Raw genomic sequence first — 144,179 nt, 5'->3', positions numbered from 1 at the left:
AGACTGGGCTCCAGAGCGAACTTAAGGCTGTAAAAGTTCTTTAATAAATAAACAGAATAACCTTAGCTTTTTGAATGTTAGTAAATTCAGATCGAGTGATTGGATTATGTGGTCTCCACAAGACTGTCGCTTTTTTATGTTTACTAGAACCACCAGTAAAAACAGTCACAGCTCCTTCCAAAGGAACATCACAAGTAATTTTTGGAAGAACCCATGTAGTTAATTTTAAGAACTGGAAAATTTTATTTTTAGGATAATGATTATCAATACATCCAACAAATTCTGTTAAATTAACTTGCCATGTAACTGAGTTAATAAATGCCTGTTTTACCTGATTTTTATTTATTGGAATTATAATCTTATTGGGCTCAGAGCCACAAAGTTTAACAATTCGTATACGAGCCTGTCCAATTAGAATTGCCATCTGATCTAAATATACTGTGAGTGTTTTTATGGTATTATGTGGCAAAAATGACCATTTAACTAAATCATTATTTTGAACAATAACCCCCATTGGGGAGTGTGAAGTAGGGAGCACAATGAATTGTAAAGGCAAGTCTGAGTCAATCCTACTGACCTGGGCTTGTTGAATTTTTTTCTTCAATTATTTTTAACTCTTTTATGGCCTCGGGTGTTAGTTCTCTGTTACTGTGTAAGTTGGAATCTTCCCTCAATATTGAGAAGGGATTAGACATAGCATAAGTAGGAATTCCTAAGGTGGGCCGAATCCAATTAATATCTCCTAATAATTTTTGAAAATCATTTAAGGTTTTTAAATAATCTTTTTAAATTTGAACCTTTTGAGACTTAATGGCTGTATCCTGTACTTACATCCCCAAATACTGAAAAGGAGTGGTTGTTTGAATTTTGTCAGGTGCTATATGCAATTCAGCGTTTGTAATTGCCTTTTGTAAAGATGAATAACATTGAATAAGTTGGTCTCTATTTTTTGCTGCACACATCTGGAAATTGATCTCTAACAGGCTGGATAGTTCTGCCTACAAAAGTTTGACAGATTGTGGGACTGTTTAACATACCCCGGAGTAAAACCTTCTAATAATATCTGGCTGCAGGTTCTTTGTTATTAATGGCAGGGACGGTAAAGGCAAATTTTTCGAAATCTGCCTCTGCTAAAGGAATTGTAAAAAAGCAGTCTTTTAAATCTATAATAATGAGCAGCCAGTCTTTAGGGAGCATAGTGGGGGATGGGAGCCCAGGTTGTAAGGCTCCCATCGGTTGAATTACAGCGTTGACCACTCTCAAGTCGGTCAGCATGTGCCATCTACCGGACTTTTTCTTAATTACAAATACTGGGGAATTCTAAGGAGAGAAAGTGGGTGAAATATATCCTTTTTCTAGTAGTTCTTTAACTATTTCATAAAGCGCCCCCAATTTTTCCTTAGGCCACTGTTCGACCCAGACAGGGCGCTGGGTCATCCATTTTAAGGGAAATTGCTCTTTCACCGTAATGAACTGCAGGGCGAACCTGAATTGCCCCCTCTCCATAATGAACTGCGGGTCAGGCAATAATGAACGCAGCCAGCAGAGTCTCGGTGAGCCGAGTCTCTGGCTCCCTCCGCCTGCACTCACTCTGCTGAGGAGGATGTGGCCATTCCGGACATTCCTCTAGAGGAACCGCGGGCTGAATGAGTTTCTGAATAGGTTTAGGAAGACTAGGGGGATTGGCATAAATTACTTCCGGACTGTCCTTTTGACTAGTACTTGGTAGAGGCGTTTCAGAGTCCGGATTATCAAACTCCTCTCTCTTCTCCTCTGACTCAGCCTCATCATTTGCCTGAAAAGGCTCCAGTGTTGCATGCACCAGTGACCAAACTGACCAAACAGGCAAAGGAATTTCCTTTCCTTCTCTATATACTTTTTAAAAGTCCTTTCCAACTCTTTCTCAGTCTTTTAATTTCAAAGTTCCCTCTTCAGGGAACCAAGGGCAAAATTGTTCCACAGCATGAAATAAATTCATAAGATTTTTTATACCAACTTTTATGCCATCACGCTTCAAGAGCCGCCCTAGCAAGCTCAAATACGTGGTGTACTTACTTTCAGTTTTCCCCATTGTGTCCCCGGGTTTCTCTAAGTGACCTGCTTACCAGCAGAGCTTAAAAACTTTTTCGTCCTCGGGAGTCCTTCGTCCATTAGCCCTCCGTTTCACAAGCTCGAGCATTCCTTCATCAGATTCTTTCGAGCCCCACGTTGGGCACCAGAATGTTGGGGACCAGCCTCAATACCACCCTTAGGGTACCTAAAGTCCGGTGGCGACAAAGGAATGAGAAGACACAGGTTAAGAGTGTATAAAGAGTGGGGGCCAGGGGGCCAATTGCAAAATGGAGGCTGCAAAAGGCGCCCAGCTCTGGTCTCCACACTATTTATTGAGTACAATCACTTAGATCCAAAAAGCAGACATTTAGGGCGAAATGGTGAAAGGAAGGCAGTGTGTTACAGGCGTAATCTATAGCAATAGCGGTTTAAATGAATCTCCTTTGTGCCCAAACAGCATATCTTTAACTTATCGGAGAGTAGCTAGTGGGAGCGGGCTTAACTAGGAGCCTGCACGTCTATCTACATTCTAATGTTCCAAAGGAGTGTCTTTCTTCTTGAACACAGTGTTTATAGATAAGAGAGCAGGTTGCACTCAGAGCATGGGAACATAATGGCGATAAGAAGGCTTTCCTCTTCAGAGGTCTCTTGTGGCTTTCCACAACTTATTGTCCCATATTTTTATTGCCAGTTTATGCAGGTACCCCATAAGCCTTTTTCCCAATAGATCTTCAAGAGAATGTCCAGCAACCCAAACAGCTGACACCCTGTTGGGTCAGCAGAGCTCAATCTCTCAGGGTTTGGAAAGCTGCAGGAGGGGCAGTAAAGCACAGAGAAGAGAAAGTACCACCGAGAAGTACTGTAGTAAAAAAAAAAAAAATTTTGGTTTTACCATTCACCTTCCATCAAATTTCTACTAGTCAACAAAGCAAATAAAGACAACTACTATTTCACATGGTAGATGCAGAAACAGAGTTAATGAAGTGTGCTAAAGATAAGAAACATGATCTTGTGCCTATCTTTTTTTGTTTGTTTGAGATGGAGTCTCGCTCTGTTGCCCAGGCTGGAGTGCAGTGGTGCAATCTCGGCTCACTGCAACCTCGGTTTCCCGGGTTCACACCATTCTCCTGCCTCAGCCTCCTGAGAAGCTGGGACTATAGGCGCGCGCCACCGCGCTTGGCTAATTTTGTTTGTATTTTAGTAGAGACAGGGTTTCACCACGTTGGCCAGGATGGTCTTGATCTCCTGACCTTGTGATCTGCCCGCCGTGGCCTCCCAAAGTGCTGGGATTACAGGCGTGAGCCACCGCGCCAGCCAATCTTGTGCCTATCTTTAAATTAAAAACAAAATTTACAAATTACATAACAAAATAAGTAAATAGTTGACCTGGCTCATCGAAAGATATGGCTCTCCTTTCTCAAAAACAAAACAAAAAAAAGGGAAAAAATGTCCTTCAAGTCTGAGATACATACCTGTATATAGACAGAGAGAGAGAGAGAGTAAATGAGTCAATAACTTCAGATGAATCAAAGGAGTAGAAAAGTAGAAAAGAAATAGGAGAATTGTAGGGTCCACAAGACAGCAGGCACGGGGTGACTCAGGGGCTCTGCTGGCCCCTCCCTGGGTTTACCACTGCCCACGGGTGGATCAGGCCCCGGCCTGAGAGGAACCCTCGCAAGGGCAGGTATTTACCACCTCCTCCCTATCACTGGAAATAAGTGCTCATTGTAGCCCAAAGAAACTCACGCTTAGACAGAAAATTTCTCGGCAAGGCACCTTTACTTCTGCAGAAGGGTGCTGCTTGCACCTGTTACAATCACAAGAGCACAACGAACAAAAGAGGGAAGGAGTTTTTAATACTAATGCAGTTCCTGTTTCTGTGTTCTTCCCCTGTTGGCTGGGGTTGGACTGCACAATCTAAGCTGATCCTGACTGGCTAACACTTAAACTTTTCCAAATAGGGTAAACCCACCATTTGCGAAAAGAAGAGGTGGGGGGGTGGGGGGTAGGACTGATTTACAACTTTTACAACTTATGACCAGAAAGTTGAGTCTTTGAAGAGGAACTTAGTTGTCCCAACTATTTCCCCTCTTCTGTTTTATAGTTCTTCCTCTTCAAATTTCTTCAACAGGATTTGGTTTTTTTTGTTCTTCTTGATTATCTAGGAGCAAGAGCTTATCTGAGTACAGAGGGGGAGAGGTGAGGGAGGTTTTTGTAAGAGCTGCTTCTATGAGCCTTTGGGTTAACCCACGAATACAAGGTATGATACAGCAGCTCACAAGGATGAGTACATCTGTAACAACTGCAAGGAAGGTAAAGATTGAGGTCATGAGTCCTTTCCATTTTCCAAACCACCTTTCCATCAGGCCCATAAAGGGGCCGTCTATTCCAGAGTTTTCCACTAATTCACTTGCTAGGGTGGTAAGGCCTTGTAAGGCTTTTGTGATTGTCCCATCAGGGGCTGTATTATTAGGCATAAAAGTACAACACTGGACCCCGATCATGACACAAAGTCTGCCCTTTTCAGCTAACATCATGTCAAGGGCTATTCTAGTTTCCCAGGCCATCTGGCTGGTTGGGCCTAACTGTTCAGCTATTCCTTTTATGGCATCTCTGGTATAATTGACAAATTGCTGCTGATGGTAGTATATATAATTTATCCAGTCTACATTTTTGTTAATAGTGGACCACCATAATAAGATAGGCTCGAACCCAGTGGCTATTTGGTTTCAAGCTTTGAATTCATTTGGTACCCCCTGCGGGACCCTGATACTGTCTATGTAACGTGCAGGTCAAAGGACCCCTGAAAGGCTTCTCTTTTTCTTCGGGTTACTTGCTTCCTGTCTGGTTGATGAAATGCCAAGGTGAAAGGGATGGCTAATTGGATCAGAGTGCAAGTGCTGCTCCAGTTGCTTGGCAGTGTACCCAATGTTGGTCCCCCACAATACCGCTCAGGGATAGACGACGTCCCACACATCTGCTTGGGGATAGACTAGGGCTGACTGAGTGGTTAGTTCTTAAAAAAGTTTAGGCCAACTACATCCCGTCAGGTTTCCAAGGAATGTCAAATGTTTCCCTTGCTGTGAGAGACACAAGGTAAAATTGGCATCGAGAGCTGGAGATTGAATGGCCCTTGGGGGCAGTTCCATAGGGCTCTTTACCTTTGGGAAAAGTAGTGAAAGAGTGGTGCATGACTTGTTTCCCCAGGCTGTGGGGTGCTGGAAGAGGCCTACTGTAAAATCCATGCCTAGTTGTTTGGCCCATCCGAGTAAAGGAACAATTTGGGTTTGTTGGCCTGCCCATCGCACAAGTGTAACAATTGCTTTTATTTAGAGTGCGAATGGAATATTTAATCCATTCCAGCCAGGCATTGATATCTTGATACCTGGTTTTTATGTCTAGGGTTTTCTTCAAGTCCTTGACATCTACTGTAGCTACTTTGGTTTTGTCATTTGGCATGAAGCGAGAAATGGTTTGATTGTGTGGGAGGGGGTAATGGTAGAAGATGGAGAAGGAGGAACAAAGCACATTTCAAAGAAGCCTATAGGGTCCTTTCCAGTGATATCTGCTCCTAGGCCGTAAAAGCGCTCTAAAGTGGGTGTAGGTTTGGTGGAGGTAGGGATATTAATAGAGATAAGTACTGGGTTGCAATGGTGAGATTGGCAATTAGAAGGGGTGGTTCCTTTGGTGAAGTGGAGGTAGGGTTTTAGGGCGGTGCAACCCTCTGAGGAGGTCCAGCCCTGATACTTGGTAGTCCATATAACATCTCCCCAAGTATAGCAAAACCACTAATGCCAGATTCATGCCTGTTAAGTGCAAGAGTCAGTTTTGTAGACAGTACAGTCTATCTTAGAGGGACAAAGTTACTTTTCTGAAGAGGCTAGCTGTCTTTCACTTTGGAGATCCCTGCAGGGCATGACAAGACAGGCATCAAATGTAATTGTTTTGGGGGAGGGTGATTGGGTTATATTGATGATAAGATGTCCTTGGGTAGCTAAAGGAAGAAGAAAAAGACAGATTAAACCCTTTTGAGTGTTAGTTTGGGGGCTGTCGACCGACAGTCCATGACTTTGCAAGGGGTGGGGCATTTTTTACTTAAGTGTGGTGGGTCCATCCTTTTTCGGCCGTTCAGATTGCTGTTTCGGTGGTTAGGAGTAGTAGATAAGGTCCTTCCCATGTTGGTTCGCGCTTTCCCTCTTTCCAACTTTTGATAAGGCTGGTGTTGGTTAACTGGGAATTCGAGGGCAATGTAAGGCAATGAGAAGGCATTTTGTCCATGGTAACCGGGTTTCAAAGATTAATTTGGTTAGGAGATTTTTTTAGAGTTTGATTCATTCTTTCTACCCTCCCTGATGAGGGCGGGTGGCAGGGAGTATGATATTCCCATTTTATTCCTAGTACTTGGGTTAGCCCCTTAATGATGTGTGCGATGAAGTGGGTCCCATTTTCCGGATGAACATTCTCTATTAGTCCAAACCTGCATATGATATGTTCCAAAACGGCTTTGACTGCATTACTGGCTGTTGTGCTTGGGAAGGGGATGGCCTCTCTCCAGTGGGTGAGATGGTCTACTATTACTAGTAAATACTTAAGACAGCCTATTGGGGGCGGCGTTTCAGTGTAGTCAACTTGGATGCTTTGGAACGGCCTCAACCCTGAGTTTCTTCCCCTCCACAGGTTGCCTCTTTAGGGTTTGCTTATTAGTTTTTCTGCACCATCCGCCACTTACCTAGTGAGGGTATATATCCCTACACACCCATAGACTCTAAGGACTGCATCGCACATAGCTTGAGGACCCCAGTGAGTTCCTTGGTGAAGCTGTGACAATACTTCCCTCATGAGGGGTTCAGACAGCATTTCCCATCCATCTGTCCACACCCACTTCCCCTCTGGGCTTTCCTTAGCTCCTGTTTTCTTTAGTTTCTCTTGGTTTGTGTGGGAGAAGATGGAGATCACAGCTGGAGGGGGAAGACAAGGGGTTAGATGGAAAATGGGTGCCTCTTGGGAATAGGCAGCTCGCTAGCTTGCTTAGCTACTTAATCTGCGAAGTTATTTCCCCGGCTTTCAAAAGATGGGTTATTTTGGTGTCCTGGGACATGGACAACTGCAATCTCTTCCGGCAGCTGAAGATTTTCTAGCACTTGCATAATTAATTCCTTGTGGACCAAATCTTGGCCCTTACTATGGACGAGGCCTCGTTCAGTTCAGATCTTTTCCGAAGGCATACTTGGAGTAAGTGTAAATAGTTCCTTCCTGATTCTGCAGGGATTTTAAGGCTTGGTTTAATGCAAAGAGTTCACATGTTTGGGCAGACCACTTATTTGGCAGTCTTTCTGACTCTACCACTGTGAGGGTTTCCCTATCAACTATGGAGTACCCATTGTGCCTTTTTCCTTCAATGACCTGGGAGGAGCCGTCTATAAAGAGGTGATGCCCTGTTTGGAACGGGGTTTCATGCCTGGATGCGGTCTGACTCTAGTTTAAAAACTGATTAGATCTAAGCAGTTATGCTCACGTTCCTCCTGGTTTGGATTTCCTGTTAGGAAAGCAGCGGGGTTGAGTGAATTGTCAGTGGTTAGTGTTAGATTATCTCCCTCTAATAAGATAGCTTCATATTTTAAAATCCTTGAGTCAGTGAGCCATCTCCCTGCCTTCTGATTAAGAATGGTTCTGACTTGATGAGGGGCACTTACCATGAGGTTTCCCCCAAAGGTTATTTTCATGCTTTCTTCTGTTAGCAAGGCAGTTGCTGCTATGGATTGGACACATTCGGGCCATCCACGGGTTACTGGGTCAAGGATTTTTGACAGAAAGACTACAGGCTGCCGGTGGCCTCCATGTTTTTGGGTGAGTACCCCTAAGGCCACTCCTTTGCTTACATTAACGAAAAGATGGAATGGCTGTTCTAAGGAGGGCAAGGTTAGAACAGGGGCAGTTACAAGTAGGTGTTTTAATTCTTTTACCGTTTGATCTCTGATGGGGTCCAAAGGAGGGGGTCTGGTCCTTCTTGAGTGAGTTTTTGATATAGGGGCTTTGTTTTTAAGGCATAAGAGTCAGTCCACAGATGACAATATCCAACCAATCCTAATAATTTCCTAAGTTCCTGCTTTGTTTCAGGTAAAGGCAAAGATAGGATACCTTCAATTCGTTCAGATCCTATCTTTCGTTCACCTTTACTGATTAGGTGTCCTAGATATTTTACCTCAGATTCTATGAATTGGAGTTTGTTCTTTGAGACCCGTAATCCTTGTCCCCTTAGGAAATTTAGGAAATTAACTGAAATTGCTGTTACTTGATCCTTGTTATCTCCTGAAATGAGCAGGACATCTATGTATTTGAGTAGGCATATGGATGAAGGCAGGGAGAAGTTTTCTAGGACTTGCTCTAAAATTTGACGAAATAGATTTGGGGACTCTGTAAACCTTGGGGCAAGACTGTCCATCTACCAGAGTGAGGGTCCTCTCACTCAAAGGCAAATTTGTCCCAGCTGTCCTCTGCTAAAGGGCAAGCCCAAAAGGCATCATTTAAATCTATCACTGTGAACCATTGGTGGTTATGTGGGATTCTACTGAAAATGGTGTAAGGATTGGGAACAACAGGGTGGATGGTCTGAACTATTTGGTAAATAGCCTGGAGGTCTTGCACTAGCTGGTATGACCTGTCTGACTTCCTTACAGGCAATATTGGAGTGTTATAAGGGGACATACAGGGTTCAAGTCTTTCAATTATAGGTTTTAGAACTATCCTGGTTTTAAACCTATCCTGGCTTCCAAGGGAATAGGGTATTGTTTTTGTTTCACTGCTTCCCCAGGAGTTTTTAATTTGACATGGATTGGAGGAACCCGTCCTCGATTACGTTCCTTCAACCATACATTGAAGATGGATGCAGCTTTCTTCTGAAGTGGTGAGTAGGTTTAAGGAAGTAAGGAGTTTTCCTTGATTAACATATAGGCCTATGCCTAATCTTAACATTAAGTCCTTTCCTAATAAATTAGTTCCTGCTTCAGGAATTAAGAAGAACTTAGTAGCAACCGATTTATTCTTATATTTGACTTCAGTTTCCTCTAGAATTTTTGCTCTGAATCCTTCCCCTTTAACTCCTGAGACAGTAAGGTCTTTGGCTGAACAGGATAAACCTGATGGGAGAAAACATAGGCAGGAGCCAGCTGCTCCCGAATTGACTAGGAAAGTGACTATTTCCAATTTGGGTTCCACCGTTAAATTTATCAAGGGCTCTTCGTGGGACTCAAGATGGAAGATGTAGAGCCCCTGAGCCCACTGTTCTTCAAATGTCATGAGTGAAAGGACTTTCTTTTCCCTCTCCAGTTCGGGACATTCCCTCTTAAAATGTCCTGGCTTTCCACACCTGAAACATCTGTTTTTCCTTCTCCCCCTCCTGGTTCCCTGATTCTCAGGTTTCATCCCTTTGCTTCCTGTATAGGGTCTGGCAGCCTGGTACTCAGAAGGTTTACAAGTTCTATTTCCCTGGGATCTCTGTTGAAAAGTTCCCTGTTGTAGGGTGGACAGCATAATTTTTGCCTTTGCTTCTGCCTTTCCTCATCCCTCCGCACATATACCTTTTGGACCTCTCTTAAAAGTTCCTCTATGGGACAGTCTTTCCAATTTTCTGTCTTTTGTAATTTCTTTGTAGTGTCCAGCCAACTATTGGTGACAAAGTGGAGCTTTAACATCCTTTGTCCTAGTGGGTCCTCTATGTCCAAACCTGCGTATTTTCTTATCTGTTCCTTAAGTCTGTAAGAATTCCATGGGCCCTTCATCTTTCTCTTGCTGTACATTAAATGCTTGGGAAATGTTTTGAGTTGGAGGAACTGATTCCTGAATCCCTTTAATTATCATATCCCTATCTCTCATGTTTTCCCGGTGAGCCGCACTGTTGTTATCCCATTGAGGGTTCTGGGCCGGGAATTTATGCTCTGCTGCAAGGACATTCTGACCAGGGGGGTGCTTGCACTCCCAGACTATCATAGCAGCCTTGCGGATCATGGTTCTTTCCTCTCCTAAGAAGAGAATACCTAGAATAGACATCAATTCAGCCCAGGTATACAGTTGTGGCCCCATAAATTGGTCAATTTGATCTGAGACTCCAAAAGCGTCATCTAACAGTGGTTTGAGTCTCCTTTTTAGATTTCTAACCTCTTCACTAGTTAAGGGGGGCATTTACGAAGCCAATATCCCCTCCTCCTAGTGGTACTTCCCTCAAGGGAAGAGAGGTTGGGGCAGACTTCTTTGAAAAGAGGAAAGGAAAGTTGTTTTTTTTTTTTTTTTTTTTTAATTTATGAAGTATTTATTGATGATTCTTGGGTGTTTCTCGGAGAGGGGGATATGGGAGGGTCATAGGATAATAGTGGAGAGAAGGTCAGGAGATAAACACATGAACAAAGGTCTCTGGTTTTCCTAGGCAGAGGACCCTGCGGCCTTCTGCAGTGTTTGTGCCCCTGGGTACTGGAGATTAGGGAGTGGTGATGACTCTTAAAGAGCATGCTGCCTTCAAGCATCTGTTTAACAAAGTACATCTTGCACCGCCCTTAATCCATTTAACCCTGAGTTGACACAGCATATGTTTCAGAGAGCATGGGGCTGGGGGAAAGGCCATAGATCAACAGCATCCCAAGGCAGAAGAATTTCTCCTAGTCAGAACAAAATGGAATCTCCTATGCCCACCCCTTTCTACACAGACACAGCAACAATCTGATCTCTCCTTCCTTTCCCCACACTTCCCCCCCTCTTTCTTTCAACAAAACCGCCATCGTCCTCATGGCCCGCTCCCGATGGTCGCTGTCTCTTCGGAGCTGTTGGGTACACCTCCCAGACAGGGCGGCCGGGCAGAGGCGCTCCTCGCTTCCCAGACGGGGCCGCCCGGGCAGAGGCGCTCCTCACTTCCCAGACGGGGCCGCCCGGGCAGAGGCGCTCCTCTCCTCCCAGACGGGGCGGCCGGGCAGAGGCGCTCCTCGCTTCCCAGACGGGGCCGCCCAGGCAGAGGCGCTCCTCGCTTCCCAGACCGGGCCGCCCGGGCAGAGGCGCTCCTCACTTCCTCCCAGACCGGGTGGCAGCCGGGCAGAGGCGCTCCTCACTTCCCAGACCGGGCGGCCAGGCAGAGGCGCTCCTCACTTCCCAGATGGGGCGGCCGGGCAGAGACGCTCCTCACTTCCTCCCAGACGGGGTGGCGGCCGGGCAGAGGCGCTCCTCACCTCCCAGACAGGGCGGCCGGGCAGAGGCGCTCCTCACTTCCCAGACTGGGCGGCCGGGCAGAGGCGCTCCTCACTTCCCAGACTGGGCGGCCGGGCAGAGGCGCTCCTCACTTCCCAGACTGGGCGGCCGGGCAGAGGCGCTCCTCACCTCCTAGACGGGGTGGCCAGGCAGAGGCGCTCCTCACTTCCCAGACGGTGTGGCGGCTGGGCAGAGGCGCTCCTCCCTTCCCAGATGGGGCAGCCAGGCAGAGGCGCTCCTCACTTCCCCCCAGACGGGGTGGCGGCCAGGCAGAGGCGCTCCTCACTTCCCAGAGGGGGTGGCCGGGCAGAGGTGCTCCTCACTTCCTCCCAGACGGGGTGGCGGCTGGGCAGAGGCGCTCCTCACCTCCCAGACGGGGCGGCCGGGCAGAGATGCTCCTCATCTCCCAGACGGGGCGGCCGGGCAGAGGTGCTCCTCACTTCCCCCCAGACGGGGTGACGGCCGGGCAGAGGCACTCCTCACCTCCCAGACGGGGCGGCCGGACAGAGGCGCTCCTCACTTCCCATACGGGGTGGCAGCCGGGCAGAGGCGCTCCTCACTTCCCAGATGGGGCAGCCGGGCAGAGGCGCTCCTCACTTCCTCCCAGATGGGGTGGCGGCCGGGCAGAGGCGCTCCTCACTTCCCAGACGGGGCGGCCGGGCAGAGGTGCTCCTCACTTCCTCCCAGACGGGGTGGCGGCCGGGCAGAGGCGCTCCTCACCTCCCAGACGGGGTGGCCGGGCAGAGGCGCTCCTCCCTTCCCAGACGGAGTGGCCAGGCAGAGGCGCTCCTCACCTCCCAGAGTGGGCGGCCAGGCAGAGGCGCTCCTCACTTCCCAGAGTGGGCGGCCGGGCAGAGGCGCTCCTCACTTCCCATAGGGAGTGGCAGCCAGGCAGAGGCGCTCCTCACTTCCCAGATGGGGCAGCTGGGCAGAGGTGCTCCTCACTTCCTCCCAGACGGGGTGGCGGCCAGGCAGAGGCGCTCCTCACCTCCCAGACGGGGCGGCCGGGCAGAGGCGCTCCTCACCTCCCAGACGGGGCGGCTGGGCAGAGGCGCTCCTCACCTCCCAGAAGGGGCGGCTGGGCAGAGGCGCTCCTCACTTCCCATATGGGGTGGCAGCCGGGCAGAGGCGCTCCTCACTTCCCAGACAGGGTGGCGGCCAGGCAGAGGCGCTCCTCACCTCCCCGATGGGGCATCCGGGCAGAGGCGCTGGAAAGGAAAGTTTTGAATATCCCTTTGGCATTGTTCTGTTTGCCACTGGAGCTTTCCTAAGGGAGGGGCATGTTCGAGTGGCTGTCCAACGGGGGTGTGTGATGTCAAGGCCCATGGGGCAGGGTTATATGGGGGAGGGACCGAGTTTTAGCTTGGGGCAGAGGGGTAGGCGAGGGAAGGGCTGATGTTCAGTCGCGACGGAGAGGTAGGCGTGGGAAGGTGGTCTAGAGGATCTCGTGCATCTTTGGATATAGAATATGACTTAGCTAGGTCGTCTTTGGGGGAGTTTTGAGTTTGGCTTTGCTTTTTCGTCCTTTAGGGGATAGAGAAGGACAGGTCTTTGTCTCCAACATAGAGCATAATCTATCTCCTCTTGAGAAACTGGGCTTTTATCATTGACATACTGGGTCAGGAGTTGGCATATCCAGTCCTCGTCCCACCCAAACTTTGGCCAAAAGACCGAAGGTCAGACGATGAGTTCCTTAGCCCAAATAAAACAGCAATACTTTATCATTTGCTGTCTTTTCTTGTGTTTGGTCCTTTCATTATCCTTCCAGTATTTTAACATAAGGCCTAGGGGACTGTGAGGGAAATTTGATTGTCTGCTTGGCCTTTTAGAGTCTCTGTCTTACTTGGGGTATTTCCCATCCTGGAGGTTGGTGAGGCTTAATCTATAATATTAGAGATCTCTTGCACTCCCGTGTCTTAGAGGCTCAACCTCCCCTTTTTCCACTGGAGGTTTCTTGCACTCTTGTGAGCACTCACTTCGTCGTTATTGGCTGCTTCCCTTGCGGGAATTTTAGGCACCTCTTAGCATTGGCGGGTAGGTGGAATCCCCAGATTGGAAAACCGCCCTAAGCCGTATGAGGTGACCACGGAACCAAGTCCGGACTCCGCACTCGCTTTGTGCCCAGTTTTACGTCTCACTCACACACTTTCAACCTCCAGAGACCCCAACCACCAAGGAATGCTTTGCCGCCCCAATAGCGACGTTTCTTACCTTGGTCTGTGCACAGAGTTACCTGTGGTCGCCATGGAATTCTTTTTTTTTTTTTTTTTGAGACGGAGTCTCGCTCTGTTGCCTAGGCTGGAGTGGTGGCATGATCTCGGCTCACTGCAACTTCTGCCTCCGGGTTCAAGTGATTTTCCTGCCTCAGCCTCCCAAGTAGCTGGGACTGAGGGCGCGCACCACCACGCCCGGCTAATTTTTGTATTTTTAGTAGAAACGAGTTTCACCATATTGGCCAGGCTGGTCTCACAGAATTCTTAAGGATCCTCCCTACCGTCCGCGTTGCTGAGAGTCCGGATTTATTAGTCATTTCGGGCGGGACTCGATCCTCCGCTCCTGGGGCCACCACGAGGCAATGGGACGTGTCTCCCCATGAAGGATAATCGCTAGCCCCTCCCGAAGGAGAATGGGATCCTGGACGAGTACCTAAGATTTGCTGGAAACAAGTGCTCGGTGTAGCCAAAAGAAACCCGCACTTAGACAGAAAATTCCTCAACAAGACATCTTTACTTCTGCAGAAGGGTGCTCCTTGCCTGTTACAATTGCAAGAGCACACCAAACAAAGGAGGGAAGGAGTTTTTAATCCTAACGCAGTTCCTGTTTCTGTGTCCTTCCCCTATTGGCTGGGGTTGGACCGCACAATCTAAGCTGATCCCGATTGGCTAAGACTTAAACTTTGGCAAATAGGGTAAACCCTGGATTTGCGAAAACAAGGAGTGTATGTGTGTGGTGGGGGGCGGGTAGGATTGATGTACAACTTTTGCAACTTATGACCAGAAAGTTGAGTCTTTGAAGAGGGACTTAGTTGTCCCAACACTCTGAGTTGCCTGACCCGGTCCTGGGCTCAGTTCCTCCCAGATACCGGCGTTTATCATTGGTGTAGATAATGGTGACTTCCCTTGTCTTAGATGTGGGTGTCTTGGTCTTCCCGGGACGGAAGAAGTCAGAGACTTTCGAAAGGAGCCGTCCCGCTGGTCCTTTCATTTACGCCGATGTCAGCCCGGCACTCGAGCATCACCAAGGGCCCGGTGCCCAAGACTGCAGGGCCAAGTCTGATTTTATCGTTTGTGGAGCTGCAAGCTTAGGACGCACAGCTGTGAATTTCAGGTCCTAGTGACTGCGGAACCACCGCGAGGCCAGGAGGCGAGAGAGTGAACTTTCCCAGGTTCCTAGGCCGAAGAGCCCACCTGGCTGGAATGGTCTCAAGGAGCAAAGAGGAATCCGCACCCTCCGAGTCCTCCGAACCCTCCGAACCTGCGGCGGCTCTGCGGTTGGTTCCGTGAGGAACTGGCCGCGATCGCAAGCCTGGAGCTGCTTTTTGGTTTGTTCTGAGTCCTTCACCTGGTGAGGGGAAGGAAGCCCTGCTTGGGGTCGTTGAATCTGAGTTTTCTCCAGTCAGAATCAGTGGTTTGAGACTGTTTTCCCTGAAAAAGCATGGTTTACCTGTGCCTACAGTGAGGAATTCGCCTTTTCTTAAAAAAAAAAAATTTATTAATAAAAGGGAAAGTAACGCTTCTATTACAAAGGAAAAAAAAAAGCAAAACCCAGCGGGCATGGATCAGCTATGATTTAAATAAACATAAGAAAAGACCCACCCACCATGGCGGCCGGTTAGCTCAGTTGGTTAGAGCGTGGTGCTAATAACGCCAAGGTCGCGGGTTCGATCCCCGTACGGGCCACTTCTTCGGGTTTCTGTTTTTGTTTGTTTGTTTTTTTTTTTCGTTTTCGTTTTTATTTTAAACCGACCACACCCCGCTTGTAAACTTCGGTTTTACATCGAACTCCGGAGCCTCGCCTATCCATTTATAAATGTAGTTGCACTAGCTAGACAGGAATTTTTTTCTTTACTTTTTTTTTTTTTTTTAAATCGACCACACCTGGATTGTATACTACGGTTTTACATCCAACTCCGGAGCCCTGCGTATCCATTTGTAAATGTGGTTGCAATAGCTAGACAAGCATTAGATTTGCACGTTTTTTATTCTTTTGAAGAAATAATATACGAGTTAGAATGAAGAGGTTTTTTAATTTGTTTGTTTTGTTTGTTTTTGAGACAGTCTTGCTCTGACGCCCAGGCTGGAGTGCAGCGGCGCGGTCTTGGCTTACTGCAACCTCCGCCTCCCAGGTTTAAGCAATTCTCCTGCCTCAGCCTCCCAAGTAGCTGGGATTACAGGCGTGTGCCACCACGCCCGGCTAATTTTTGTATTTTTAGTAGAGACGGAGTTTCACCATGTTGACCAGGCTAGTCTTGAACTCCTAACCTCAGGTGATCCGCCTGCCTTGGCCTCCCAAAGTGCTGAGATTACAGGTATGAGCCATCGCGCCCGGCCAGGATGAAGATTTTTTAAAGGAAATTCAATGAGGTGGGTGGGTGATTTTAGAAAGGGGAAAATAAGAATTCGATAATGTCTTGTATTATTTTGGGAAAAAAACTTTCTGAGATAATACTATTTTGACATATTTTAAGCTTTTGAAAGAGATCATATTGATTCTTCCCCTAGTTGATCACTCAGTTGGTTAAATTGTTATGTTTGTAGCTTTGAGGGCGAGGGTTCAGTCTACCTGGGAAAAAGCCAGACTTGTGACGTTGCTTTCTGCCAAGCTCCAGACTTGCAGCCACAACTGCTCAGCGTCAAAATGGATCCATGGTTAGCCTTAGGCTTACATTTGACAGCCGTTCTCGATGTGGCCCATACCAAGCCATTTACAATGCGGCCCTTACCAAGCCATTAACAATTCATTAAACAATTTTTGAACATATATCGTAAAAGCGATAGGTTTGAAATGTGACAAAAATTGAGTGCGTGATGGGAGATAGGAGGGCCAGAGCCTCTGGGTCCACTCTAAGTCTTAGCACCTCGCTCTTTCTGTCCTGTGCTTTCTTGGAGTCTGGTCACTGGGTCCCCGTGTGCCTGCCACGTGTCTCATTTACATTTCTTCCTTCACTCCTCATCCTCCCAACATGTTTTTACCCTTCTCTTATTTTAAAACATGGGTTGCTATGAAAATGACATTAACAATATTGATAAATAATGCGGTAAATAACGGCTCAAAAACAGCGCCAAGGACATCGTGGGCGAATCACAAAGGGAAGGGGCTCCCTCTGTTTTGCTCAGTGCTGTGATTTTTCACGTCAAGAACAGTAAGTAGCTCAAAGTCAGCGACTGAAAAAGATTTCTTTAGAATGAATTAATAAAGAGTACCTACTACTTAGTCCATTGTATATTAGATGATATATACAGATTTAAGTATAAGAAGGATTCCACAGGCAGTTGCTGACTTTGAAAACGAAGGGAGCCACCAGCCGAGAACTCAGGCATCTGCTAGCAACTGTGAACAACCTGTAAACCGTTATCTCAGTCCTACAGCTGCAGGGAACTGAATGCTACTGACAACCTGAGTGAGGTTGAAAACGAATTCTCCCCTAGAGCCTCCATAAAGGACATGGCCGGGCCTGCTGACATTTTGGTATTAGTTTTATGACACCCTGCCAGACTTATAATGCACAGAACTGTGTGATAATGAATGGATGTTGTTTTAAGCTATTAAATTTGTGGTACTTTGTTAAGGAAGTAATAGAAAAACTAACAAAACAAGAAATTGTTAACCCACCCACACTTCCTACTATCTATCCTGGGTTATCTTCCTCTCTTCAGTGCAGTGTAAGATGAAATATGGTTTTAAAATGAGGGACAATAATTTTCAACATCAACACAGTAAGAATGAAAAGAAAAAAAGAGGGATCTTCTTTTGATCCATTAAAAATTAAGGACATAGATATGCATATATATGAAAAGTTAATACATTCACATAAACAGTAACTAAAAGTGAACATTTTCTTCTTCCTCATAACTCACATCTGCTCAGTTCTCAGCACTACCTCCTATATATGACAATTCTTCTTAGTTTCCTATGTATTCTCCCTAATGTTCTTCGTGCAATAGGTGCAAATATACATAATACATTTTACTTTTCCTTTCTACTTATGTAAAATATAACATTATACACACTATTTTACATTCTGCTTTTTTCACTTGATTTGCCTTGGAGATGTCTAATTTAGCAACACTTGTAATGCTTTCAAACAGCATTATATACTGTACAGAAATAAACTTCTTTCTTTTTCTTTTTTTTTTGAGACAGAGTTTCCATCTTGTCACCCAGTCTGGAGTACAGTGGTGTGATCTTGGCTCACTGCATCCTCCATCTCCCGGGCTCAAGTGATTATCCTGCCTCAGCCTCCCGAGTAGCTGGGATTACAGGCACCCGCCACCATGCCCGGCTAATTTTTGTATTTTTAGTAGAGACAGGGTTTCACCATGTTGGTCAGGCTGGTCTTGAACTCCTGACCTCGTGATCCACCTGCCTCAGCCTCCCAAAGTGCTGGGATTACAGGCGTGAGCCACCACACCTGACCTGAAGCTTCCTTTCAATGTGTAGGTTGAGTTTGGAGTAACTGACAGGTGTCAGGTATGTGAGAGTTGGTATGTGATTTGTGTGTTCCACTTAATATTTCAGACAGAAGTTGTTTAGGGCCACTTAACTGAAATGTACCTGAGAACATATTTGTTCCTCTCTGAGCTTTTAGTAAGCATAGAGCAAGAATAACACTATAACATGTAATATATAAATCTTAAGATATTTTCAGCCTTCTTTGAATTTAGTTTGCAAGAAGGAGAGAATACTGTAGTATTCAAGTTTGTATTTTTAGATACTTAAACTTTGAAGACATAGCTTAATAAATTGTTCACAAATTTTTCAATAGCAGCATTCCAATTTTCAGGATCCTTTAAATATCAGTTTTCTGAGAAGTGAAGCTGAGGCTTGTGACAATCTTTTTTGCTCACATTCCTTTGAAAGTAGGTGGAGAGAACTGCTATGAATAAAATGAGAAAGCAGAATTCAGATTTACTCTGAAGTATAAATGATTTCAGGCACAGTGCAGGACTACTTTTACAGCAGTGAAAAGACAATGACTCTGGTGGAAATCCGATAATAACCTTTGAAATCTCTTTAGATAAAACTGAGAAGCCTAATGAGTAGGCCAGTGCTGTAGAGGGTACAGTTTAGTTTATGAACTGCAACGCCACTTAAGATTCAGGAAATTCTTCATTCATTTGCGATTTATTTCCTCAAGATATCATTGAGTCCCTAGATCCTAGATCCACAAATAAGACAATTCTTAGGGTCATACAAAACCGAAATGGTGAGAATATAAATTGCACCATTGCTCTCTTGTTTTCAAAAATCAAAGTGAATCAGACTCCAAACAAAATGCCATGGCTTGACACTGATAATCAAAATCTATCATATAGCTGAAAATGATGGCTATCAAGGTTAAGAGGCTGGAGACTGAATGTCTACAACAGAATTTGAAATATTACTCTCTACTATGTATTACAAGATTTTTTTGGTACAACTTGTGTATCCCCAGTCTTACCTGTCATCAGCAAACCCATTGCTTTTTACCAACAGAAACTTTATTCATTTTTCCCTTCATCCTAACCCTTTCATATTGTGATGCAGTTACCTGGCAAGGGACTCTCCATAATTGTGCTAATTGCTCAATACAGATTTCACAACCTATAAATTCCTTAATGCATTTTCAACATATGTATTTGCAACATACTATTGAAAATGTAAAATTGAACAACTAAGGCCCCGCTAGGATTCGAACCCAGGATCTCCTGTTTACTAGACAGGCGCTTTGACCAGCTAAGCCACAGGGCCCCTCTTGGGCGTGTGTTCAGATATATCGTATTTATAACATTTTTGTAAAATGTATCAATTTGCCAAAAGTGTACTTAATTTTGTGACAAAGAAAGCACATCTGTGTTTCTGAACCAGCAACAAAGCAGCAATTCCAACACTAAAAAAAATACTTTTCTTCAATGCAAGGTTTCAGAATTTATTTCAAATTGAAATGAGTGAAATTTCTATTTCATGGTGACTATCTCCCCCTACAGGAAATATTGGATATCGCAACATATTTTAAATTTATTTCTCTGTTCGTGCATTCATTTTGTCCACAAATGTTGAGTCATTACTGCATTTCAGGTACTTTTCTAGGTATTGGAGATAGAACATTGAATAAAACAGCAAAATTTTCTTCCACTATTGAATTTATGTTCTACAGGGAGATAAAAAAGCAAATTTTAAAAATTTGCGGAAAACCACAACAAAAAACACCCCAAAACAAACTAACCAAATAAAAAAATCCAACAAACAAAAACGCAAGTGATATGAAAACCAATCTCTTTACTGCTGGGTTATAGAACCCACGACACTACCTTCTGAGCTAATTCACTGCAATTGAGTAAAACCATTATGCTTCCTTCTATTTTATCTAATCTGGCACAAGAAAGTGAGCCTAGACGAGGACACAGTGATGCCATGGAGATCTGTGGTCACCCTGCTTCCCACTTACCCAAACTAGGCACCTTGAGACCCTCTGTTTCAAAGACAGCTTTGGTCTCAACAGGAGATCTGCTGTTAGAAACGATGAGTTAGGTGTACACAGGGAGTTCTCCTGGATGGATATCTTTGCTTCTGTCATAGTCTTGTTCTGCTCATTTGCCTGCTGGGTTAAAATAGTCTCAATTTCTAGACTCACATAGATTGTAAAACTGCGTGGATGATACAGATTAGACAACAAAGTAGAGTACAATGTGATAGCCCTCACAGGATGCTGTGGGAACCTCTCTCTTGGGCCTCACAGAGTTGCATAACCTTTTATCTCAGGTTCTATGTCGGTTTGATGAATGCAGGAGTCATGGAATGTTTAGCTGAATGCAGCTTAGCATGGGGAAAAGCAGATGAAACCAATATCCTGAAATATTTAAATAACTGCCTGGTGCTTTGCATATGCATTCATTAAGCATCCACAAAATGCAAGACCCTGGAAAGATGAGAAATTACTTAGGTTGAGGTTGAGTTTTTATTTTTTAACCAAGCCTGGTGTTGCTTCTGATTTATTTCCTGTGGGTCATGAGCTTCTACTCACTACCTAGCTAATCACAAAGCCAGGATATACGAATTTTTCAGCTTTCTTGGCTGAGGTTTTTTGTGATGTTTAGTTATTTATTCCCTGACTTCTGTTTCTCACTGACAGGTGTTTCATAAATCTTGCTATGGTGTAAAACCCTGGAAGAAAAGCCCTTTGTTTCTCCTTTAGGAAATCTTTCCAAGATACGAGCAGACATTTCAACATAAAGTAGGTGCTGGAGTGGTGTGGCTACAGATAGATTGCTGCACCCTTGAGAGAAATTAACACTACCAAACCCCTGCTTAACGTGCTTCATCTGGATTTCTGCTGACATTAGAAGGAAAGTTCTTTTCCTGATTCCCTGACTTTGGGGGCTATTCTTTCTAGAACCTACCTTTTCCCACAACATCTGTGTCTTCCCTAAACTTATGGCCTATCATAGCAAACATTTTGGCCAACATCTGCCTTATAAAAAGCTTGGTCAAATCTTCAAATAAGCCTCAATCCTGAGGACAGACAAAACCCTTCTTGTTATTGTTAGAACTACCTTATCAGCATCAAAGAAGCAGAGGATTGTAGTCAAGTTAAATAGATGCTGAGTCTGGTACCAGTCTTGCAATATTACTACTAGATGAAGGCCTTCCGCCACTTAAGTAGCAATGATATTTATTTATTTAACTCCAAAAATGGCTTATTTTATCATTTTGTTTGTTTGTTTGTACCTTACTGAGCTAGTGCCATCATGCATTTAACACCCTTAAATCTTTAGAACAATCTTAGAAGGTGGTAACTTTCATTAATTTTCATGGAGAGATGAGAATGATAAAATATAGAAATGTTAAAAAGTCATTTCAAGACCATGAATGCCATAGGTAGAGTAAGACAGTTTTCTTTCTGAAAATGTGGTTGGCAGATTGTGTAAGATACTTCCATACCAATATTAGTGCATTCAGAAAATGCAAGCTTTTAATCTCACAATTCCCCTGTTTACTTTAAACCAGATTTCTACCAATGCTCACTCAAAGCTGCAAAACATTATTGTGAACCAGAGAACTTCACACCTCTAAGATAAACATGTGCTTTGCACCGAATATCATATGGTACATGCCAAGCAAGCTCTCTACTTTTTGAGCAAATCATACAGCATGGGTTTTATTGATCCCTATTACTCACTTGTCACTACAATTTTATTCTGTAATAGATCTAGGACCCTAGCTCTCTCACTAAGAGGTAGCCTCTGAGTCAGAGTCCATAGATTTCTGCTACTCAGGCCAGTAAGATCTGAGAAAATGTATTCTGGAGAATTGCAAGATCAAAATGTTTATTGCTTTAGCAGTTTTATCATTCACTTGTGGCAAAATAATTGACAAGAACTGATCCTTTAGGGTCAATACATACTTTATCCCTGTCTTCACTCTTGTAAGACTGAGTCAAGATAAAATAGACTAAAAAAATTGAAGTGGAGCGTGATACAAGTGAACATGAATAACCACTGCAAATGCTATTAAATTACTGAGAAGAGGCCTAGAACCTGTCCTGTTGGAGAGATGATATCCTACGGTATAAGGCAGCTCAGCTCAATTACAATATCTCTGAGTTTCAGAATCCATGTCAGTTGGATGGACAGCTGGAGAAGAAATGGGGACTATTTTAGCCCCAAGAAGGAAAGAACAAATCTCTTTTGCTGAAATTTTTGATAAGTTGCTAAAAGTATGAGTATTCTTTTTTTTTTTTTTTTTTTTTTGAGACAGAGTCTTACTCTGTCACTCAGGCTGGAGTGCAGTGGTGTGATCTTGGCTTACTGCAACTTCCACTGCCTGGGTTCAGGCAATTCTCGTGCCTCAGCCTTCCGAATAGCTGGGACTACAGGCCTATGCCACTACACCCAGCTAATTTTTGTATTTTTAGTAGAGACGGGGTTTCACCATGTTGGCCAGGCTGGTCTCAAACTCCCGACCTCAGGTGATCTGCCCGCCTCGGCCTCCCAAAGTGCTGGGATTATAGGCATGAGCCACCACACCTGTTTGAATACTAACCATCCACCAGGGCCAGGAGGGACGAAGTGCCATTAATGTGTTCTCAGAGTGCTGTGCTACTAACGAGAACTGGGCTCATGGAAGCGCCTCTGGGGATCTGCCTGTCTCCAGCCACCTCCTACTGGTCCCAGGTAGCACCAACTACTTCTTTCCAGCCACCTCCCTATCTCAGATCACCTCTCCTCCACTCCCGCCTCACCCAGTCTACTTGGCCCTTTAGAACTCATTCTAGAAACTGAATGGGCTAGAAATGGGGGCTGTTCTTCCGGGCCATTATTCCCCCCGCCCCCCAAATTCCTTCAATTACTCAAATTTCTTTAATTTTCTCCAGACCATCAAAGGTTACAGTTTCTCAGCATTGGTCCAGCTAGGATACTTAGAAACGCGTGATTAATAATTTGTCGTTTGTGTTTTAAGAAAGATCTCCACAACAAACCTGGATCCCCTTTTGAACACTCCTTTCCTCATGCCTACCAGTGTTTGAAAGTAAAAGTTTTCCATTAAAAAAAAAATTACCTCAGTTTCTTCACATACAGTCAATGCCAACAAGACTGTAGGGCTTGGGTAGGGTTGGGAAGAGAATCTTTGGAGAGGGAAAAAAAGACAAGGCAACAAGCGTAGACATTCTCTGCTTGGCTGACTGGTTGGGGCACCATGATGAATACTAGTGTTTTTTTGTGTACAGATTAGATCATGAGTCAACTCAATTTTGCAAGGGTTTTTCCGAGACTGTCTCCACTCCAGTACGTTGAAAAATTGAGGCGATGTTAAGGTACTGCCGTGACTCGGATTCGAACCGAGGTTGCTGCGGCCACAACGCAGAGTACTAACCACTATACGATCACGGCACGCCACCAGAGGCCGCTGCCTGTGGGGTTCTTCCTTTCCTCATTTCTCAGAAACGTCTGTTTTTGTCATCTAAAGAATGGTGCACTGTCTTCCGTCCTTATTTACACACCTACCCAGTTTACTTCCTTATCCACCCCCCGTCCCCAATATTTTGCTTATGGCAAACAAGCCAAAGGTAACACATTAAGTTTCATTATATGGAATTTTCCCAGAGTGGTGGTTGTTTTTTGGGGTTGGTAATACTGTGCTTGTAAACTCATTACTCTCACTTCCATCTCCAACCCACGCATGTTTCTTGCTCAGTTTAGCAGTGTGGTCCTCAGATCTTTGGCAACAAAAGGAAGAGGGCGCTGCTTTGAAGTGGACCTGCCGGATCCCATTTTTTGCCAAACTAGTCAGAATCTTCGGGGGCTTGGCATGGAATCTGGCATCTCGACAGGTGCCAGAAGTGAGTTTCTCATCACGAGGAACTATGTGGCTTCGTCCTGACCCAGGTACCTATGAGAAGCCAGTGAGGCGCTCGCGCACTCAGCCTGCCCACCTGAGCCGTCAGGCAATGTCCGGCGGCGCTCGCACCTCAGAGTGAAACTTCTTTCTCCCTTTCATACCTAGTTTGCCAGAATGGGGAGATAAGAGTGCCTCTCCTGTGGCTCCAAAGCTCCGTGGGACTTCCCTCCTGCCCCGCTTGCTGTTTTAGGAAGGTAGCCTCTAGAGTCAAGGTCCTGGTCGTGTTTTCCCCTTGATACGAAATGATTTTCTTTCTGTAAAATCATTCTGGTCTTAAACTGCTGAGCTCAACTGATCCGCCCCTCTCGGCTTCCCAAAGCGCTAGGATTACAGGAGTGAGCCACCGCGCCCGGCCTCTTCTCTTTACCTGGTTAAACTTGTTTAATGCTTTAGCTTCAACTCAAGGAAGTTTTCAAATCAAGGAAGCTTTTCTTGACCTCCAGTCTCCACGCAACACATGGTTCCTTGATATTTTTTTTCCCCTTCCCTCCCTTCTTTCCTTCCTTCCTCCCTCCCTCCCTCTCTCTTTCTTTTCCTTCCTTCCTTCCTTCTTTCTTTCTCTCTCATTCTCTTTCTTTCTTCCTTCCTTTCTTTTCTTTCTTTCTTTCTTTCTCTTTCTTCTTCTTCTTTTTTTTTTCTTAGAGTCTCGCTCTGTCGCCCAGGCTGGAGGGCAATGGCACAATCTCGACCCATTGCAACCTCCACCTCCTGGGTTCAAGCGATTCTTCTGCCTCAGCCTCCCGAGTAGCTGGGATTACAGGCGTAAGCCACTACGCAGGGCTGATTTTTGTATTTTTAGTAGACAGGGGGTTTCACCATGTTGGCCAGGCTGGTCTACAACTCCTGACTTCAAGTGATCCACCCGCCTCGGGCTCCCAAAGTGCTAGGATTACAGGCGTCAGCCACCATGCCCGGCCACTTGATTCTTTTTCACTTTTCCTTTAGTGCTCTTATATCAGTTTGTAATGTATAATACCAGAGTTATTTGATTAATGTCAGCCTCCCTCCTCCCTCTGCATATGCCCCAAGATGAGGAATATCTATTTTGTTCAATAATGTATCACTAGGGCTCCCCATTTGGTAGGTTCTTTATCAATATAATTTGGCTGCAGAATGAATGAATGGATGGGCAGAGATTACAATCCAAAGCTCTATGAAAGCAACTTCTCCCAGCAGTATCTGGCCTAGTTCAGCAGGCTCGCCTTTTGACCTTTGATGGGAAAAGATTGGTAATAATTTAAAGAAAGGTTGGGAGGTCAAGACAGGAGTATTGCTTGAGGCCATGAATTTGAATCAAGTTTGGGCAACATAGTGAGACCCTGTCTCTCCAAAAAAAAAAAAAAAAAAAATCTAACCAGGCACAGAGGTGCATGCCTGTAGTCCCCATTACAAGGGAGGCTGAGGCAGGAGGATCACTTGAATCCAGGAGTTTGAGGTTGCTGTGAGCTATGATTGTGCCTCTGCACTGCAGCCTGGGCTACAGAGCAAGATCCTGCCTCTAAAATACTAATAATAAATTTAAAAATGAAGGGAGTTCAAAATCACCCCTGCAGCTATCCATAATAAAGCTTCTCAGCAGAGCCAAAATAATGTGCTTAATTTCCTAAAATTTTCTTTATCTCCTTTCCTCTGTCTGGATTACACAAAAGTATTCTAATTACTAATAGGTTTACTGAATGAAGAATTACCTGTTTCCTAGCATTATTATTATTATTATTATTTTATTTTATTTTTTGAGACGGAGTCTCGCTCTGTCGCCCAGGCTGGAGGGCAGTGGTGCCATCTTGGCTCACTGCAACCTCCGCCTCCCGGTTCAAGTGATTCTCCTGCCTCAGCCTCTTGAGCAGCTGGGACTACGGCAGGTGCCACCACGACCGGCTAATTTTTTGTATTTTTAGTAGAGACGGGTTTTCACTGTTTCAGACAGGATGATCTGGATCTCCTGACCTCGTGATCCGCCCACCTCCGCCTCCCAAAGTGCTGGGATTACAGGCGTGAGCCACCGCACCCAGCCCTAACATTAATTTGTTTGATCAGGGAAGTGACCTAAGGGCTTTCTCGGTCTCAAAGACATGAGCTCCATCAAAGAAAATGCAGCCAGTAAGAAGGAAATGCAAGCTGCCTCTGTCTCAAGTCTCTTTGAGTTGGATCTTTCCTTTTTCTTTGCTTAGGGCCTTCTCCAACCCCATTTAGAAAGCTGCTGTGAATGAAAGTGCTTTTCAGCATTTTCTGCTGGGATGTTTTTGGAAATTGGGTTGATCTTCATGTGTTTCTCCACAAAAAGAGAGAAAAGCTGTATCTTTGATGTCATAGGCCTAGAAAAAGGCCTCTTTCCTTGTGCTTATTTTGGAAGGCCATTTTGAAGATTTCATCTGACACATTCACTACAGTGATTCTAGGAAGAATAAGAGACAGGATGGCACAGTTGAACCTACTAGTTCTACCGTTACCAATGCCATGTACTCTTCTACTTCTGAATTTCTAAATTTTCTGTAAGAAATAATTAAAAACCCTCTTTCTTTCAAGGCATAATTCCAGCAATATTTTCCTCTTTCTCCTGTATTATTATGTTCTCTTGCTTTCACTTTTCCTTTCAGCTATTGATAATACTGTCTTTCAGTTTATAGCCATACTTCCTTGAAGTGTCATCAAACCCGTATCTTATTTCTTTCATCTCATTTCTTTATTACGCTCCTTCATTTTGCTTTCTTCTCCAACACTCCACTTAAACTGATCTTTTACATTTCACTAGTTGAAATGGCTATGTTAGTCCTCAACTTATATGATTTCTCAATACTATTTGATACATTGAATTTCTACCTCCTCTTAGAAACTGCTGTGGTCTGAATGTGTTCCCCAAAATTCTTATGTTGATAGTTAATTGCCAATGTGATAGTATTAATAAGTATTAAAACGGTGGCCAATATGTAGAGCCATCTCTCCATATTCAGAATGCACATGTCTGGGAGTCAAGAAGTAGAGGTGTGAGTGGCACTTCTCATTATTACTCAGTGATCCATTTGGACAATTTTGTATCCTATTCCTGTGACCTTGATTGAGCTCTGAGGGAATGGATGTCTTTGTGTCCAGTGGATAAATATTTCCACTAGAGAGCATTGTCACCTTTCAAATCAATTGAAACCTGAAAACTGCTTCTGGCCATTTTAGTCTTTTCATGCCACTGAACCAATATGAAGGGAAAAGTGTCCCTCTACTTGGAGTGATTGCTCCCAGTTTCTAGGAGGTAGTTTGGTGTCTGCTGTACAGTGGAGGTTAAAGAAAACAGAAAACAAACAAACAACAAAAAAAAATTACTAATCCAGAGAAGTCTCTAAATGTTTTTTGCCCACAAGCCATGGTCAATTAAAAATTGTGACAATGAGATCAAGAAAAGATCACAAGGACACAGATCCCACAGCAATAAAGGCATATTTTATACTACCATGTAAAGAATTCAGCAAACATGCTGACAGAAGTCAGGATAACAATAAATGAATTTTATTTCTATTTATTCATTTATTTTTGAGATAGGGTCTCATTTCATTGCCCAGGCTGGTGCCCAGGCTGGGGTGTAGTGGCATGATCATGGCTCACTGCAGTCTCAACCTCCAGGGCTCAGGTGATTCTCCTACCTCAGCCTCCCCGATAGTTGGGAGTACAGGCATGCACCACTATGCCTGGCTAATTTTTGTATTTTCTGTAGAGTCAGAATCTCGCCATCTTGCCCAGTCTCATGTTGAACTCCTGGGCTCAAGTGATCTGCTCCCCTCGGCCTCCCAAAGTGCTGGGATTACAGGCATGAGCCACCACACCTGGCCTAAGAAATGAATTTTAAAAGGAAGCTGTGATTACTAACCTAAGCCTTATGATCAGCTACAGAAGCAAGGTTCATAACAGCTTTGTATAATGTTAACTAAGTACTTCTCACTTTTTACCCCAGTACATTCTAGGAAGGTGACGACTAACATTTTAATTTTAAAGTAGGATTATGAACAAACTGGCATCACCCCCATGAGCTAGCTGTGATTTCACAAATTCCATATTGGAATGCAATGCAGACTTTTCACTTGAGAAAAGGATAGTACATGCCAAAGGACAAAAGGGATGGACTGTGCTAGATATTTACTTTTGCCAGCCTAGATTCACTGTCCTCTTTTTTTTTTGAGATGGAGTCTCGCTCTGTCACCCAGGCTGGAGTGCAGTGGTGCAATCTTGGCTCACTACAACCTCCGCCTCCCAGGTTTAAGCGATTCTTCTGCCTCAGCCTCCCAAGTAGCTGGGATTACGGGTGCCCACCACCATGCCCAGCTAATTTTTGTATTTTTAGTAGAGACGGGGTTACACCATGTTGTCCAGGATGGTCTCGATCTCTTGACCTTGTGATCCGCCCACCTTGGCCTCCCAAAGTGCTGGGATTACAGGCGTGAGCCACCTTGCCCGGCCCACTGTCCCCTTCTTTCATCCTGTGTCCCTAGGAGGCTGTTCTATACATGAATTTGATCCTTGTCCTTTGGCTTCTGGTCAAATTTGGCTGATGAAAAGTGAAAATAAGTCAGAGAGAGGAAGGAGTTCTTTCTGTTTCCAGATTTCCTTTCCTCCCATTGCCCCTTTGGGCCTAGGTGTGGTAATTACTTATATATGATATTAGCTTCAAAATACTGCACTCTCTTGTGGCTTCCTAACACCTTGCTCACTTCTTTGTCAATCTTCAAAGCACCCAATTGGTTGTTGTTGTTGTTTGTTTGTTTTATGAGACCGAGTCTTGCTCTGTCTCCGAGGCTGGAGTGCAGTGGTGCAATCTCAGCTCACTGCAACCTCGGCCTCCCAGGTTCAAGGTCCTGCCTCAGTCTCCCGAGTAGCTGGGATTACAGGTGCCCACCACCACGCCTGGCTAATTTTTTTGTATTTTTAGTAGAGACGGGGTTTCACCATGTTGGCCAGGCTGGCCTCAAACTCTGGACCTCAAGTGATCTGCCCGCCTCGGCCTCCCAAAGTGTTGGGGGTTACAGGCATGAGTCACCGCGTCAGGCCCAAAGTACCCAATTTGAAGGACTCATCTCTTTCCTGATGGGACACTAACTGACATATTGACCTCTTTTAGCTTATATGCTGCTGTGTTTACAGATATTAAATGAACAGACAAATAAGATATTTACTTTCAAAATATAATCACTGACATGGAGTTTAAACCCATAAAAACAGATCATCTTAGCCAAAAGGCTGAAAACACTTAGCCTTAGCCAAAAGGCTGAGAAGCGGTGATGATATGGAGTTTAAGAACCTGATCTGGGCTGGGCACGGAAGATCACGCCTCTAATCTCAGCACTTTGGAAGGCTGAGGCCAGCAGATCACGAGGTCAGGAGATTGAGACTGTCCTGGCTAACACAGTGAAACCCCATCTGTACAAAAAATACAAAAAACTTAGCAGGGCGTGGTGGCACGCACCTGTAATCCCAGCTACTTAGGAGGCTGAGGTAGGAGAATCACTTGAACCCAGGAGGCGGAGGTTGCAGTGAGCCAAGATCGCACCACTGCACTCCAGCCTGGACTACCGAGCAAGACTCCATCTCAAAAAAAAAAAAAAAAAAAAAAAAAAAAAAGAACCTGATCTGGTAAACCCAGAAGGCATAACGAGAACTAGGAATAAGAGAATACCTCACTGAGGAGGTGCCATATTATGAAAATTGAAGAATGAATAGGAGTTACCCAAGGAGAGACTGGTAGGACAAACACTCTGGGCCTGGGAAATCGCAAGTGCAAAGCTACAGGAGTACCAGATAGAATCAGACAGGCCAATTCTTGAATACACTTTCTAATTCCAGTCCGTTAATTTTATTAAATCTTATAGCTTCAAGTAAATTACAAAATGCACTGGTTTCTTCAAAAATAGCAATTTTGCTGTGAATAGAAAAAAGTTTAGCAATTCTGCTGTGAATAAAGTTAGCTTTTAATAAGTCAAGCAATATCAATGTACACCAGCAATTTTACCTCCTTTTTTTTTTTGGTGTTTTCCTTTGTGTGATTCCAAGGCATATTTGGGATCTCAAGTTGATTTACTGATGGCCAGTTCTGAGTCCAGATACCAGTCAGCCTTGTAAACAATCACTTTTCCTCCCAGGTGTTTACTATTACACACAGACTCTAGCTTCCCAGGTAAGTGAAGCCATGTCAATAGTTAGCCTGATATAAAATTATATTATTTTGTCCTTAGTTAAGCACCCTTCATTATCCATAATCACATGTATTTCCCATATTTTGTCATTGTTAATTAAATCATGCAGCTCCTCTGGGGTATAAACCTTCACATATTTTTAGATGTGACTTTACTATTTTGATTTTATCAGAATTATTCCTTACAAGGAATGCAAGACAACGACTCCATCTGTAATAGGTATGAAGATGAGGGGGAAGGGCAGAACTGAGGAAAAGCATGTATGTATGCATTTTAAAAATTGTATGTGTTTTAAAAATATATTTTTTAAAAGTATATATTTTAAGTGTGATTCCCATTTTCAGGAATCCTTAGCTATTCACTTTAAACTATTGTAAACCCTGTTTGAATAATTAAGCCTAGTTTTATTCTTTCTCATTTGGTATCTATTAATTCAAGTATGATCATGATACTCTTCTGGTAGAACCTTTCAACATCTCCCTTTAACAATTCTTACCCAAGTTTCTATATACTTTAGACTAAAGCACATGAGACCAGATAGTTAAGAGAAGGCAATTATGTGTGTGTTCCATGTTAAGTAGATAATATTCTGATAGGTTTTTCTCCTACTAATTGAGAATCTGATTGGATAAGTAACACCACACTGTCTTTTCCAAATTAGAGTCCAAACAATACCCACCTCAAAAGGTTGTGAGAAATAAATAAGCACATTCATATTGCATATGTAGCCCATAAGTGGTTGGCACCAAATATATCTTCTAGGTGTTTTTTTTTTGTTTTTTTTTTTTGAGATGGAGTCTCACTCTGTCACCCAGGCTGGAGTACAGTGGCACAATCTCGGCTCACTGCAACCTCCGCCTCCCAGGCTCAAGCAATTCTCCTGCCTCAGCCTCCCAAGTAGCTGGGACTACAGGCAACTGCCACCATGCCCAGCTAAGTTTTTGTGTTGGTATTACAGGCATGAACCACCGCACCCAGCCTAAAATATGTTTCCACCTGGTTTCAAACCAGGGACCTTTCACATGTGAGACTAATGTGATAACCACTATACTACAGAAACTCATTCCACATTTTTTTTTAAATGTTTCCTCTCCTCTCCTTTGAGCCTCAAATATTCATTCTGAAGTTTCTTCAGTATGGGGCAAAACTGGATTATTTCTCAGTACGGGAAAAGTGAAGAGATTTGCTGAATCTGGGGTAGGAAAAGTCAGTGGAAGAATCTCCCATTTCCTTTATAATTGTTTTCTATCACCTTCCATGTGCAATGATTGAGGCATTTAAAGCTCTTACAGGAGGATATCAAACTAATAAAGATTTTTGGAAAGTCTGTACATTTTCTTATTTCTCTAAAAAGAAAAGATCCCCCTCCCCGCACCCCCCCCCCACCTTTAAATTCCCTGATGAAAGTAATTACAGGCTCATGCCTGTAATCCCGGCACTTTGGGAGGCCAAGGCAGGCAGATCACCTGAGGTCAGGAGTTCGAGACCAGCCTGACCAACATGGTGAAACCCCATCTCTACTAAAATTACAAAATTAGCCGGGAGTGGTGGCACACGCCTGTAATCCCAGCTACTCGAGAGGCTGAAGCAGGAGAATCACTTGAATCTGGGAGGTGGAGGTTGCAGTGAGCCGAGAGCAGACCATTGCACTCCAGACTGGGCAAGAAAAACAAAACTTCATCTCAAAAAAAAGAGAAAAGAAAAAGTCAAAGAGCAATACCAGCTATGCACTTACGCATGCTAAAGTCAGTCTCACAGATACTATCATAGACCTTAACATTGATATTTATATTCATGTTAATATATGTCATAGACATGGAAATACACTGCCCAGATCCTCCTTCAAGGAAGGGCTTGCAGCCCAATTGCAGAGAGCACAGTTAGCAGATAGACACCAGCTGTTAGCTTCTTCAGTGTTTGCCTCAGCTGCAGAGCTCCTCCCCACTCAAGGCTGCATCCTTCCCCAGGGCAGTCCTCATTCAGTGACCCACAAAGGAGTTAAAAAGGGTGCTCTAGAGCCCCTTTGGCCCAATGTGGGGGCAAGTTGACAGGCATACTGGCTCCAGAGTTCTCCACTGAGTTGGTTGAGCATTTGTCTGGCCTGTATCATAGTTTGACATTTTCCTTTACCCAATCCTATTTCCTTCACCCCTTCACAGATATTGAGCCCTAATAAACATTTTGCATCCCAAAGTCCATCTCAGCATCTGTTTATGGAGAACTCATATGTCACTACATTGTAATTTCTCGTTCTGCATCTCTTGCATTCCTTTTTCAATTGGGCTTCTGCATGCAAAGACTGGGAGTAGCAAACAAATCTATGTGTATTGAATTACAAACTATGTCCTCTTAAATCTTTGTGAAATACATAAAGTTAATAACTATTTTTTGGTCTTTTTTAAGTGGCTTGAATTCCGTAGAGAAAAAATAAAGATGTATACATGTAATATTTCAATTAATATATATCCTATCCCCATAGGCATAGACAGCGTAATGGGGCCCTCCGTTTTAGACAGGAGATAAACAAAGATGACCTCTTTATAGGTGTTACTTGATCACAGACCTACATAGATTGAAAAAAAGTGAGAAAGGTAGTTATCAGGGGAAGAGGGAATTTAAAGTGCAAGGGCCTTAAGACAGAAAATATGTTTGGCATTTTGTGGGAATAGCCAGAAAGCCTTGAGGCTATGAAGTAAAAGCAGGCAAGTAATATCAAGAGGGGGTGGCGGGGGAGGAAAGAAACTCATAAGGCTTCCTAGGATAGGTAAATTAATGTGGACAAGCAATCAAAAGCAATAGCAATCCTGATCTAATAAATTTGATAATACAAATTAGCTAGACAGAAAAAGCTATGTTGTATCCCAAGCTACTACAAGAGTGCATTAATACACCTGCTCCAAAGAAATGGGACTAAGGATTTACAAATATGGGATTCAGGAAATTCTGCATCCCATATTCTCCTCCCATCGGAATCAAATTCTGATGCAAATGAGTCACTAGACTTTCATCACCTGGGTAAAGTTACTCTTAAGAGTTAAACCACTTAAGAATCAGGCTGCCCTTTCTTGCTTTTCAAGAATACTTAGAATTGCAAAATTTGCCTTCAAAGAGTAGCAAGTATATCCTATTTTTGTGGTTGTTTGACACTACTATTAATGTAATAGAATTATTACACTGGAGGCCGGGTGCTGTGGCTCACGCCTATAATTCCAGCACTTTGGGAGGCCGAGGCGGGCGGATCACCTGAGGTCAGGAGTTCGAGAGCAGCCTGGCCACCATGATGGAGCCCCGTCTCTACTAAAAATACAAAAAAACTAGCCGGTCGTGGTGGTGTGTGCCTGTAATCCCAGCTATTCGGGAGGCCGAGACAGGAGAATCGCTTGAACCCGGGAGGTGGAGGTTGCAGTGAGCCGAGATCGCGCCACTACACTCCAGCCTGGGTAACAGGGAAAGACTCCATCTCAAAAAAAAAAAAACAAAAACAAAAACAAAACTGTAATTAGTAAGTAGATTTCAGGGATTTGTACGTTTGATTTCACTTGTTACCCCTGCTGAATAAGCTTCTCCGGAGTATCCTACAACTTGCGGGTCTTCATTGCCTTCCAGCGGGTCAAGTTACATTTAGAAACATTGTAAAGAGTTGCTCCAACCAACCGCTAACGAAGCGCGTTACGATGTTATCTAATGAAGCAAACATGAAGTGAAACAAACATGACTGTGTCCAGCTTTCTCTAGGACAGTGTAGAATGGCTCTGAAAAGAGCCTTTGTTTTTCAGCTTTCACAACCTCGCCACTTATTTAGCCTTATGGTGGCTCTCAGTCTTCTTAGGCAGCAGCACGGCCTGGATATTGGGCAAGACACCACCCTGCGCGATGGTGACTTTGCCCAGCAGCTTGTTGAGCTCCTCATCGTTGCGGATGGCCAATTGGAGGTGACGCGGGATGATGCGGGTCTTCTTGTTGTCGCGGGCCGCATTGCCAGCCAGCTCTAAGATCTCAGCGGTCAAGTACTCCAGCACCGCAGCGAGGTACACTGGTGCGCCGGCCCCAACCCGCTCGGCATAATTACCCTTGCGGAGCAGGCGGTGCACTCGGCCCACGGGGAACTGAAGCCCAGCCCGAGAAGAGCGGGTCTTGGCCTTGGCACGAGCTTTGCCGCCTTGCTTACCACGTCCAGACATACTGGTCACAACTTAATGAGAGTAGCCAACGAAACGAAAGTGGAAAGGCAGCACCTTTTATAAACACTATTGGGCGCGAAAAAGAAGATATGTCATTGGTTAGGGTTGTAGCTTAATTTTAACCAATGGAAGTACGTCTTTTGGATTTGCAGATTGGGTTGATTGGGTATCACTAACCTCTGACGTCACCCTAATAACCACCAATCAGATACAGGACTTTAACTCTTCACCTTATTTGCATGAGAGGTCCTATATAAAAACGACTCCTGGTGCCTTGCTCCCATTACTTCCCGTTTTTTCGATCTGCTGCTCGCCTCCGACTCGTCATTCGCCTTCGACATGCCGGAGCCAGCAAAATCCGCTCCCGCGCCCAAGAAGGGCTCGAAGAAAGCCGTGACTAAGGCGCAGAAGAAGGATGGCAAGAAGCGCAAGCGTAGCCGCAAGGAGAGCTACTCCGTATACGTGTACAAGGTGCTGAAGCAGGTCCATCCCGACACCGGCATCTCCTCTAAGGCCATGGGGATCATGAACTCCTTCGTCAACGACATCTTCGAGCGCATCGCGGGTGAGGCTTCCCGCCTGGCGCATTACAACAAGCGTTCGACCATCACCTCAAGGGAGATCCAGACTGCCGTGCGCCTGCTGCTGCCCGGGGAGTTGGCCAAACACGCCGTGTCCGAGGGCACCAAGGCCGTCACCAAGTACACCAGCGCTAAGTAAACTTGCCAAGTAAGCGTCTTAAAGCCCAACCCCAAAGGCTCTTTTAAGAGCCACTTAAATTGTCGATATTAGAGCTGCAAACACGTGTTCCTAATCCAGGCTTAAATTCGGGCGAACTCTAAAGGGATTATTATGATCTCATTACACTGAGTAATGCGTGCAGTGCTTGTAATCGAGTCTGGCTAACGAGAAGCCACATGCACTTTGTTAGTACTGAGTGAGGAATATGGCGCCTAAAAAATTAGGGATGTGCAGGAAACTTGTGTTAACAGAAAGTGCTTCCTGGCTCTTGGCGCGAAAATGGATACTTCCGTTGTGTCGAGTGCTGTGACTTCCTGTTAGAACTTGTTGAAAGCCTATTGTGTCACGTGTACTTTCCACCATGTAAAGGAATTCTAACGTGAGTTTATATATTAGTAAATTTGGTTCCTGATGTCCTTCCAGTACGTACGGCTTTCGCTTGAGCAGTTACCTTATTTAACCCCTTCTAGGCTGTACCCAGCTCTGCCTTGCTTTGCTTCCCCTTCACCCCCGATTCCATCTCTCCAGCCCACAGGACATCGGGAAGATGCCAGACCACCAGGCAGGATAGTCTGCAAGGGTAAGGGGAGGAGCACAGCTTTTCTCCTGAGTGAAGAAACGGAACATGAGATTTTAAGGCATGTTCAGCGTCAATTGGTTCAATCAGTAATTTTTCCTTTTGTCAGGAAAGCTTATAGAAAAGGAAAATGAAAAGCAAGTGGATTCAGAGGGGAGACAATAGACTGAGACTAGAGACAGTCCGCCCCGAAGCAAGAAGTTGGAGTAGAGGAGAAGGGGACTTCCCCCAGCAGCACAGGGTCTGAGCTAGGTGTTAGGTGGTGGGTTAGAGTTAGGTGGTGGGTTTTATTGTGTGATAAGAGGCTAGAATGACTATGCCGCTGATGAGTGTGAAACTTTTTTGGAAGAACCAAGTGAAAGAAAGGGTCTACGAATTTTAAGCTAGGTTGTAACCTGGCTAAATTTGTGATTTAGAAATGTAAGCCAGTTTCACAGGGAAATTTTTTATGTGTGTGTGTATATATATTTAACATATTTGGCCATGCATTGTTCTAGTCTTTGGGGATATTGCCCGCCCTTGGGCATATGGAGATTAGCAGGGTCATATTGGAAAACTTCATACATGCAAAGCATATGTTCACTGTTCATCTAAGTCTTTATCCTACCAGTAATTTTGGGGTTACATTAATATTTGAAGAAATGTATCAACAAATAATTATATTTATTGTTTACCTGTATAGAAGGCACTGGTCTATATCTAGACCTATATAGGAGGGCAGATCGCTTGAAGTCAGGAATTCAAAACCAGCATGGCTAACATAGTGAAACCCTGTCTCTATTAACAGTACAAAAATTAGCTGGGCGTGGTGGCATGTGCCTGTAGTCCCAGCTACTCCCAGCTACTCGGGAGGCTGAGGCATGAGAATTGCTGGAAGCCAGGAGGCAAAGGTTGCAGTGAGCCTAGATCACCTCACTGCACTCCAGCCTGGGCACCAGAGCAAAACTCCGTCGCAAATAAAATCAAAAAATAAACTAAAATACACTATGCCAATGAATTCTACCTTCAGGTATACCTGACTACTCTTTATAGACTAAAATTTTTACTCTGGAGCTATCTGCTGTTATTACCTTTAGACTTACAAACCATTTTTGCAAATAGACATATCATCTTGATTTTATACAATTTACTTTCAGTCCTTTTTGCTCTTTTTACAAAATTCTGGAAGTGCATTTGTGTTTTAATAGAAATACTGGGTGGAAGTGGCCATAACTTTCTCCTGCTTTCACCCTCACCCCTTTTCTCCCTTCAAAATGATCTCATGTTATTTCTCTTGATAGCACAGATTTTTTTTTTTTTCTTTTTTGCCCTGAGACAGAGTCTCACTCTGTTGCCCAGGCTGGAGTGCAATGGTGAGATCTTGGCTCACTGCAACCTCCGCCTCCCAGGTTCAAGCGATTATCTTGCCTCAGTTTCCCGAATGACTGGTATTACAGGTGCCCGCCACCACGCCCAGCTAATTTTTGTATTTTTAGTAGAGATGGGGTTTCAACATGTTGGCCAGGCTGGTCTCGAACTCCCAACCTCAGGCGATCCACCTGCCTCGGCCTCCTTCAAGTGCTAGGATTACAGGTGTGAGCCACCACGCCTGGCTGATAGCACGGAATTTAACAGCTTGAAGGAATCAAAAAGTTCAGATCAATGTTATTTTACAAATAGCTAAATGGATGCAAAGCTTAATTTGCTCAAATCGTTAGACTCAGAACAAGATTTCCATTATGCTCTTGTTTGTTTCCATTATACCATATATCTCTTTGTCATTTATTTTCTCATTAGCCACATGTATTAATTTGACTTAATTTGGAACAATAGGGCTCTTAACTTATTTGTATATTTCATAATCTTTTAAATTGTTAAAAAGTTGAATGTGCTAAATTGTCTCCTGTCTCATAAAATATTTTATTTTTTTTAAAGAGTAGTTCAGTGCTTTGCAATAATTACTGTGTGATTCTGGACCACAGCAATTCAATCTAGCAATTGTTACAGCCTGCTGAAGAACGCTTGCACAGAATAATTTCCTGTTTCAGATTCTCCCATCCTTTGGGAAACTGAGAGTAGCTCTGGGATTGAAAAGTGGAGGTTTATTTAACTGTGGTTAGGGACTTGGCAATCATATGTTTGGTCTCTGTTGTTATCTAGTATCTTTAAGTCTAGAAGTTGGAAGTAAAGAGGTCAATGGACCTAAGAAAATGGCATGGCTTTCTACCTTAGATGAGCTGGAAAAACTTAGTAATCCTTCAAGTGCTTAATACAAGGGAGCAAGTCTCACAACTCTATGAAGTGTAATATATCATGTCACTGCTTTCTTGATATTACCTGAGGTATAAGTACAGTTGGGAGAAGACCTTATCTCTATCTTCAGGAATATAAGTGAAGGAAAGCAAATTAATTTTTTTCTTTTTGAGACAGAGTCTTACTCTGTCGCCAAGGCTGGAGTGCAGTGGTATTGTGTTGGCTCACTGCAACCTCTGTCTCCTGGGTTCAAGCAATTCTCCTGCCTCAGCCTCCTGAGTAGCTGGGATTACAGGTTCCCGCCACCATGCCTGGCTAGTTTTTATATTTTTAGTAGAGATGGGATTTCACCATGTTGGCCAGGCTGGTCTTGAATTCCTGACCTCAGATAATCCACCCGCCTTGGCCTCCCAAAGTGCTGGCGTGAACCAGGCGGGTGAGCCACCGCACCGGGCCTGGGAAATTTGTTCTTCATTTGCTTTCTCCTACTTTCTCATTCTTTCTTGAACTAGGATTTTTTTGTCTTTATTATATGTGTCTGAAAGCCAGTTTGTTACTCTTTTATATAAGACACTACTCAAATAGAACTATAATGTGGCCAGGTGCAATGGCTCATGCCTGTAATCCCAGCACTTTGGGAGGCCGAGGCGGGTGGATCACAAGGTCAGGAGTTTGAGACCAGCCTGGCCAGTATGGTGAAACTCCATCTCTGCTAAAAATACAAAAATTAGTTGGGCATGGTTTCGCATGCCTGTAGTCCCAGCTGCTCAGGAGGCTGATGCAGGAGAATGGCTTCAACCCGGAAGGCTGAGGTTGCAGTGAGCCAAGATTGTGCCATTGCACTCGAACCTGGGCAACAGAGCGAGACTCCGTCTCAAAAAAAAAAAAAAAAAAAAAGCGGGAATATAATACAAGTCATACATGTACTTCTTATCTTTCCAGTAACCATTTTTAAAAGTTTAAAAAAAAAATTGTCTGGACGCAGTGGCTCACGCCTGTAATCCTGGCACTTTGGGAGGCCGAGGTGGGCCGATCACCTGAGGTCAGAAGTTCAAGACCAGCCTGGCCAACATGGTGAAACCCTGTCTCTACTTAAAATACAAAAAATTAGTCTGGCGTGGTGGTACGCACCTGTAATCCCAGATACTTGAGAGGCTGAGGCAGGAGAATCGCTTGAACCCGGGAGGCGGAGGTTGCAGTGAGCCGAGATCGCACCATTGCACTCCAGCCTGGGGGAGGAGAGCGAGGCTTCGTCTCCAAAAAAAAAAAAAGTTAAAAAAATTAATTTTAATAGTGTATCCTATGTGACAGAATATATCAAAAATACAGTTTCAGCATATAGTCAATACAGAATGTATTAAATATCTTGCATTCTTTTTTTCATTTCAAATCTTCAAAATCTGGTGTGTATTTTACACTTTTACAGTACATCAAAATAAATTTTCATGGGGAATTCTTGATCTGTAATTAGAATAAGAAGATTCTGATTCATGTCCCTAAGGTGTTCCAAGTATACCTGAATGTTATCTAATTGAATCCAGCACCAGTTTTTAAATGTAAACTAATTAAAATATAATTAAACACTTATTCCCTCAGTCACATGCCACATTGTAAGCGCTCAAACTCCATGCATGGCTAGTGCTATACCGTAAGACACTCAATGAGCAGAACTTGACCTAAAACCCCCTAGGGCACTATGCAAAGGATTACAATTCCTTCTGGCATCACCACCTACTACAGTTTTTCCTAAGGGAGTGTTTAATCCATTGGGCTTGGAACATGAAAAATGACAGGGAAGGACATGTTACGTTGCTGCAGATTTAACAATAACATAACTATATAGACACAAAAATGACTTTCTTAGGTAGGCCCACAAACTGACACATGAAAATAATTCATTCCAATTGGGATAAGTGACAGGCAGGTTTTGTACCTGTCCTGACACATTTCCCCAAATTCTCCATTATAGGACTAGCACCACTACTACTCTCTGTGATGGCTTCTCTATCTACTAAGAGAGTGTGATTAAGAATATTACAGGTTTGAGTGAGTGTATGTTCGGGGCAATTTGAATCTATGCTCCTGGAATAATAAAAATTAAAGAAAAACAAGTTTGGGTCATAAAATCTAACATTTGTGAATTGGTTATTTGATTTGGCCTCTTTTGCCATTTTAAAATAAGAGTAATAAAATCTATCTCACAAGAATATGAGATATGAGATAATCCATGTAAAGCACTTAACACAATTTTCAACAAACTTTCAGTGTATCTTAGGCATTAATTTCCTCTTTCACCCTTTCTTTTGTCCTTTTTGTAAAAATTTTAGGTATTGTTAATCATTGCTTATTTAGAGAGTAAGATCAATCTTTTATCAGGTCTTCCCTTAGCTCGCTCTTAATGCTACTCTTACAGCTATTTCAGAAAAGTCCTACTATCCAATTCAAGCCAAATCAGGAGATAAGCAGCCTAAATTTTTTTCCAGATCGATGCCTGCAGCTCCTGGGGAAAGTGGAAGTCAGATAACTCCTTTATGAAAAGGCAGCATTCAAAAACTATAAAAAAAATATAAATCCAACATTATTAAAATTTTGCACGTCCAAAGATATCACGAACAGTTAAAAACCCACAAGGTGACAGAATATATTTGTCATACTGACAGAAAGTTAAAACTCAAATATATAAAGAATATTTACAAATCAAAACTCATAAAATAAAAACTGTAGAGAATCTGAATAGGCCATTCCCAGAAAAGTGGGAAAATCTCCAAATAGCCAAAAATCTCATTAAAAAAACTCCGATGTGACATTAGGAAATGCTGATAAGCAATAACTCTCAAGCAGTGCTGGTGGAATATGGGAGTGTAAATTTAAAATACTACCCTGGAAAGCAAATTGTTCATTTTTATTCATGTTGAATATGCACATACTTTTACCAAATAATTCCACTTCCATGTAACCAGAAAACGCACAGCTGTATACAGTGCTGTTTTGTAATGAGGAAAAAAAAAATCAACAGAGAAATGAATAAAGTATTTACTGACACATTGGAAAACTAGATTAATGGTAAAAATAACCTAGAACTGCACATTTCAACATGGATATATTTCAAGAGCAAATGTAAAAATTCATGAAGACGATTAAAATAGATTAGGGGTATGTGCATCTGAAGTTAAAAATAAAATGCGTGGGAACAGTAAACACCAAATTCAGAATATCAGTTTATCTTAGAATATTAGTTAATTCTAGATAGAAAAAAGGGAGGGCTGTGTTACTGAGAAAGGGACATGAGGAAGGATTTTAGCTGCACTTGAATAAGTGGTGTGGTCACCAGCGCATTTTGTATACTTGACATATTCCAGTATTTAAAAGGCAATGGAGCCCATTAAACTCATCTCTCCCGAGACGTATTTGAAGGTCCAGAGGGAATTTAATTGTCTAGCCCGCCCCTATTTAGACCCCAGACCCCTTGGCTTTCTAAACTAATCCAAGCGGTAAACCGGCTGCAGGCAATTTACAGGCAGCCGCCAGAAGTTACTGGCCAGCAGAGGCTCTTCTGGCCTTGGAAAATCTCGCCCAGGGCCACCTGTAGTCATCAGCCCATTTTCGGCATCCCGAGTTAATCTTGTAAAACAGGATGGCAGAACTCACTGACAAAGGCCCTGTTAAGAGACTCAGTTTGCAGTCATTTCAACTCTTTTGTTGAAAGCTTAGGGGCCCTAAAAAGGGCCTTTTTAGAGAATGACTGGGCTTTAAAATGCCATTTAGCCGCCGAAGCCATAGAGGGTGCGGCCCTGACGTTTGAGTGCGTAGACCACGTCCATGGCGGTGACCGTCTTGCGCTTGGCGTGCTCCGTGTAGGTCACGGCGTCCCGGATCACGTTCTCCAAGAACACCTTCAGCACCCCGCGGGTCTCCTCATAGATGAGGCCAGAGATGCGCTTCACGCCGCCGCGGCGAGCAAGGCGCCGAATGGCTGGCTTGGTGATGCCCTGGATGTTGTCGCGCAGCACCTTGCGGTGGCGCTTGGCACCCCCTTTCCCCAGGCCCTTACCTCCTTTGCCGCGTCCTGACATTATCAAGTGGTCAGAGAACAAAGATCTGCTGCCTGTGATGGCAGCTTTCTTTTATGGGTAACCTCTGCGGACCAGACTGAAAACCGGAAGAGCTTTGGCGGGAAGTCCCTCTGCGTTGGGGGAGGGGACCTAAAAGGGAAACAGGCCTGCTGTACTCTACTCCCTTTTGTTCTCCTTCAGTCCTTTTTAATCCTCAAGACCTAGGCTGTTTTTCCTTTTTTCACTTAACATGATGCCTGCCTCATAACAAAAATGTTAACATTATAGAAGATACATAAAGCAAAAAGAATATTATCTCTGCATACATGCATGTTTTCTTTAACATTATTTGTGTGGAACTATGCTATTTTGTGGCATTTTTCTCCTTAATATACCATGGAAATATACTCCATATGCTAAATTCCTAGCAACAGAACAAGATAGACTCATAGAATTTAAAGATCGTTCAGGTATATTGCTAAGTTCTCTTCTACTTATTTTCATTTCCAGTGTTTGGGGTGGAGAATTATCCCCCCAAATATCGAGCTTGGTAATGGTGGGTGCTTTTGAAAATTGAGGGTTCTCAGAAACAAGTCTAAGAATCAAGGTCCCTCTAACTTTGTCTTGTTTCTCTTCCCCAAATACAGGGAGGGACTTTCTCTGGAATTTCCTGATATGACCAAGAAAGCTTCTTATCAAAAGAAGCACAATTGCCTTCGGTTACCTCATTATCTACTGCAAAAAAGAAGACAAGAATGCAACCATACCTAGATGGACTTTTCCACAAGATAAAGCTGGCCTCCTGATCTCATTCAGATTCCAAAGAGAATCATTCACAAGTTAATTTCTGTCTCCTTGGTCCATTCCTTCTCCCTAATAATCATTTACTGTTCCTCAAAGAATTGTCTACATTACCCATCTCCTCTTTTGCCTCTGAGAAAGGGTATATAAGCTTCTGTACCCCACTGGGGGGTTGGGGTAACTATTCTGTGGTCCTCAGCCCTGAACCTTAATAAATTTGTATACCTTTTCTCTTAATCTTCTCTTGTCAGTTGATTTTCAGTGAACTTTCAGAGGCCAAAAGGGAGGTTTTCTCTTGGCCCCTGCACCAATAGCAGTTCCTGATATGCCTACGACCTTAACTAATGCTGGGTAGAACCATTTTAAGTAATCTAACTGTACTAATAAGGACTTGATTTCTTGTATATAGAAATAACTTTTCAAAAAGTTAATCAGTTGGTTAGTCAGCACAATACATTAACTATTTCCCCCACTGATTTGAGTAACTTCTTATCATATACTGAATATATGAGCCACCGCACCCGGCCCATTTGGTGATTTTCTTGCTACTCTTTATTTCAATGAGTTCCTTACAGCAGTGCTTGAAGTATTTTCAAAGTATTCCACTTAAATGTCATAAAGTAAATGAAGATAAACTTTTCATTAAAATACTTTAGACATTTTTGCATTTATGTTGCAATAAAAGAAAACTTGCCATACACCTTTGGAAAACAAAAAATTGATATGACTGGTTGTAACTTGCTGTAGCTGAATTCAGTATATGTTGTAAAGAGAGTAAGGTAGCATAGGTTAATTGAATATGCTAATCTAAGGGTAAATACAAATTAAAAATGAGAGGCTTAATTATCTGTTGAAAACAAAAGACTTCCCTTTCCTTTCCCATCACTTTCAAAATGTCTTTCTCTGTCCTTTTAAAATGTATGTAAATCCTTTTAATGGCTAAATAGGCCTTATAACTCAGAATATTTTCTCAATGCCTGGAGAGCCATCCCTTTGAAATGTTAATCATTAAAAAAGATAGTGGTCTGTCTCCCAGTTTCCAGCGAGAAAATGGGCCCAACTTTAGCTGTCACCTGACTTCGAACTGCAAAACTTATCCAATGTAGCTATACATAATAAGAAAACGATTTCTTTCTGCTTTTGCAACCTCTTCATAAGATTTCCTGTGATAAGCAACTCTCCTTGGTTTAATGCTTATTCAATGATAAAATTATTTCCTTTCTCTTCTTTGGGAGATTTTAAAATTGTATTTCCCCAACATTAGTTAACAAGTATATTTCTCTACTTGAGCTTCTCACCAATCAGAAACCTTTTTCTGTATCTGATTTCATGAGTTTTCGCATAGCAATTAGTGACAAGGATAGCAATGAATGGTAAAATGTGGCAGAGCATGCCATCCCAAAATATGCCATTTTGGAATAAATTATTCTGAGATACAGGCAATTTTAAAAACAGTAGGTACAAGAAAGGCATTTTGACCGTTCCCTTTTACTCCTTAAAAGCAGGAATTAAAATTCCCATGTGGAAGATGTCCTCCCCATACCAAAAGGAAAAGAACATTTTAATCAAGGACAGGATGTTGAAACCAAGAGAATTCTATACAAGCAGATCTTAAAATTCTTGTTTTCCTTTAGCCTTCCTACATAGTTACGTTTCCACAATTTACTCCGTTCAACCTACTATAAAAGCATTTAGGTTTTGCTACTTTTTTGGGGTCTATTATTAGAGCTCCCATGTCCCATGCCACATAAAATTTATATTAAATAAATTTATATGCTATTCTCTTAATCTGTCTTATGTCAGTTTAATTATCAGGCCCAGCCATAAAAACTCTTAAGAGGATAGAGGTAAAATTTTGCCTCCCCTACAAGGATATTTGAGTTTGTCAGACTCTTTAGTTTCTGAAATTGACGGTAAATTTAGTTCTGAAATCGATAGTAAACATACAGTATAACATTTTTTAAAAAATGTTATGCTAATCAGTCTTTTCTAACAGGATAACTGACTATCAAGATAAACTTAGTTCAAATAGAGTAACTCTGAGTTCTCACATTCTTTCACATTACAAAACAAATCTGGCAGCAAACTTTATTATGTCAGAGGCGTTTAAACCAGAGAAACTCCATCTTGAATAGGGGCTGGGTAAAATAAGGCTGAGGCCTACTGGGCTGCATTCCCAGAGGCTTAAGGCATTTGTGGTCACAGAATGAGTCACAGAAGAGGTCGGCACAAGGTACAAGTCACAAAGACCATGCTAATAAAAGCATGCGGTGAAGAAGCCAGCCAAAACCTACCAAAATCAAGATGGTGAGGAAATTGATCTCTGGTTATCCTCACTGCTCATTATACACTACTTATGATGCATTAGCATGCTAAAAGGCACTCCTACCAGTGCACTGACCATTTACAGATGCCATGGCAATGTCGGAAAGTTACCCTATAGGGTCTAAAAGGGGGAGGAACTCTCAGTTGGGGAATTGCCCACCCCTTTCCCAGAAAACGCATGAAGAATTCACCCCTTGTTTAGCATGTAATCAAGAAATAACTATAAATATCCTTAGAATAGAACAAAAGAATTTTACTTCTCTAATAAACTTGCTTTCACTGTACTCTATGGATTTGCCTTGAATTCTTTCTTGAGAGAGACCCAAGAACCCTCTCTTGGTGTCTGGATTGGGACCCCTTTCCAGTAACAGTTACACTTGCAAAGTACATCCTGTGTCCAACCACGGTACATTTAATTGTGAAATTTTATTAAATATTAGTTTAAATAAGTTGAAAGACCTTTAAAGACAGAGCAATTCAAAAATGAGTAAAATTATTATTTGGGTTACACAGTATAAAAATCCATCAAAAAGCCAAATATTTTACTATTTTGGGGGCCTCTCAAGTACCTATTTTTGCTAGATATTGTCAGCACTTGTTTCTGTTCCAAAACATCATATTTATACTAGGATTGGAAGTAGTTATATTTTAAGAACAAGAAACAGAAACAGTAAAAGGTTATGAGCTGTCAATAGACTAAGTGCTAAATAAATTCCAGATAGGAAGAGGAGGTATCCAGAGTAAAGGAGCTGAAAAGAAATGGGGTAGGTTGACCAAATTTTAGAGCAAGAGTTTTTAACCTGAGGTCCATACTTACATGTCACAATGCCCCTAAGGAAAAAATTCAGCAATTGGAGGGTGTTGAAGGGGAAGTCCGTGAGTTTGGGTAGTAAAATATCTATTTTTAAAAAGTTAACCTTGACTGAACTTGAACATTTCACTTTATTATGAATTTAGGCCACAAATCTCAGTACCTGTTACTTTGTAACCCAAAAGACATTAGATATTTCATTTCTCATTACAATTCCTGAATTATCTTGAAACATTTTTACTCCTCTAATTAGTAACAGCAATTAGGCTCACTAAATCATGTAATGTGTTAACTATATTAACAATACATATAGGCTCATTTATCACTATGAAGTTTTAAAAATACTTTGATAACTGTAATTTAACTTTGTTTGGCATTTTATATACTTAAAACATCATTCTGAGATTTTCCATGTTACCAGACAGCCAAAAGTGTCTACAATACACAAGAAAAATGAGTTAACGTCTTTTTCTTAAGATTACATCAGAGTGGGCCGGGCGCGGTGGCTTACGCCGGTAATCCCAGCACTTTGGGAGGCCGAGGCGGGCGGATCACGAGGTCAGGAGATTGAGACCATCCTGGCTAACACGGTGAAACCCCGTCTCTACTAAAAATACAAAAAATTAGCTGGGCATGGTGGCGGACGCCTGTAGCCCCAGCTACTCAGGAGGCTGAGGCCGTTGAATGGCGTGAACCCGGGAGGCGGAGCTTGCAGTGAGCCGAGATAGCGCCACTGTACTCCAGCCTGGGCGACAGAGCGAGACTCTGTCTCAAAAAAAAAAAAAAAAAAAAAAAATTACATCAGAGTTCAGTGAACAGAGGTAGGAGGCATGATTGTGCAATCTTGGCATGAATATTCCTTATTTAGCTACAACACCAAAAGTTATTTGCACTAAATAAGTTATCGTACTAAATAACCCTCCTCCACAGAAAACTGTCTTGCTAGAAGGCCTCAGTTTGTGTCAGGAACGCCCAATACCCTGTACTTTTCTAATACTCATAAACATTTCTAATACTCATTTCTAATGTACATTTCTAATACTCATCAACATTTGTTGAACCATATTATAATCCTCTATATATTTTCCCCCATATCTGCGAGGCAGACGTTTTAACAGTCTGTGTGCTAACACTTTACCTCAGATTTCTTGATGGGTTTTAAGGTTTATTAGAAATAATTATCCTGTCAAGTTCTTCTAGATAAGCAACTTGGGATATTAGGCCTTTCCAAATAAGCCATCTTTCTTGGGCTCCAGATAACGTCATCCCAGTATTTTACTCACTTCATTTTAAAGGAATACTTTGCAACATGCAGTGGGCTTGGTAAGAGAATGCTTCACAGCTATCCATCATGAAAGATGTGAGTCTCTGACAGAGCCTTTGCAGGGAGGTGGACTATCGTGTCAAAGTTCTGCAGCCTCCCTCTCGTGCAGCTGCGTCACCGCCGAGCTCTCGCAGGAGCGGCAGCTTGCTGATCGGCAGCTCGGAGTTCTGGTAGCGCCGGACGTCGCGCAGGGCCACCGTGCCGGGCACGTAGCGGCGGGACTTCTTCATGCCGCCCTAGCCCGCGTGGAACAGCTGTCTGCTAAATTCTAGCCAGGGGGATAACTCTTTTGGACCAAAGTGCTTCAAGAACTCACGAAGCCACTGGTGCTCTGTGGACACACTGATTAAGTTTAAAATTAAATAATGGCCTAATACATTTGTTCACATGTTAACTTTTAAGCGTGGTAGAATCTGGACATTCCCTCTAGTTTTTCTTTTAAATCTGCGGTGTTCGCTACTCTGTTTTCAAAAAGGATAAAGATGGGTAACTTGTGACTAGTCTTGTCCATGTCTCACTTTTTCTTTCACATGGAATAAATGTTAAGTTCTTTTAGAGAAGACGTGGGTGGCCCTGAAAAGAGCCGTTGGTTTGGACTCGGTTTTACTTGAGTTGCCACAAACTAGTCCAGGTAGTTACTTGCCCTTCGCCTTGTGGTGGCTCTCAGTCTTTTTAGGGAGCAGCACTGCCTGAATGTTGGGCAGGACACCGCCCTGTGCGATGGTGACTTTGCCCAGCAGCTTGTTGAGCTCCTCGTCATTGCGGATAGCCAGTTGGAGATGACGCGGGATGATGCGGGTCTTCTTGTTGTCGCGGGCCGCGTTGCCCGCCAGTTCCAGGATCTCGGCGGTCAGGTACTCCAGCACCGCTGCCAGATACACCGGCGCGCCGGCCCCGACCCGCTCGGCATAGTTGCCTTTGCGCAGCAGGCGGTGCACTCGGCCCACGGGGAACTGGAGACCGGCCCTAGAAGAGCGGGTCTTAGCTTTAGCGCGAGCTTTGCCTCCCTGTTTGCCACGTCCAGACATATCGGCCGTAATCCACTTCGAGCAACTACAGTAAACGCGGCGCTTTTTATAAACACTATTGGGCGCGAAAAAGAAGACGTGTTGTTGGTTAGGGCTGCAGTTTAATTTCAACCAATGGTAGTGCGTCTTCTGGATTTGCGAATTTTGATTGGGCAGAACTGACCTCTGACGTTACCCCGAATAACTACCAATCAGACACAAGACTTCAACTCTTCACCTTATTTGCATAAGCGATTCTATATAAAAGCGCCTTGTCATACCCTGCTCACGCTGTTTTTCCTTTTTCTTGGAGCTTTGTAGCTAGACAGTGCTATGCCAGAGCCAGCGAAGTCCGCTCCTGTCCCGAAAAAGGGCTCCAAGAAGGCGGTGACTAAAGCACAGAAGAAGGACGGCAAGAAGCGCAAGCGCAGCCGCAAGGAGAGCTATTCCATCTATGTGTACAAGGTGCTGAAGCAGGTCCACCCTGACACCGGTATTTCGTCCAAGGCCATGGGCATCATGAATTCGTTTGTGAACGACATTTTCGAGCGCATTGCAGGTGAGGCTTCTCGCCTGGCGCATTATAACAAGCGCTCGACCATCACCTCTAGGGAGATCCAGACGGCTGTGCGCCTGCTGCTGCCCGGGGAGTTGGCCAAGCACGCCGTGTCCGAGGGGACCAAGGCCGTCACCAAGTACACCAGCGCTAAGTAAACGGTGAGTTGGCTGCAAACTCAACCCTAACGGCTCTTTTAAGAGCCACCCATCTTCTCAAAGAAAGAGCTGGTGCTTGTATTCCTCTTGTGCTGGCCACTGGCAAGCCCTTGTAACTCGCTACTATGTTTTTTAGTCTGAAGTAGAGCAGTTGCTTAACTAATCCTAAATGAATTTTTTTTTTTTTTTTTTTTTTTTTAGATCTGCCATTCTAATCCCCTTAGAGTTAAGTAAGGAGATGGGAGATTTTCTATTGTAAGTTCGAAACCAATTAAAATACTCGTCGGTCCCCCATCGGATAGTGATTTGGAACAGTGCCAAGTTGCAGCGGTTGTCAGTTTGAATTTGCCCGGGCAACGCCCGCCCTTCCTCTTTGCATCCTGATTGGTTGTTGTGTCCAGGAAGTCCACGGTCGGCTTGGGTGAGCCAAAGGAATCCAAACCCCGCCTTTATTTGACCTTCCTTACAAACTCAGTAAACTCAGTTTCTCATTCTTTAGTATTTTATCGCTTTCGGGAAGGAGATTTATTTCTTCTTAGTTTTCGTTGGATAGAGCGTTTTGTTTTTTTTTTTTAAAGGGACCCTTTATGGCAACATAATCAGTCTTTTTTTTTGAGAAGGAGATTTGCTCTGTCGCCCAGACTGGCGTGCAGTGGCGCGATCTCAGCTCACTGCAGCCTCCGCCTCCCGGGTTCCAGCGATTCTCTTGCTTCAGCCTTCCGGGTAGCTGGGATTACAGGCATGCGCCACCACGCCCGGATAATTTTTGTATTTTTAGTAGAGACAGGGTTTCACCATGTTGGCTAGGCTGGTCTTGAACTGACTTCAGGTGATCCACCAGCCTCAGCCTCTCAAAGTGCTAGGATTACAGGCATGAGCCATCAAGCCCGGCTACAACAGAATTTGAATGCCGTCGTTTTCAGCATGAGAAAGATCAATGCTTTATTTCTAATTAGAATACTATTTTCCCTTTATGGTATATCTATTTAAGCAAAGGCATTAGAAGCCTAAACAAGACAATTCGGGGCGTAATGAAGGCAGAAAGCTTGAGGACATTTATCCCAGACTCTTTTCTGAAACTAGTCAATTTCAATTTTAAAACTCCTTTCATTAGTATTTTAACTACTGTTTTTGACTTTGCCTAGAAGAAGTGAGGAAAAACAAGCTCCCCCTTATTCAGGTTGTCACAAATGAGAACCAGTCACCCAACAAACGATGTTGCTCTAGGTTGTAACTTCAGTCATGTGTCTCTTAGGTAAAAATCTAAGGTCTATAAAGCATTTGGAAGCTCCCACTATGACTGGGTTTTGGTTTCAAAGGTAGTAATTGTATATAAACTTGAGTTACTATCTAGTTTATGTAAAATGGATCTAAATTTAACACAGTAATAACATCTAAAACAATTAGTATTTTTGTTAAATCCACTGTCAAATACACTTCCGTTGTTGACCCAAGTCCTACCTATTTTTTTCAAAGCCCAGTTAAATATTGCCTGCTTTATGAAATTTCTTCTATTTTTTGAGCTTTTTCTTCGACACTTGTCCAGCCTTTGAAAACTGTCTCTACAGAGTTTCTAAAATATGTATCTCTTTGAATTGCTATCTGGTTTGTTGTATATATTTCTATGTAGAAAATATACACTCAAGTTCTTTTCTTTCACCATAATCATCCCATACTAAGGATAACTGAACTGTTACCAATTCTGTGAATAAACAGAACTTAAATTACTTTTATGACATTATTGTTAAGTTACATGGGCCTCTGACCCTCTCTATTAGTCCAAATAGTCATGATAATTTCCAAGCTAAATAACTTGCTTCTTTGTCTTACAGGATATAGAAATCAGAATAAAAAGCAGGGTTTGTAAGAAAAGGAGGATTGCGACTGACTCATGGGTATATTGTACAGCCACAGGTGAAAATTTGTAAAGGCTAGGTTTTCGAAAACTATACAAAGTTAAGTTGAAAAGAACCCAGCTAATTCTCCTGTTACTCAGAAGACTAAACTGCCTAAGGGGTAATGAAACAAATGATCACCTTATGCGTTATTTTCATCTTGCTAGTGTCCCCTTAAGAATAAGGACAAAGAGTTAATACTTTGCTTGAAAAACTGAATGGGACTGGGCGGGGTGGCTCATGCCTGTAATCCCAGCACTTTGGGAGGCCGGGGCTGGTGGATCACTTGAGGTCAGGAGATCGAGAGCAGCCTGGCCAACATGGTGAAACCCCATCCCTACTAAAAATACAAAAATTAGCCCGATGTGCTGGTGGGACCCTGTAATCCCAGCTACTCAGGAGGCTGACGCAGGAGAATCACTTGACCCCAGGAGGCATAGGTTGCAGTGAGCCGAGATCATGGCAGTGCACTCCAGCCTGGGCAACAGAAGGGACTCCATCTCAAAAAAAAAAAAAAAAGAAAAACTGAATGCTGCAAGTTCAACCCATTACTAACCAGTTCCTGAAGAATTGGCTTTTTTCCCTCTGGCTTTTTCCTTCATTTTAAAAAGGGATGTAATAGTGCCTCTTGAGCAAATAGTTTTGGTATACTTAGAACAATGTCCTGTACATAGTAAGCATTCAATATATGTTGGCTAATACTACTGATGCCTGTTGTAACAGTAGTATTAGAAGCCGGAACTCAAGTATGTCCATAAATGGCAATAGAGAAAAGAATTGCTGCCACTCAGCACAATTTGGAGTATTGAATGTCATTGTTTACTTTTTCTAGAAGGAGAGTGACCTAAGACACTGATCTAAACTGAATGTACATGGCTAATGGTTTGGATAGACAGAGATTTTTTAAGTGGGCAAAAGTGGAGGTTGTGTTGACAAGAAGCTTTGGGGAACAGTGATATGGATGAATTTCTCAGAATGGTCCCAGAGTATGAGAATAATGTCCCACGTGAATGCTAACTTAAATTCCCACTCTTCAGAGGAGGCTATCGACAATCAGGTACACATCAACCATATGGCTGTCATGTAGTCTCTTTTCCTATCACCCCACTTATTGCCCAAGTGATTTACTTGTAAACAATGTGACCAGGGTGGTAGGCAATGGTAGAGGTGATACTTGAGCTCTGTAGTATAGACTTAGCTCACCAAGGCTGACCTCTGGATACTGATGCTGCTAAGTGTCCCATATGTCAGGGGAAGTATTCTTGCATTCTTGCAAGTATTTTGTCATGGATGAGGCAGGGATTTGTCTTCACTGAGATAAACACTCTAGATTTCGATATGCTTCACTTTCTTACATGCTATTGCTAGCAGGACCATCTGTGAACTTACTGAACGCTTTATACCTCATATCTCAACATTTTTTGGACCCATTTCTATACATTATACAGAAAGGGTAAGGTAATGCATGGATGACCATGGGACTTGGTAGTCCTAATGTGTACCACATTCCTTATAAGCAGAAGTCTGAATTTTTGGAAGACTCAGTTAAAGTGGCATGTAGTCATTTAGCACCCTCTTGGAGTACTGTTCAATTTTGGACGTTGTAGATGAGCTGAATAGTGACTAAGAAAAAGCATAATTTCTTCTGTAGCCAAAATGCATTGGTTAAAGAAAGGAGAGGTAGGAATGGAGTGGTACCTCTCATATTACACTTAATAATAGCCAACTCAAAAAAGTTATGCTTTTCATGTTTCCAACTCAGCGCTCTCTGCTGTTTTTTTGTTTTAGAAAAGGAGGAGTACATACTCCCACCAGTAGTCATGGAGATGCCTCTGTTTATTGATTTACCAAAAATGATTTATTTTTATATGAAGTTTAAAGCAGTTTAAATTACATTCATTTGCTGGCTTAGAGAACTGTGGGAAGTCTTGACTTAATGGGTGTTGGGCTTTTGGACTCCTCCTCTGTCAGTTTTCTTTTTGTTTCTGTTTCCCCCCCTTCCCCCACCCCTCCCCTCTCTTTTTAGGGCCATAGGCAAGGAGCCGTCACAGACAATTTGAGTGTTTTTAAAAATACTCTCATAAAAAATATACCTTCGACTGGGTGCGGTGGCTCACGCATGTAATCCCAGCACTTTGGGAGGCTGAGGCAGGCACATCACTTAAGGTCAGGAGTTAGAGATCAGCCTGGCCAACATGGTGAAACCTGGTCTTTACTAAAAACACAAAAATAAGCCAGTCATGATGGTGCGTGCCTGTAGTTCCAGCTACTTGGGAGCCTGAGGCAGGAGAATCACTTGAACCTGCAAGGCAGAGGTTGCAATGAGCTGAAATCGTGCTACTGCACTCCAGCCTGGGCAACACAGCGAGACTCTGTTTCAAAAAAAAAAAAAAAAGCAAAACATTTTTTCCCCAACACTTTCCAAAGAATGGTTTAAAAGCAATGACAATCCATGATCAGTGAGAATTCCCACCCAGACTATGGTCTCTCAATTCCTTTTTCAAAGGGGCAGTCAGGCTACTTGGAGACTTGGGTAAATTTATGGATTTTAATACATTCAGGAGGAACAGCAATCAAATGCCATATTTGGATCTGGTGGGATCTCATTCAGATAAAATCAATATAAAAAATATTTGAGACAATTCCGGATTTTCTTTCTTTAAGGGCTAGGTATTGGATAATGTTACACATCATTTTTTAAATTTTCTTAGGTGTAAAATCTTAGCGTATTTTCTTTATATCCATATCTGTTAGGATACTTGTGAAAATATTCATGATTAAAATCACATATTTGGGATTTCATGTTTCGGATATTTTTTAGACTCCCTCATCTGTCAGTGTGGGTGCGGATAATGAAACAAAATGGGCAAGATGTTGGTAATTGTTGAAACCTGTGCGACGAGACTTGGGAAGTGCAGGATTCTCTATATTTTTGTGTCTACTTCAGGATGTCCATGACCACTCCCTTTCCCCTCCAAAAAAAAGTTAAAAAAAAAAAAAAAACTGGCCAATCAGTGAACATATTTCTTTTTTGGTCAACAAAGGGCTACCCTGAGAGGAATCTACATGCAGAGAAGTTCAGGCGACTGAACTAACAGGAAGCGCTACGGGCTGGAGAGCTGCTGTTGGCACAGGGAGGAGTTCTCCGGGCCGCACCCTCCCTCCGTCCCGCAGGCGAGTTGAGAAGCGCTATTGCCATCTTGTGGCGATAATGGATAGGATAATGTAGCTAAAACTTTGTTTAGTTTTATGAGTTGAGAAGCGCTGTCGCCATCTTGTGGCAATAACGGATAGGATAATGTAGCTAAAACTTTGTTTCGTTTTATGATTTCGATTAGGCATTTCATTGCTACGGTTTAATAATTGAATATACAAAAAATACTATAAACCATCCCATCCCCAACAGCCCCCCGCCGCCCAGTTCCCCCATCTACTTGGCAAAGATTCTCTTTTTGACCAAACTCTAGGCGGCTTCTTCTAAGCCCTCTTCTGGACTAGGTGGCCACCTTGGCCTATAAAGACCTGAACAAACCTGAACATAGTTACTAATAGCGCCGGTCTCCTCAAGTGCCTGCCTGAGAAAACTCGATGCCGCCAAAGGAATTTACCGTTTGTTTCAGTCAACGTCTGAAGATAGGGCCCTCGTCTGCCACTCTCTGTGGTAGGAGTGGAGCCTGATTTTGATATGTGCCAGTTATGAAACCCAGATGGTTCCCCACTGTCAGTGGTTACTAAATAAAATCTGTTTTCGTCATTTAAAGTAAGGCCTGGTGTTTTATCTTTGATAAACTACAATGAACCACTTTTATTCGTTTCCTGTGTACCTGTCTGGAATATCTTTATACAAACACAAATAAACAAATGTGTCCCCTTTCATTCGAATTTGCCCCCTTTCATTCAAATGGCTGGTGGTCACATGTTCTTCACAGGTTCTGTCTCTTGCTTTTCTCATTAACTATCTTTCTTATTTCAGGTGGAGTGGCTGAAACTTCTCAGCAGGTGCACCTACACTGGTGACCTGAGGAGAGAAACCCTAACCCCACAATGGCTGCATCTTCTCTGAAGACGAGACTGATGCTCATCTTTGAAATGAAGGGCAGTGTGTGCATTTCTCCATGAAGGTATCCAGAAACAGCCGTGCCAGAGCTGCTGTGGGGTGGCTGAACTGCTATTCCTTTTCTAGGGTGGGAATCCCTACTCTTTGTAAGGAAGGATATTGGGGTCCTAACACTGGGAACTCATCTTGTCAGTGAGGCCTTCTTTAACTGCCGTCTTGTAATTGAGCCACCCCATCTGTGTTTCCTGTTCCAATTTAGGACTTTTTTTTTTTTTGGTCATAATATAAAGATCTGAAATGCTATGTTTTCCTTATTCATTGGCTTATTATCTTTATTATGCCATCCTCCACACTAAAAGTTTTTTGGAGCTGGATTTGGGAGTTGTGGGGTAGGTTATATTTTGATCACTTGTATTTCCCAGCTTCTAGAACAGTGCCCAGCAAAGTACTTCTCTGAATAAATGAATAAAATAATATTCCTCTGCTCTGCTGTTGCCAACTGGAATATCCTGAGGGAACTTTCTTTACTTTCCTCAGGGGATGATCCAGAAGATGAAAAACAAATTGTCATTCTATATAGTCCTCTTCTGAGTGTTTTTCAGTTTTGTTAAAACTCAGATTTTTTCTTTTTACCTGAATGTTTTTTTGTTAATGATTATTAGCATATACAGTATTTTCTTTTATGTACCAAAAAAAGGCAATTGATACAGTGCATGACTTGAAAATATACCTGCCTTCTCTGAGGCTCAAACTCAGGACTGTATTATTTGGAAAGCCTTGCTGGGTTGTGGCTCCCAAGAAATCATACCTAATTTCCCTTCTTTGAGAGCACTGATTTCTGAGTTTCCATTTCTCCTAGAAGAGAAACATTGGCTTGTAAGAATTTGTGTCATCAAGGTTTCCTTTTCCATCCTGCACTTAGAAGGACCCAAGACTTGAGGGCTGCGCTGTCAACACTATTCCTTGCTCACCCTCTCTTGTTCTAATTATTTATGTCTTCCCGCCTTCAGAAATATCAGTTGCTCTTTCACCAGCCATTGTTTCCTCTCTGGCCCTAGTGCAGAGTAGGTGACGTAGTACAGCTGAAAGGATGAATGCTGGCAAACTTGTCTCTAGCCTAGATTTCCCCTTATTTTAAATCTGCACTTGGAACCACATGGCCTGAGACACTTCTCTTGAAAATATCACCAGAAGGACCTTATCAAAAAAAATCACCACCATCTATTCAGGGCTATGTATTAGGGGAAAATAAAGTGTGAGTCATGGCCAGGCGCGGTGGCTAATGCCTCTAATCCCAGCACTTTGGGAGGCCGAGGTGAGTGGATCACGAGGTCAGGAGATTGAGACCATCCTGGCTAACACAGTGAAACCCCATCTCTACTAAAAATACAAAAAATTAGCCAGGCGTGGTGGTGGGAGCCTGTAGTCCTAGCTACTGGGGAGGCTGAGGCAGGAGAATGGCGTGAACCCGGGAGGCGGAGCTTGCAGTGAGCCAAGATCGCGCCACTGCACTCCAGCCTGGGCGACAGAGCAAGACTCTCAGAAAAAAAAAATTGAGTCATTTACATTGTTTCATTTTATCCAACTTAATATTTTTCAGAAACAGGTATCATTATCCTCATTTTAGAGATGAAGCTGAGACTCAGTAGAAAACTTCCTTAAGTCACAAGATTGATAAGTGGCAAAGCCAGTATTAGAAAGCAGAATAGTTTTGATTCTGAAATGTGCTTCTCACGTATCAGCTCATGTTCCCTCCACATTCCTTGTCTGCATGTACCCAACGGTTCACTTGACACATATTTACAGATTTGTGCATTCCCACCCATTAGACATACATCTCCACCTCCAGTGACTTGCCGACTCTTGTAGATTATTCCCGCACATTTGCTTTCTTTTCATTCATTCCTTCATGCATTCGTGGCACATAGCACTATGGAGGAAATGCTGTGTCACATGTATTCACTGCTGACTTCAGAGGCTGAAGGAACATGACCTAGCATCTGGGGCCCTTCCTTGTTTGAAAAGTTTCTGGTTTCTCCACTTCTAGGCTCACCATCTTCCAACCTTCCTGACAGATAAGAAATACACTTCAAAGCTTAGTCTGAGAAAGTAACTTATCTACTCAAAGTTTTTCAAAAGAGCTTCTATCCTTTTAGTCTGGGTTTTAAACCATTACTTGTTTCTATATACATTTTTCCAGATAAGTTTTTAAAAATTATTTCTACTGGGCCAGTCGCGGTGGCTCATGCTTGTAATCCCAGCACTTTGGGAGGCCAAGGCGGGTGGATCACGAGGTCAGGAGTTAGCGACCAGCCTGGCCAACACAGTGAAACCCTGTCTCTACTAAAAATACAGAAATTAGCTGTTTGTGGTGGCGGGCGCCTGTAATTCCAGCTACTCAGAGGCTAAGGCAGGAGAATCGCTTGAACCTGGGAGGCGGAGGTTGCAGTGAACCAAGATTGTGCCATTGCACTCCAGCCTGGGTGACAGAGCTAGATGCTGTCTCAAGAAAAAAAAGAAAAAAAAATTTCTACCTAGAATGTATGTTTCATGCGCAACTAAACAGGTTCTTCTCTTTTCCTCATAGAGAATGTCCTATTTCCATGCCTGGAACCCCCTACTCCCTATTCTGTCTTCAGTTTCATCTTCTAATGCCCATTCTTGATCCCTTTGATCTATTGCTTTTTTCTAAACTCTCACAGTTCTTTAAGCCTGTTTTACATTTTTGCTCTTCCACCATGAACTTTATGTGGCTTCTTTTCTGAACATTTCCATCTCCTCAAGAATAGTATCACATTGTAACCTCACACGCTGTTGACACGAGTAAACTTCCGTCTGTTGATTTGTTCTGAAAACATTGGAAATAACTGCTTTTCTTTTCTTTTCTTTTCCTTTTCTTTCTCCTCTGTCACCCAGGCTGGAGCGCAGTGGTGCAATCTTGACTCACCACAACCTCTGCCTCCCTAATTCAAGCAATTCTGCCTCAGCCTCCTAAGAGCTGGGACAATAGGCGAGCACCACCACACCCCACTAATTTTTGTATTTTTAGTAGAGGCAGGGTTTCACCATGTTGGCCAGGCTTGGTCTCAAACTCCTGACCTCAAGTGATCCACCTGCCTCGGTGTCCCAAAGTGCTGGAATTACAGGTGTGAGCCTGGCCAGAGCTGGTTCTTTTTCTTTAGAGCAACTTTTTATAGACGTTAAGGTAGAAAACAGAGAATTTCTTTGTAACTTGCAATTTCTACAGTTGGCAGCCACCTCTGCTCAGGCCTTGTCAATGTCTGGTTTTCCCACCCTCCTAGAAATGGGGTCTCGATCTGTCACCCAGGCTGGAGTGCAGTGGTGTGATCATGGTTCACTGCAGCCTCAAACTCCTGGGCTCAAGTCATCCTCCTACCTCAGCCTCCCAAGTAGCTAGAACTACAGGTGTGTGCTACTACAATGACTAATTTATTTTCTTAGAGACGAGGTCTCACTATGTTTCCTAGGCTAATCTCAAATTCCTGGCCTGAAGTGGTCCTCCTGCTTGGGCCTCCTGAGTCGCTGGGATTACAATAATGTCTTGTATGAAGGAAGTTTGTCTTGATATGTTTCCTGCTCAAAACAAAATGTGACTTGTCATTTTCAAACTCTAAAATTCTTCTGGTGTGTTTTAAAATGTCTATACTATAATAACAGATAAATTAACTTTTATGACAGGGAATTGTTGCTTTGTCATTCAACTTACTTGTCTGGTAAGCAAAATGCCTTGGGTTCAAGTCCTCACCGAATTTTGTTTTTTCATTGTGTAGCCTTCCCTGATACTCATTTCTTTCCACAAAACTGTCACCCCTAGATAAAGCCTCATTTGCTTCATCTTGTAGGTTTCACACCTGACCCATAAGCATTTGGATAGTTGGGAGAAACCATAATGGTATATCATTTGTTTTATAATAGTATGTAAGATTGATAATAGGACAAGTCAATAGCTTCCACATTGTGTTTAGGCTTTCCAGCAAAATTGGATTTAAATATCATATTTAAATATTTATAAACTTAAAAAAAGTCAATTTTATGTAAAAAAGTTATATTGGAGTTTATCAAACTAATATACATATATATTTCTTTTTGAGACAGGGTCTGGCTCTGTTGCTCAGGCTGGAGTGCAATGACGCATTCTTGGCTCACTGAAATCTCTGCCTCCCAGGCTCAAGCGATCCTCCCACCTCAGCCTGCCAAGTACCTGGGACTATACCTGGCCAATTTTTTTTTTCTTTTTTTTTTTTGGTAAAGACAGGGTTTTTCCATGTTGTTGAGGCTGGTTTCGAACTCGAACTCAGGTGATCTGCCCATCTCAGCCTCCCAAATGCTGGGAATACACACGTGAGCCACCATGCCAGGCACAAACTCACATATTTTAATTTACTTTTAAATTAATCATGTTACAAAGTCAATACTTTAAAGTTTATAGATTTGAATTCTAAAATTTGTTTTATTGAGATGTATACATACATGTTAAAATAGTTGGTTAACTCACCATGTTCTGTAAATGGTGATGTCATTAGGACTAAAGTGTTCATCTGTACTTTAAGAATTAAAAGAAGACATTGTTTTAGAAGACAATTTCAGGAAATGTTAACAATTTAAAATGTAATGGCCTTGGTTACTTTTCAGTTGCTTTTAGCTTATCTTTTTCCCTATTATGAATATAAGTTTTATGAATATTTTTGTGTATGTTTTTTGGTGTACATATGCGCTCATTTCTTTTTATGAGACGGAGTCTCACTTTGTCACCTAGGCTGGAGTGCAGTGGCACAATCTCAGCTCACTGCAACCTCCGCCTCACAGGTTCAAGAGATTCTCCTGCCTCAGCCTCCCGAGTAGCTGGGACTACAGGTGGGTGCCACCACGCCCGGTTAATTTTTTGTATTTTTAGTAGAGACGGGGTTTCCCTGTGTTAGCCAGCATTGTCTTGATCTCCTGACCTTGTGATCCACCCGCCTCGGCCTCCCAAAGTGCTGGGATTACAGGCATGAGCCACTGCGCCCAGCCTACGCTCATTTCTTTTGAGCATATAATAGGAATGGAATTAACAGTTTTTAAAGTAACCATATATTTAGGTTTAATAAACACTGACAAATATTTTTCTAAAATGTATAAACCAAACTCCTATAATATAAGATGATTTTAATTGCTTCTAATTTTTTCCTTTATCTTGTTAGGCTTTTTAAGTTTTGCCTTTCTGAATAGGATGTGTTAGTGATATCTCACTGTTGCTTTCATTTTCAGTTTCCTGATGAGTCATAATATTGTGTACCTATTCATATGCTTCATATACATTGAATGTCATTTAGTGGAAGAGAATGTTCATGTCTTTGCCCATTTTTAAATTATTTGTACTTTACTTACTGATTTGTAACAATCTTTTCCATATGGACTTTTCCATATGGACATATCATTGACCTAACACAATTGGTTGAAAAGACAACCCTTGCACTGCAGTGTTACCTTTCTCATGAATCAGGTGACTACACACATGTTTCTGGCTCAATAGCAATCATTCTTATTACCATAGTTTAAGATAGGGGTTGGCAACTTACAGTGTAAATTCTCCAACTGTGTTCTTCTTTATAATTGGTTTTTCATTTTCATAGAAGTGTTAGAATCAGGAAGAAATACTTCCTAACTCAGAGGTCAACAAACTATGGCCCACAAACCAAATATGACCCACCACCTGATTTTCAAAAAAAGTGTTATTGGAACACAATCACATTCACTTATTTGTGTATTATCTATGCTTTCCCACCAGAACAGCAAAGTTGAATTGTTGTGACAGAGACCTTATTGTCTGCACAGCCTAAAATATTTACTATCTGGCTTCTTAAAATATTGGTTAACTTTTATCTTAATTCATTCCATAGGGCAACATCATCTTGATACTAGAATTGGACAAATATATTATAAACAAAGAAACTTACCAATATCCTTCATGAACAGAGATACAAAAGTTCTGAACAAAATTTTAGAAAATCAAATTCAGTAATATGTAAAAAGAATAATACATCATGATCAAGTATTCCTGGCTTTTCCAAAAAATGTGGAGTTGGTTAAACATTAGAAAAGCAATCAACATAATATACCATATTAACAAACTAGGAAATCTTAACAGAGGAATGTTACAAGAAAAACTTGGGACTGTAACATTTCTCCCAAACTCGGAAGGAACCGAGAGACCAAAGTATTACTTGGACAAGTTCAGCTTGATAAGTAGATGAGTTTATTAGGACTTATATAGAGGGCATTCCTGGACGGCAGCAAGACAGCTCTAGAGAGCTGTGCTGCCACCATCTCTAAGCTGCTTTTAAGCTAATGTTCTGGTCTTTGCCTACTGTGTTTAGGCAAGGAGACTGTTTTCCTTGGTAGATTCTCAGATACTCTCTGGGATGTTTGGGTTCTCAGGGATACCTGCTCCTCGGCTGGGTATCGTGGCTTATCACCCAGCCTTCAGGGTTCAAGTAGCAGATATCACCCTTAAGCAAGCTGGTGGAGGACTGTCACACTATAAGGCAGAAAAAGCATTTGACATAATTCAACATTCATTACTGATGAAAACTCTAAGTAAACTAGAAATAGAGGAGAACTTCCTCATGTGATAAAGGGTATTTACAAAAAATCTACAACATTATACTTAAAGACTGAATGTTGTCCCCCTAAGGTCGTAAACAAGATAGTCATGTTTGCTTTCACCACTTCTATTCAATGTTGTATTGGAAATTCTAGCTAGTGAAATTAGGGGAAAAAAGAAAGAGGAAAGAAAAGAAGGAACAATGGAAGGAAAGAAGTAAGAATCATCTAAATTGTAAAGATAGCACTTACCGTTATTCTCAAATGACATGGCCATCTCATGTAGAAAATCAGACAATGTACAAAAAGCTACTAGAGTTAATGCCTTGAGTTCAGAAAGGCTGTAGGATGCAAGATCAATATAAAAAACTGCGTTTGTATATACTAGCAACAATCAGAAATAAAATGTTTAAAAATGTTATAATTAAAATATGAAATACTTAGGGATGCGTTTGAGAAAAGATGTGAAATATCTATACACTGAAAACTACAAAATATTTCTGAGAGAAATTGAAGAAGATTTTAATACTTGGAGAGATAAAACTTGCTTATAGGCCAGAAAACTCAGTATTGTTAAGATAACAATTATTCCCAAACTAATATACAAATTCAACACTAACCCAGTCAAAACCCAGGAGGTTTCTTTGCAGAAATGACAATCTGATTCCAAAATTAATATGGAAATGAAAAGGATCTACAGTTGCCAAAACAACTCTGAAAAAGAAGAACAAAGCTGGATGGCTATCAGCTACCTCATTTCACAGAATTATAAAGCTTCAGAAACCCAGACAGCATGGTATGGTTGTAAGATAGGCAAGTAGGTCAATGGAACACAATAGAGAATCCAGAAGCAAACCAACATGTATATAAACAACTGATGTTTGAAAGAGGCCCAAAGGCATCCTGGTGGAAAAAGGATAGTCTCTTCAACAAATAGTGTTAGAAAAATTGAATATCCACATGTAAAAAATATATATATAATATATATTAAAATATATATAAAATATATGTATATAAACTTGTGTCTATACCTTGCAAAAATTAAAACTGTTCATACATTTAAACATAAAACTTAAAACTACAAGACCTCTACAAGAAAATATAAGAGAAATTTTTGTGACACTGGATTAGGCAAAGATTTCTTAGATATGACACCAGAATCCATAAAAGAACAAACTGATGCATTGGATTTCTTCAAAATTAAAAATAGCTCTTTGAAAGTCAGTGTTAAGAAAATGAAAAATCAGGCCACAAACTCGGGCAAATACTTATAAATGCACTTACCTGATAAAGGACTGGTATCCAGAATGAACAATACTTAATATAGTATTCTCAACACTCAACCCTAAGGATAAACAACCTAATTAAATAAGTGGGCAAAAGATATGAACAGACACGTCAAAGAAAATGTGTTGTTAGCAAATAAGCACAGGAAAATACTTTGAATATCATTAGTCATTTGGGAAATGCAAACTAAAATCACAATCAAATACCACTACACATCTATTAGAATGCCTAAAATTTAAAAGACTGAAGGTGAAGTATTGGAAAGGACATAGAGGAACTGGAACTCTCATAAATTTGTCCTATGCATGTAAAAACTACTATGGAAAACATTTTAATCGGTTCTTAAAAAGTTAATCATACAACTGACTACCATATGATTCAGCCATGACACTTCTAGGTATCTACTCAAGAGAAAAGGAAATATGTGTCCATATAAAGATTTGTACAAAAATACTTATAGCAGCTTTATTTGTATTAGTTAAATCTGGAAATAATCCAAATGTTCATCAATAGATGAATGGCTAAAATATTGTGGTATATCCCTGCAAAGAAGTACTACTAAGCAACAAAAGAAACAAACTGTTGATTCAAAATACGTTACTCTTCTTTTTTTTGTTTGAGATGGAGTCGCCCTTTGTCACCAGGCTGGGGCACAGTGGTGCAATCATAGCTCACTAGCCTCAAACTCCTGGGTTCAAACCATCTTCCTGCCTCAGCCTCCTGAGTAGCTGGGACTATAAGTGTGTGGCACCACACCCAGCTAATTTTTAAAATTTTTTTTGTGGAGACAAGGGGTTGCGGGGGGGTGCGGTTTCTCACTATATTGCCCAGGCTGGTCTTGAACTCCTGGTCTCAAGTGATCCTTCCACTTCTAGCTGTTTTAAAAAGGTTCTTATTAGGTGCTATTAACCTTGGAATGTTAAACTTCATGGAGTTATTAGCTGAGCACACTTGACCAGCATACCTACACTTGTGAACTGGTAGAAGACCTCCACTACCTATTTAAAAGAACCAACATGCAGCCAGAGGTGGAAATATGATGCTGTGGGTCAGCATAAAAGCATAAATTTTCTTCTTCTTAATGGTAATTTTTCTGCTCTACCATTCCAGACAGTTTTTCCTAGTAAAAGACCTCTTTTGTCCCTGCTAATGGAATTCAGTAAAGGGATCTCTACCATCATTCATGTGGTTCTTACCTTTTCCATAAGCTCAGCTGCTGAAATGGCTTGCTTTATTCCTAAGACTAGTTTTACCTAGTAGCTGCTGAAATGACTTTTGGTGACTCTAAGACATTTTACTTACTACTGTCACTTGCAGGTCAGAGCTTGCCAGCTCCCAAGAGCTTCTCTAGTGCCAATTAGCTTTCTTTCAAAACAATACATAACGTTTCTCTTTCTAGTAAAATCTCCAACTTTCTCTGTTCTTCAGACATACTGAGGACCACCCCAGTCTGTGCATATGTCTCGAATTGCAATTTTGTGATTCCCAAATAAAATGTTTAGAGATTTATCTCTATATTTTATTTTGACTTTGACAGTACTTAGGCCAAAATTAGGAGTTAAATATAACAAATTGCTTCTCGGCCTTTTGGCTAACATCAAGTGTAATGTTTGTTCTTATCAATTTAATATCTGATATGTCCTGTATCCAAGGAACAATATATTAAATGGACTTTTGGAAGTAGGAGGTAGAATAGCAACTTCCTCTGTCCACTCCACACGTTATCTTGTTATTGCAGTACTTCCATAAATGGTGCATCCTCCTCTGGGGGAAATTTTTTAAAAATGCTAGCAAGAGATTGCAAGTGAAATATGATTCATACCTATAAATAACTGCTTTAGAAAGGGGCCAGTCTTGTTTTTATTTAATTAACCACATCTACTTATAATTATACTATTCTTTAGTGTCATTTTTGCCTAACACCTGAGTGCCTTATAAGATTTTTAAGCTCCGTAAACTATGGTCCATGTTTCTATGACTTTCCATTTTAGTCTAGGTCCAACAAATAATATTGACAAAACATTAAATAGTTCCATGATGTGATACAAGCATTTATATTTTTAAGGACAACTGCCCAGAATCCTTAGTAATGTTTTATCCAAAAAATTTTCAAGGTTTAGGGGACAGGAATTTCATTTGAAAAAGTGATGTGAGACAATTCCTATACTTCCTAGACTGTCTACTTAGTCTTTAAAAGGAAAAAAAAATCCCCATAATAAACACATATCCTTCATTACAGTGACTTCTAATAAAACATAGAAATAATGCAAGAATTAAAACTCACCTTCTTTTACACTGAGGAGCTCTCCTCAGGCGTCCAACTTTGAAGCCTCCCAACTGCGCCTGAAGGGCTCTGGTCTGATGTTCTCCTTTTGTTGGGACTGGTGAGATCACACCTTTCACTCACATTCTGCCACACCCACCTCAACTGCTTTCTCCTTTGATTGGATTTCCATTAAAAAGTCAATAAATAGCCTATATAGGACTATAGGATTTGTGGGTGGTACTTTTGCAGGTTATATATGTTCTGTCACCCCAAATTTTTCTTAGCACCTATTTTGTATAGGAAGTGTGCAAACAGTAGCAAAGCATTTAATGTTGAAAAGGAAAGACTTGATGCATGCAATGGTAATATAATTTATTCAGGTTGAAAAATACAGAAAACTGCTTCTTTTGATTTGTGTTTTGCATTTCATTCTGAACATAATACACAAAAAGGAAAGTTTAGTATGTATGCATTTAAAATGTTTTAACAGATAATCAGCTAATAAGGATAGAAAACAAATGACAAACTAGAAAATATTTCTACTATGTAAAGTTGAAAAAGTAACTCCCAATAAGATGGAGGCTTCTCCAGAGTAGGGACTTGATCCTATCAGACAGATGTTGGTCAAAAAGTATTGAATATTTATGCTTCCACATCTTCTCATTCTTTCAGTTTATGGCTTTGATGCCACCTACCCTGGGATATTTCTCCTGACCTCCCAGGTTAAGGACCTCCCTTGTTTATGTACTTATGGCCTCATTTGGTTCTCCACAACACAAAGGAAAATTATATCAAATAATCTAATTACTTATCTAGTATTTGTATCCCAGGAGAATATGTAATTTCCCTAACTCTGTTCCCAACTCAGCAATAGGCCCCAGTATTGGTCAAGCAGATGCCTGGGCATATCATCCATTCTGGATTTGCCACCACACTTAAGAACCACATCAGGGGAGTTGTAGAAATGAGTTCCCAAAACATTTCCTCTTACCATTTCCACCTAGTCTGCTGGTTGTAGGGATATGCTTATTTTGTGGGTATACATTTTCCTGGACCTGTATTAAGGCAATTGAGTTCCAAAAGATACTAGTCCTGGCAATAACTTCAATTCCTGTTCTGTGCTTGATGCCTTCTTGTGTGTCTGTTTCTGAATGTGAGAGGCACATATCATATAATAGCAATTAGTGGCACTTCTCTTGCTTTTGAGAACCTACAAATAATTTTGTATGAATTATTTTGCTTATTGCTTCAAGAATCTGAACAGTTTATAATAGTTTGCATATGAGAAAAATTAGGAACTAGAAGCCTGGAATGAAAAGAGAAACAAGACACAGTGGGCGGTGAGTCCACCATAAGGATCCACATCTTCAGACTGCTTTCACACATTGTCTTTCTATGTCTTTCTATAAGGCAAAGGGAGTTAAGGAGGAGGTTTATGTAAGAACAGCTGGGGAATCACAAAGTCTGAGAAAGTTCTAAGGAAAAATCCTACATAAAAAGGAGCTAGTTCTCACTTGGTGAGAGAGCAAAGGTAGAAAGCATTGATCCATTTGTTTATCTAGAAATATCTATGAACATTCTCCCTGCAAATCTGTAAAAATGCCAGTTCCTGCACCCAATTCAAGCAGTTACATGGATTTCCTGAACAATAGCCATAGAAATACTTATTGTATTTCTACATTGAAGGTATACATTTAAAAACAACTATATGAGGCTGGGTGTGGTGGCTCACGCCTGTAATCTCAGCACTTTGGGAGGCCAAGGCGAGTGGATCACGAGGTCAGGAGTTTGCGACCAGCCTGGCCGACATGGTGAAACCCCGTCTCTACTAAAGATACCAAAAAAAAAAAAAAAAAAAAAAAATTAGCGTGCCTGGTGGCACATGCCTGTAATCCCAGCTACTTGGGAGGCTGAGGCAGGAGAATCGCTTGAACCTGGGAGGTGGAGGTTGCAGTGAGCCAAGATTGCGCCATTGCACTCCAGCCTGGGAGACAGGGCAAGACTGTCTCAAAAAAAAAAAGACAAAAAAGAAAAACCCAACCAACGAAACAAAAAAACCAACTATATGAAAGACTTCATAGATGAGTTGACTGTGATGGAGAGGGTTGCCATATAAAATATAGGATGCCCTATTAAATTTGAATTTCAAATAAACAATGAATATAAGCATTTAATATAAGTAACTCTCAAATAATGCATGAGATATGTTAAAAATCTGAAGTTCGAATTTAAGTGGGCATTTTATATTTTTATATGCTATATCTGGCAATCCTAGATGAAGGAAGTCTCTCTTGCCTAACTCTTGGAAGGTCAAGCAGCTATACAAAAGTAGAGGATAATAAATACTTTGAAATAGTCATGAGTTCTTAACGACAATGAAGCAAGGCAATGTTGGCTCTTTAAATGTGGAATCTCGAAAGCCTCTTAGACCTGAGATCTGAAGAAAGAGAAGAAACCAGCCTCATTATAACTTGGGGAAGGGGACACTTCAGAGTAGTAATTAAGGTCAAAGACCAGACGGGTAAAATTCCTACCCCGACCCCAATTTATCATCTGATGACCTTGGGAAAATTATATTTTTGTGCCTTGGATTTATTCACTTTTAAGTGGAAATTATTTGTACCTGTCTCATAATTTTTTATGAGAATGTTACGTAAATTTGACTAGGAAGTGCTTAGCACAGTGTCTGGTACATGTTGGCCCTTGTAATGTGTGGGGGTGTGATTGCGTCTGTTTTATGGCATGTCTGTTTCTCACATGGTGTGTCTCTAGGTGCTAATCTGTCTCTGTGTCACTCTAGGTCTCTGTTAGTGTTTTTAAATGTTCTGTTAGTATTATTATATGTGATTCAAGTTGTGTCTAATAGCATGAGTTTGTTCCTATGGCCCCAGGATGGGTTGCATTAAAGCTGTTTAGTGGAGAATGTATAGAAGAGAAAGAGAACACCACAGTGTATAAGTATACAATTAAGTGGAGTCATCTTGGCTCACTGCAACCTCCACCTCCCAGGTTCAAGTGATTCTCCTGCCTCAGCCTCCTGAGTAGCTGGGATTACAGGCACCTGCTACCATGCCTGGCTAATTTTTGTATTTTTAGTCGAGACACGGTTTCACCATGTTGGCCAGGCAGGTCTCAAACTCCAGCTCGTGATCTCAAGTGATCCACCTGCCTTGGCCTCCCAAAGTGCTGGGATTACAGACATGAGCCACCACACCCAGCCTACAATTAGTTTTGATTGGTATATGTTGTAGTCGGTGTAGGCTGCTATAACAAAGAGCCATAGACTGGGTGGTTTATAAACTATAGGAATTTATTTATCTCTGTTCTGGAGGCCAAAAGTTTGAGATCAGGGTGCCAGTGTGGTCAGGTTCTGGTGAGGGCCCTCTTTCAGGTTGCAGACTTCTCATTTTATTCTCACCTGGCAGAAAGAAGGCAAGAGAGCCCTCTGGGGTCTCTTTTACAAAGGCGCTAATCCCATTCAAGAGGACTCCACCCTCATGGTCTAATTACCTCCCAAAGGCCCCACCTCCTAATACCATGATATTGGAGGTTAGGATTTCAATGTGCGAATTTTGGGGGGGGATACAAACATGCAATCCATAGAGTTCTCATTTTATCAGAAGATACCACATTGGGAACAAATTATTATTCAGTGGTATCATGTGCTGGAAAAAGAGATCTACATATTTCTGTATATATTTGACAGAAGCAGATCAACTCTACCCAACCGAGTGGGGTAGTTTGAGAACTATCATCCAAAAGAAGGTAAACCTGGGCAAATGTCCTATTAGCTGGGTATATGAGGAAGCATCACATATCAGAGTTGAGAGAAGCAAATAATCACTTTTCTCTATAGTCTATGTAGAAGAGTAGACCTGGAAATAGTCTTTGGAGAAGTATACATTAGTCAAAGCTAAAGGTGCAGGGTAGGTTACATAAAGATCCTAAGAAATGTATTGGAGATAGGAATTCATATGACATGGGTGAGCGAGACTGAAACTTCACTCTAAGGAGCAGTAAGGTAAGTAGAGGGCATGGAGGGTCTTGAGTGTCAGCAAAGGAGTTGGGTATTGATCCAAAAGAGAGTAAAATTTTCATTTGATATGTTTTCTGTCTATATATGTGTATATATTAATATATATCATAGTGTATCAGGGTTTCTCAAATTTGAAGCTATTGACATTTTGGGCTGGAAAATTATTTGTCGTGGGGAGCTGTCCTTTGCATTGGAGGATGTTTGGGAGCATCCTGGCCTTAATCCACTGGATACCAGTAGCATCTCCTCTCCAGTTGTGACAACAAGAATGTCTCTACACATTGTCAAATGTCTCCTAATGGGGCAAAATCACCATGGGTTGAGGACCACTGCTTAGATCCTTCATGAAAGAGGCACGCTGGTTGAGCAGGGAAGCCTCAGTCATAACTTAGACTGAGTTTTCCTAGTGGTCTATGGTCTTGTACACATATGTATATCCTGCTTCACCTGATGTGGGGCTAACTCTTCCTAATATGATGTTTCTAACTGCAGGCCTGCTTCTCCTTATATCAGCATCCACACAATGAACCAATATCAGGCTTTCTATAACAGATATAAGAAATGAGTTGAATTGTATTAATAAAATAAAAATTAAAAAATAGTATCACATGTAGTAGCACAAAAACCAAAAGATATCTGAAATATACCTAGTAAAATGTTGGCCATATTTCTATGTAGAAAAATAGTATGATGCTATTGAGATAAACTAGAGAAAATCTAAATAATTGAAAGGTAATATATGCATTGTAAGATTTCATTATTTTATTATTTTGATATTATTACTATTTTTGAGCTGGAATCTCACTCTATCACCCAGGCTGGAGTGCAGTGGTGTGGTCTCAGCTCACTGCAACCTCCGCCTCCCAAGTTCAAGTGATTCTCGTGCCTCAGCCTCCCAAGTAGCTGGGATTACAGGCATGTGCCACCACGCCCAGCTGATTTTCATATTTTTATTAGAGATGGAGTTTCACCATGTTGGCCAGGCTGGTCTCGAACTCCTGACCTCAAGTGATCCATCCACCTCTTCCTCCCAAAGTGCTGAGATTACAGATGTGAGCCACCGTGCCCGGCCAGATCTCATAATTTTAAAGATACTTATTATAATCAAACTGATCTACAGATTCAGGAAATATTAACCAAAATCACAGCAGCTTACTTTTTTTTGGCAGAAATTTACAAAATAATTCCAAAATGTATATGTAAGTACAGAGAGGCAATACAGAACAAGCAAATCTTGAAGGGGAAGAATAGGTCAAGTTTTCTGTTACCACATATCAAGACTTATAAAGCAATAGTAAATAAGAGTGTGGGGGATTATAAAGTTAGATAAATAGACAAGAGGAAGAGAGTGGAGAAATGAAAAAGACCACATATATGGGCATCTGGTGATAGAATACGTAAGTCTGAAGAGCAAAGAGGGAAAAGATGGTTTTTTTCAACAAGTGGTGATTGGTCTTTTTCTTTTTTTTTTTGAGACAGAGTTTCGTGCTGTTGCCCATGCTGGAGCAGAGTGGCACAATCTTGGCTCACTGCAACCTCTGCCCCCTGGGGTTCAAGCAGTTCTCGAGCCTCAGCCTCCTGAGTAGCTGGGACTACAGGTGTGTGCCACCACGCCCAGCTAATTTTTTGTATTTTTAGTAGAGATATGCTTTCACCATGTTAGGCAGGCTGGTCTCGAACTCTTGACCTCAAGTGATCCACTTGCCGCGTCCTCCCAAAGTGCTGGGATTACAGGCATGAGCCACTGTGCCCCACCAAGTGCTTGTCATTTTAATACCAAAATGAATATACTTATCTCTAGATAAATGAATTTAGAGAGAGAGAGACAGAAAGATAGATAGATAGATATTCCAGGTGATTTTCCCTCCCACTATACATAAATATCAGTTCTAGGTGCATTTTAGATCTAAATGTAAAAGGTAGAACAAGATAGCTTCTAAATGTTAATAAAGGGAAATATCTTTATGACTTCTAGGGAACAGAAGATTTGTAAAACAAAACCCACAAAACACTAACACATATGTACATATATATGACACAGATACACACATATAAATAAATTTGGATTCATTAAAACAATCTTTTGTTCCTCAAGTTATTAAGAGATTCAGAGGTTCAAATGGCAAGTTACAGTGTAGGGGAATTATGTTTATAACACATGGAATCAACAAAGAGCTTGTCAAAATATAGAAAGAACTACTACACAGCAGTAAGAAAGGAACAGAAAAACAAAAATCAAGTGATTTGAAGAGGCATTTCACAAAATGAAATATTGAGTAGTAATAATAATATAAAAAGGACTTAACGGCATTACTAATCAGGTATTTACAGAATAAATAAGCAATTTTGACCCATTAACGCCCAGGAAAATCGTGAAATTAAAAAGCCTGACCATATTAAATTTTGGAAAGAAGTTGAAGCAACAGGAACTTAATGTATGCTGCAGGTGCACGATACTATCTCTGAAAATTTGGGGGGTATCTAATAAAATTATCTAATAAATTATGCATATCATAGGACTCAACATTTCATTTCTGTATGTATATCCAGTGCAAATGTGCACTGAGATATGTGGAAAAATCCCCAAAAATGTAGTTTATAATAGGCAAAACTTGAAAAAAAGGTCAATTGACAGTAGGATGGGTAAATAAATTGTGGGGGTCCAAACCATGGAACAGTACAGCACAATGAAAATGAACTAAAATTACATGGATCTATCTCACCAACATCATATTGAACAAAGCCAGACCCATGACATATCCATAATTTATGACTCAGCAACGTGAGCACATATGCATCAGAAGAAATGTACAAGAAGGGCCCTAGAAGTAAACGGAAACACAAATCTTCATTAACCTAAAATGTGTGGTAGGCAGCTTCTAAGAGAGCCCCCTACCATACCCAGCTCCTGTTAATCATGCTCTTGTGTAATTCCATCCCCTTGAATGGTGGGCTAGGCCTACTGAAACATTTTCAATGAACAGCATAAGCAAAAGTGATAGGATGTCACTTCCAAAATTAGGTTATAAAAGATTCTGACTTTTCTCTTGCTTGTACTCACTCTGGCTCTTCTGAATTGCTTGCTCTGATGAAACAAGTTGCTATGTTGTGAGCAGTCCTGTGGAGACTTCAAATGGCAAGGAATTGAGAGTGGCCTCCAGACAATAGTTGGTGAGTACTTACATCCTCACTCTAACATGCTGTTAACAACCATGTCAGTGATCATGAAAGCCAGTCCTTCACCAGTCTAGCCTCGAGATGACTGAAGCTCCTGCTGCCACCTTGATTGTAGATTTGTGAGCGACCCTGAGCCAGAGAACCCAGCTAAGCCACTCCCAGAATCCTCACCCACAGAAATTAGAAGCCAATTTTTTTCTCTTTTTTTTTTTTTTTTGAGACAAGAGTCTTGCTCTGTCATCAGGCTGGAGTGCAGTGGTGCGACCTTGGCTCACTGCAACCTCCGCCTCCCGGGTTCAAGCGATTCTCCTGCCTCAGCCTCCCGAGTAGCTGGGACTACAGGATCGTGTCACCACGCGCAGCTAATTTTTGTATTTTTGGTAGAGACGGGGTTTCACCACGTTGGCCAGGATGGTCTCGATCTCTTAACCTTGTGATCCACCCGCCTTGGCCTCCCAAAGTGCTGGGATTACAATCGTGAGCCACCGTGCCCAGCCGCCAACAAATGTTTTAAGCAACTACATTTTAGGGTAATTTTTTACACAGCAATGGAAAATGCATTCAAAGGATAAATATGTTGCAGTATGTTTATGTTATGACATACTATATAAAAACAGGGATGAACTATCTACAACAACAAGAATGAAATTTATAGAATATTATTAAGGAAAAACATAGAAAAAATACTAGAGATGTGATTCTATTTATATAATGTTCAGACATAGGTAAGCAATGGTGTTTAAGAATAAAATAATTGGTGATAAAATAATTCTTAAAAATGCAAGGAAGTAATAAAAGTCAGGTTGGTTATCATATATATCACATTTAATGTATGATATATAATATATGATATATGATTTATAATATATCATATATTATATGATATATAATATATATCATGTTATATATAATATATAATGTACCATACATTATATTTATGCATATTTCATATATTTATGCATATTTCATATATTATATTTATATAATATATAGTATATAATAATCATATATTTATATATAACATATGTCATATATTATATTTATATATAACATATAATTATAATATATCATGTATATGATATATTATATATTATATATTATATATAATTATATATTATATTTATATATAATAAATACATTTGGGGAAGAGAGGAGACAGTGACTGAGAGGGTTCCCTTATTAGATGTTTGCCATGTTCTACTTCTTGGCCTTTGTCACAATTCTGCAGGCGCTTGCTTTGTAATTACTTAAGTTGGCATATATATTTTATATACTTTTCTGTACATAAAGTTAAGTTTGCATATATATTTTATGTACTTTTCTGCGTGGGTGATAATTTTCACAAAAAAGTTTAAAAATTAAAAAAGTGCTATTTTGTAGAATAGAAATTTTCAAAAATGGATAAAATGGAAGTTCTGAGATAGATACAGGGATATTTTATAACTAATATAAATTTTGACATATTTAAAAATTTTCTATGAATTAATTGTTTTAAAAATCTATTTGAAAAGTAAAAGGAAATATATTTGAGGTAAATAATTCTAAGGACTGATAGATTTATAGCAAGTAAATGCATAATTAAAGAACAGAATATGGAAAAGTTCTTGCCATTCTACTTGATATATCCAAAATATATATAAATATGTAACATATATGTGATTTTATATAAAGTATATAAATAATTGTTGACCAGGCATGGTGGCTCATGCCTGTAATCCCAGCACTTTGGGAGGCCGAGGCGGGCGGACTGCTAGAGGTTAGGAGTTCAAACCAGCCTGGCCAACATGGTGAAACGCCGTCTCTACTAAAAATAAAAAAAATTAGCCGGGGGTGGTGTTGGGTGTCTGTAGTCCCAGCTACTCGGAAGGCGGAAGCAGAAGAATAGCTTGAACCCGGGAGGCGGAGGTTGCAGTGAGCAGAGATCACGCCACTGTACTCCAGCCTAGGTGACAGAGGGAGACTCCGTCTCAAATAAATAAATAAATAAATAAATAAATAAAATAATGTAATTCAGCTTGTCAAGTTGTTGATGGCTGTTGTAAGACCTCAGGTCTTTTTTTTTTTTTTTTTTTAACAAAGTGTCATTCTGTTGCCCAGGCTTGAGTGCAGTGGCGTGATCTTGGCTCATTGCAGCCTCCGCCTCCCGAGTTCAAGCGAGTCTCCTGCTTCAGCCACCCGAGTAGCTGCGATTTTAGGCGTGCGCCACCATGACCGGCTAATTTTTGCATTTTTAGCAGAGATGGGGTTTCGCCATGTTGACCAGGCTGGTCTCGAACTCTTGACATGAAGTGAACCGCCCGTCTCAGCCTCCCAAAATGCTGGCATTACAGGCGTGAGCCGCCGCGCCCGGGGGTTCTTGTCTTCTTAGTTTTAAAGAATTTAAACCAGAGACACACAGCAAAAGAAGTGCAGCGTAGATTAATTTATTGCAAAGGCAAAAGAATATTTTGTAAGTTAGGTGCAGAATAGACAGCACACCCTGAGAGAGAGAGAATTCAGGGCGGGCTGCTCCTAAGGATGAGACAGCAAAGATTGGCGCTAGGGAGGCTCCCTATATGGGAGTCTTACGTGACTATTTAGAAGGAGGTGAGAAATGTTACTAGTAATCATCTTCTGGGTGGTCCTCTGAATGCACATGCGCAGTAGCTGTACATGCTTGTTCATACATGGTATGTCTCATTGGCATCTTAAATCTCCAGCCAGAGGTGTGTTTTTTACTATTGTAATGAGCAAAGGCTCAGTCTAAGGACAGGTAAAGTCAAAATGCGCATGCTGTCTCTAGGGGAAATTTCCTCTTGATAGCTGTTCATTTGAGTGAGCTCAATTTCATTGTGAATGCTGAGGCTTATGGTTGTTGTGTCCCAAGAACATGGTCACCTCCTTGAATACCTATCCTGCGTCAAAGTGTCAGTGGGGTAACTGGGTCCCTCTTGCACTGTTGGTTGCAAAGAGAAACAACATACACTGAAATAGAAATCACTAATTACCAACAATAACCAGAAGACGTTCAAAGCCTTTGACCGATTTTTGCAATAATCCTTTGACTCATTAATTTTCGTAAAATACATTTCGAAAACAGAAGAATTGCTAAAGTATGTCAACTCCTGTGACTATAATGCAACTATTAAGATTATCATGAATAAGACTTGAAAATAACTTACCTCCAAATTTCATAACTTGTTTTGTTTGTTTTTTGAGAGAGTCTCTTTCTCTTACCCAGGCTGGAGAGTAGTGGCGCCATCTCGGCTCACTGCCACCTCCGCCTCCTGGGTTCAAGCGATTCTCGCGCCTCAGCCTCCCGAGTCTCTGGGATTACAGGCGCCCACCACGCCCTGCTAATTTTTTGTATTTTTTAGTAGAGACCGGGTTTCGCCAAGTTGGCCAGCCTGGTCTTGAACTCCTGAACTCAGGTGATCCACCCGCCTCGGCCTCCCAAATTTCTGGGATTACAGGCTTGAGCCACTGTGGCCGGCTTGCTTTTTTTTTTTTTTTTTTTTTTTTTTTTAACAAAACAAAACAAAACAAAAATCTTGTGGCCACGTCGTCACTGCTACACGTTTCTTCAATGTTGGTCCCTCGATTTGTCTTGAGAATCTAAGTAATTGAATTTCTGTCTTGGTGTATTTGTCGTGTGGTTTTGTTTTTGTTTTTTTCTGCTTATCTTTTTGATGAATTTATTTTAATGTTCACAGTAGTAATGATTTCTAAAAGAAGGGGCTGGGGTAACCACACCTGGAGTTTTTCCCCCTTTTTGGCAGCTTCATCTCTTTCTAGCCCCACCGTCACCTTCCTCTCCTCTCTATTGCCCTCTCCCCTTTCTCAGGCTCGAAGGCGTTTTTGCAGTCATCAGGTAGGAAGCCCACCAGAAGAATATTCATTAAACTGATCACGCGCACAATATTGACAATCAATACCCAATCAACCATAAAGTTAAAAAACCCAGCAACATCATCGTAATACTGATGGTACAGAATTACGAGACCTCCTTTTTCCTCTCTGAGGCCAGGGGCCTGAATTCCAGGAGAGTTGAAAGGGAAGTTGGCTTGACTTGGGTATTGTTTCCTCCTATTCGTATTAAAAGACCTCACCCGACGAGGATGGGATTCGAACCCACGCGTGCAGAGCACAATGGATTAGCAGTCCATCGCCTTAACCACTCGGCCACCTCGTCTTGGTACCCCACGTTTCCCGAGTATTTTATTTCAGAGTTTGTAATAGGAACCCAAAGGCGGCCTTACAAGACTTTTGGGAGACGTGGAGATGGCTCGTTTTCACGTGAATGATGAAGAACTGAGTGGAAACGCTTCGAGGGGGAATAAACGGGCTTAGCTTTCGTGGGACTCACACAAATGTTCGAGACACGACAGAAACGTAGTTGCCGGGCCGGTCTCTCCCTTTCTTCCGCTTCCTGGTCCCGAGGCAGGAGGCGCCCGAGCAGGCTGCGGGCGTGACCGGGCCGACGGGACGCACGGGGTTTGCCTTCGACCTGGGGAGTTAGGTGAGCCTGGTCAGCCCTTCTGTCGGCTCACCGCGTCTCGCTGCGTCGGACAGCGCACCTGGGAGCCAGCAGGAGACGGAGGTTCCCAAAACCGTTCACACCGGAGTCGGTGTCTCTTCAGAAGCCCACGCAAATCAATCACAGGCTAAACAACAGGGAACATAGGGGAAATCCTGCAGGAATGGACTCCTGCTGTATTTTCACACTCTCAGCGTCAGGATATTTTACGTTAGATTGCACTAACATCTTGAGTGAATACCACCTTTGCTTGTTTCTGTGACTTCACAAAGAATCATCCTTTTCTTTTTCTTACAATATAAGGAAGAGCCCTTATATTGTAGTGTTTGCTGCATTGACCTGCCTGAAATCTTCAACCTCAACTCAACCCACTTCCTTACCCGTTGTTTTCCATGCTCAGTCCCATTTGGGTTTTTGCCTGAAGACGGATCTAGTTTTCCTCTTCTAACAAGTGATTTTCCCTCATGGAATGCTCTTTCCCTTTCTCACTTTAGCCTGGCTGAATTATTTATCCATACTTTGGTTCTTAGTTTAAAGCTTTTTTTTTTATTATTAACAAAATTTTTAATCAAAGTTAACCATACATGTTTTAAAAGCTCAATTACTTCAAAAAATATGTGTGTGCGAAGCAGTGGTCTCTCCTATCTTATTCCTTTTAGTAGAGGCAAACATTTTCAGCCATTTGGCATTTTGTGTTGTTTTTACCTGCATGTCTCCAAATATCATGCTATGGCAAAGATGGCTAGTTGTCCAATCATTATTTTTGTTTTTTCCAAGAAATGGAAAATTAGCTGAGCTCATAGCCACCCATGAAAAGATTACAGTGACTTCCCTTGACAGTCAGCGTCATCACGTGACCAATTTCTAAGTAAAGGCATAAGAGAGAAAATGTATGTAAAGCTTCCAGGTTATGTCCATAAGAGAAGGAAATAACCTCTATTTATCTCTTCCTCATGTATCTGCTTTTGAGAATGAAGGCTTCATGAAATAGTGATTGGACCCAGCACACTGTAGGAAGGAGAGAGCCATGACATAGAAGACTGGAACCAACACCATGAAGCCAAAGCATCACCCTGGCATTGATTACATCCTCAGACAGTCACAGGACAGATCAGTAATGCTTCTTTTAAGCTATGGTTCTTTTGGGTCTTTGTTACAGAGACAAAATTGTACTCTAATACATATGCTACATATTAATTTTAAGCTTAGTATTTTCCATTGATTTCTTATACAAATAGAAGATTCACTTCTCTTCCTCACTGTAAACACCTCCACAGACATTCTTCTTATCAATTTTTCCTTCAGATATAGTTATATCAGAATTTTTATTGAATGAGTAATCACCCTATATATAATTATGTTTGGCAATATTATTTACCTATCTTTCCTATTTTGTTTCCTGAACATTATTTTTAGAAAAAAAATCACAAATAACCATAAAAGCCTTACCAAAACAATAAACTGAGTGATTTCTAAACTTGATATTGGGTTTTCAATCCTGATGTCTTCTTTCACCATTGTACTATACATTTTATTTCCCTGCCACTGGTGCTGTGTGCCCAATTTCTCATGTATTTTCTATCTAAATATACCTTCGCATTTTGGTGGAGTATATTGTAAAGCAGCTTCCTGAGAAAGAGTTTATTGTAGATGAGACTTTTTAATACTTCTCCAGCAACTTGATTGAATGTTTGTCTGGGAAATATTTTTCAGGTTTTTGAAATTTATTTCAGGATTTTGAGAGAGTTCTCTATTCTCTTCTAGCTTCCAGTATTCATTTTGAGAAGTACAAAGTCATTCTAATTACGGAGTCTACATTTGCAGTTAGCTTTTATTTATCTATTTCAGGATAATTTCCTTGTCCTCAATGTTCTGCAATGTCTGAAAGATATGCTTTAGTGTGTTTCTGTTTCCATTCCTTGTTTTGGGAACTCTATTACATCGTTAAATCATGTATTTCGGTTAGGGATATTAGCTTGTTTTTTGTTGTTGCTAGTTTTCTGATTTCTGTGTTCTCTGTCCTTTTTTTTTTTTGAGACAGAGTCTTTTTCTCTTGCGCAGGCTGGAGTGGAGTGGAGCAATCTCATCTCACTGCAACCTCCACCTCCTGGGTTCAAGTGATTCTCTGCCTCAGCCTCCCAAGTAGCTGGGACTACAAGCGTGTGCCACCACACTCAGCTAATTTTCTTTTCTTTTCTTTTGTTCTTTTTTCTTTCTTTCTCTCTCTTTCTCTCCCTCTTCTCCCTCCCTCCCTTCCTTCCTGCCTTCCTTCCTTCCCTTCCTTTGCTTGGATTTTAAATCTCCAGTATGTTTCCTCTACCTTTTGTTTTGTTTTTACTGCTGTTTCCTGGTTACATTCTTTTTACTTTTAAAAAATTAATAGACATTTTTAGGCAGTTTTTTTATTTACAGAAAAATTGAAGAGAAAGTACAAAGAGTTCCCATATATCTCCTCGCCTTCCTATAGTTTCCCTTATTATTAAATCTTATACGATTGTGGTCCATTTGTTACAACTGATGAACTAATATTGATACATTAATATTAACTAAAATTTGTAGTTTACTTTAGGTTCACTATTGTTGTAACTCTTATGGGTTATGTTGTAACTCTTTCCTCTTTGATAAATGTATAATGACATGTGTCCATCATTACTGTATCATGTATAATAGTATCGCCACTCTAAACATTCCCTGTGCTTCACCTCTTTATCCTTCCCTCCCTCCCTCCCTCTTAGCAATGACTGCTCTTTTTTGCTGTTTACGTATTTTTACCTTTTTCACTATGTTATATAGTTGGAATCATATATACAGTATGTGGCCCTTTCAGACTGGCTTCTTTCACTTAGCAGTATGCTTTTAAGATTCCTCCATGTCTTTTCCTGTCTTGATAGCTCTTTTCTTTTTATCATGAATTAATAGTGCATCCATTGTGCCACAGTTTGCATTAAATATATCCATTCATCTATTGAAGTACATCTTGGTTGTTTATGTTTTAACAAATCCAAATAAAGCTGCTATAAACATTGATGTGCAGGTTTTTGTGTGGACATGGTTTTTCAACTCATTTGAGTATATATCAAGAATCACAATTGCTGGAGTTTCCCTTTATATTTTTACTCCACATTTTGGAGATACCCTTCAGGTTTTATGTCAATTGTTCTATTAAGTTTTTTCTTTCTACTCTCATAATTTTAATTTCAAGAGACTTCTATAGAGTTATCCTTTTGTACAGCATTCTTTCTCTCCCTTTCTAAAAAAAGCTTTTAAAAAATCCCTGTTTCTCAGATTAGACACCAACTTCAGGGTCTAATGATGCCTAGTGATCTTTGATTGCTGGTCCATAATTATAATTAAGCCCTAAAAATAACTGGAAACTAAGACCATGAGTCCAATTTATTGACTCTGGGAACCATTTTAGAATGGCCTGCCTGTGTCATTTACTATCAGAGTCTTACATGTCAAAATGTCCAACTTATCCCTCTTAGGATAGTAAAATTCCTTGTAGAGAAGGGTCATTCAATCTCTTCTGCCTAGATGACATCAAACTGGCTTTCTGCATTCAGAGAAAATTCTTAATGAACAGAGGTCAGAGGAAGTTCCTTTTGAATTTCAAACTTAATAAGTAACACTATTCCAAGTTATAAAATTAAATTACAAATAATACACATTAATTTACAAATAAATTATACACTTATATTTTATTTATAAAAAGAGACAATATATTACACCCCGCCTATGAATAAGGATCTGCATCTTCATGCTCAATGGCCCTTAAAATTGGTCAGAAAAAGGAAAGGTAAAAAGATCCACACTTTCAGAATACCAAGATGAGCAGAGCAAGTTGAGCCTCTGTGAGGTACATGAAGCTAGAACGAAATTGGGGTCGAGGAGTGGGTGTCCACTTTCAGTCTTGGCCACAAAAGCAAACAAAATAGTTATTCTGAGGAAATATTTTAATTTAGACAGCATGAGCAAAATAACTGGATTGATATCTTCCTCTCCATTTTTTCCCTGTTTCGAATTCCAGTGTTAATCAATTCTCCTGAGCGTTTTCAACAAAGTACCCGCAAATTTCCAGAGCATGGGATGAGAAAAACTTTGAAATTCCAGCCTTAATGACTGCTCCTCGTGGTCTCTCTCTCCGGTTAGACGAACCTGGGCTAGCAATATTCCCAAGAGTCAATAGTCAGCCCTGGTGCTATATACTTCCATGAGAATTCCATACTTTCTCAAAACGCGTCATCATGGTAAATAATTAATTACTTGTAATATTAAGTTCTGTAGAAATAAAACCATGTTTTTCCATCACTGCCTCCATAGCTTTCAGCACTGAAGGGTGACATGTCATACTCATTGGCTATGCATCCGTTGAAGAAATAAAGGAATGAACTCTGACCGGGGAAAGCAGGAGAGGCAGGAGTGTGACACCCTAACAGTAGACTGCAGTGGGAGCAGCGGCACCAGCAGCACTTGGGGAGACTTTTACTTTCCAGTGTGGCGGGAGTAGTAAACACTAGGAGTCAGAGAGTGATCACCGAAGCTGGAGTTAAAAGTGGAAATTAAAATCCTCCTTCCTGTAAGAGGAAGATAACCGGTTGACTGCACCTCACGTTTCCCCTCCAGCACTCGGTTAAACACGCACACGCACGCGCGTACGAGCTGCCCACGGCCTTCCTTTCGGGGTTTGAGAAGAGGCGGACAGAGGTGGGAGAGCGCCGCTGCAGCCGCATCAGCATTCAGGTGTCTGCCCTTACAAGAGGTCCGGGATTCAGTACTCGCCTGCTTAGACAATTCTACTGTTAATGTGATGAAGGTACATATTTTTGGGTATGACTATTTGGGGAAATACTTTAAAAATCCTTAAAGCTTATTGGGCGAAAATGAAGTGGGCTCGTCCGGGATTTGAACCCGGGACCTCTCGCACCCGAAGCGAGAATCATACCCCTAGACCAACGAGCCACTTACAGATAGTTTTAGCTTATGTTGACTGTAGGATTTATTCCCAAATTATTTATTTTTATTCTTCAAAGAATTTGTTATCAAATAATATTTATCACTCCATCAATCATTTACATAAATGAAAGGGTTGGAAAGGCTATTTCTGTGGATGGTCTGCTGGTAGCTTAAATTACCATACTATGGTAAAACTTGTAACCTGTAGAAAGATTTCTCCTTTATTCTGCTTTGCTATACTACTCTAAGTAATTTAACTCATTTTTTCCATTTTTAGCTTTCAATTAAAATATTTTAGAAAAATTTGAGTTTTCAAGTTTCCTTATCTCACTTCTACCCTTTTTGAAAGTTGGATATTACTGTTACTGAGGGACTTCTAGATGATTTGCTCTAACAAGGAATATTTTCGCTACCAAAAGTTTTTCAGAAAGAATATTCCTAATCTCAGCAAAATTCTACTTATAAGAGATTTCTTAACGTCAACTTTTCAGGGGTACCAAGATGTATTTGGTTAGTTTACTAACTTCTTCCTACATACAAATTTAAGAAAGTTACAAAAACTTTTGGTTAAATGCAAAGAAAGTTTTTACAACAGATCATTAGCTGATACATCTAAGCCACATTTTACATTCATGTTAAGATGTTTTGAATTAATACATATTTTCAATTTCATTTTGCTGTCCCGAATCTGATACCTTCAAAAATTTAAAAGATAGTTCTCATTCAGTTCATTCTTTCAATTATCCAATAATTATTATAGAGTACCTGTTTATTTATTTACTGAAAATGAAACTCTCTTGCAAGGACAAATCAAAATAAGGATTATCTTGAATATGTGTGAAGAGAAATCAATATTTTCTGAAAGGGAGAGTAGATTTAAACTAGTACTTAATTTGAATTTTGACATGGATTTACTGAGTGGATCAAAATAACTATGAGGCTACTAGGCATTCCTCTAACTCCTGCCCACCTTACTAATGTTAGAATAGTGAGATTCTTATTGCAATCCAACTGCTTTCTTTGTACTATGAAAACCTAAAAAAATTTGACTAATTCCTCTGAAACACACACCTAGGGGTAGTAATCATTCCTAACTGCCCTAAAACTTAGAAGTGATTATGGTTCAGACTCAACATTCCACTTCCATGAAAATATGTTTTTCTCCTCAAGAAATAGCATCTCATGTTCATGTATAGATGGAGCTGGGACATAGGACTATATTGAGATGTTAAATCAAAGGTTAAATATTTCAGTGTGGAAAATAATTTTTCATCCTGAACTCAACAATTTCCCAGAGAACCTGTTCTTTGACACACAACTTAGAGCACTTCTCTTCATCTTGAAATCAACTGAATAGATTAGTTTACTAATTTCTGAACTCAACACAATGGTAATGGGATCACATACTTTATATATAGACCCACACTCTCAACCCCAAACCCTCGTTCTCTCTTCATTTTCGTAGTATAATATACATTTCCCTTCCCAAATCCAACTTTTCTAAGGATAATAAATAGTTCATTTACTTTTATACCAGTGGGAACTCAGACTCCAGAGAAAGGTCATTATTTAAAGATTACTAAACCTCAGCATCATTACACACATCAGGGGACCCAGGTAGGACTTATATTCCAGTCATTTTACAGAGATGTTTATTGTCCTTGTCTAGGCCATGTAGATCATGCATAATAACATGCTTAGTTACATTAGCAAATATGAATATATTCATAAACTCAAATTTCTTGGAAAATAGAAAATGTGGCTTAAAGATATAGTTACAGAAGACAACTTAGAACAATGGATATAAAATTTCCCAACAAATGACAAGATTCATTCACCAAATTTCTATATACATATACACACATACACATAAACCCACACACATATATACATATATCAAATTACCCAGCAATTTCTCTGTTGGATATATACCCAAAGAAAATAAAATCAGCACCTGGTAGAGGTATCTGCATTTCCATGTTCCTCAATAGATGAATGGAGAAAGAAATTGTCGGATGTGTGTGTGTGTGCGCGCACACAGAAGCGTGTGCATAATAATGTGTATATATAATATATGTTTTATACGTCTGGGTGCGGTGGCTCAAGCCTGTAATCCCAGCACTTTGGAAGGCCGAGGTGGGCAGATCACTTGAGGTCAGGAATTCAAGACTATCCTGGCCAATATGGCAAAACCCTGTCTCTACTAAAAACTCCGTCTCTCACAAAAATTAGCTGGGCATGGTAGCACATGCCTGTAAATCCAGCTACTCAGTAGGCTGAGGCAGGAGAATTGCTTGAACCCCAGGGGCAGAGGTCACAGTGAGCCAAGATCGCACCACTGCACTCCAGCCTGGGCAACAGAGTAAGATTCCGTCTCAAAAAAAAAAATTTAAAAAATTATAATATATATTATAGTGTGTGTGTCTGTATATATATATATATATATAAAATGTGGTATAATGTGATATGAATATATATAATGAAATACTATCCAGCCTTAAAAAAGGAGGTACTGCCATTTGCAACAACATGGATGAAACTGGAGGACATTATGCTAAGCTAAATAAGCCAGGCATAGAAAACAAAATACTACATGATCTTACTTATATATGCAATCTAAAAAACAAAAACAAACAAAAATCTCAAATACACAGAAACAGAGTAGAGAGATAATTATCCGGAGTGGAAGAGTAGAGGAGGAAATGAAGAGATATAGGCCAAAGGGTACAAAGCTGTAGATATCTGATACGAATAAGTATACAGATCTAATGTGCAACATGAGGACAATAGTGATAATATTGTAGTATATGCTGGAAATTCGCTAAGAGTGGATTTTGGATAATTTTAACATACACACACACAAAGGATAACTGTGAGATAATGAATATGTTAATTTGCTTGACTATAGTAACCATTTCACTATGTATATCAAAAATTATTTTATACATCTTAAACAGATGCAATACAAAGTTTAATTAAAAATAGACATTTATATCAGTATAAGATCTCCTGAAACAGAGTTGCATCCCAAATCATTATTACTGTGTCTGTTTTATGACTCTGAAATCTCTATATTCCACTAAAACCAAATACTGAATCCCTCAAAGATATGACACTTTAAAAAATCTCCTCTTAGAAGCCCATGTTTTTAGTCAAGCAGTGTAAACTGCCCCCCAAATCTTTATAGTTTGGGAGGTTCTCTACTTGCTGAAGTTTTCATAAGGTTTCTCTTCAGGTGACATTTCTATTCACCTGAATTTTTATTCAGGTGAGAGAGGATTAAGGAAACGGGCCAGTCCAGGATCTTTATTGTAAGTCTGGCCACAGGCCTCCAACCAATTGACTGACAGCTGGAAGTTGAACAATGTCACTCAATAGAGAAATTATATTGATAAAGATGGTCATGATGATGATTGTGATGAGATGATGGTGATGATGGTCATGGTGGTGGGGTGATGATGATGATGATGACAATATGAAAGACAAAAGTAAAGTAAAATACACACTTGGCAGGAATGTGGCTCACATAACTGTGTTGATTCTTCCAGCTGGATCACCAACAGTTGTGTGCCTGTCATGAAGTTTTCATGAGCTAATGAAGTGCTAGAAAATGGAATCATTATTAACATAAATAACAAAGTGATTGGTAACACAGAATTAAAGCATATGTAATTGCAGTGTACAAGAGGCAGTTTTTTTTTGTTTTTTTGAGACAGAGTCTCACTCTTTTTGCCCAGGCTGGAGTGCACTGGTGCGATCTGGGCTCATTGCAACCTCCACCTCCGAGGTTCAAGCGATTCTCCTGCCTTAGCCTCCCGAGTAGCTGGGATTACAGGCATCTGCCACCACATCCGGCTAATGTTTTTGTACTTACAGTAGAGACGGGGTTTCACCATGCTTGGCCAGGCTGGTCTTGAACTCCCGACCTCAGGTGATCCACCCGCCTTGGCCTCCCAAAGTGCTGGGATTACAGGTGTGAGCCACTGCGCCTGGCCCACAAGAGGCAGATTTTAAAGGAAATCATTCTTTTAGGACACTCTCTCTTCAGTGTAGCCTATCCAAAATGTCAAGCAACATAGCAAATGTTTGCTAATTGAGTACACAATTATAAGAAACAAGTCTTTTGTTTTCTCACACTTAGTATCTACTATGTACTATTTTAAAGGCACCTACCTTTTTACTTCTCACAATAGCTTTAAAACAGATAATGCTGTTATTCTGTATTCCATTTCAGAGATAAAGACACCAAACCACCAACAGATACAGCACACTGAACAACCAAGGCAGTGCTACAATTAAAAAACCAAGAAGACAACAAGTGGAATTTGCTTTCCTATCCCTTCCTCAAAATCTCCATCAGCTTTTCCGAGGCATTATAAATAAAACTAAAATCTAAGTTAACCAGTGTGATTGATAGGCAGACACAGCTTCAAAGTAAGTTCTCTGGACTCCTCCAATAATATTTTGCCAATTCAAATCTCTCATTTTTGAGGGGTGTGTGTGTGTATGTGTGCGTGTCTTGAAATATTTTCATGAAAATATGATAATCAAGGTCAGAAATTCATGCTCTTTGACACATGTATCAATATGATATAAAAAATGACAAGTTACACTTTGGCCACCGGATTGACAGGACTTTATTACACTCCATATGTGACTGGGATAGGGCTGAAGAACGTTCTTTTTATGAAAGCTGCTATTTTGCTAATTATGAGATCCTCTGAACTTTGCCTCAACAGTGGTATGGAAGTGGGAATGACAGACTCAGGGAGGGTGGTGGGATCACCAAGGTCTTTGGCATGGTTTCAGACCACTGAATTTTGAGCTTATTCAAGGATCACAAGGTCATAACAAGATCTTGCATTTCATCCACATAACAACATGCACCAAAACTCTTTTGTTCAACAAATCTGGAATGTATATTTTAATAGTATAAAATTGGTAATATGTATATTAAAGGATGATGTTTTGTGTGTGATCAGAGGATGTCAAAAATCATCTTCAAAAGAACATAAAAGGACTCAGGTAGCAGGTCAAAATCCTCTTATCTTTTAGGTGAAAGATACTTTACAGTTTGCATAGCTTGGTCAAGAGTACATCTGCATTTTATTTTTATTTATTTGTTTTAGAGTGGTTATCTTTTTTTTTATTATACTTTAAGTTTTAGGGTACATGTGCACAATGTGCAGGTTAGTTACATATGTATACATGTGCCATGCTGGTGTGCTGCACCCATTAACTCACCATTTAGCATTAGGTATATCTCCTAATGCTATCCCTCCCCCTCCCCCCTCCTCCCACCCCACAACAGTCCCCAGAGTGTGATGTTCCCCTTCCTGTGTCCATGTGTTCTCATTGTTCAATTCCCATCTATGAGTGAGAACATGCGGTGTTTGGTTTTTTGTCCTTGTGATAGTTTACTGAGAATGATGATTTCCAGTTTCATCCATGTCCCTACAAAGGACATGAACTCATCATTTTTTATGGCTGCATAGTATTCCATGGTGTATATGTGCCACATTTTCTTAATCCAGTCTACCATGGTTGGACATTTGGGTTGGTTCCAAGTCTTTGCTATTGTGAATAGTGCCCCAATAAACATATGTGTGCATGTGTCTTTATAGCAGCATGATTTATAGCCCTTTGGGTATATACCCAGTAATGGGATGGCTGGGTCAAATGGTATTTCTAGTTCTAGATCCCTGAGGAATCGCCACACTGACTTCCACAATGGTTGAACTAGTTTACAGTCCCATCAACAGTGTAAAAGTGTTCCTATTTCTCCACATCCTCTCCAGCACCTGTTGTTTCCTGACTTTTTAATGATTGCCATTCTAACTGGTGTGAGATGGTATCTCATTGTGGTTTTGACTTGCATTTCTATGATGGCCAGTGATGATTAGCATTTTTTCATGTGTCTTTTGGCTGCATAAATGTCTTCTTTTGAGAAGTGTCTGTTCATATCCTTTGCCCCCTTTTTGATGGGGTTGTTTGTTTTTTTCTTGTAAATTTGTTGGAGTTCATTGTAGATTCTGGATATTAGCCCTTTGTCAGATGAGTAGGTTGCAAAAATTTTCTCCCATTTTGTAGGTTGCCTGTTCACTCTGATGGTAGTTTCTTTTGCTGTGCAGAAGCTCTTTAGTTTAATTAGATCCCATTTGTCAATTTTGGCTTTTGTTGCCATTGCTTTTGGTGTTTTAGACATGAAGTCCTTGCCCATGCCTATGTCCTGAATGGTAATGCCTAGGTTTTCTTCTAGGGTTTTTATGGTTTTAGGTCTAACGTTAAAGTCTTTAATCCATCTTGAATTAATTTTTGTATAAGGTGTAAGGAAGGGATCCAGTTTCAGCTTTCTACATATGGCTAGCCAGTTTTCACTGCACCATTTATTAAATAGGGAATCCTTTCCCCATTGCTTGTTTTTCTCAGGTTTGTCAAAGATCAGATAGTTGTACATATGCGGCGTTATTTCTGAGGGCTCTGTTCTGTTCCATTGATCTATATCTCTGTTTTGGTACCAGTACCATGCTGTTTTGGTTACTGTAGCCTTGTAGTATAGTTTGAAGTCAGGTAGCATGATGCCTCCAGCTTTGTTCTTTTGGCTTAGGATTGTCTTGGCAATGCAGGCTCTTTTTTTGGTTCCATATGAACTTTCAAGTAGTTTTTTCCAATTCTGTGAAGAAAGTCATTGGTAGCTTGATGGGGATGGCATTGAATCTATAAATTACCTTGGGCAGTATGGCCATTTTCACGATATTGATTCTTCCTACCTATGAGCATGAAATGTTTTTCCATTTGTTTGTGTCCTCTTTTATTTCACTGAGCAGTGGTTTATAGTTCTCCTTGAAGAGGTCCTTCACGTCCCTTGTAAGTTGGATTCCTAAGTGTTTTATTCTCTTTGAAGCAATTGTGAATGGGAGTTCACTCATGATTTGGCTCTCTGTTTGTCTGTTATTGGTGTATAGGAATGCTTGTGATTTTTGTACATTGATTTTGTATCCTGAGACTTTGCTGAAGTTGCTTATCAGCTTAAGGAGATTTTGGGCTGAGACAATGGGGTTTTCTAGATATACAATCATGTCGTCTGCAAACAGGGACAATTTGATTTTCTCTTTTCCTAATTGAATACCCTTTATTTCCTTCTCCTGCCTAATTGCCCTGGCCAGAACTTCCAACACTATGTTGAATAGGAGTGGTGAGAGAGGGCATCCTTGTCTTGTGCCAGTTTTCAAAGGGAATGCTTCCAGTTTTTGCCCATTCAGTATGATATTGGCTGTGGGTTTGTCATAGATAGCTCTTATTATTTTGAGATACGACCCATCAATACCTAATTTATTGAGAGTTTTTAGCATGAAGGGTTGTTGAATTTTGTCAAAGGCCTTTTCTGCATCTATTGAGATAATGATGTGGTTTTTGTCTTTGGTTCTGTTTATATGCTGGATTACATTTATTGATTTGCATATATTGAACCAGCCTTGCATCCCAGGGATGAAGCCCACTTCATCATGGTGGATAAGCTTTTTGATGTGCTGCTGGATTCGGTTTGCCAGTATTTTATTGAGGATTTTTGCATCAATGTTCATCAAGGATATTGCTCTAAAATTCTCTTTTTTGGTTGTGTCTCTGCCTGGCTTTGATATCAGGATGATGCTGGCCTCATAAAATGAAATAGGGAGGATTCCCTCTTTTTCTATTGATTGGAATAGTTTCAGAAGGAATGGTACCAGTTCCTCCTTGTACCTCTGGTAGAATTCGGCTGTGAATCCATCTGGTCCTGGACTCTTTTTGGTTGGTATGCTATTGATTATTGCCACAATTTCAGAGCCTGTTATTGGTCTATTCAGAGATTCAACTTCTTCCTGGTTTAGTCTTGGGAGGGTGTATGTGTCGAGGAATTTATCCATTTCTTCTAGATTTTCTAGTTTATTTGTGTAGAGGTGTTTGTAGTATTCTCTGATGGTAGTTTGTATTTCTGTGGGATCGGTGGTGATATCCCCTTTATCGTTTTTTATTGCATCTATTTGATTCTTCTCTCTTTTTTTCTTTATTAGTCTTGCTAGCGGTCTATCAATTTTGTTGATCCTTTCAAAAAACCAGCTCCTGGATTCACTAATTTTTTGAAGGGTTTTTTTTGTCTCTATTTCCTTCAGTTCTGCTCTGATTTTAGTTATTTCTTGCCTTCTAATAGCTTTTGAATGTGTTTGCTCTTGCTTTTCTAGTTCTTTCAATTGTGATGTTAGGGTGTCAATTTTGGATCTTTCCTGCTTTCTCTTGTGGGCATTTAGTGCTATAAATTTCCCTATACACACTGCTTTGAATGTGTCCCAGAGATTCTGGTACGTTGTGTCTTTGTTCTCGTTGGTTTCAAAGAACATCTTTATTTCTGCCTTCATTTCGTTATGTACCCAGTAGTCATTCAGGAGCAGGTTGTTCAGTTTCCATGTAGTTGAGCGGTTTTGAGTGAGTTTCTTAATCCTGAGTTCTAGTTTGATTGCACTGTGGTCTGAGAGACAGTCTGTTATAATTTCTGTTCTTTTACATTTGCTGAGGAGAGCTTTACTTCCAACTATGTGGTTGATTTTGGAATAGATGTAGTGTGATGCTGAAAAAAGTGTATATTCTGTTGATTTGGGGTGGAGAGTTCTGTAGATGTCTATTAGGTCTGCTTGGTGCAGAGCTGAGTTCAATTCCTGGGTATCCTTGTTAACTTTCTGTCTCGTTGATCTGTCTAATGTTGACAGTGGGGTGTTAAAGTCTCACATTATTATTGTGTGGGAGTCTAAGTCTCTGTGTAGGTCACTCAGGACTTGCTTTATGAATCTGGGTGCCCCTGTATTGGGTGTATATATATTTAGGATAGTTAGCTCTTCTTGTTGAATTGATCCCTTTACCATTATGTAATGGCCTTCTTTGTGTCTTTTGATCTTTGTTGGTTTAAAGTCTGTTTTATCAGAGACTAGTATTGCAACCCCTGCCTTTTTTTGTTTTCCATTTGCTTGGTAGATCTTCCTCCATCCTTTTATTTTGAGCCTATGTGTGTCTCTGCATGTGAGATGGGTTTCCTGAATATAGCACACTGATGGGTCTTGACTCTTTATCCAATTTGCCAGTCTGTGTCTTTTAACTGGAGCATTTAGTCCATTTACATTTAAAGTTAATATTGTTATGTGGGAATTTGATCCTGTCATGATGATGTTAGCTGGTTATTTTGCGCATTAGTTCATGCAGTCTCTTCCTAGTCTCGATGGTCTTTACATTTTGGCATGATTTTGCAGCAGCTGGTACCAGTTGTGCCTTTCCATGTGTAGTGCTTCCTTCAGGAGCTCTTTTAGGGCAGGCCTGGTGGTGACAAAATCTCTCAGCATTTGCTTGTCTGTAAAGTATTTTATTTCTCCTTCACTTATGAAGCTTAGTTTGGCTGGATATGAAATTCTGGGTTGAAAATTCTTTTCTTTAAGAATGTTGAATATTGGCCCCCACTCTCTTCTGGCTTGTAGGGTTTCTGCTGACAGATCCACTGTTAGTCTGATGGGCTTCCCTTTGTGGGTAACCCGACCTTTCTCTCTGGCTGCCCTTAACATTTTTTCCTTCATTTCAACTTTGGTGAATCTGACAATTATGTGTCTTGGAGTTGCTCTTCTTGAGGAGTATCTTTGTGGTGTTCTCTGTATTTCCTGAATCTGAATGTTGGCCTGCCTTGCTAGATTGGGGAAGTTCTCCTGGATAATATCCTGCAGAGTGTTTTCCAAATTGGTTCCATTCTCCCTGTCACTTTCAGGTACACCAATCAGATGCAGATTTGGTCTTTTCACATAGTCCCATATTTCTTGGAGGCTTTGTTTGTTTCTTTTTATTCTTTTTTCTCTGAACTTCCCTTCTCGCTTCATTTCATTCATTTCATCTTCCATCACTGATACCCTTTCTTCCAGTTGGTCGCATCGGCTCCTGAGGCTTCTGCATTCTTCACGTAGTTCTCGAGCCTTGGCTTTCAGCTCCATCAGCTCCTTTAAGCACTTCTCTGTATTGGTTATTCTAGTTATACATTGGTCTAAAGTTTTTTCAAAGTTTTCAACTTCTTTGCCTTTGGTTTGAATTTCCTCCTGTAGCTCGGAGTAGTTTGATCGTCTGAAGCCTTCTTCTCTCGTCAAACTTATTCTCCGTCCAGCTTTGTTCCGTTGCTGGTGAGGAACTGCGTTCCTTTGGAGGAGGAGAGGCACTCTGCTTTTTAGAGTTTCCAGTTTTTCTGCTCTGTTTTTCCCCCATCTTTGTGGTTTTAACTACTTTTGGTCTTTGATGATGGTGTTGTACAGATGGGTTTTTGGTGTGGATGTCCTTTCTGTTTGTTGGTTTTCCTTCTAACAGACAGGACCCTCAGCTGCAGGTCTGTTGGGGTTTGCTAGAGGTCCACTCCAGACTCTGTTTACCTGGGTATCAGCAGCGGTGTCTGCAGAACTGCGGATTTTCGTCCTCTGCGAATGCTGCTGTCTGATCGTTCCTCTGGAAGTTTTGTCTCAGAGGAGTACCCGGCTGTGTGAGGTGTCAGTCTGCCCCTACTGGGGGGTGCCTCCCAGTTAGGCTGCTCGGGGGTCAGGGGTCAGGGACCCACTTGAGGAGGCAGTCTGCCTGTTCTCAGATCTCCAGCTGCGTGCTGGGAGAACCACTGCTCTCCTCAAAGCTGTCAGACAGGGACATTTAAGTCTGCAGAGGTTACTGCTGTCTTTTTGTTTGTCTGTGCCCTGCCCCCAGAGGTGGAGCCTACAGAGGCCGGCAGGCCTCCTTGAGCGGTGGTGGGCTCCACCCATTCGAGGAGCTTCCCTGCTGCTTTGTTTACCTAAGCGAGCCTGGGCAATGGCAGGCGCCCCTCCCCCAGCCTCGCTGCCACCTTGCAGTTTGATCTCAGACTGCAGTGCTAGCAATCAGCGAGACTCCGTGGGCGTAAGACCCTCTGAACCAGGTGCGGGATATAATCTCCTGGTGCGCCGTTTCCTAAGCTCTTCGGAAAAGCACAGTATTCTGGTGGGAGTGGCTCGATTTTCCAGGTGCCGTCTGTCACCCCTTTCCTTGACCAGGAAATGGAACTCCCTGACCCCTTGTGCTTCCCGAGTGAGGCAATGCCTCGCCCTGCTTCGGCTGGTGCACGGTGCGCTGCACCCACTGTCCTGCGCCCACTGTCTGGCACTCCCTAGTGAGATGAACCCGGCACCTCAGATGGAAATGCAGAAACCACCCTTCTTCTGCGTTGCTCACGCTGGGAGCTGTAGATCCGAGCTGTTCCTATTCGGCCATCTTGGCTCCTCCCACATCTGCATTTTAAACTGAGAATTTTGTGTTCAAGTCCTTGAGTTAGTGAAAGCAGGCACCCAAATTACAGCCTTGAAATGCTTCCATCACTGAATGAATCATGAATTCTTTGAGACTGGTAATAACTATAACCGGAGAAAACTCTGAGGCAGTGGTTTCCTTTCATCCTCTCTCTCACTCTGTATTTCTTTTCTTTTCTTCTCTTTTTTTTTTTTTTTTTTTGAGATGGAGTCTCACTCTGTCACCCAGGCTGCAGTGGAGTGGCGCGATCTCAGCTCACTGCAGCCTCCACCTCCCAGGTTCAAGCAACTGTCCTGCCTCAGCCACCCAAGTAGCTGGGATTACAGGCACCCTCCACTACGCCTGACTAATTTTTGTATTTTTAGTAGAGACAGGGTTTCACCATGTTGGCCAGATGGTCTTGATTTCCTGACCTCATGATCTGCCTGCCTTGGCCTCCCAAAGTACTGGGATTACAGGCGTGGGCCACCGCGCCCGACCTTTTCTTGATTTTTTATTTGCTTATCCTTCAAGAAATAAATGTAGTTTTCCTTTATCTCCAATATACTGTGTTATATCTTCCAGAAGAGTGTGATAGAAATTGAGAAGTAAAAAGGGAAAAATCCCACCTACCAAATGCACTTTAAGGATATCTTCAGGACTTAAAATACTTGAAAAGAAGAATGGAGTCATACATTAATGAACCTGGAATCACAAAGTTGTGTCCCCTACCTTACAAGTTCCAACCTCTTTATTTACATTAATTTCTGGTTTTCAGAATTTCATATGCCTTTTGCTTTCTGCACTATTTCACCTTTCATGCATTATGATCTTCTTATGTATCCATTTTGAGCAAAAAGGGGGAAAATGAATGGTGGTTTGTTATGATGGTTCAATCAGTTTAATCAGTTATTAAATGTTGATTATAGAAGCTGCCATGGACCAGTTAAATATTTCTTGCCAATCTTTCCAAAGCAGCTAATTGCTCCTACTTAAAATTTTCATTCACTTTCAATACAGCATACTTATTTCAATTTCTTGCCTAATACTATTTCCTCTCTTCTAGTTTCCTTTGCTTTCATTTCCTTATGCTTGATATAATGAGCACTATAATCAGGAATCATTTTTCTCACTTATTTCTTATAGCTTGTTTAGTAATCAGATGTTCATTTACTTATACATTTATTAGAAAATTGTTAACTTTTACTTTAGTTTATTTGGTCAAGAAAACAAGACCAAATAAAAACAAGTCAGCAAGACCTCAGTAAGACTGAACATATGTTCTTTTGAAATGTCTCTTAAGTCTCTTGTTATCTATAAAGTTTTCACTTCACTTTTATTTTATCAGGTATTTTTCCAGATGGCTTGATGAAATCCCTTACTGCCAGAACTATACATTCTATCCAAATATGTATCTTGGTTCCAGTTTAAGAAAAATTGAAACCAAGTTATTCATTTAAATTAATGCAGAACCAGATTATTTTTTAACTCTGATAATAGAGAGACTAGACTGATAACATTGTGGGAGTGCCAGAGCACTAAAAAATGATGTCTAGAAACAAGTCATAAATTGCTATCTAACTTAATTTATTTATATATTTTGAAGAGAGATACATTTACATGTTTAACAAATCAGAAAACAGAGGAATATATAAAATAAAATTTGATTTACTATGCCTCCATTTACCTAGTTTCTCTTCAATCAGGAATAATTCTTATAGTTTTTTTAATTCTTGTAGGAGTTCGTGATGTAGATAATTCCAAATTAATTATATTATTACATTGCTTTTTGAATGCTACAGCTTTCACACTGCTTTTGTTTTAATTGAAAAAAAAAACCTTTGAGTGTCATTCCATGTCAATATATTTTGAACTCCACCACTTCTTTTAAGTATGATAAAATCCCTTTGTATGAACGGATACATATCAATATCTTTAAATAGCCAAAAATAGCTCTTTTTGCTAGATATTTTGTTGTATTTTAAAAATAATGTATCATAATGTGTATTTTTCCTACTCTAATTCTTAAATGCGCAAGTATGTCTGAAGGATTAGGCCCTAGACATGGAATTCCCGAGTCAAAAGGTGACTGCACCAGTAATTTTGATAGATTTTACCAGATTGTTCTACTGTTTTTTACTCCTGGAAGCCTGGTGGTGAAAGAGCCATCATAAATACACAGAATTTCAGCTACTTTTTGAAGGGTGGAAGGATAGAGAATAAGAAGAGCGCTGAGTCTCTCTAGGATTTCTATGATCTCTTGCATCTGCTGGCCACCAGGTTTGTTGCATGAGAATTTATCCTTATATGTTTAAGCAATTCTTCTTATTTTTAAAAATACACAGCATAGCAAAACTAGCAAGTTTATTTCAAACTTGCTTACTGAAGAGATCAATAAAACAGACATTTTCTGAAGTCTTACTGAACGTGCCAACATTCAGCCACACGTCTATCTCTGTGAATCAGCACAAATGGGCTGAGAGTTGCATAACCAAGAGTTAAACATTCTTGAATATTTGATATTATGAAATTATTCTCTAAGGATAAAGTTAAATATAAAGAAATAATACAATCTGTCCAATAAAAGAAAACAAAACAGATCATCAGAAGTAGAACACTTTGAGCAGCTCTTATCTCGGGGGGAGTTTTGTACAGGAATTTGGAGTTCTGAATGTGGAGAACATGCTTGCGATGCTGGTGGAGAAGAAATACTATGTAGGTGCTGGCCTAGCCCATGAGACCCTGAAACAGGGCATCTTGCAAGACTATCAGTGTGAGAAAAATCCGTCTTATTACGCATCTACCTGCTAGAAAATAACAGTAGTTATCCTTTTCACTAATTTGTGATCTGTTCATGTTGCTATTTGTGATGGAATGAAGTAAGTTCATGGTTATCAAGGAACTGAATGTCCAAAAAAAGAGAAACAAGGGAAGGACTTGCCATGCAGACCTCAGCTTGAGCCTCCCCCTCATGGAGGCTCTGGGACTGATGGTGATGGCATGGACCACAGTGAGGAGACTGCTGGTGCAGATGGAAAGGTCTCGAGCCACCCTCTCCAGATAAGCAACAATTTTACAGCCTATATCATCTAGGAAGTTTCTCAAACCAAAAGCTGCTATCGTCTTGGGCATTCCTTTGGAAAATAGAAGTATGATACTTGTAAAAGCTAAGTGGATAAGAATAAAGTGTAAAGACTTCTTCTCAGTCCCCCAAAAGAAAATGCACATATAGTTTACAAAACAAAAACATTCCCCACAATGCCAAGTCCAGTTAGAAACAGGAATATTGTTCCCTTGATAATATTCAAAGCCATTTCTAACTTCATGGGCAGAAAATGTTTAGATCAAGGAAACACTGTATGAAGAAAGTGCCAGTTATGATGATATATATGTATCTGCAAAAAAAAAATCATATCATAGCACATTTCTAGTGGATAAAGGAAATCATAATATATGTAACAGAGCAGATTTTTGTCCAAAGAACTGTAATCCTTTCCCTGTGACACTCTTTGATGAACATTCCATGTGACCTTAAATGTCATCTTGGAAGAGGATAGAAAAATCTAAATTTGGGAAACAGATTTTGTTTTCCTGATCTCCATAGCTGCAAGACCAACTTGCTTGTTTAAATTCTGATATATCACACATATTTTAAGTCTCAGCATATGCTGAATTGAACTAAAAAAATTCCCCCAACCTGGATGTCTCCATTTTCTACTTAATTCTTCATATTCCTATCAGCCAATTTCAAAAACCTGGTGCTCACCCTTAACCCCTCTACCTCTTCCACATTCAACAGACAGACACTCATAAAATCATGTTGCTTCAAGATCTTTAACATTTCTAAAGTTTAACAATGTTTTATCTTCTGTGATACTTCTTTTATTCATTATGCCTATATGTCTATCATTTTGATTAGTATAACAATTTCTGGTTTATCTCTTCTAATTTTCATATCTTTGATTTACATTCCTTAATATTTCAGAGTTGTCTTTCAAGATCCCGAACTGAATCTGTGATTTCAGTACTTACAAGTTTTCAGTGGGTTTTCCAAGTACTCCGTATAAAGTCAAATTGCATAGCATTTCACTGTAGGACCTCAACTGTTAATGGTTAATCAGCCAAAGACCTTCAGGAACAAGCCTGTTGGCTGAAAAACAATGAGATACGTGGACTGGATGTAGCCAGAGAAGGTGCTCTAGAGGAACCATGGAATGTCACTCTACGAGGGCATTTAGGAGAGGTCTGAGTTCCCACTGATGGATCTGAGGGGCCCGTAAGGGGAGTTGTTGATGTGTTGATGTTTCTCAAAGGGGATTAGGAGAGGTAGATTAATTAGCTATTGCATACTGTCACGAGATGAAGGCAGTTTATAAATTAGAGATCTCTGATGTCTGGATATACAAAGCAGGTTGGGGCTACATTGGTAAGAAAAGAGTCATCACTCAAATGGTGCAATTATGGCAGTTTACAACTGCTGTGTAACCAATGAGTTGACTCTGTAACCAGATCTACCTGTGTCTGTTCTCCCAAACGTTGGTAACAGGAGAGCTACTTTGATCTTTACCGATCCAAGCTGATTTTTACTCTTTTCGTCTGAACAGGATTTTACTCTTTCACAATTAACCTCTCCAGTCTCACTTCTTATCCAGAACTTACATCAAACTATAAATAAATCCCCCAAAACAAAAGAAACCAGGATGTTTGATCTCACCAGGATTGACCTCTATCTATATATTTGGAATGCCTTTCTATAAGCCTTGTCCCCTTTCATTTTCTACTAATCACTAAGAGATGCCTTAGATTTATCTTAATTTGTCTTAAAGATCTCTGGCAGTGTGAACTGCCTGAATTTAGGCTTGTACTCAGGTCTTATACCAGGAAACTTTATAACTTTTGGAATATTAGTTATTGCCTTTCTGCCTCAGTTTCCTCCTCTGCCAAATGAAGAGACTAACATCTATATCAATGCATTAAACAAAGCATTACATGATCTGAACTGGATAGCCTATAGTGAAATGAACTACAGGCTTTAATAACAAACAGAGCAGTATGGACTAATAGGTTTGGAGTAAGAACTGGTTACATATTTAGTCAGAAACCTGGAATTTGTCAAAAATGAATGTCCTGCACACACTTCACCACCCTGATGCCCTTATCAAATATTTTTATGTTTGTTTCTTCCTATCTTTTTCTAGGGTTTCAGTTTTCTGGCCCTCTCTTCATCTTCCCAAGGTTCCAAAACTCTGATTCAGATTAGAGATTAGCTTCTGTAATACTAATAAGACATTTCCATTTTTTTGACTGAATAATAAGAAAAATATCAGAGGAGGGAAGGGTGACTGGTCTTCCAAGCTGTTTTTGGAATCATGATTGAAAACTATTTGAAAAAACATGCTTCACATTCAGATAGATGTGTAGTGCTCCATCCGGGTCTAATACCTAATAGCTTAGGCAGGTAAGGAAGTGCACCCATTTCAGCTCCAGTTTTCTCAACTAAAAATGAGATTAGTGCTCCCTGCTACATAATGCCAGGGTAAATTTACAGGGTTAAATCAGGTTATACTTACTTATAGCCTGGCCAAAAATAAAAGTGGAAAATTTCTGAAGAGCAACTATAATTTTTAATCATAATGATTGTTAATAGATGCTTCCATTAAACTGGCATATGGTTAATGAAGTTGACTTCTGTATATGATACAATATTACATATTGGATTAGGAGACTTTAAGGATGGATGCAGAAAGAAAACCTTCAAGATACACACACACTCTCTCTCTCTCTCTCTTTCTTAATGAATTAACAACTTAATAGGTAAAGACAAAGTTGGCCCACATGCAAATCACAGAAGTGCACCAAAAACGATATGAAGAAATTTTATGAAAGCTAATAATGCTGATAGAGTTATAATGCAGGTGAAAATGGAAGCTTAAAAAGAGTTTTTTCTAGAAACCTGAAAAGCTTTTTTATCTTTCTGATTTTTGGATGAAACCAAAGAGGGAATCTTATAGGAAGACCCACCCCAGACCTCTCTTACAGTACAAGATCCTGAACATAGGGACAAAGATGCTCAAGCATTTCTAGGGTCACCTCCTGGAAATGGTCCCCTTCATGTTTATGACCCCAGGTAAAGATTAGATGCAGAGTCAAGGTCCTCTGGCTCACATAAACTCCCTTGCTTGGTCAAAGAACAAAGCAAGATGCATACTTCTGAGGGAAATTTTATATGGCATATGTGAATAAATAAAAGAATTGTCAGGTCTACTCACCTTGGTAGCTATGGTGTAGTAAAGCTCTGGGTTAGTCCTTCTGGCAAGGTAAGGCTCCCCAAGCCATATTTGTGCCTTCTGGATTTGTACAGTTCTTGGTTAACAAACTATTACCAGGACTCAAATTTTCAAAGTTGTTGTTCTGTCAGGAAGACGGAAACCCTCTGCAGGATCCTAGTCCCTGAAGTACATTTTCTCCTCTCTCTCCACAATTACGTTTCTTTGCCTCAGGAGTTATTTCAATCTTAATTGGGGTTTAACTATTGAAGTAGAAAGATGTACAGTGAAAAAGTAAACAGCTAGCCAAGTTTCTGTATCTAGGGTTTCCCATTTTTCTGGTCTTCTCTTCATCTTCCCAAGGTTCTAATGTTATGAATAAAAATGAGAACCAGCTTAGAAGACGCATAATAAGTCACTTCTTTTCTTTCTCAAGGCCTTCTTTATACACAGGGTTATGATAGATGATGACCAGCCCTGGAGACTCTGCTTTCTGAGCTTATTCCAACCACAGGCCTGGACAGGACTAGCATCACCTTGCTCTACCGATGGACATTGGCAGTTTGCGGTCTTTGCCATCAGTGGTTGTTTTATTCTTTGTCTGTGGAACAACAAATGGGACTGGAAAAGCAAAAGAACCCTCCATTTTTATGAGCTAATCCTGCCTTATAAAGCTTCATAATACTTCTTTAATTCATTATACCCAAGAATGACCCTTCTATAGGTTATTCATTCTGCCCTCAAAAATGACCTTTCCAGACACTAATGCAAAGGACTATACATAAATGGTGACACAGGGTTAAGATTAGAGGTGAGAATGGAATTATTTTTCTCACCGAGCTGGGCTGTGAGGCAGGCTTCTGGTCACTGGTCTTCACTTCATTCAATGTGACAGTATCCTCATCTAGAGGTGCACCTGGTACATATCAGATGCCAAATTACTTGTGCAATAAGTGAGCAAATAGCCCTTTGAGATAAGTACTCTTTTCATCCCTGATTTTGAATGAGGATATTCAGGCACAGAGAGATTGAGTAAATTGCCCAGTGATACACAGATAATGAAGAGCAAAATCAGGATTTGAACCCAGATAATCTAATTCAGGTCATGTGTTCTACTGCCCACTGTTTTGTATGTGTCTTTCTGGGTCAGCCTCTCTTGCAATCTGTCTCACTGTCTAGGAGAGGTGGCTAACCCAGTCTCAGTATCAATCCCATCTCGCACAGCCTCTGTCTCCGTCTTTTTCTCTGCATCCCTGGTTGTGTGTCCTTCAGCCTCTCCTTCTATTTGGAGTAATTGCCACATGGTGGCAGTGTTGTAGGACTTTCTCCTTAGTTCAGCTAAAAATCGGGTTCTTGTCACATAATCAGGAAAGATTAGGCTTGAGGATGCATAGAAGGGTGAGAAAAATGGAATTTATTGCGCTAAAAAGGAAAAAGAAAAACTTTCAGCGGAGTGAGAGGGAGGCCTGTTAACCTGCTCCTGCCCCACCACACAGGAACACAAGAGGCTGGGCTCCTCTCCTCTGCAAACCATGCTAACTTCGTGGCTCCACCCCCTTTTCCCAGTGCACAGGTGGGTCGGAGGTTCTCCGGGAGCCCTTTTTACAAGACTGTCTCAACAGTTTTGGGGTTTACACGTGAACTTTAATGATTTCTGGCTGGGTTACATTGGATGGGCAATGTTTGATGAATTACTTGGCCTCTCCATTGCTATACTTTCTCTTATGTAAAATGACAATGAAAACAAGATGCAAGATGAGCCTAGAGAATTTTGTTGTGTCAAAAAGTAAGGAAGTGCTCAAAGAATGGTGAGAATCTGTCAAATAGGGAGCCAGCTTGAAGGGACTCCCTCCAACCAAATTTGAGAAAATTTGAGAATCAAACTGAATAATGATTTTAAATGATTGTTACCTATTGAATACTATAAGAATCCATTAGTCCACAATTAAAATGAATAAATGAGGGAGAAGGAAAAGACCTAACTTTCAATGAAAAAGCAACTAGTAAATGTAAAAGAAATAATGAAATTAGAATATCACCACTTGATGACTATCATAATAATAATTTCTTCAGGAAGGAATCATCAATGGGTGCTAAAACTAATAGGTGGAAGTTTAGGTGAGCAGGTATCAATATTGCCTCAAAGTGTCTTTCCCAAAGATTTACTAATGACAAAGGTTAAAACAGTAACATTACATTGGACACCAAATAGATACCAGTAGACACCAAGTGATGGCAGCTAACACTGCCTGGAATGAGACACACCAACAGCATGTGAGCCTTGACATCATGCACTGAGAACTCATAATCAGTTCTACCGTATTCCTGCCAAAGGGGTCAACCTGAATCTAATTACAAGGAAAAATCAGAAAAACTCAAATTGAAGCACATTGTAGAAATGTCTCAAGCTTTTATGACATCAACATCATAAAATACAAAGACTCAGGAACTTTTACTGGATGAAGGAAGCCACAGAGAGATGACAACTGCATATTAATGTACCATTTGACCTTGGATTATCTTTTACCATAAATTGTATCACTGGGACAATTGTTGAATCTAAACATGTTCTATCAAGTGAATAGTACCATTGTATTAATATTAATTTCCTGATTTTAATCATTGCACTGTAGTCATGTAAAAGAATATTCTGCTTTTAAGAAATAAACCCTAGGGTATTTATGATTAAAACATCAACAACCATGACAAATGTTAATAATTTCAAGAAAAAAATATTTGGCCAAAAATGTGAATTGCTTAGTAAGATACCATTCACTGAATATATTAAATCCTGTAAAACAACGCTATTTATTATTTTTAATATTTCCATAAGTAGTAAAACTAGAAAACTCTGAATGGGGGAGAAAAGTAGTAAAATTAGAAAACCGAATTGGGGAGAGAGTGAATATGACTGAGGAGAAAGAAAAGATAGTAGAGTTAGGGACTACTATATCTTTTTTAATTATTTCAATTTTTTTTTTTTTTTTTTTTTTGAGATGGAGTTTCACTCTTGTTGCCCAGGCTGGAGTGCAATGGTGCAATCTCGGCTCACCGCAACCTCCATTTCCCAGGTTCAAGCAATTCTCCTGCCTCAGCCTCCTGAATAGCTGGGATTACAGGCATGAGCCAACATGCCCTGCTAATTTTGTATTTTTAGTAGAAACGGGGTTTCTCCATGTTGGTCAGGCTGCTCTTGAACTCCCGGCCTCGGGTGATCCACCCGCCTCGGCCCCCCAAAGTGCTGGGATTAAAGGCGTGAGCCACCGCGCCCGGCCTATTTCAATTTTTTAAAACAAGAAACAGGTGTGGTAGACTATAGAAATTTGGAAAGGCTGTTGGCTGTTCATGGGTTTCCAATATCATTTCAGGTGAATGGATAAACAAACTGTGGTATATGCATACAGTGGAATATTATTCATCAATAAAAGGAAATGAGGCATGAAGACACAGAAAACACGGGGAAACTTAAATGCATATTGCTAAGTGAAAGAAGCTAGTCTGAAAAGGCTGCATACTATATGATTCCTACTATATGACATTTTGGAAAATGCTAAACTATAAAGATAGTGGAAAGATAAGTGGTTACCAGGATCTAGGGTGGCAGGAAGAAGAGAAGGATGAACAGGTAGAACACAGAGGACTTTCAGGGTTATGAAACTATTCAGTATGATCCTGTAATGATCATTGTATATTTGTCAAGACCTTTATAATGTACAATACAAAAAGTGAACACTAATATAACTATGAACTTTAGTTAATAAAAATGCATCAATATTTTCTCATCAACTGTTGCAAATGTATCACACTATAAGGACATATATGGGAACTGTCTGTACTTTCTGATCAATTTTTTTTGTAAATGTAGAACTCTAAAAATAGTCCAGAAAATTAAAAAAAGATAAAATGGAAGGTATTATGTAGAAAGTAGCACAGATGTGAAAACAATGGAAAACATTTTTAAAACACTGAGAACTTGCAGGATAGGAAGAGGCAATATTTACAAAGATAATGGCTGATAATTTCTCTTAACAAAGGAAAGATATGATTTCGCATACACAGAAAGCACAACATATTCCAGCAGATCAAATAGAAAGCAATCTCACCAGACACACTGTAGCGCAATTAACAATACTAAAGACTAAAGGAAGATTTTTAAAGCAACAGGAAAGAAAAAAAAAGATTGCTGAAGAAATAACATTCAGATTGCCATAGGTTTTTGAAACCACAAAGTGAAAGTCCAATCTGAGAAAAAGTGTACCTTCAAACTGTTAGAGAAACATGTCAACTCAAAAGTTTATACAAAGAAAATGTCTTGGTTCATTTTCTGTTGCTATAACAGAATACCTTAGACTGGGTAATTTGTAAAGAAAAGAAGTTTATTCTGGAGGCTGGGAAGTCCAAGGTCATGGGACTGGCTTCTGGCAAGGGTTTTTGTTCTGCATCACGACATGGTGGAAAAGCAACACGACAAGAGAATGTGGATGAAAGAGGGAAAAAGAAGCAGGCTGACTGGTTTCACCACAACTCACTCTCATGAGAACTAACCCAGTTAGCCAGAACTGCACGAATCTCTTCATGAGGGCAGAGATAACCCAAATACCTTCCACCAGGCCCTATCTCCCAATCCTTCCACTTTAAGTAATTAAGGTTCCAACATGTGAACTTTTGGGGGATACACTTAAACCATCGTTTCAATAATGAGGATAAAATACAGTTTAAGGGTGAGGGAAAGCAGAGCAATATTGCCACTAAAAAACTTTACTATGGAATCTTTAAGTTTGTACTTGAACAACAAAAACATAACCCTAGAAGGGACAAGCTGTAAGAAAAAAATTAAAGAAAATAAATTGGGAAACAGATAAGCCTAAGAAAATATTGCCCGTATAAAATAATAATAATAATAATAATCATCATCATAATAATCATAATCATAATAATAATGTCAAGTTTGTTTCGGGGGTTGAAAAAAGCCAGAACTAAAATAACAGATAAGAATAGTTTAACAGATGAGAGTAATTAGATTTAAGCTATTTAAAAATATTGTTGCTGGGAATGATGGCTACAATAGCAGGACTTTGGGAAGCTGAGGCAGGAGGATCGCTTAAGCCCAGGAGTTTGAGACCAGCCTGGGCAACATGGTGAGATCTTGTCACTACCAATTTTTTTTAATTAGCCAGGTGGTCTAAAATTAGCCTAAAAAAATTAGGATCATTAGGATCATTTAAGTCCAGGAGGTCAAGGTTGCAGTGAATCCTGATAGCACCACTGCACTCCAGCCTGGGTGACAGAGAAAGATCCTGTCTCAAAATATGTGTGTGTAAACATATGTTAATGGTTGGAATATGTTATAGATTAACTTTACACTTTGTAAAGTTAACTATTAATAATAAAATTTTGATAGTAAGCACACAAAGAATAGATAAATATATAGATTAGTAGAAGAAAAAATTATTCACATGAGTAGAGCAATAAGGGGAAAAAATAGCAAAATAAAAAATCCAATTAAAAAGACAGTAAAGAAAAAAGATAATAAAAAAGAAATAAACTCAAATGTGGGAAAAATACAAACCAAAGAGATGTTAGAAAAAAGTCCAAGTATATCAGTGCTGGTATAATAACAGGTTGCAGCCTAAGCAGCTTTAACCAGGAGCCACTAAACCACTAGAAACAAACCTGTAATCTGACAAAATCAGATTAATGAGTCAAGTAATGGAAGGAAGATGTTTGAGAGGAATCTTGAAATGGTAGCTCTACAGAAGAGAAGAGAGAAGTACTTTTTATAAGGTTTGAGTTACTGCTGAAAGATTCTGAAGAGAGACAAGGAGAAGCAGGTATTCTTCAACCTTGGTTCTGATTGGTTGATGTTTCTAGGACAGGACTAGAAAGTAGAAGAAGGATTAACTAAAGATTTAGTGCAGTAATGAGTTGGGGGTGCTTTAGTAGCTGGGTATCCCCTGTAATAAATGGATATAGCAAGGCAGGCCTGGGGCATCACTGGAATGAAAGCAGAAACCTTTCAAAGAGGAGGCTGTTAGGGAGTTTTACAGTTATTCCACGATCTTGGTAGAAAAACAATGTTTCCTCTAAACTTTCAGCCTTCTTTAATCTGTGTATGTTTTCCTAGTGAGAAAAATCACAATGCTGCTTTTTTTCTTTTACAATGTGAGCTGATTTTTATTCTTTCATTCCTGGACAGATTTTTACTCTTTCAAACATCAAAAATGTATATAATCCTTCCTAAATATTTAATTTTACTATTATTAATTTACTGATGAAAAAACACCAAGAAACTAAATAACTTTTCCAAGATTTCAAAGCTAGCAATTGATGGGCGTAGACACCAAATTCAGGAAAAGTAACTCCAGAAGCCATAGATCAAATTATTATTCTTGGTCATCTATGAATATTGTATTAGATGAAACTAAATACTAACTACTATTTTTCCTTTTCAAGAGACCTATCCAATACATAATGACCACTTTGAAAGGAAAATTATGAAATAAGTTATCTTAGCTAATATTAAGCAAAAAGTATTTTGGAGAACCCATATTAATATAAGACTAATTGTTGTTAAGACAAAAAGCATTATTACCACTAAAGAGGGTTTCTACATGTATTAGTCCAGGGTTCTCCAGAGAGATAGAACAAATAAGAAATAAATAGGTAGATAGATAGATAGATAGATAGATAGATAGATAGATAATAGGTAGATAGAAAGGGATTTAATAAGGAAATTGGCTTGCATGATTATGGGGGTGGAGAAGTCCCATGAGAGGCTGGCTGCAGGCTGGAGACCATAGAATGCTGGTAGTGTGGCTCAGTCCATGTCTGAAAGTGTCAAAACCCAGAAAAACCAACGGTATAGCTTTCAATCTGTGACCAAAGCTTTGAGAATCTGGGGGCCTCTAGTCCTGGAGTCTCAGGCTGAGAGAGTCTGCGCAGGAGAAGAAGAGTGTTCCAGCTCCAGGAGAAAGATACAACAACTTGCCTTTCCTCTGCCCTTCTGTTCTCTCCAAGCAACAGCCAATTCAATGGTGCGCATCCACATTGAGGGCAGAACTGCCCTACTAGGTCCACCCACTCGCACACCAATCTCCTCTGGAAACACCTTCACAGACCAGAAATAATGCTTTACCAGTTCTCTAGATATTACTTAATCTAGTCAACATCTAAAATTAGCCATCACGCTACATGATAAAAGTTCCAACTTGTATAGTAAAACAATTCTCAATTTTATGCAATTTGAAAAGCCTCAGATATGTAAAGCAAGTGATAGAACTATAAGGGGAAATACAGATATCCAGCATCATAAAATTTTAATATATCTTTTCATTTAGTGATAGATGATACTGATCTTTTCATTTTCTGATGTCAGAAATAAAGATGATTAGAACAATATAACTAATAACTGAACATATATAGAATTTTATGTTCCTCAAATTTAAAATATGTATATTATTAAGAAAGTTTACAAAACATCACAGACCATAAACTAAGTCTCAAAATGTGTTTTAAAAGCATAATTAAAACTACATTATAGGACTGGGTGCCGTGGCTCACACCTGTAATCTCAGCACTTTGGGAGGCCAAGGTGGGGGGTGGATCACCTGAGGTCAGGAGTTCGAGACCAGGCTGACCAACATGGCAAAACCCTGTCTCAACAAAAAACACAAAAATTACCCGGGAGTAGTGGTGCATGCCTGTAGTCCCAGCTACTCGGGAGGCTGAGACAGGAGAATCTCTTGAACCCAGGAGGCAGAAGTTGCAGTGACCCAGGATCGTACCACCGCACTTCAGCCTGGGCGAAAGAGCAAGACTCCATCTCAAAAACAAAAAACAAAAAACAACAACAAAAAAACTTTACGTTAAAATACCATTAAATAAGAAATAAATATTAAAATAATTTAAAAATTAGCATTTCTCTGCTTTATTTTCGTTTTATCACATATGCATGCATTTCAAAACAATGTTTATTTTAGTTTTGCTTGAAACTCTTAAAATAGTATCATAACTTATATAACTCTGCCATTTGATCCAACCATGTTGTGGTTGCAGATGCAATTAATTGTTTTAAGTGCCATAAATACTATGTCTTTATTCATTCTCTTATCAACTTAAATTTCAGTTAATTATAGTTTTTTGTTCTTGTTGTTCTTTGTGCTCTAAAAGCAATTCTATTAATTCTTTGTCTCCTGTGCAAATATGCAAGAGGAATATTTTCAACTTCTGTGTGCATCAGAATTACCTGGAGGGCCTGTTCAACACAGATTGCTGGGCGCCACCTGCAGAGTCTTGAAATTCAGTAGGTCTGGGGTGGGTCATAGCATTTTCATTTCTAACATGTTCCCAGGTGATGCTAGTGACTCCGGACTCAGGACCACATTTTGAAAGCTAATATTCTAAAGTATACATAGTATAGTCATGCGTCGTATAACAACATTTTGGTCAATGATGGACTGCATACACAAGGGTGGTCCCATAAAATTATAATATCATATTTTTACTGTATCTTTTCTATATTTAGATACGTTTAAATACACAAATACTTACCATTGTGTTTCAGTTGCCTACTGTATTCAGTGCACTAACGTATTTGTAGCCTAGGAGCAACAGGCTATACCAGACAGCCTAGGTATGTAGTAGGGTATACCATCTAGGTTTGTGTGAGTATACTCTATGATGTTCCCACTAAACGACAAAATTGCCTAATGACACGTTTCTCAGAACATATATCCTTCATTGAGTGATACATAAGTGTAATAGTAAAGTATATATGTAGTAATTTGTTGCATAGTCATAAGATATGAGTTGTTCAAACATACTAGTTAATAATTAGTCAGATTATTTCCCCTGATGTTCCAAATAACACTATCAGCCATAAGTCCCTATTGTTCTATATGCTCACCAACACCTGGTATTCTGTCTGTTTAAATTTGAGAAAAGGTATTTATTTTGGTTTTAATTCACATTGCCATAAAATTATTGAAATTGAGTGTATCTGTGTTTTTTTATATTCCATTCATTTTTTTATCCTTCTATGAAATGGCCATGTTTTTTGCACTTTTTTAGTTTTCTTCTTTTCTGGTCTATTTTAAGCCAGTTTTAATATATATTCTGAATACTAATTCAGAATACTTTGTTGTAAATATATTTTGTCAGTTTGTGGCTTGTTGTTTTACTAATTTAGGGAGACTTTGATGAACATAAGTCATGAGATCTAGGTTGGCGTCTTATTTATGCATCCTTGAGGAAGCAATTTAGCCCACCTGGCCTCAGCATCTTATTTCCGTGGTTATCATGAAGTTCAAATAATTTACATGAAATTCTCTAGATGTATAATACGTTATTAAATATTTGTGTTCATCTTCTCACATGCACTTAGCAGAAAATTTGAAAAATCTGTTGTGCATCTAATGGAATTACTTATGCCTAGATTTTTTTATATACTGATACAAGAGCTCTGCAAATAGTAGATAATGTGTGGTTGTGATACACACACACACACACACACACACTTGAGTTTGGAGGTAGCTCAAATATCACATTGAGAGGTTGTAAGAATTGAATAAAAATGTAAGTGAGGGAAATTATGTCTCTTCAGGCTGCAATAGCAGAGGAGACTGCAGTGATCATGCTGCATCATTTAGGATTGTGAAAGAAACCGCACCCCCGCCCTGACCCCAGCCTCTGCTACCAGGTCAATTCCATTCCTTTGGAGTCCTCCTCTCTTACCTGTTTTTTTTTTTCTTTGGTTTGTTTGTTATTGTTGTTTTTTTAAACTACCACTTACCTAACTCAGCTGACATAAGCACAGGTGCTCTTGTGTCTAGAAAAATATTTACCTGAACTTTAGGTCTCAGCTGGAATTCACTTTAGTGCATTCCTTCGCATCAAGAACTACACTGGCCACTCAAAAGGGAAGGGTATGCGTGAAGAACAGAGAAAGATTATTTAGGCTAAGCCGTATTGCTAGATGGTGGATATCAAAATCAGCTGTCTTCCTCTCCTTGAATCCCTTTATTGTCTAATGGAACCATTTCTGGAAAAGCTATTAGGGACCCAGCATGAAGGTTTAACTCTGATAGCCAGGGCTACACACATCCTACTCAGCTAGTCTGGGCGGTGACTCCAGGGCATGAGCTTCCAGAGCCAGTGGCAGTACATTTTATTTGGCAGTAAACTTTTAAGTGAAATATACATACAAAGAAGTGCAGAAATCATTAATGAATATCTCAGTGAATTGTATAAACTAATTTATATGCATAAAACTAGCACCTAGATCAAGAAACAGACAATACCAGCAACCAGAGGCCCCATTTCGGCCGTGTTTTAGACACTGTACTCCAAGAGAAGCCCCTGGTTCTGGCAATCAAGGATCTTTCATTATCAACGTAGAATACATTTGTAAAATGTTCGGAAAGTGACCACTCTAGATTCTCAGGTTTTTTTTTTTTTTTCCAAATTGGTTCCTGAGCTTTGGTGGTGAATGGAGGAGATGGGATGAGAATATAGTAAAAATGAAGAAACCCAGATTCCTTAGTAAACTGTTCCTCATTACAGTGCCTTCTACTCGTTACAGTACATTTACTATAATTAGGATCAAGATGTTTCTGGGCTCAGCAAATTATGGAGCTGCAGGGAGAGGGCAGAGTTGTACCCAGGGATTGACATTGTGCAGAAGGACCCCTTTTCCCTTGGCAAAGTCAGAAATTATGATGTTGACATTGTGACACCAGTGGGAGTTGCCCATGAGCATTGGGACTTGGGGAAATATAAACAGGCCCTGGTTGGTGCTGCTCTGCCGGAACAGCCACCCAGAGGCATGCTGCATAGACTCCCCAGGTGAGTGTACCTGACAACTGTGGATTGGGGCTGCCTTTGGCTTTGGAAGGGGGCTGTCCAGGGCAGAGCTGGTCAGGGGTAGGCAGTGAAAGAGAAGAGTCTGAGGTCCTTTGTCACTTGTGGAAGAGGAAGGTGCCAGGGCCCAGGAAGAAGGTGGCTGATCATTTCCCAACTCCCATCCAGAAACATCTGCTTCTTTCTGGTCCACAAGGGAGCCAGAGCCATTGTACAGCAGTGTTTGATGCACTGTGCCTGGAGCTGCCCCTTCTTATACAAGGAAGAGAGGTACAGGTGACATCAGACATCAGTGACATGTCAGCCTGGATGTGTGGGAGCACTTATCCTCTGTATTCTTCCCTCAGCATTTGTGCAGTTTCTCTCCTAGCAGGGGGAATTTTTACTTAAGCTGTGTATCTAATTTCTCCTGTCCTTCAGTCTTTTCAAGATGGAGTACTCTTGCCTTCTTTATTAAGATTTCATTTTTTTCTGAATTTTTCCTTTTTCATCTCCAAAATATAACATAATATGTCATTATAGAGAATTGGAAAAATAAAGCTGGCATGGGGACACATAATAACATTAACAGTTGCTTTTAGAAAATGGTTCTTTGAATACTTGCTAGGCACTGACACAGCATTACCTATATCAGCTCATTTAATCCTCACAATAGGCCTGTATAGCACAAAGCACCATTTCTATTTTAGAGAGCATTGGGCCTCAGAGAGGTCAAGGTCATACAGATAGGAATTGAGAATTGGGAAAGCCAGGATTTGAAACACAGAGTGGCTGATTCCAAAGCTTATTCCTATGAATCCTGAACTGTTTTACTTTTCAGATTTAATGATACTGCTCAAGCATCTGGAATATCTGCCCCTCCCCACCATTTTCTAGAGAAAACAATGATGTGATTAGATTCACACAGATGACATTTTTTTAATCCTTAAATGCTGAAAATAAGCTTGTGAAAGCTTTCTAAAATGTATATAAATATATTTTAATATACATAACATTATATATGTTATATATAATATATAATACATATTATATAATGTTATATATAATATATAATATATGAATATTATATTATAATTTAAAATATAAAATATATTGATATATTTAGGCAGCTTTCACAAATTTCTAAATTTTCAGCATTTAAGGATCAACAAAATGTCATCTGTGTGAAAAGATTTAAAATATATTTATATATACATTTTTAAAAGATTATATATAATATATATTATATATAAATATATTTTAAATATTTTATATATAAAGGAATCTCTCTCTCTCTCTCTCTCCCTCTCTCTCTCACCAGTAGCTCCCAGAGTAAATATAAGCATGTAGCTTTTCCCATCTGGGTATGATGCTCTTCAGGAAAGCAAAGACAATTTCCATATTCCAAAATCTATTATTGGCGTCTAAGATATCAGAAAAGTATATCCTAAAAGAAAATTCAGTCAGAAGCAGGTCAATACAGAGATGTAACAAGTGAAAATTGAACATAATTTATGTCTCTTAAATAATGGTCCATGTCATTCTCTGGATTAAGGGAAGTCTTGAATTTTGACTTATTTATACATCTGAGGAGACACTAAAGTTGCTACTGAATGTATCATCCAAAGTGGATTGACTCCTCCATGCATTCAGTTTTGACATTCATAAGGAAACATAAAGCCAACTCAAATCTCTCTCCAAATTGCCTGGTAAATTCATTTCTGTGATTAATGTGCAGTTTTACAACCATAAGCCTCATCTAATAATTTATTTGTAAACAATTTTTTGAGCATTTAATAGCAAGCACCATGATGCTGGGTGACTTAGATACTAGACAGACAGGCAGTATCACTGAAGTGTTCCCACTATCAAGTGGAGGAAGGAAACAAACAAAGCAACACAGACTGATAGGCTCCAGGAAAGTGTACTGGACAACACAATTCTAAGCTGCTTTGTGACAGATGGGCTGCAATTAGCTATGTGAAGGGCAGTGGTTGGGCAAGAGATCAGTTTAGGGAGCTTATGCATATTCTTCTGGCAAGATAAGTTCCAATCTTATTCTTGTTTGAGGAGAGTTGAAAGTAATTCAAAAATAAGCTTGATAAGGAAAGGATGTCAAATTGTGAAGGACAAATAGAGTTAAGGTTGACATGTGAAGCTATATGGAAGCAAAGCAGGCCAGGCACAGTGGCTCACACCTGTAATTCCACCACTTTGGGAGGCCAAGGCAAGCAGATCACTTGAGGTCAGGAATTCGAGACTAGCCTGGCCAACATGGTGAAACCTGTCTCTACTAAAAATACAAAAATTAGCCAGTGTGGTGGTGCGTGCCTGTAACTCCAGCTGCTTAAAAGGCTGAGACAGGAGAATGGCTTGAACCTGGGAGCCGGAGATTGCAGTGAGCCGAGATCCTGCTACTGCACTCCAGCCTGGGCAACAGAGCAAGACTCCGTCACAATGTCTACCATTGTGGAAGACAGTGTGGTGATTCCTCAAGGATCTAGAACCAGAAATATCATTTGACCCAGTAATCCCATTACTGGGTATATACCCGAAGGATTATAAATCATTCTACTATAAAGACACGTGCACACGTATGTTTATTGCAGCACTATTCACAATAGCAAAGACTTGGAACCAACCCAAATGCCCATCAATGATAGACTGGATAAAGAAAATGTGGCACATATACACCATGGAATTCTATGCAGCCATAAAAAAGAATGAGTTCATATCCTTTGCAGGGACATGGATGAAGGTGGAAATCATCATTCTTAGCAAACTAACACAGGAACAGAAATCCAAACACCGCATGTTCTCACTCATAAGTAGGAGTTGAAAAATGAGAATATATGGGCACAAGGAGGGGAACATCACAACCGGGGCCTGTTGGGGGGTCAGGGGCAAGGGGAGGAGTAGCATTAGGAGAAATACCTAATGTAGATGACAGGTTAATGGGTGCAGCAAACCACCATGGCACATGTATACCTATGTAGCAAAACTGCACGTTCTGCACATGTATCCCAGAACTTAGAGTATTAGAAAAAACAAAACAAAACAAAACAAAAAACAAAAAAAAAAAGAAGAAAGCAAAAGGAATAGATTTCTATTTCAAAAACTCATTCTGACTATAACATAGGAGAATAAACAGAAAAGGAGATACCATTTATAAAGTGGTTATACAAATCACAATGTGAGTTATTAGAGTGGTTTGACCTACAGGATGGGGCATTTCTAATTGAGAAATTTGCTAGGTTTGACAACAGTCAGAAGATAGAATCAGTAAGACATGTGTCTTTGCCTGGAGTCCATAGAACCAGAGCCTGAGATGGGGACTCTTTCTGATGATTTATTGGAGGAGTGCTTTTTTGAATGAAACCCTTAGAGTTTCTCCATCAACTTAGCTGGTAGCCACTGTCCCCAGCAGCCACTAGAAGCCTGGACAAAAGAGCACCAGCAGGTGATCCACCTGCATGGGTCCCTTTCGGCAGCCTTCCTGTCAGGAGTCAGATTGCAGGCATGGCTTCAATGACACAACCACAATGTGAAAGTGTAAGAAGTTTTGGTTCTTATACCTCTGAGGGATACATGGTACACCTGGAGGCCACACACACAAAGATCAGGGAGCAAAGGAAGGGAGAGAGAGAAATGTACCTGTGGACCAATGCCTTTATTGGGTCCAGGGTGTTACCTCAACAGATTTTTTTTTTTTTGGAGAGTTTTAATTGATGGGTTTAAAGCAGGTAGGAAAGAATTCCAGGAGATGAAGTCATAGTGACTGAAAGGTGGTCACTGGGCATATCTGTACAGTCTATGCGAGGTGTGAGGGTCAGTGGTGCCAGTGAAACAGGCTGCATTTAGCTGTCCCATCGGGAGGTGGTCACCGGGCAGCAGTTGTATAAAGCAGATATCTGGAGAAACCACACTGAGGAACTGGGCATGGGGAGGGGATAGATAGAGCTGGAAACTGTGTCAAGGGTGACTAAACCCTGCTAGTATAAGAAGGTCTAACTTATATTTTAAATGGATGGCAAGGCAACATAAAATTATAAGGATTCACTACAAGTGTTCTCAGGAGAAGTGGAGAGTAAAACAGGATAGGCAGGAGAAAAAATAATTAGCTTCCATCTGATCCCATCCACATGGGAGATGGGAGGACAAATGTTACCACGGAGTTAGTCCCACCTTCAGGCAAGGGACTGGACTTTTCTACTCCCCTACTTCTGTGTTAGTTATTGGCCAAGGTCTACCCAAGAGGTTTGGGGAGAAGAGTAAGCCACATGGCCTTTCCTGTGAAACTCCTCTCATTTGGCCAAGTACAATTCTTTGGAGAAGCTGTGATTCTTGGTTTGCTCCTCATTTGAGGGATGACTGTCTTCAGGCTGGTGAAGAGGATCTAGGTGGGGCAGAAATGCAGTCCACTAGAGCAAGGTAATTTATCAAATGTACGTAATGAAAGGGAGGCGACATGGAAGATGATACCCAGGATCATGGCTTAGAAATGGACAAAGTGATGTTGCCCTTTGCTTAGCTCTTGTCTGGGAAAAAGTTGTGTAAATTTTAGACATGAGGAATACATAGAAGGATCTCTTGGAAAGGCAGGTGAATGTGTACGAGTATGGAGTTTATGTTTAAATTGTAGTTATCTCTGTATCAATGGCAGCAAGAAGAAAAGAAGAAAGAGATCAAAAAATGAGATGAGGGGTTTGCTAGGACAGAATCATGTACACCTATATATTTCATGATTGAAACTGTTCTTTTCACTGAAATTAACACAGAGAAAAGCCACAGACCTGAAATACGTCATCTTTATTTATTTGTGTTTCTCAAAAGGTTTTTTTCTGGCTCTGTCCATGATGTCAGAAGATGATTTAGAGTAACCTCATCCAGGGAATAGTCTTCCTTTTCCTTACTGGACCTGGATTTGTGGGAAACCTCCTTATATTTGTAAGACATGTATATACTTTTGTCATGGGTTCTGAGAAAAAACACGTAGAACTTATCCTTCTTCATTTGGTTTTCTCAAATGTAATCATTGTTTATAGTATAAGTAGCAGAAATATAACTGCAGTTTTTAATTTCGGAAACTTCCTAGGTAATGTTGGTTGTAAAACTTCAATTTATTTAGGCAGGGTCGCTTGGGGCCTTTCCATCTGCACCACCTGTCTCCTCAGCATGGTCCAGGCCATCACCATCAGTCCCAGGACCACCTTGTGGAGAAAGCTCAAACTACGGACTGCATGGCAAGTTCTTCCTTATCTCTTCCTCTTTTGGATCTTTAATGTTCTGATAAGCTCCAACTTGCTCTACTACATTAGAGCAGTTAATAGCATGAATAGGTCTGAAATTAGACCACATATTAGTTATTGCTATATGCTACCATCTAAGCAAATAGTTAGGTGGTTTTTCTCACTCTTATAGCTCTTCGGGATATCATCTTTCAGAGTCTCATGGGCTGGAGCAGTGGGTACATGGCTTATCATCTGTATAAATATCACAAGTGTGTCTCCTACCTTCAGAGCTCCAGGTTTGCAAATAATTCCAGCCCAGAGGTCAGAACTACTTAAAGTACTTTCATTCTCATGACCTGTTTCCTTTTCTTTTATTGGGCTGATTTTATTTTCTCCTTCTACATAGGTTCCATCTTGACAAATGATTCTGCTGTATTAATTATTAAACCATTTCTAATGTTTGGTTATGCCAGTCTCAGCCCCTTTGTGCTGATCAGCAGAGATGTCTGCATTGCTAAATGCTGGAGTGCTCACCTAGGAAACTGGGGGAAATTACTTTCTGCAATGATTCCTCCAGGAACTAAGGGTGTATACTTTAGGGATTGCTTTTGTCTGCGTATGTCAGAGTATTAACTTAATCAAGGTTTTAAAAATAGATTTACTTTTTATTTTAAGAAGAATCCTGGTACTAGGCAATCTAAGGCTTGTTCAGGGGTTCCAGGAAATTGTAAAGACAGATTCTTTCTGGCCTCCCATTCCGTCATTCCTGTCATATGGCTTTTATCTTCTGGCTGGCACAATTATTGCTCAGTTATTTAAACAGCATTCTAAGTACAGAGAAAAAGGGTGAAGTAACAAAGAAAAAGAGATTATAAAGAGGGACTACAAACATACATAATTTAGGAAAACAAAACTTTTGCAGACATCCCCGTAAAATATTTGAATAGATTGGTAAAATTATATTACTTGGCCATCTCTAAATGCAAAGTTGACTAGGGAATATTACTTTTACTGGGACACATTCCTTTCCGCAAGATAATTTAATCAGGTAACTAGCTGTTTACATGGAGAATTATGTGATGGATAACTCTCATTTGATCAGTCACTTCAGAATGAATAAGACTTTGAGAGAAAATACAAGGGTAAAGACTGTTCTCCATCTGTGTTCCTGGAATACAAAAACCTGTCCTCAAAAGCTTTTCTTTATCTGAGTTCTGTCTAAAAAAAAAAAAAAAAAAAAAAAAAAAAAAAAAAAAAAAAAAAATCTAAATTTTCTGGCAGAGTGACTGATCTATCATGATACTGAATTAATTATTTAGTCATTAATACGGACTCAAGTTAGACACGAAGGATAAGGAAATGAAGCTTAGCTGCAATAAATACTTACATCAAAAGCCATGATGAAGGTGTGTGTAGACAGGAAGGTATGAGGTGAGTTGGGGAATGTTGCTTGAGTTGAGACAGGAGCAAGTGAAGTATTGCCATGGACTTGAATCCTCAGGGCTGAGCAGGCATTGTGAAGTTATGGTTTTCTACTACTTCTACAGGGTACTACTTCTTTTGGCACAGTTGGGGTAGACCTGGGGTTTCTGGGCACTGTGCTCTCTGGACATTGAAGGAATGTCAGTATCAGATGGAAATTACTGACTTTAGGCCAGTATCTCAGTGCTCATAAAACATTCCCAGCCAACTTTCTTTAGTCAGAGCACTATAGCAATAATAAATGACCCTGCATTTTATTAGTTTAATTTTCAATCTCTTAGGACAATAATTTCCTTGAGGAAAGGACAGTTGTTCCACAATGATATGACATTGCTTCTAATGACACTATGATTAATTCTTCATAAATTAGGGCAAAGATAGGTGTGACCCTTGGCATGAAGCATATCATGAACTTGTGGCAGAAAACAACCATAAGAAAAGACATAAATGCAGACTCTTTCATCTTTATGAATCAAGATAATGCTGACAGGAAAGAAAATACACAAAAGGTCCCACTTTTGTTTCTGTATATGAAGAATAGTGTAATTCTGCACTGTTCCTCTTTGTGTTAAACTCAAACTGCAACCTTAGGAAAATTTCAATATAATAATACATGTGCCCTGATCATTTACAAAAAAAATTTTAAAAATAATATTCTTTAAGTTCATTACTAAATTTTACCCACTATTACTTTTAGTCTATAAAATTAAAGGCCTGTCAGTTGAAGAAGGCTAAAAACATATTTATTCCTTTTTTCCCCTCATAATCCACATTAAAATGGTAGTAATGGAACTAAAAAGCAATCAACAGTAAAAGGTAAGGATAATGGAGTAGCAGTAGGGTAGGTAAGATATTTCAGTAATTCTTTTGAAAACAGAGAGCAGGTGCATCTAATAGAGTGAGATGGAAAACATAGCAGCAATCTGAAGTGTGAGAATAAGAGAGTACTGATAAGCGGAAAGCGTGTAGTCACATCTCAATGCCTGTGGAGGCTCAGGAATTGCAATGTAAGCAATGATAGACAGTCAAATGAACAATTATGAGTCATTGAGGGAATTCCCTACTTATTCTCCAGATTGGTAGGGAAGCCTGCATTAGATGCTTATTTCAGGATTCTATGAAAACAATAAGAATTAGTATTTCTGTGCTTGCAAGGAGATGGATTATATCCTGTTTACCATCCTCTATATTGTGCTCACCAAAATTTTGGGTTAAATTAAATGAAATTCTTTTACAAGTTTAGATATTTCTTGATGTTTTGTGGAATAAATACTGTAGACAATCCCCAAATTGAAACAGCCTAATTTTGGATAAAAATGTAAGTTTTTTTGCATACTTTTTTGGCTTTGTATAGAAGAGATAATCCTTAGGACCCACAAAAGAAGTAAAATCAGAAAGTTTGGAAGAAAATGAGGGCAAAAGACAAGTGTTACCCTGAAGGTTTCTACCTAACACTGTAGTCCCATGAAGTCTGTGTTTTGGGAACTACATAGTGTATAGTCGAATGAAGATAAATTAGGGAACACTAAAGAAAGAGAATTTAAAAGGGGAATCCCACAAAAATCTGCAACTTCAAAGGGATATTATTGTAGAATAAGAATGAATAAAGATAACCTATTGTACAGAAGGGGATATAAAGGAAACTTTATCTTGACTCATTTGCTTGTTTGAGAAGAAAAATCTCCCCCCTAAGTTTTTGTATGCATAAGCTAGCTATTACAGGCTGAATTGTGTTCCCCAAAATTCACATGTTGAAGTCCTAATGCCCAGTACCTCAGAATGTGACTATACTTGGAGATAGGTAGGGTCTTTAAAGAGATAATTAAGGGCTGGATGCGGTGCTTCATGCCTGTAATCCCAGCACTTTGGGAGGCTGAGGCGGGAGGATCATCTTAGGTCAGGAGTTCAAGACCATCCTGGCCAACATGGTGAAACCCCATCTCTACTAAAACACACAAAAAATTACCTGGGCATGGTGTGGGGGCCTGCAATCCCAGATACTTGGGAGGCTGAGGCAGGAAAATTGCTTGAACCCGGGAGGCGGAGGTTGCAGTGAGCAGAGATCATACCACTGCACTACAGCCTGGGTGACACAGTAAGACTTTGACTCAGAAAAAAAAAAAATAGTAATTAAGGCAAAATGAGGTTATTAAGGTGGGCTCTAATCCAATATAAATGATGTCCCCTTATAAAAGAGATTATGACACAGACACCCAAAGAGGGAAAACCACATGAAGATACAGGAAGGAGGGGACAACCATCCATAAATCAGAGAGACGCTTGAAAAGAAACCAATCCTGATCCCAGACTTCTAGCCTCCAGAATTGTGAGAAAATAATTTCTATTGTTTAAGCCACCCAGACTGTGGTACTTTGTTATGGCAACCCTAGTAAACCAATACACTGGCCTTAATCGGATTTCATGATTTTTGTTTTTTATTTTAAATTTTGTTTTATTTTTATTTTTTGTATGGTGTACAATACCTTAAGCAAAGGAAATCCTTTCTGAAGCATGAAACTTCAACCCAGGTATTAGAGAATTTCCACAGATATAGTGCAATGGTAGATGCTCACATTCAAAAATTCAAAATACACAAGGAAATAGAGAAGCCAGAGTAAAAGTGAAGAGAAAGAGTGTCAATAGGAAATCCATAAATATTCATATATTTATGCATTTAGAATACAAAATATTTATATTAAATATGGAAAAGCTCGCTGGGCACATTGGCTTATGCCTGTAATCCCAGCACTTTGGGAGGCCAAGGCGGACAGATCACCTGAGGTCAGGAGTTAGAAATCAGCCTGGCCAACACGGTGAAAGCCCTTCTCTACTAAAACACACAAAAACGATCTGGGTGTGGTGGCAGACACTTGTAATCCCAGCTACTCAGGAGGCTGAGGCAGAAGAATCACTTGAACCCAGAAGGCGGAGCTTGCAGTGAGCCGAGATCACGCCACTGCACTCCAGCCTGGGCGACAGAGTGAGACTCTGTCTCAAACAAACAAACATATATATACATATATATGTACACACACATATATGTATATATACACATATATACGCACATATATATACACATACACACACACACACACACACATATATATATGGAAAAGCCACAAAGACCTAATTAAAAAAAAACTACAGGCTAATATTCTTCATGAAGATAAGTGCAGTAACCATCAACTGAACATTAACAAAATCCAGAAATATATAAAAAGTATTATACACCACGATTAAGTGGAACATGTTTAAGTGGAATTTATTCCAGGAATGTAAAGTTGGTTTAATATCTGAAAATAAAGCACCATATTAATAGAAAGCTAAAAAAAATCACTGATCATCTCAACAGATACAAAGCACTTAGCAAAATCCAATCTCTATTCCTTGTAAAAAATCTCATTAAACTTGGAATATAAGGAAATTCTATAACCTAATAAAGGGCTTGTATGAAAAACCTGAAGTTAATGTCATACTTAATAATAAGAGACTGAATGCTTTCTCCCTAAGATTGAGAACAAATCAAGTATGTCTCCTCTTGCCACTTTTGTTCACTATGCACTGTATATTCTAGCTTGTACAATCAGGAGAGAAAAAGAAATGAAAGCATACATACTTGAGAGAAAGAAATTAAGTCAACTATATTCACAGATGACATGATCCCATATGCCAAAAATTTCAGGAAATACACACATACACACACACACTCACACATGCACACACACACATACATTGAACAAATAAAATAGTTTTAGCAAGGTTGAAAGATACAAGATCAATATCTAAAAATCAACTGTATTTCTATATACTATCAATGAACAACCTAAAAATGAAATTAAGATAACAATTCTATTCACAATAGCATTAAAAAGAATATAATTCTTAAGAATGAATATAACAAAATATGTATAAAGCCCTTTGCTGAAAACTATAAAATATGGCTGAGAGAAATTATGAAAGATCTAAATAAATGAAGAGGTAGTCCATGTTCATGGAACATGAACACAGATTAAAGGACTCAGTATGACCCATATTGTTAAGGTGGCAATTCTCCTTAAATTATCCTATAGATTCAATGCAATTCTTATAGAAATCCTGCAAAAACTGGCAAGTGTATCTTAAAATTTACTTAAAACTGTGGAGGATCCAGAAGAGTAGAAGCAGCTTGCAAAAAGAAGAACAAAAGCTAAGAACTTAAACTTCCAGGTTTTAAAATGGAAGGTCATCTGCTGAGGGAATCAAGACAGTATAGTCCTAGCATAAAGGTAGATAAATGGAACAGAATTGAGAGTCTAGAAGTAAACTCTTACCTTTGTGTTCCATTCATTTTCAACAAAGTTGCCAAGGCAGTTGGGAAAAAACAAAACAAAATAAAAACAGTTGTTTTGTTTTGTTTTGTTTTAACGAACACTGCTGGGATAATTGGATATTCACATGCAACAACAGCAACAAAAAAGATAAATTTAGACCCTTAACTCACACCACATAAAACATTAACTCAAAATGGATAGAAGACCTAACTATAAGAGTTTATGAAACATTTAGAAGAAAGAATAGGAGAAAATCATCATGATGTTAAATTAGGCAGAAAGGTCTTAGATATATACTAAAATCACAATTCATAAAAAAACAAAAATTGATAAATTGGACTTCATCAAAATTAAAACCATTTGCACTTTTAAAAGCACCATTAAGAAAATGAAAAGCCATGCCACAGACTAAAGGAAAACATTTAAAAATCATATATCTGATAAAGAACTTGCATCCTGAACATATAGGGAACTCTTATAACTCAATAAGAAAAACGCTAAATTTAAAACTGGGAAAAATATTCTAATAGCTCACCAAAGAAGACATACGAATGGGTATTAAGCACATAAAAAAAAAATCTCAACATCATTAGTCATTAGGGCAATGCAGTTCACAACCACAATGAGTACCACTTCATACCCACCTGCATGGCTATTTTTTAAAAAACACAAGACAGACAATAACAAGGTTGGTGAGAATGTGGAAAACCTGGAACCCTCATCTAGTGCTTGTGGAAATGTAAAATGGAGCAGCCTATTTGGAAAGCAGTTCCTTTAAGATAATCATAAATTTATCATATGACTCTGCAATTCTATTCCCAGGTATCCAAGAGAAATGAAAACATGTCATACAAAAATTTGTATGCAAATGTTCATAGCAATATTATTCATATAAGCCAAAATATGGATGGATGCAATCCAAATGTCCATCAACTGGTAAATGGATAGGTAAAAGGGGTATATCCATATAATGAAATACTGCCTAGCAATAAAAAGTAACAAATTACTAATACCTGCTACAACATTGACGAACTTCAAAAACATTATGTTAAGTGAAAGAGTCCAGATGCAAAAGACCACATATTACTTATTTCATTTACACAAAATGTCCAGAAAATGCAAATCTATAGAGACAGAAAGTAGATTAAAGCTTGCCTGGGGTTGGAGGTAAAATTGACTGTAAATGGGCATGAAGGACAGATTGGAAATCTCTCTTTTGGGGAGATGTAAGTGTTCTAAAACTGACTCATAATGATAATTGCACAACTCTGTAAGTTTACTAAAAATCATTAAATTGTACAGTTAAAATTAGTGAATTTTATGGTATGTAAATTATACCTCAATGAAGCTGTTAACAAAATAAGGAGTAGTCAGTAAAGGCCTCTCTAAAGAGGCGACAGTTGAGCTATGACTCAAATGATTAAAAAATTCTGACATGTTAGCACCACCTTTGTAATAGGATAAGGCTTGAAAGCACAGGGGATACCAACACTAAAGGGCCTGAGGCAGGAATGAGCTTGGGGTGTTAGAAAAACAGAAAGAAGGAATGTATGGTGGTGACAAACCTAGGGAGAAAAGAATGGCAGAAGATAACCTCAGATTGGGCGTGGTGTCTCATGCCTGTAATTCCAGCACTTTGAGAGGCTGAGGCAGGAGGATCACTGGAGGCCATGAGTTCAAGATCAGCCTAGGTAACAAAGCAAGACTCCGCCTCTCTGTGGCACAGCTCTGTAGTCCTAGCCATTGGGGAGGCTGAGGCAGGAGGATCATGGGAGCCCAGGAGTTGGGGGTTATAGTGAACTATGATTGTGCCCCTGAACTCCAACCTGGGTGGCAGAGTGAGACCTTGCCTCTGGGGAAAAAGAAAAAAAAAAGATAACCTCAGTGAAGAAAGTAGGAATGACAGAATTTAGTGAACAATTGAATGTAAAGGAAGAGGGCTGTGGAAGGTCTAAGTTTCCATCTTCAGTGGTAGGACTGTGGTAATTTACTGAGGAAATGAATAGTGGAGAAGAGCAGGTTTCAGGGAGAATATTATAGGTAAAGTTTAGACATATTAATTTTGAAATACATGTATGTGATGGTTCATTTTACACTTCAACTTGGCTGGGATATGGTACCCAGACATTTGGTTAAATGCTAGTCTAGATGTTGCTGTGAAGACATGTTTTAGATGAGATTAACATTTGAATTAGTACACTTTAAGTAAAGCAGATTACCTTCTATAACATGGGCGGGCTTCATCTAATCAGTTGAAGGCCTTACGAGAAAGAGACCTGAGTTTCCCGAGGAAGAGGGAATTCTGCTTCCAGGATGCCTCCAGGCTCAAGCTGCAACATTAACGCTTTCCTGAGTCTTCAGTCTGCTGGCCTACCCTGCAGATTTTGTACTTGCCAGCTCCCACAATCATGTGAGCCACTATCTTGAAATAAATGCCAATCTATCTATTTATCTACCTATCTCTCTATACGTATATATAAAATCTCCAGTTGGTTCTGTTTCTCTGGAAAACCCTTAGTAATACAATGTGGAATGTGCAAGTGAAGATATCAAGAAGTGAGTCAGAAATAAGAATTTGGAGCACAGGAAGATGACTCTCCTGAATATTGGTATAGAATGTAACTTAAACAATGAATATTATGTAATATAGATTCATGATTCTTAATCTTGTGCAGTGGTTTACATACATAAAAGAAATACACAAAATTTTAGCAAGTTACATATCTCTGAAATTCATCAGTATAGATTTAATTTAGCTTAAGATGAAAAAGCAGACCAATGACTGAATCTTGGGGGAAAACTCATATTTACAAAGGAAAGGGGAGAGCTGAAAGAACTGGAGAATTGGAGATACCAAGAAGTAAAATCTCACCTACAAAAGATTAGTCAACCATCAAACACAGTTGAGTACAATTTGGAAAAAAAGTCTAAATATGTCTTGGTGAGGATGTCATCTCAGTAGCCTTAACAAAGCAGTTTGGTAAAATGGTGGGTGGATGCCAGATTGCAGTGGGTTGAAGACTGTAAGGAAAGGAAAGGCATTCACTCAGGTTTCTCTTTCTGGAAGTACATGTTGAAGGGAAGGAGTAAAAAAGAGCAGTCTCTTGAGGGTAGCCATGTAGATCTTTGGATCATGCAAAGTGTGAGTGTGTATGTCCATTTAAAGATGACAGACTGTCTGTTTATACATATTTTATTTTAAGGTTAAGTCATCATGGGGCGTTGGCATTTGGAGGTGCAGATGAAAAGTTTAGTCTTTAATGAGCAGAGAGACATCTCTAAAAAATCAGGCAAGCAATAAAGCTGGTAACCGATGCTGATGAATTATAAATGTATGTAAAGAAGGGGGAAATAATGTAAATCAGAGGAGGTTCTAGATTCTTTGTGAAGTAAAAGGTAAGATTATCTGCTGAGAATGAAGCATTACCATGCAGTTTGGCTATTAAAGAGATGGGGAAATTATGCAAAAACAGCCCTGGGTGGATGAGGAAGTTGTTAGGCCTAAGGTTACCCATAGGCTTTGAGGTTACAGACCACAATCTTGCAAAAGACATGAAATTTGCTTGCTTCCCTTTTATTCTCCAGAAAGGGTAGGGTAAATATTGATGGGAAAATATGGATAAAGTGATATTGGTGTGTTGGAAACTTGATCCCCAGTGGGGCAGTATTGGAAAGTGGGACCTTTAAAAAGTGTTTAAATTATGAGGGCTCCACCCTCATGAGTGGATTAATGCCATTATTTTAGGACTGAGTTTCTTGTAAAATGAAGAGTTCTGCCCCCTCTTGTTCTCTCCCCTGCCCCCCACAACCCACTCTTTGACCTTCTGCCATAACGTGAGGCAACAAGAAGTCTCTCGCCAGATGCTAGTCCCTTGATTTTGAACTTCCCTGCTTCCAAGACCATGAGCCAATAAATTTATGTTCATTATAAACTTCCCAGTCTTAGGTATTTTGTTATAGCAGCACAAAATGAACTAAAACAGATGCTTTTCATATTCTCTGTTCTATTCCTAATGAGTTTGTGATCATGCCTGAATAACTGAATTGTGAACTCCTATTAAGATGTCTATAATAGTTCAACAAAGACAGGGTGAAAGAATCAACAATTACTGCATAACAAACTATCTTCAAAACTCAAGGTCACATAACAATAAGCATTTATTTCATACAGGCTTATTGGAGAAGTCAGCTGGTCTAGGCTGGGCTCAGCTGGATGGATCTTCTTCAATCTGTAGGCAGCAGAGGCAGCCAGACAACATTTTTTTTTGTCTCTCATCCTCCTCTTCAGACCGGTGGGTGACCTGGGGTCTGCTTTTCTTATGACAATAGCAGAGGTACAAGAAGGCAAGTGGAAATAGGCAAAGCCTTTTAAGGCCCAGGCTGGGAATAAGCACACCATCACTTCTACCCCATTCCATTGGCCAAGCAAGTTGAGTGGCCAAGTCTAAGTCAAGGGACTTGTTTTTTAGTTATCTATTGCTGTATAACAAACCATCTCAAACACAGTGGCTTAAAATACTATGCCCAAATGTAGTAACTTGAAGCAACTGTGATTATTTATTAGCTTATGATTTTACAGTTTTGACAGAGAATGACAGAGAGAGCTTATCTCTACACTATGTGGCATCTGCTAGAGTTGTTAAGGTATGAGATGGCTTTTTCACTCACAGGTTTGATGTCTTAGAATAGTTGGAGTAGTTGAGGGTTTGCAAGGAATATCTCTCCATGTCTTTCCATGTGGTTAGCTTGAGCCTCTGCACACCATCACAGTCTCTAGGTATTTGAACTTCTTACATGGGAGCTGGCTTCTCCTTAAAGGTAAAAGTGGAAGCTGATATGTTTTCTTACTGCCTGGGCTGAGAAATCACAAAATGTTATTTTTACTGCATTCCATTGCTCAAAGTAGTTACAAACCCAAACCAAATTCAAGGTGAAGGGAAACAGACTCTACTTCTAGCTGAGGAGGTGCCAAGCTCACATTGCAGAAGGGAATGAGGGATACTGTTTCAGTCATTTTCAGGAATCCAGTCTACCACAAGTGAAGACGAACTCTCCACCCACAAAAAGGGTGTGGATATAGAGAAGGAGCAATAATTTAATCAACTGTGCTGTATAATACGAAGGTGTATGTTAAAATGATTTTAAATGATTCTAGAGTCAGTCCCTTGCCCTGGTATCACAATCTGGAGGATTGTCATTTAACATAATAAACAAAACCACACTGCTGAAGTGGCCACCAAAAGTACTTCAGTTTTCTTTATTTTTGATAAACACCAGAGGCTGTCATAATTAGTATAATGGAATATTGGATACTGGTTTTCTTTGATGAAATTTGTCCTTGTTAATTAGTTAATTAATATATTAGAAACAAAGATCCCATGGGGTGAAGGGAAAAAACATTAGAAATATAGTCTCCCTAGGTAAATTAGTGGTTCCCAAAATGAATTAAATATTTAAGAGATACTGTTCAAAGGGAATAAAAATTAAATGAGCTCTAGCCTTTAACTTGAGGGATGGTGCCCTAGGCTGGAGATTTCAGTATTTCTGTGTCCTGCTGTGTCCAGAGGTTTTCTTCTTAGAGATGTTTGGCTGAATCCTCACTCTGAAATATTGTTGCATTTGCCTCAAGCAAAGCTTTCATGAAAGGTAGTTTTGGAGTTAGTAAAACAACAATGACAACATCAAAAACAAATGACAAAACCGTGGGAACTTCATTGAGCTTAGAGAACAGGTTTTATGACTGTTTTTTGCTTGCTTTCTAATAAATGACTATATATGTACAAAATTTTGTTGAAGATCTGCTATCACTATAACTCGTTGGTATGTTGTAGCTAACTATCCCTTTCTTTATACTATAAAGTAAGGTATAGTATAAAGTACTATAAAGTAAGCTGCCTACAGACATCTACCAAAAGCACCCAAAGTTGTGTATCACAAAACTGGCTTAAGACAGTTCACAAAAATTCTTTATGGCAAAGGTCACCATTTTTTAAACACTGTCTGCAGATACTCAATAATACCTTCAACTGATCAGGAACAGAGGTAAAATAATTGAATTAAGGTGCTAAATCTATTCAGAAAAAATATCCAGAAGTTAATATAAGACAAAAAAAAAGATATTAGTACTCTTTCAAACTAATACTAGAGCATTGTCTAACAAGCCCACTGAAGGGCCAAGTAATCCTCTGAGTTAATGCAACTTTTGGACGTCACTATTTACTAATGATTAGAAAATAGATTACAAGGTTAAATGTCATTATGTAGAAGATTAAGTTTTGAATGATTTTTACCCAGTAAAGATGCAACTAGTTTCTGTCTTTTAGATAAAAATAACCCCAAGGCCATAGTTTTCACTGCCCCGTAGGACATTAGCTAGTTTTTTACTTAAACTTGCAATCTCATGTCAGCATTATTTTTCCCCCACTGACTATATACCTTTACCAGCCTTTTCTATTGCCATTGCAATCAGTTTACCATACTCCTCCTTTTCTCATTAGTGACTTAAATAAATATTTGATGATGAGTTACTATATATATATTTGAAGATTATGCTTTGATAGCTTTTAAGGTACTCCAGTGGCTTAGCAAGAACTACAAAGTGAGAAGGTGTTCACTTTATTATCATCTGGTGCATTCCTGAATGGGACCTCCCTAACCTTTCTCAGGAGATACTCTGTGAGTGGACAATGTCCAGATCCATGCAAGACCCATTTAGGAATACAGACCTCAAGAGAGAGTTATCTGTGCTCAGCTTAATTCCACTCAACTCCGTGTCCCAAGTGGGACACATGTGCTTTCAGGTTTGTGGCAATCTTTATAGCTAGGAAAACAACTCCCAATTACTCAGTTCAATTCCCTCTCTTGGTGAAGAGTTGGGAAGCATATGATAAAAGCTATGTCCAGGCAAACTGCAGGTGTCATAGGGAGAGGAAGCATATTTTAAAGTCAAAATCCCTATCTACTTCCTACCCACCTCAGCCACAACAATATGCTTATTCTTGTAATGCTGTTCTAAAGATTTCAGGCTTCTGGGTCTATTATCACTCATCCTTTTCCAAGTCCAGGTAGTTGAATGCCTGAGGACACCAGGTGCTGTTTCTCAGTTGATAAAAGCTGCTAGATCTTCTATGACTGTTGATTTTTATCAGGGTAAAATTAAGTGGGGGAAAAATACTGGAGGGGACACTGTCGCAGAAATCAGTCCCCCCACACCCCTCCCAATCAGAGCTTTAATCAGACAGGAACCTTTTACTATTTCCCACTTTTGAGTTTCCTTAAATGGAGTTCAATGCTTATCACCTGATGGGAGTTTCTTAGCACTAAGTATGTGCCAGGGGCTCCCCGAGAAACGATGATCGATGATCCTAAGAGCAAAGTGGAAAGAAGGATGTAAAGAGATGATGGTCTTTACCTGAGATCGACATGCAGGACAAAGTGGAGATAGACGGTAGCTAACTCACTGTGGCGCAACGGATTTTGTTGGTAATTGGCGTTGCTTGGTTCTAAAAGGGCTAAGGAAACCAATAGCAATAAACTGTGTACACAATTCCAAACACGTTAAAGACGGTGAAGTCGGATTACAGGGGGAAAGGCACTTCAAGTGATGCTATTTTGGGTTGGAAAACAATGCTCCAGGTGAGGCTCGAACTCACAACCTCGGCATCACTCGCACACATACTGCCATATAAGTACCGCGCGCTAACCGATTGCGCCACTGGAGCACCCAGCTCCTACTTCCGGTCACTCGTTACACTGCCTACACAGGAACATCCGGCGTGTTTGCTCTGGTCGTCACAGCACCGGTTCCTCGGGCGCGCGCCCTGAGTCCCGGGGCCGCCTCTCCCCCGGACGCGTGCGAAGGCGGACTGGGTTCCGCTGCTGTCTCCACGAGAGCCACCGGTCCTGAAAGAGCGGAGCATGCTTTGTTTGCGGAAACGAAAGCGAATACTTCTTTCCAAGGAGACTTGGGAAAGGGCGGACGCTCCTACTGCCTCAGGCTTCCCTGGAGGACCTTCTAGTGGCCGCCGTGTGGGCGGGCTAGCGTCCCGCTGCTGCGCTGGTTCCGGAGCCCTTCCCTTGCCTCTCCCAGGGTCCTTCTCCCAGCGTCGGAGGAAGGCCCGCCGTCTGCGAGTGGAGTGCGGGTGGTGGGAATCCCTGGGAGGATTACGAAATCCTTCAAGTGGGATTTACCAAAAGCGTTCCTTTCCGCTCGCTTCCGTTCCCGCTTAACAAACGTGTTGGAAACGTGTTGCTACTGAAAGGAAGTGGCGCTGGGCTGCATTTTCTGTGGCTGGTCTGCGAGAAACAGCCCTGGAATAGGGCCTCTATTTCTTCCTTGGAGCATCCCTCCCCGGGACCTGGGAGTTGAAACTCTCTAGGCTAAAGCAACTGAAGCAGGCCCAGGACTGGGTCTCTGAAATTCTGAGTGTCTCTACGCTGGGTTAAACTAAGTTTTTCAGAAAATGTCTAACTAGGCTAAAGACCTTGTGCTTCAGAGTGTTTTGAGAGGAGAGTTTGGGGAAAAGGGCTCTCTCTAGAAGGTAAATTTGTATGGGAGATGGGGAGTGTGTGTTTACACGGAGTATCGGGCATCTTTCTTATGGGTGGACATTGTGGATGAGAATGAGAGATTAAGGCAGAATTAGCTGGGCTTTTAATCCCAAACAGTGTTTTAAAAATAAAAACTATATATTTAAGGTGTACAACATGATGTTTTGATACATGTACACAGTGAAATGATTTCTACAGTCAAGCTAATTAACATAATACATCTCTTCACAGTTATTTTGTGTAAGTGGTACATAAAATGTACTCTCCGCAAGTTTCCAATGCACAATGCAGTATTAACTATAGTTATGCTATGCATTACATCTCTAGACTTATTCATCCTACAGAACTGCAACTTTGTATCCTTTGATCAACATCTCAACCATTTCCATACATCTCCACCTCTGGTAACCACTGTTCTACTCTGCTTCTATGTATTTGACTTTTTTAGAATCCACATAAGAGATCGTGCAGTATTGTTCTTTCTGTGTCTGGCTTGTTTCACTTAGCATAATGACATCGAGGTTCATCCATGTTGCAAACAGCAGGATCTTCTTTATTAAGGATGAATAATATTCTATTGTGTATATAAACCATATGTGCTTTATCCATTCATTGGTGGACAGACACTTAGGTTGATTCCATATCTTAGTTATTGTGAATAATGTTTCAACGAAGATGGGCATGCAGTTATTGCTTTGAGATCCTGATTTCATTTCCTTTGGGGATGTGAACCCTGAAAATCTGAGACATGTCTCAGTTAATTTAGAAAGTTGATTTTGCCAAGGTTGAGGACACACCCCTGTGACACAGCCTCAGGGAGTTCTGACTACCTGTGCCCAACGTGATCAGGGCACAGCTTAGTTTTATACATTTTAGGGAGACATGAGACATCAATCAATATATGTAAGAAGTACATTGGTTCCATCCAGAAAGGCGGGGACAAAGCAGGGAGGGGGCTGCCAGGTCTCACTTTTGAGTTTCTGATAAACCTTTCCAAAGGAGGCAATCAGAGTATGCATCTATCTCAGTGAGCAGAGGGATGACTTTGAATAGAATGGGAGGCAAGTTTGCGATGAGCAGTTTCCAGCTTGAATTTTCCTTTTAGCTAGGATTTTGGGGGTGCAAGATATTTTACTTTCACAGTATATACCCAGAAAAGGTACTGCTGGATCATGTGGTAGTTCTACTTGTAATTTTCTGAGGAACAGCCATACTGCTGTTTTCCGTAAAGGCTGTACTAATTTGCATTCCCACCCACAATGTAAAAGGGTTCCCTTTTCTCTACATTGCCAACACTTGTTATTTTTTATATTTTTAAATTGGTTATTATAACAGGTGTGAGATGATGTCTCATTGTGGGTTTGATTTGCATTTCCATGATGATTAGAGATGTTGAGCATTTTTTCTATTGGCCATTTTTTATGTCATCCTTGGGAAAATATCTGTTCAGATTCTTTACCTATTTTTTAATTAGATTTGGTTTTCTTGCTATTGAGTTGTATGTATATATATATATATATATATATACCTTATATATTTTGGATATTAACTCCTTATCAGATACATGGTTTACAAATATTTTCTCCCAACCAATAGTTGCCTTTTCGTTTTGCCCATTGTTTTCTTCTCTGTGCAGATTTTTCGTTTGATGTAGTCTCACTTATTTACTTTTGCTTTTGTTTCCTGAGCTTTTGGTGTCCTGCCCAAGAAATCATTACAAAGGCCAGTGTCAAGGAGGTTTTCCCTTACATTTTCTTCTAGGAGTTTTACAATTTCAGGTCTTCTGTTTAAGTCTTTAACCTATTTCTAGTTGAATTTTATGTAAGGTGTAAGATAAGGGTGTAATTTTTTTATTTTGTATGTGGGTTCCCAGTTTTCCCAACACCATTTATTGAAGAGGCTGTCTTTTCCCCAATGTGTATTTTTGTCACCCTTGTCAAAAATCAGTTGACTCTAAATGTGTAGATTTATTTCTGGGCTCTCTACTTTGTCCCATCGGTCTATGTGTCTGGTTTCATGTCAGTGCCATGCTGTTTTGATTGTATGGCTTTGTATAGTATATTTTGAAGTCAGGTAGTGTGATGCCTCCAACTTTGTTCTTTCTCAAGATTGCTTTGGCTATTTAAGGTCTTTTTTGGTTTTATACAAATCTTAGAATGTTTTTATTTCTGTGAAAAATGTTGGAATTTTGATATTGTGTTGAATCTGTATATTGCTTTGAGTATTATGGACATTTTAACAATATTAATTATTTTGATCCATAAACCTTTTCATTTACTTTGTCTTCTTCAGTTTCGTTCATCAACGTTTTATAGTTTTCAGTGTACAAATCTTTTACCTCCTTGGTTAAATTTATTCCTAAGTATTTAAATTTTTGTACCAATCGTAGTATTTTTAAAACTTTCTTTTTAGATAGAGTGTTGTTTGTGTAAAGAAACACACCTGATTTTGTATGTTAATTTTATATCTTACAACTTTATTTAATTATTAATTTTAATAGCTTTTTGGGTGGAGTTTTTAGAAATTTCTACATATAGACTCATGCCATCTGCAAACAGTTTTACTTCTTCTTTTCCAATTTGGATGCCTTTTATTTCTTTTTCTTGTCTAATTGCTTTTGCTAGTATTTCCAGTGCTATGTTGAATAGAAATGGAGATAGTGGTAATCTATACCTTGCACCAGATCTTAGAGGAAAAGCTTTTAGTTTTTCCCTATTGATTATGTTAGTTGTGGGATATTAATAAATGGCGCTCAATGTGTTGAGGTTGTTTTCTTCTATACCTATTTTGTTGAGAGTTTTTATCTTGAGTGGATGTTGAATTTTGTCAAATGCTTTTTATGCATCTATGGTGATGTGGTTTTTATCTTTCACTCTGTTAACGTGATATATTGCATTGATTGATTTGGGTATTTTAAGCCACCCTTGTATCCCAGGGATAAACCCCACCTGGTCACAGTGTATAGTCTTTTTGATGTGTTGTTAAATTCAGTTTGCTATTATTTTATTGAGGATTTTTGCATCTATGTTCACCCAGAGATATTGGCCTGTAGTTTAGTTTTCTTGTGGAGTCTTTGTCTGGCCTTGATATCAGAGTGATGCTAGCTAGCCTCATAAAATGAGTTTGGAAATATTACCTCTACTTCTATTTTTGGAAGGGTTTAAGAAGGATTGGTATTAATTTTTCTTTAAATATATGTTAGATATATGTGCTCAGCTGTGAAGCCATCTGGTCTTGGACTTCTCTTTTTTGGGAGGTGCTATATGGTTTGTATGTGGTTTGTCCCCACAAAAACTCACACTCAAATTTAATTGCCAATGTATTGGTGCTAAGAGGTGGGACTTTTAAAAGGCATTGGATCATGTAGGGATTAATGCAGTCATGAAGGGTTTAATGCAGTCTCAGTTCTCATGAGAGCAGGTTATTATAAAGTGAGGCTGCCTCTTGTGTTTCATCTCTTTGTACACACCCATTTCCCCTTTTTTCTGCTTTACACCGTTAGTTGAAGCAGCACAAGGCAGATGGGATGCTTGATTTTGAATTTCCCAGCCTGCCAAACTGAGCTACATAAACCTCTTTTTTTGTCTTAAAATAAATTACTCACCCTCAAGTATTCTGTTATAGCAACACAAAACAGACTATGACAGGAGGTTTTTAAATTATTATTACTTCAATCTCCATATTTGTTATTAAAATGTTTAGGCTTTGTATTCTTGATTCAGTCTTGGTAAGCTATTTATTCTAGGAATTCATCCATTTGCTCTAGGTTATTTAATTGGTTGACATATAATTGTTCATAATAATCCCTTATGATGTTTTCTGTTTCTGAGGCATCTATTGTAATGCCCTCTTTCATTTTTTAATTTTATTTATGAGTTTCTCTTTTTTTCCTTAGTTATCTAGCTAAGGGTTTGTCAATTTTGTTTATATTAAAAAAAACCTTTTGGTTTTTTTTCTTATTTTTCTATTGTTTTCTAGTCTCTGATTTATTTCTGTACTAATCTTTATTATTTTCTTTCTTCTGCTAACTTTGGGTTTAGTTTGTTCTTCTTTCTAGTCCCTTGAAATATAGTTTATTTATTTAAGAGCTTTCTTGTTTTGTAATGTGGTATTTGTCACTATAAACTTCCCTCTTAGTATTGCTTTTGCTATATCTGATAAGTTTTGATAAGTTGTATTTTCATTTTTATTTGTCTGGAGTTTTTTTTTTTTTTTAATTTTGTTTTGATCTGCTACTGAGCCCAGTGGTTGTTCAAGATTATGTTATTTAGTTTCTACGTGTTTGTAAATTTTCCCATTTTCTTGCTGTTAATGATTTCTGGCTTCATTCCATTGTGATTGGAAAAGGCACTTGGTATGATTTCTATCTTTTTGAATTTGTTAAGACTTGTTTTGTGACTTAGCATATGATCTATCCTGGAGAATGTTGCATGTGTGCTTCTGAAATATTCTCCTGCTATTGAGTGAAAAGTTCTAAATATGTCTGTTAGGTCTATTTGGTGTATAGTGCTTTCCAAGTTAGCTGTTCATTGATTTTTCTGTCCACATGCCACATGTTCTATCCTTATTCAAAGTGCGGTATTGAAATCTATTACTATTGTATTGCTGTCAGTTGGTCAACTTGCTGGTATATCATAAGTCCCTTAAGCTATGTTGACTCTTTTTCAGTTTTTCTTTTTTTTCCCTCTGATTGTGTGATTTCTAATGACCTGTCTTCAAGTTCACTGATCCTTTTCTTCTGCTAGATCTAGTCTGTTGTTGAACCCTGCTATTGAATTTTTTAGTTCCATTATTGTATACTTTAGCACTGTGATTTCTGTTTGTTATTATTTAATTTTTAAATCTCTTTGTTGAAATTCTCATTCTGTTCATGAATTTATCTCTTGACCCCAGTGAACATCTTTTTTTTTTTTTGGATTGTCCATCATTTCTTATTGTTTCGTAAGAGTTTTTCTTTCTTTCTTTCTTTTTATTATACTTTAAGTTCTAGGGTACATGTGCACAATGTGCAGGTTTGTTACATATGTATACATGTGCCATGTTGGTGTGCTGCATCTATCAACTCATCATTTACATTAGGTATTTCTCCTAATGCTATACCTCCCCCTCCCCCAACCCCATGACAGGCCCCAGTGTGTGATGTTCCCCATTCTGTGTCTAGGTGTTCTCGTTCAATTCCCACCTATGAGTGAGAACACACGGTGTTTGGTTTTCTGTCCTTGTGATAGTTTGCTCAGAATGATGGTTTCCAGCTTCATCCATGTCCCTACAAGGGACATGAACTCATCCTTTTTTATGGCTGCATAGTATTCCATGGTGTATATGTGCCACATTTTCTTAATCCAGTCTATCACTGATGGACATTTGGGTTGGTTCCAAGTCTTTGCTATTGTGAATAGTGCCGCAATAAACATACATGTGCATGTGTCTTTATAGTAGTGTGATTTTTAATCCTGGTATATACCCAGTAATGGGATCGCTGGGTCAAATAGTATTTCTAGTTCTAGATCCTTGAGGAATCGCCACACTGTCTTCCACAATGGTTGAACTAGTTTACACTCCCACCAACAGTGTAAAAGTGTTCCTATTTCTCCACATCCTCTCCACACCTATTGTTTCCTGACTTTTTAATGATCGCCATTCTAACTGGTGTGAGATGGTATCTCATTGTGGTTTTGATTTGCATTTCTCTGATGGCCAGTGATGATGAGCATTTTTTCATGTGTCTGTTGGCTGCATAAATGTCTTCTTTTGAGAAGTGTATGTTCATATCCTTTGCCCACTTTTTGATGGGGTTGTTTGATTTTTTCTTGTAAATTTGTTTAAGTTCTTTGTAGATTCTGGATAATAGCCCTTCAGCAGATGGGTAGATTGCAAAAATCTTCTCCCATTCTGTAGGTTGCCTGTTCACTCTGATGGTAGTTTCTTTTGCTGTGCAGAAGCTCTTTAGGTTAATTAGATCCTATTTGTCAATTTTGGCTTTTGTTGCCATTGCTTTTGGTGTGTTAGACATGAAGTCCTTGCCCATGCCTGTGTCCTGAATGGTATTGCCTAGGTTTTCTTCTAGGGTTTTTATGGTTTTAGGTCTAACATTTAAGTCTTTAATCCATCTTGAATTAATTTTTGTATAAGGTGTAAGGAAGGGGTCAAGTTTCAGCTTTCTACATATTGGTAGCCAGCTTTCCCAATACCATTTATTAAATAGGAAATCCTTTCCCCATTTCTTGTTTTTGTCAGGTTTGTCAAAGATCAGATGGTTGCAGATGTGTGGTATTATTTCTGAGTGCTCTATTCTGTTCCATTGGTGTATATCTCTGTTTTGGTACCAGTACCAAGCTGTTTTGGTTACTGTAGCCTTGTAGTATAGTTTGAAGTCAGGTAGCATGATGCCTCCAGCTTTGTCTTTTTTGCTTAGGATTGTCTTGGCAATGCAGACTCTTTTTTGGTTCCATATGAGCTTTAAAGTAGTTTTCTCCAATTCTGTGAAGAAAGTCATTGGTAGCTTGATGGGGATGGCATTGAATCTATAAATTACCTTGGGCAGTATGGCCATTTTCACGATATTGATTCTTCCTGTCCATGAGCATGGAGTGTTCTTCCATTTGTTTGTGTCCTCTTTTATTTCATTGAGTAGTGGTTTGTAGTTCTCCTTGAAGAGGTCCTCTACATCCCTTGTAAGCTGGATTCCTAGGTATTTTATTTTCTTTGAAGCAATCGTGAATGGGAGTTCAGTCATGATTTGGCTCTCTGTTTGTCTGTTATTGGTGTATAGAATGCTTGTGATTTTTACACATTGATTTTGTATCCTGACATTTGCTGAAGTTGCCTATCAGCTTAAGGAGATTGTGGGCTGAGATGATGGGGTTTTCTAAATACACAATCATGTCATCTGCAAACAGGGACAATTTGACTTCCTCTTTTCCTAATTGAATACCTTTTATTTCCTTCTCCTGCCTGATTACCCTGGCCAGACCTTCCAACACTATGTTGAATAGGAGTGGTGAGAGAGGGCATCCCTGTCTTGTGCCAGTTTTCAAAGGGAATGCTTCCAGTTTTTGCCCATTCAGTATGATATTGGCTGTGGGTGTGTCATAAATAGCTATTATTATTTTGAGATACGTCCCATCAATACCTAGTTTATTTAGAGTTTTTAGCATGAAGGGCTGTTGAATTTTGTCAAAGGCCTTTTCTGCATCTATTTATCATGTGGTTTTTCTCTTTGGTTCTGTTTATTTGATGGATTATGTTTATTGATTTGCATATGTTGAACCAGTCTTGCATCCCAGGGATGAAGCCAACTTGATCATGGTGGATAAGCTTTTTGATGTGCTGCTGGATTCAGTTTGCCAATATTTTATTGAGGATTTTTGCATTGATGTTCATCAGGGATATTGGTCTAAAATTCTCTTTTTTTGTTGTGTCCCTGCCAGGCTTTGGTATCAGGATGATGCTGGCCTCATAAAATGAGTTAGGGAGGATTCCCTCTTTTTCTATTGATTGGAAAAGTTTCAGAAAGAATGGTACCAGCTCCTCTTTGTACCTCTGGTAGAATTCGGCTGTGAATCCGTCTGGTCCTGGACTTTTTTTGGTTGGTAGGCTATTAATTATTGCCTCAATTTTAGAGCCTATTATTGGGCTATTCAGGGATTCAGCTTCTTCCTGGTTTAGTCTTGGGAGGGTGTATGTGTCCAGGAATTTATCCATTTCTTCTAGATTTTCTAGTTTATTTGTGTAGAGGTGTTTATAGTATTCTCTGATGGTAGTTTGTAATTCTGTGGGATCGGTGGTGATATCCCCTTTATCATTTTTTATTTCATCTATTTGATTCTTCTCTCTTTTTTTCTTTATTAGTCTTGCTAGCGGTCTATCAATTTTGTTGATCTTTTCAAAAAACCAGCTCCTGGATTCATTGATTTTTTTGAAAGGTTTTTTGTGTCTCTGTCTTCTTCAGTTCTGCTCTGAACTTAGTTATTTCTTGCCTTCTGCTAGCTTTTGAATGTGTTTGCTCTTGCTTCTCTAGTTCTTTTAATTGTGTCGTTAGAGTGTCGATTTTAGATCTTTCCTGCTTTCTCTTATGGGCATTTAGTGCTATAAATTTCCCTATACACACTGCTTTAAATGTGTCCCAGAGATTCTGGTATGTTGTGTCTTTGTTTCCTTAGTTTCATAGAAAATCTTTATTTCTGCATTCATTTCGTTATGTACCTAGTAATCATTCAGGAGCAGGTTGTTCAGTTTCCATGTAGTTGAGCGGTTTTGAGTGAATTTCTTAATCCTGAGTTCTAATTTGATTGCACTGTGGTCGGAGAGACGTTTGTTATAATTTCTGTTCTTTTACATTCGCTGAGGAGTGCTTTGCTTCCAACTATGTGATCAATTTTGGAAAAGTGCGATTTGGTGCTGAGAAGAATGTATATTCTGTTGATTTGGGGTGGAGAGTTCTGTAGATGTCTAGTAGGTCCGCTTGGTGCAGAGCTGTGTTGAAGTCCTGGATATCCTTGTTAACTTTCTGTCTGGTTGATCTGTCTAATGTTGACAGTGGGGTGTTAAAGTCTCCCATTATTATTGTGTGGGAGTCTAAGTCTCTTTGTAGGTCTCTAAAGACTTGCTTTATGAATCTGGGTGCTCCTGTATTGGGTGCATATATATTTAGGATAGTTAGCTCTTCTTGTTGAGTTGATCCCTTTACCATTATATAATGGCATTCTTTGTCTCTTTTGATCTTTGTTGGTTTAAAGTCTGTTTTATCAGAGACTAGGATTGCAACCCCTGCTTTTTTTTATTTTCCATTTGCTTGGTAGATCTTCCTCCATCCTTTTATTTTGAGCCTATGTGTGTCTCTGCACGTGAGATGGGTTTCCTGAATATAGCACACTGATGGGTCTTGACTTTTTATCAAATTTGCCAGTCTGTGTCTTTTAATTGGGGCATTTAGCCCATTTACATTTAAGGTTAATATTGTTATGTGTGAATTTGATCCTGTTATTATGATGTTAGCTGGTTATTTTGCGCGTTAGTTGATGCAGTTTCTTCCTAGCATCGATGGTCTTTACAATTTGGCATGTTTTTGCAGTTGCTGGTACTGGTTGTTCCTTTCCATGTTTAGTGCTTCCTTCAGGAGCTCTTGTAAGGCAGGCCTGGTGGTGACAAAATCTCTCAGCATTTGCTTGTCTGTAAAGGATTTTATTTCTCTTTCACTTGTGAAGCTTAGTTTGGCTGGATATGAAATTCTGGGTTGAAAATTCTTTCCTTTAAGAATGTTGAATATTGGCTCCCACTCTCTTCTGGCTTGTAGAGTTTCTGCTGAGAGAGCCGCTGTTAGTCTGATGGGCTTCCCTTTGTGGGTAACCTGACCTTTCTCTCTGCTGCCCTTAACATTTTTTCCTTCATTTCAACCTTGGTGAATCTGACAATTATGTATCTTGGGGTTGCTCTTCTCGAGGAGTATCTTTGTGGTGTTCTCTGTATTTCCTGAATTTGAATGTTGGCCTGCCTTGCTAGGTTGGGGAAGTTCTCCTGGATAATATCCTGAAGAGTGTTTTCCAACTTGGTTCCATTCTCCCCATCACTTTCAGGTACACCAATTGGACATAGATTTGGTCTTTTCACATAGTCCCATATTTCTTGGAGGCTTTGTTAGTTTCTTTTTATTCTTCTTTCTCTAAACTTCTCGCTTCATTTCATTCATTTGATCTTCAATCACTGATACCCTTTCTTCCACTTGATCGAGTCGGCTACTAAAGTTTGTGCATGTGTCACGTAGTTCTCGTGCCATAGTTTTCAGCTCCATCAGATCATTTAAGATATTCTCTATGCTGTTTGTTCTAGTTAGCCATTCGTCTAATCTTTTTTCAAGGTTTTCAGCTTCTTTGCAATGGGTTCGAACATCCTCCTTTAGCTCGGAGAAGTTTGTTATTACCAATCTTGTGAAGCCTACCTCTGCCAGCTCGTCAAAGTCATTCTCCGTTTAGCTTTGTTCTGTTGCTGGCGAGGAGCTGCGATCCTTTGGAGGGGAAGAGGCGCTCTGATTTTTAGAATTTTCAGCTTTTCTCCTCTGATTTCTCCCCATCTTTGTGGTTTTATCTACCTTTGGTCTTTGATAATGGTGACCTACAGATGGGGTTTTGGTGTGGATGTCCTTTTTGTTGATGTTGATGCTCTTCCTTTCTGTTTGGTAGTTTTCCTTCTAACAATCAGGACCCTCAGCTGCAGGTCTGTTGGAGTTTGCTGGAGGTCCACTCTAGACCCTGTTTGCCTGGGTATCACCAGCAGTGGAGGCTGCAGAACAGCAAATATTGCAGAACAGCAAATGTTGCTGCCTGATCCTTCCTCTGGAAGCTTCATCTCAGAGGGGCACCCGGTTGTATGAGGTGTCAGTCGGCCCCTACTGGGAGGTGTTTCCCAGTTAGGCTACTCGAGGGTCAGGGACCCACTTGAGGAGGCAGTCTGTCCATTCTCAGATCTCAAACTCTGTGCTGGGAGAACCACTGCTCTCTTCAAAGCTGTCAGACAGGGACGTTTAAGTCTTGCAGAAGTTTCTGCTGCCTTTTGTTCAGTTGTGCGCTGCCCCCAGAGGTGGAGTCTACAGAGGCAGATAGGCCTCCTTGAGCTGTGGTGGGCTCCACCCAGTTTGAGCTTCCCAGCCGCATTGTTTACCTAGTCAAGCCTCAGCAATGGTGGATGCCCCTACCCCAGCCTCGCTGCTGCTTCGCAGTTCGATCTCCGACGGCTGTGGTAGCAGTGAGCAAGGCTCCGTGGGCATGGGACCTGCCAAGCCAGGCACAGGATATAATCTCCTGGTGTGCCATTTGCTAAGATTGTTGGAAAAGTGCAGTATTAGGGCGGGAGTGTCCCGATTTTCCAGGTACTGTCATGGCTTCCCTTGGCTAGGAAAGGGAATTCCCCGACCCCTCGTGCTTCCTGGGTGAGGCGATGCCCACCCTGCTTTGGCTCACACTCTGTGGGCTGCACCCATTGTCCAACAAGTCCCAGTGAGACAAACCCGGTACCTCAGTTGGAAATGCAGAAATCACCCATCTTTTGCGTCGCTCACACTAGGAGCTATAGACTGGAGCTGTTCCTATTTGGCCATCTTGGAAGGAAGTTTTTTTTTGTTTGATTTTCTTTTTTAGACAGAGTCTCGCTCTGTTGCCCAGGCTGGAGTGCAGCGGCGCAATCTCAGCTCACTGCAAGTGATTCTCATGCCTCAGCCTCCCAAGTAGCTGGGATTACACGTGTGTGCCACCATGCCTAGCTAATTTTTTTTGTATTTTTAGTAGAGACAGGGTTTTACCATGTTGGTCAGGCTGGTCTTGAGCTCCTGACCTCAGGTATCCACCTGCCTCAGCTTCCAAAAGTGCTAGGATTGCAGGCATGAGCCAATGCGCCTGGCCCAGTGAGCATCTTTATGACCATTATTTTGAATTCTCCCTGTGGTAAATCATTTGTCTCCATTTCATTAGGGTCACTCTCTGGAGATTTGTCTTTTTCTTTTGTTTAGAACACATTTTTATATTTCTTTAGTTTTCTTGACTCTGTATTGGTTTCCGCACATTAAACAACCACCTCTCCGAGTCTTCACAGACTGGCCTAATATAGAAGAAACTCACCAGTCAGTCCAGCCATACGTACTGAATGCCTCTCAAATCTTTTTTTTTTTTTTTTTGGAGATGGAGCCTTGCTATGTTGCTCAGGCTGGAGTGCAGTGGCACAATCTCAGCTCATTGCAACCTCCGCCTCCTGGGTTCAAGCAATTCTCCAGCCTCAGCCTCCCAAGTAGCTGGGACTACAGGTACACGCCACCACACCTGGCTAACTTTTTTGTATTTTAGTAGAGATGGGGTTTCACCATGTTACCCAGGCTGGTCTCGAACTCCTGAGCTCAGGCAATCCACCTGCCTCAGCCTCCCAAGCCTCTCAAATCTTTATGGTCATACAGACCGTCATCTTTGTTCTTAGTGACCCCCAGAAGACTAGAGTATGCCAAGTCCCATTAGTGTCCTGAAACAGTCAAGACAGGAGCCAGTCCCTCCTGTAGCAGCTGGAAAAGTTGGGATGTTAGGTGTGTAGTCCAATCCTTTCTCTCCTCAAGTAGAAGCTGTGACCTGGAGTTTATCATCATTTGCTCAGCACTGAGCCAGGAAGGGCAGCTGGGGAAAATTCCTGCACTCTCAAAGTGGACACTTTTCAAACCATTTCTTTGCTGTCTGTCACCTCCAGGGGCCTAGCAAATGCTGTCAGATAACTCTGAGAGACAGGCAGTTTAGCTGGAGGCTTGTTTCTGTCTCTGGAGTGAGCCCTGGGAAGGAACTGCAGGAGGTACCCACACACCTATTCAGGCTCCCAGAAGACTACTGATTGCCTGCCCTGTCACCTCCTAGATGCAGGCTGGTTAGAAGTTAGACCCTCAGCTAACTTCTCCAGGCAGCAGCTGGAAAAGTCTGGATGTTAGATGTGTAGTCTAACTCTTTCCATGAAAAAACTGGGAGCTGGGCATTATTGCCTGCTCTGTCTGCACTGAGCCAGAGGGAATAGCCTGTGGAAATATTCGTGTACCCATTTAAAACCATCTTTTTGTTTTCTGTGGTCCCTAGGGACTTGAGAATGGTGAGCCTCATCATCTCTCAGAGCTAGGTGATTTAGGAGCTAGCCCCTCAGGTGCTAACTGTAAAAGTTAGGGGAGTACATTTGTAATCCAAATTCTTTGCTCTTTATCGAGAAGTTGGGAGTTGGGGGTTCCCTACCAATTATAAGGCACTGTGCCCAGGGTTAGATTTATGGCACTAGTGTGTCTCAGCTGCAATGTGGTTATTATCTCAGTTGCCCACTAGGTAGGAGTCTCTCAACTAGTTTCTGGATTTCTCTCAAAGGGAATTAATTCATGTCTTGGTGTTTATTCTGTGTGTTTGTGGGAGGAAGGAAAGTTAGGAGCCTCCTATTCCACTGTCTTACTGGTGTCCTGTTTGTTTTGTTTTCTAATTACCATTTGCCATGTATATGTGGGTATGATGTGTCAAAAAAATAACTGTTGGTTGTGCATAGTGGTTCATGCCTATAATCCCAGCACTTTGGGAGGCCGAGGTGGGTGGATCACTTGTGGACAGGAGTTCGAGACCAGCCTGGCCAACATGGCAAAACCCTGTCTCTACTAAAAATACAAAAAAAAATACAAAATTAGCTGGGTGTGGTGGAGCGCGTCTGTAATCCCAGCTACTCGGGAGGCTGAGGCAGGAGAATTGCTTGAACCCAGGAGGCCGAGGTTGCAGTGGGCTGGAGATCGCACCACTGCATTCCAGCCTGGGTGACAGAGCAAGACTCCATCTGGGAAAAAAAAAAAAAAGAAAGTGAACTTGGATTGATTGTAAGTATCTATTGCAAACACAAGAACAATCACCAAAAAGGTTTAAAAAGGGAAGTATAATTGATATGTTAAGAAAGGATAAAAATGGAATCTTACAAAATAAAACCAGAAAAGAGAGGAAAAAGTGGAAGACAAAAAAAAAAAAAAAAAAAAAAAAAGAAGAAGAAGAAACAAAGGACAAGGACGATGAATAGAAAAAGTAACAAATATGGTAGATATCAATCCAGCTATATAATCACTAACAAAAAACCAAACACCGCATGTTCTCACTCATAGATGGGAATTGAACAATGAGAACACATGGACACAGGAAGGGGAACATCACACTCTGGGGACTGTTGTGGGGTGGGGGGATGGGGGAGGGATAGCATTAGGAGATATACCTAATGCTAAATGGCGAGTTAATGGGTGCAGCACACCAGCATGGGACATGTATACATATGTAACAAACCTGCACATTGTGCACATGTACCCTAAAACTTAAAGTATAATAATAATAAAAATATATATATAGCGAATTAGCTGGGCATGGTGGCATGTTCCTAAAGGCCCAGCAACTCAGGCGAGGCAGGGAGGGACTGAGGCAGGAGGATCTCCTGAGCAAGCCCAAGAGGTCGAGGCTGCAGTGAGCCAGGACACTCACCCTGGGCGACAGAGTGAGACCCTGTCTCAAAAACAGAAACAGAAAAAGAGACTCAATCAGAAAACAAGATCCAACCACCTATATGTTGTCTACCAAAAACCCACTTTAAATTTAAGACACGTATAAATTAAAAGTAAAGTGATGGAGAAACATATAACATGTTAACACTAATCAAAAGAAGCTGCAGTAGCTAAATTGTATTAGACAAAGTTGACTTCAGATCAAGGATAAAGAGCAGCATTACATTACATTGTAGCATTATAATGATGGAAGTGTCAGTCATCCCAGAAGACATACAAACCTTAATGTGTATGCACCTAACAAGACAGTGTCAAAATATGAGACTAAAACCAATAGAACTGCAATGAAAAATAGTGTATTAGAGATGGAGACTTCAACACCCATGTAACAGTAATTGACAGATCCAGCAGGCAGAAAATTAGTAAGGATATAGCAGAACTGAACAGCATCATCATTCCACTGGATCTAATTGACATCTATAAACTATTTCATTCAAAACAAAATTCCATTCTCAAGCTCACATAAACTATTCATCAAGATAGACTACATTCTGGATCATAAAACACACTTTAAC

General features: G+C 40.3%; 5 protein-coding genes, 1 long non-coding RNA gene, 7 other non-coding genes and 2 pseudogenes across 16 annotated transcripts; 5 read left to right on the top strand and 10 right to left on the bottom strand.

The window, feature by feature from the left end:
* Positions 1-15,105: 15,105 nt before the first annotated feature.
* TRNAI-AAU (transfer RNA isoleucine (anticodon AAU)) lies at positions 15,106-15,179 on the top strand. Its single transcript has one exon. It is a non-coding gene; the product is annotated as a tRNA-Ile (tRNA).
* Positions 15,180-19,156: 3,977 nt separating this feature from the next.
* TRNAT-AGU (transfer RNA threonine (anticodon AGU)) lies at positions 19,157-19,230 on the bottom strand. Its single transcript has one exon. It is a non-coding gene; the product is annotated as a tRNA-Thr (tRNA).
* A 4,067-nt stretch (positions 19,231-23,297) lies between these two features.
* TRNAH-GUG (transfer RNA histidin (anticodon GUG)) lies at positions 23,298-23,369 on the bottom strand. The gene has a single exon. It is a non-coding gene; the product is annotated as a tRNA-His (tRNA).
* A 10,421-nt stretch (positions 23,370-33,790) lies between these two features.
* On the bottom strand, positions 33,791-34,279 carry LOC100457330 (histone H2A type 1-H). The gene has a single exon (XM_002816553.6). The coding sequence runs from the start codon at positions 34,229-34,231 to the stop codon at positions 33,845-33,847; it is 387 nt and encodes a 128-aa protein (XP_002816599.1). The 5' UTR covers positions 34,232-34,279; the 3' UTR covers positions 33,791-33,844.
* A 177-nt stretch (positions 34,280-34,456) lies between these two features.
* On the top strand, positions 34,457-42,871 carry LOC100456589 (histone H2B type 1-K). The gene is made up of 2 exons (XM_002816551.6): positions 34,457-34,960; positions 42,481-42,871. The coding sequence occupies exon 1, from the start codon at positions 34,571-34,573 to the stop codon at positions 34,949-34,951; it is 381 nt and encodes a 126-aa protein (XP_002816597.1). The 5' UTR covers positions 34,457-34,570; the 3' UTR covers positions 34,952-34,960; positions 42,481-42,871.
* On the bottom strand, positions 40,669-41,898 carry LOC112133748 (histone H4). The gene has a single exon (XM_054558558.2). It carries the CDS (start codon positions 41,852-41,854, stop codon positions 41,543-41,545), a length of 312 nt encoding a protein of 103 aa, XP_054414533.1. The 5' UTR covers positions 41,855-41,898; the 3' UTR covers positions 40,669-41,542.
* A 1,367-nt stretch (positions 42,872-44,238) lies between the features above and the next one.
* LOC100456246 (histone H2A type 1) lies at positions 44,239-48,155 on the bottom strand. Its single transcript, XM_063725141.1, has one exon. The coding sequence runs from the start codon at positions 48,120-48,122 to the stop codon at positions 47,730-47,732; it is 393 nt and encodes a 130-aa protein (XP_063581211.1). The 5' UTR covers positions 48,123-48,155; the 3' UTR covers positions 44,239-47,729.
* A 219-nt stretch (positions 48,156-48,374) lies between these two features.
* On the top strand, positions 48,375-55,070 carry LOC100455882 (histone H2B type 1-J). Of its 2 annotated transcripts, XR_010140409.1 has the most exons (3): positions 48,375-48,818; positions 49,017-49,236; positions 50,648-51,235. XR_010140409.1 is itself a non-coding variant. In XM_002816549.5 (2 exons), the coding sequence occupies exon 1, from the start codon at positions 48,435-48,437 to the stop codon at positions 48,813-48,815; it is 381 nt and encodes a 126-aa protein (XP_002816595.1). In that variant the 5' UTR covers positions 48,375-48,434; the 3' UTR covers positions 48,816-48,818; positions 54,684-55,070. The 2 variants fall into 2 exon arrangements, 1 of the variants encoding a protein (XP_002816595.1); XM_002816549.5 differs by lacking the exons at positions 49,017-49,236; positions 50,648-51,235 and adding an exon at positions 54,684-55,070.
* A 9,158-nt stretch (positions 55,071-64,228) lies between these two features.
* On the top strand, positions 64,229-64,420 carry LOC112134109 (U2 spliceosomal RNA). Its single transcript, XR_002915680.1, has one exon. It is a non-coding gene; the product is annotated as a U2 spliceosomal RNA (small nuclear RNA).
* Positions 64,421-76,225: 11,805 nt separating this feature from the next.
* TRNAS-GCU (transfer RNA serine (anticodon GCU)) lies at positions 76,226-76,307 on the bottom strand. The gene has a single exon. It is a non-coding gene; the product is annotated as a tRNA-Ser (tRNA).
* A 5,232-nt stretch (positions 76,308-81,539) lies between these two features.
* TRNAP-CGG (transfer RNA proline (anticodon CGG)) lies at positions 81,540-81,611 on the bottom strand. The gene has a single exon. It is a non-coding gene; the product is annotated as a tRNA-Pro (tRNA).
* Positions 95,298-96,220, bottom strand: PONPYGV1R-PS1839 (vomeronasal 1 receptor ponPygV1R-ps1839 pseudogene; annotated as a pseudogene).
* On the top strand, positions 114,875-115,872 carry PONPYGV1R-PS1838 (vomeronasal 1 receptor ponPygV1R-ps1838 pseudogene; annotated as a pseudogene).
* On the bottom strand, positions 125,014-129,728 carry LOC129060166 (uncharacterized). Of its 3 annotated transcripts, none has more exons than XR_008526646.2 (3): positions 128,443-129,728; positions 125,700-125,887; positions 125,014-125,342 (listed from the first exon to the last, which is right to left on the bottom strand). It is a non-coding gene; the product is annotated as an uncharacterized LOC129060166 (long non-coding RNA). The 3 variants fall into 3 exon arrangements; XR_008526648.2 differs by having other exon boundaries at positions 125,014-125,339; XR_008526647.2 differs by having other exon boundaries at positions 125,700-125,842.
* Positions 128,659-128,752, bottom strand: TRNAI-UAU (transfer RNA isoleucine (anticodon UAU)). The gene is made up of 2 exons: positions 128,715-128,752; positions 128,659-128,694 (listed from the first exon to the last, which is right to left on the bottom strand). It is a non-coding gene; the product is annotated as a tRNA-Ile (tRNA).
* Positions 129,729-144,179: the final 14,451 nt, after the last annotated feature.

This window comes from Pongo abelii, chromosome 5 (assembly GCF_028885655.2).
Source record: "Pongo abelii isolate AG06213 chromosome 5, NHGRI_mPonAbe1-v2.0_pri, whole genome shotgun sequence".
Lineage (NCBI taxonomy): Eukaryota > Metazoa > Chordata > Mammalia > Primates > Hominidae > Pongo > Pongo abelii.
Note: the sequence above shows the minus strand (reverse complement) of the source record. Positions and strands in the feature narration are given on the sequence as shown.

Coding starts and splice junctions, on each gene's coding strand:
- LOC100457330 (XM_002816553.6), bottom strand. CDS start 34,231: ATGTCTGGACGTGGTAAGCAAGGCGGCAAAGCTCGTGCCAAGGCCAAG.
- LOC100456589 (XM_002816551.6), top strand. CDS start 34,571: ATGCCGGAGCCAGCAAAATCCGCTCCCGCGCCCAAGAAGGGCTCGAAG.
- LOC112133748 (XM_054558558.2), bottom strand. CDS start 41,854: ATGTCAGGACGCGGCAAAGGAGGTAAGGGCCTGGGGAAAGGGGGTGCC.
- LOC100456246 (XM_063725141.1), bottom strand. CDS start 48,122: ATGTCTGGACGTGGCAAACAGGGAGGCAAAGCTCGCGCTAAAGCTAAG.
- LOC100455882 (XM_002816549.5), top strand. CDS start 48,435: ATGCCAGAGCCAGCGAAGTCCGCTCCTGTCCCGAAAAAGGGCTCCAAG.